General features: G+C 47.0%; 2 protein-coding genes and 3 non-coding genes across 5 annotated transcripts; 2 read left to right on the top strand and 3 right to left on the bottom strand.

Annotated features, from left to right (window-relative positions):
- The first annotated feature begins 13722 nt into the window (after positions 1-13722).
- On the top strand, positions 13723-15150 carry LOC120848541 (uncharacterized protein K02A2.6-like). The gene has a single exon (XM_040220535.2). The coding sequence runs from the start codon at positions 13723-13725 to the stop codon at positions 15148-15150; it is 1428 nt and encodes a 475-aa protein (XP_040076469.2).
- Positions 15151-26764: 11614 nt separating this feature from the next.
- Trnaa-agc lies at positions 26765-26837 on the bottom strand. Its single transcript has one exon. It is a non-coding gene; the product is annotated as a tRNA-Ala (tRNA).
- Positions 26838-30169: 3332 nt separating this feature from the next.
- LOC8034532 (mediator of RNA polymerase II transcription subunit 26) lies at positions 30170-83305 on the top strand. The gene is made up of 4 exons (XM_002409777.5): positions 30170-30324; positions 62877-62951; positions 64609-65155; positions 80121-83305. The coding sequence occupies exons 1-4, from the start codon at positions 30262-30264 to the stop codon at positions 80855-80857; spliced, it is 1422 nt and encodes a 473-aa protein (XP_002409821.2). The 5' UTR covers positions 30170-30261; the 3' UTR covers positions 80858-83305.
- Positions 83306-95621: 12316 nt separating this feature from the next.
- Positions 95622-95695, bottom strand: Trnai-aau. The gene has a single exon. It is a non-coding gene; the product is annotated as a tRNA-Ile (tRNA).
- A 2644-nt stretch (positions 95696-98339) lies between these two features.
- Trnar-acg lies at positions 98340-98412 on the bottom strand. The gene has a single exon. It is a non-coding gene; the product is annotated as a tRNA-Arg (tRNA).
- Positions 98413-128247: the final 29835 nt, after the last annotated feature.

The following is a 128247-nucleotide window of genomic DNA, read 5'->3' as shown; positions in this document are numbered from 1 at the left end:
TGAGCAGTGTCTGAGCATGCGCGCGGCATATTTGCTCTCCCGTCTGAAAGCTATTTTTGTCGTTTTTTATTTCTTTTTTGAGAAAGCAGGTTGTTTCCTGGAACGTCGGGTGCGTGGAAGATTGAAGAGTACGTCATGTTTGATTGAGGAGGCAAGCTATCAAGCAGATTGACGCTGAGGCCGTAACAATGCAGCGTGGGTGGTCTAAATAAGTCTGATTTGCCTGTTCGCTTCTGAGAATACCGGCGGTGATGGAAAACAAGCAGACTCAGTCGATCTGTGAAACTTAGAAGCCAGATTCTTCGTTGGTCCTCTAAAGCTTTTGACGCCGAAATTTAATGCCGGGCTCTCGTGTTCTGAACATTCGAATTTTGAAGAGTCGTGTGGCTTTAATGCTCGATTCGTCAGCTGATTTCTCAAATTTATAATCGAAGTATGGTTGTATGAGAGACGCGCAAGCAGATGTTCCATATTCGCTATTCAATGTAAGGTTTTATATCGCCCCGCGAATGCTAGTCGTCCGCATTTAACGAAACATTTTGGTGTTGAATATTCCTTCGTCGGTATAGTATAATTACATACTTTTCAACCAACATAAAAATAATCACATGAAGAATATACTATAGGTACAGAAAACTACTGTGACTGAGTCCATGGAAGTGATTGCAGATATATGAGGGAACAGACGAGTAGGGGACGCGAGCAGACCAAGTGCAGATTTACAACGGAAAGTTCGTAAGTCACGCTGAAAGTTGTGTGCTCGCGATACTGTGTTTTTTTTTTTTTTAACCTACAGCTGAAAGTCAGCGCTCTGTTGGCTCGTTCATTCCAAGTGTATATTCTTTTTTTTTTTTTTTTATTACGCCAGTGTGCATGCGGCTAAGATTAAGTGGAAATGAAGTCCCGTATGTTTCATTAAAAATGCCGGGAGAGAACTGCTGTACGGTCTCTAAATATTTTAGTTAGAGTACTGTACCAATTAAACCGGGTGAATGGCTACTATAGTATGTGGCATGTTAAGAATATTAGGACAAGCAGCTCCCACAAAGGCCTGCACCATTTCCACTTTAGCAAGGCGAACGCTAGTGAGGTGGTGAGTGGAGAGACCTCCTTATGGTCGCAACAGTCTGTAAGACCCGAATGAATATCCAGTGAACGCACCCGCTGTGTCACTACCAGTATTGTATACGTGACTCGAAAGCAGCAGTCCATTACAATTACAATGACTTTTGGTCAAAAAGCATTCCCTTAGGTTACTTGATTACTTGAGAAGAAATGTAATTGGCCCTTACTTGAAAAAGGAACTGTCACTTTTCCAAATATTTCCGATTTTAAAAACGACAAATCGTTTTGCCGGTTCGAAAACTGGTTTTTCGTAGTGTTCATTAGTGGAATAAAATCACCGAATTATAAGCTCTTTGTATCCTTAATGAACCGATTTCTTGATGGGAAACTTGTAGAAACAAAAGGCGTCATTAGAAAAAGGATGGAATATAGTAATAGTTACGAGTAATTTCAGTATTTCCAAAAGTACTCAATCAAATTACTCTCGCGATTACTTCCCGACAACTATATTCATATATAACTGCGAAATTACACGGAAAAGCAGTCAACTAAAAGTAATTTGATTATTCGTCATGAGTACCGTACACGCCTGGCTCATTAGGGAGTCTTAGGGAACCGTTTTTGCACATTTGACTGGGTACGATTGCCCTCCGGTACGAACCGCGCATATGCGAGACTTCTGGAACAGCGCATGCGCAGTGCCTACCGGAGGGTCCATCGTACCGTATCGGGCGTGCAAGAACGGTTCCCTTAAACTCCCTATTTCAGATACCGGTACAGCATAGACTCATGCCTCGCCTTTCGTCGCACGAGCGAGAAATCCGCGAAGGGATGTGCGTGACGTCATCAGGCAGCGCTTCACCCGCTTCAGCTTTGTTGTTCGATCGGACGAGGTGTTGGATGGGGAGATGCTTTCGTTCGAAGTTGAATTTAGGGATTTTCACCCACGGCACCGCAGCAGACAACACTCGTCTGCTGCGGGACACTAATCATTTAACGACTCGTGACACTAATCATTCAACGACAGGATATTGTTACGAGCAAAGCGACCCGCTGTCAAAGAGGGTTTGTTTATACCGCCTTTATACCGCCCCGCCTTTTCCCGACATGGAGATAGCGTCGCAGCACCGCATCACAAATAACCTTTATGTTTTTGTCAAGTAATAAGACTTCTGGGGAGAAGTATCCCGGGATATCTCCTGGGTGTGAATACCGCTTAAGCGTCAGACAGAAACTGGACATCACTGAATACAATTCAATGTAGCGTCAACTGGGTGCTCCGAATCTTACCGGTCAGAGTTCTCTCTTGTCCGATTTCGATGTCAGAGACACATTTGAACACATCGTGTGCCACCGTGCCTTTTACATCGTGCAAAGGAACAGAATGATGATCTGCCTTGCACACCAACATGGAGACAAGCTCATGCGTTCTTGTTTTCCAGGCAGTGGAGATCAACAGCACAACGGGTTCAGCTAATGAGCTAATTGATTCGCTTCCTGCATAAAACAAAGCTCCACGTATATGGTGCTAGTACGCGTCTTCAACTGGTGTGGTAAAGGGGTCATGAGATGATAACGAAACTGCCTGGTGATAGGGGGAGAAAATTGGCTCAGAAACGCGGGAGGAATATGTTTGCCTTTTTAGACTTAGGCTAGGTGGCGCAAGCTACCGCCCGTGACAAAGGGTAGAGCCATTAACATTTATCCAACATCTATCCATCCATCCTGGTTGGAATGTTCATGACTTTGCAGAGGCAAGAAATGGAGGAAAAAAGTAGCTCTAAGAAAAAATGGAGGAAAAAAGTGGCAACGGCGCGTCTTCCTCCCTTCTACTGACGCGCCCCCAAGCGGGCACGAGAAAAGGGGAGGAACGAAACGTTTTTCTCCTTCTCCAGGCAGACGGGAGAAAGCTTTCGCCCTCCCGACTCATCTTCTTTCGGTTTCGTTTTTCGAGCACATCGCGCACGTTGTTTAATAAATAGCTGTTGAGTTGATTGAGCTTCAGCGGCAGCGAAGGCCGCCTGTAATTCTGTCTTCTAGTCTAAACGTGCAGAACATTTCGGTTGCATTGACGTTTTTATCACTAATTTTATCAAACGAGCAACCGAAGCCGCTAAAAACAGCGAAGTTCCGGAGCAGTGCCAGCAGCGCCACATACACTGGGGGATGGCCGTCTCCGGATTGCGGCTGCATATATTCGGCACCGATTTGAAACACAGGGGGCGTGGCCACTGACGTCACGGACGTCAAAAGAATGTTATGTGGTGGATTCTTTTTTATTTTGACATCCCTGACGTCCCCGTAGCTTAAATTTGTTTTTGTTTTTTTTTTTTACAAAAAAAAAAAAATATCGTGTCTGTTGGTCGGGCGCTCGGCGACTCGGCCAACTCGGCGGTGTCTGCACTGGTGTGTGTTGTCGACGTGCAGCCTGTGCTTGTCGCGTTCTCAGGAATATCAGTGGGTAAGCGTCTTTAATTTTCGAATTTCGTCCGGTGCCGAGAAAAGAATTATGTAGCCCGGAGTTGGTTTGGAGGGGATCTGTGTCGTGTTGCCCTCCTTGTCCCTACTCTCCAGGGTTAAAATGTCTGTATTCAACCAGCTCGCCTGCACCCTTGCTTTAACTTCATTACTTCTACCTAACGGAGACATTGTCCCAATATCTACTTCTGTTCTTCCCCTAATGAATCCGAGAGACCTCGAGTTGCATGCGCTTTGTTTTACGTCAGCTTGGTCATCGTGCTGCGGACGGAGTGGGACGCAAGCTACTTCAGCCTTGCACTACGGAAACGATGTGGTGGAGGTTCTGACTTCAGATATCTGACTTCTGCAAACCTTCAGTGGCGTTTTAAGAGAAGAATCGTCAAGTGTGATCAACTTAAGTTCGTTCATGAAGTGTCAACTAAGCTGTGGGTTGCTGTCCACGGAGAGAACTTCACCTCCTCGCTGGACTTCAAAACTTGGTATAGAATGAAACAAGACTGCTATCATCGCCTTTGGTTGTCGAAAAGAACCGAACTGTTAAAAGTTTTGCGGAGCTAAAGTGCGCAACCTTCAGGCCTTCGTTCTACATCTTCAGCGAACAGCCTCATTGGAACCTTTCGTAGCGCACCGGATTTTGAAAGAAGTCAGATTTGTAATCCTTGTGATGTACCCTTGTCTGCCTCGGGTTCCCGTGTATTAGAAAAAATAACCAAGTTTTGTTTGAACGTAAAACCCTCAAGAATAGACATGGTAGCACACAAAATCTCCTCTGACGATGAAAGGTCAGCCTTTATGAACCAATTTGTGAAAAGGTTAAGTACCATTGTTGAAAGTTCGTTTAGGACTAATAGTCGTGATTTTAGAGCTGCGTGTGATGGGAAAAAGAATTATGTAGCTCGGAGTTAGTTTGGAGATTGTGTCGTGTTGTCCCCCTTGTCCCCACTCTCCAGGGTTAAAATGTCTATATTGAACCAGCTGGCCTGCACCCTTGCTCTAACGTCACTCCTGCTGTAAATGAAGACTACGTGTACCGGAAATGACAGAGCCCAGCCGCAGTAATTTTTTGTACACACTTTTCTGGAGCTGTGCCTGTGTGCAATACGACGGATTATCACCTTTGCATAGAATGGCTGCGAAGGTTGTGCAAGCGGTGAGCGAGTAGCCTTCATTACCATGTCTGGAGCGCCCGCTGCAGGAGCGCTCGTACCATGTGACCCTAAGCAGTTGCACTAGCTCGCACTTTTAGCACACGCGGTTCAGTGAATTCAGCTGCGGACTTCCCTTTCATTGCTCAAGTGTCGTGCGTTAGCTTGCGTCTTTGCGTCTCGTAGTGCTCTCGTCGACCTGATGGCTTCTTTGTTATCTGCACTCACTGCAGAGAGCAACTTCAGATGCGAGGCGGTCCAAAGGAAACCTTGGTACGGGAGAACCTAGGCAGGCACCTGTCGTGCTCGACGCCTGCGGCTCATTGGTTTTGCCTTTCCCGGTACCACGGCAGGAAGGAAGTGGACTCTCTCCCTTCCAAGCGGCTGCGATATACTACAAGCACGGGGTTACAGCTGCTGCTAGCCCAAGGGCACCGTTCTGCATCCTGCACTGCATGTAGTTCAAAAGGCCATGTGAAAGGCAGGTGTGACCTTTTTAGGCATTGTCACTTTGTTTTGTGCATTTTCTGCGGTTTTTTCGGGGCAGCTTCTTTTTAAGATTCAATAATTAGAATATGGACTCGAGTGAGAGAGGGAGTTTTCTGAGAAGACCGGCCTCTTCGCTAAACCATTAGAACTGGTATTATATCTATAGAGTTCATGTACGCCTTACGTTATGTACTTTTTTTATTTTACTTGTTACTTATACTGCGATATTACACGACAGCCACTTAAAATGGAAAAAAAAAGTTGACTTGTCGGATTTTTTTTTTTCTTTTTCAATGTGTTGAAAGACGGAAATAATCCCTGGGAAAGGGGAAAAAGAGGAACAAATGACAAACACAAATCTCCAAATACAGCTAGGTGACTGCTGCGTGACTGAAAAAATCCGCTTGGTCCGGATATCAAACCCGGGACCTCTCCATTACAGGTGGAGCGCTCTACCAACTGAGCTAACCAGAGGTTAGGTGTTAGACGTCAGTGGAGCAAACGGGTTTTATCAGCTGTCACCAGTCTAACACCAACAAGGGTGAAGCTTGCAATTTAAGGTTATGATTATGATGCAATTAAATGCAAAGATGCAAGCGAGCTGGACAAGAATGATGACAATAATCCCTGGAGAAGGGGAACAAGAGGGCCAAAGGACAAACACAAACACACGGTCGCGCACCTGTCACCTAGCTGTGTTGGGAGATTTGTGCTTGTCCTTTGTCCCTCTTGTTCCCCTTCTTCAGCGGTTATTTTCGTCATTCTTTTCCAGTTCGCTTGCACCTTTGCATTTAATTGTATTATAAAAATGTTGGAAAAGTCAATGATGTGGTCGGTCATTCATGTCATTTTTTCCTACACGCACGTCCAGCCTATGTTTACGTAGAGCCCCAATTGCCTTTTAGCAACGGAAATAATTTGTGCGACAGACTATAGCGGCAGCATTGTGGAAGGAAACTGGCCTGATTATATCTGCCATGTTTAGAGACTACATTTGATGACAGGTGGAAAATTCAGTGGAAAATTCCCCCCAAAAGAGTGTACATCGACTTTGCCAGCCAATCGCTGCCGTCAGTTGTCGTGACGTCCCACGTCCAGCAAAAAAACTACAAACTAAATTTTTTTTTTTTAATGGCAGGTTTCTGTTGTTGATGCCACAGAGCACATCGACACTCGAAGCAATTTTTCCGCTCTTGACCCCTCCGGTTTCACCTTGCGAAGTCGTGATGGTGTCTGCTTTTGTTTGCGGTATTTCTCATGTGTCGACGTGAGGAGGCAGCGGTTGAATTGCCAAGGAACTAGCAATGAATCTGTGCATTTGCTCCAGTGGCACAGTGTTACAAACCGGACTTTGCCCTTTGCCAAGGGCAAAGTCTAACAACTGGCCCTACAGTTGCCGGCATCGTGCAGCCGTGAATGCGTAACTTCTCCGAACGCTTTCATGCTTTCGTCTGTATGGAGTGACAAAATGCCTCGCTGAATGCGAAACGCCGTACAGCAAACTACAGTAGACTCTCATTAATTCAAACTACAGGGAGTCACAGGTTTTAGTTTGAATTATCAGAAGTTTGAATTATCAGAAATTCATATTAATTTGATACTAGACGACTTTATGATTTGTTACATGGATAGCAGATTTTTGCCAGTTTCCTCTACATAGGCCTAATTATAAGCAAGTACAGGCATAACACATTGGTGAAAGAGCTGTGACGTTAAGTTTATTCATCCGGCAAAAAGTTGTCAATTGCGGACTGTTTAGACAGCACATACAATCTCAAAACAAAATTTTCAATACCAGCCAACGCAACTAGCTCTTCACAGGACTCTTCCTTTGCAGAGAGAAATTTCTGGAGTTGAGCGATGTGCTCAAAGCTGTGGCTGTGACAGTTGGTAGCAAGTCATCCCTTTCTTCATCGTCATCCTCCCTCACTGCTGCACTGTGCTGGCATTGCTTCCTGTACTGTCCTCTAATGAGTCATCATGACAAACACACGCATCATCGTCAAGACTAGCATATTCCGCCAGCTCGGCGTTCAGATTATGTGCTTCAAGGCAAGAAAGCATGATGCCATTGAGCTGGTCCTTATCCACGATGTCGTCTTGGTCATCATTTCTAGTCTTGAAGCACATAATGTGAACGCTGTTTTCCGCTAATGTGTGCCCGCTTGAGCCCCATTGAGTGCGCTTCTTTCCAAGGACCAATGCACTGCAGAGAAGCAACACTCGCAAATGCAAGCTCCGCAGGTATTGCTTCTCTGCGGTGCACCGGTGCTCGGAAGAGGCGCACTCAACGGGGCCGCGAGAACAAAAAAAGTATGAATTAAGCAAAAACGCCGTTCGAATTGACCTGATGGACTCCTTTGTTCTTCTGCATTCATCATAGGTTTCAAACCGTCCTGAATCATGAACGAAGCCTTGCAAGACTGCACTCTTAGGCCTAGTCCTTTTTGGTGGATCGGGTCTTGCCATGTTCCCCTCTTGTGGGCTCCTGTCGTAATTAAATAAATTGTATTTTTTTCTGATGACAGTGCATACCTACTGGTACATGTCACAAAAAGAGTGTGGTAAGTTCATGCCGCAGATTACTGTGAAACATGCAAGAAGGTAATTATAAAAAAGATGAAGCTCCAAAAAGTTTGATGGAAAGACGATAGATATCCCCGTTTAATTTTTTTTTTTTTTTTGCCACCTTAACATGCTGTGTCCGAAGTATTTCAGCCTATCACGGCATTGGCTTTTGACCATTCACACTTTAAAGGAAAGGCTATCAGCAAGAAGGGTTCCCAAGTCTTTTCTGTTCGCAATAATTACTGAGAAAGGTTTATGCGGAGCGCAGGTTTGTCTGCATTTTTTGCAGGGGTTGTGGTGACGTCGAAATGCCAAGCTTTGATTGAAGGATGGTGGGTACACAATGCTAGCTGCCTTCAGGTCTATCCACTATCCTTCAATCAGAGCTCTGCATTCTGACATCACCACAACCCCTGCAAAAGAAACGGACCAACTTGCACTCCCCATAGACATTGCCAAGTGGATTTCAACACGTCTAGATGCTTAAACTTTAGACTATTTTGTCACCATGATATTTAATGAGGTTTTTCTAGGGGAAGTATGTTTTCCAGAGCGTTTGCAGCTGCCATACATAAATTTAAAGAAAAAACATTGACTACATTTCTCCTCCGAGTTTTTACAGAACACACATCGCTATCACCATCACTTTTTATTTGGGTGGATAGCACTTGTGTGCTATCCACCCAAATGTTTTACTTCCGCATGTCCGGAAAGCATCCTTGCCCGGCAGCTGTCAACAGTCTAGTGACGAGCGAAGCGGGACGGTAATGTTGGAGATATGAAACAGAATAGTACCCCGTGTTAAATATTTATTTGTTTGCTGGTCTGCTAGGGATCACTGAGGTGCTTTGTTTGGCTGTGTGCCTTTAGTTTATGCTAATAGAATGTGCTGCACCCACAACTATTGCTCAGTTGCACTCATGCAGAGGTCTACGACAGTTGACCGAACACCATTCCATAAAAGCATGTTTTCAAGTACGGGCACATTTTATCGAAGCTCAGTTTACAGCAACATCAATTATTGAAAAGGGATTGCCATTTAGTGAATTTATTCGATCGGCATAAGCAAATCTGGAAGCACCTAAATGCTAGTGCGATTTACTGAGGAATGTTTGCTTATGCTTTGAGCACTCGCTCTTCTCTCTTAGGTTGTAAACCAGGCAAAACGTAAAAGTATTCTTGCAAAAACAGCAGGGTTGTGACATGCACAAAAACATGTCTATCATACTCTGAATGTGCTGGCCGCCCAAGCGAGTGATTTGCTGACTGGCTCGGCTTCACCGTCGGCCAAGGCAGAGCAAGCAGTCGAGTTCGGTGAATTGTGTTTTTCCTGAAAACAAATTTGTTAAAAGGATTCAATAAAATGGGGGTTTCAAAACCGGTGCTTGAGAAAATAGGTGCCTCCGCTCAGGCCCCACACACCGTTGTTCTTAGATCTATCAGTTCACAAGCTCCACAGGAAAGCAGCGTTCAAAAACAGTTCTCTGTTGCTGGCACGCAAGCAGGTAAAGGTAGATAACGTTCCTAGCGCCATGGCGTCAATGCTTCCATGGTCAACAAAGAACATTTTTTGAATGACACATTTTTTTATTTAAGTTTTGTGAAGACCTCATGTTTACTGTAAAAACCACAATAAGATCACTATCCACCGCCGGTAATGTGCCTCCAACCTTTCACCGGATCTGTCCATAGGACGGGCCGATAGTGTAGCAGGTGCCATTGAGTGGATGCGACGCAAAAAGGCGTCGGGCGTTTTCCGAAGCTTGTCAACTGACCTAGATCAAAGAACATATGTACACATTGCTACCATTGCAAAGCGGGTCTAACATGTTGCCCGAATCGTGTTCGGGTGTTGGATAGACTATTGTATGTTTTTGTACCGACCTGGGGTGTGCCTGGAGGACTAAATGTAGGACAACAAGAATTGCGGGGAGGAGCCTCCTACATTCGGCAATGCTTTGGCATCTTGCGAACCTCCAGAATGCACGCGCAGACAGAGCATGAGAAAAGGCGACAAGTACTTGCTGGAGGCTGGGCGCTAAGAGATGCCTGGCCTTTCTCATCTTGTCGGCGACTATTAGCACCGAGATGTTCTGGTGACATCTTTTTTCGTTCACAACATCAGAGGCAGTTTGATACTTCAGCGCAGGCACGTAGCCAGGATTTTGTTTCGGGGGGGGGGGGGGGGGGGGGGGGGGGGGGGGGGGGCCGGCCCGGACACCATGGGCCTCACCCCCCCTGGCTACTTGCCTGCTTCAGCACCATGTTCCAGGTGAGGAAAAAAAACCACCTTTCATGCAAGGCTTGTCAAAATATAAGTGCTGGAAAATATTGGCCATCCACAATCAGTCCTTATTGAGAACTCTACTCTATGTTCATGTCCTGCGGCCGCATTGAAAAGCACTGCAAAAGAGCGCAAGCATGCGCCTGACCTCGCCACACGAGTCTCCTCCTGCACTATAAATTCTGCTTGCTATGGTCACCAAATGGCAATGGATGCACATGCCAATGCAGCGACTGAAGCCAGCTACCGCCACTCCATCTTCCCAAATGTAGTCTTCTACCAATTCAACAGTAGCTTGGGCTCCAAGCTAGGCAATCCCCCCTGCAAATGGTTTTGTGGTATCCCTTCAATTTATTTCTAAAATTCTATAGATTTTTGCACCCTCCGTCGCATGGGTGCTGCCATCTTGAAATCACGTGACATAGCCGCCATAAGGTGGCTTCAAATCGTCACTCCTCTCTCCCCTTCGCGAACGCGTATTCGTTTTTTCGGAGCGTTTTACCGCAATTTTACAGTGAGGCTGTATTTGACTCGTGGGTAAGTTTTCTTTTTTGTCTGTGAACAGAACAGTAGTGGACAGAAAAGCATTGTGCACTTCTTGTCTTCTATCGTGTAGTTTTGACACTTGTAGTTTTCAATAAGAAAACCACAAGTGTCGAAACCACATGATCGATAAGGCGTGCACAAACAATGCGAAACACATAGTGCTCCCTGCATGCGTCTCTCAGTAAAAATTGTGGTTTCATAAGCTGCCGTGGCAATGGCACCATACAGTCTTTCACATAGACCCTTTAGCTGCTTACAACATGAACTGCTGCTTGCGTCCCAAGCGACTTCCGATCGCTCAGTCTTTGCAAGTCTGTTGAGCTGGCTTATGTCACCTGTGCTAGAAAGGATAAATGCTACACGGACAACAAAGTTGGAGATTTAATGAGGGCATTCGGCTGTACAATTTATTGTCTTGGATGAAGCAAGTTGGCTTACAAAATATTCGAAACATATTAACATACTGTACAGGACTTAAAAAATTTCGCAAACCACCGACATTTCGTGAAAAATAGGTCACGCGAACGATTCTGGTAAAACGTAAACACATTGGGATCTATAATGAGATTCCACCGCATCGCGAAAATTAGAACCTGCGAATTATTCCAAAACTTCAGCTTTAACCTGAATTGCGAAATATTGAGCCCGTGAAAAATAAGTCATTTACAATATCCTCTCCAATTTCTTCGTTTTTTTGGCGTTCACCTAAAGAATTGCTGGTTACACATTTCATCGACATTCCAGGCAGGGCGTTCACCTGGAGAATTGGTGGTTAAACATTTCATCGACATTTCAGGCGGCTGTGTCAAGGTAGGTTTTGTTAATTTTTTCTGTGAATCGGAAGTTCGCTGGGACGTCAAACTGGAGCACCGCCTGGTGGCATTTGCAAAGAAAAGGGCCTTTACAAAAACCGTTCTGGTAGAGTGCATTTACTTTTGCTTTAATCATTTGGTATAGTGCAGTGGGCAATCGTTGCAGGTGATACCACACTTCGCTGGCCAACTATCTTTACAGCGTGAATAGTGTAGTAACTAGCGATAGATGGCGCCACGTCTCCCAGCGGGGCCGCGTTTTGAGCACGAGCGCGGAGCGCGCGCAATAAAAGATCATTCGTTCGAATCTCCATGCTGGCTGATGCGTAATGCTTGCTACATGGTGGCAGCGATTTAAGCCAAATTAGTTCGTAGCGGTTCAAAGAAACGAAACAACGCTGGACAGTAGGCCCGGAGAAGGTGGCGACCGCGAAGAACGCCAAAGTGAGCGATCGGCGACCACCATGACAAGCCTACTACCGCCGCCGAAACCGCTAGACATGGCAAGCGAACCCTGGAACGCATGGAAGACGTGGCTAATGGAATTCGAGCTGTTTGCGGTAGCAACGCACCTGATGGACCAACCTGACAAAGTGCAAGCAGCAACACTTCTCGTCTGCATCGGAGAAGAAGGTAGGCGAATTTACACCACCTTCACATTCGATAACGAGGAAGATAGAGAGAAACTCGAGGTCCTGAAGAATAAGCTCGCGGCGCACATGAAGCCAGCGATCAACCTCACGTACCACGAATTCATCTTTGGGAAAAGAGACCAAAAGGAAGGTGAGAAGTTTGATGAGTGGTTGACGGAACTGAGGGTGCTTGTACGCAACTGCGAGTACGGTGACGTCGAAGAACGTATGCTAAGAAGCCGAATAATACTCGGAACTAAAGACCGACAGTTGCAGCACAAACTGATTAACGACAATCCTACCTTTGACAAAGTCCTGGAGATATGCCGAACAAGGGAACGAACTGAAGAACAGTTCAACGAAATCCACGGAAAGGACGGAAAGGACGAGGAAAGGCTTCTGTGTCAAGAGAACACGAAGACACAAATGCAGCAGATACAAATCTTTGTGACCCTGCCGGACCATACGCAGACGTTTTCAGCGGACTGGGAAAGGTCAAGGGATTTGTGTACAACATGAAGGTGAAGCCAGGTTCACAAGGCGTCGTTCGCCCAGCCAGGAAGGTGCCTGTGGCACTGCAAGAAAAGGTCAAGTGCGAACTTCAAAGAATGGAGAACCAGGGACTTCTGACAAAAGTAAAAGAACCGACAGAATGGGCCAGTTTCATGGTAGTTGTCGCAAAGAAGGACAAAGTGCGCATCTGCATGGGCCCAGTTGACTCGAATCGAGCCCTGAGAAGAGAACACTACCCGATGACGACAATGGACGACATTGCCCTTCGAATCGCGGGAGCGAAAGTGTTCTCTGCGCTAGACGCATCCTCGGGATTCTGGCAGATCGAACTTGATGAAGAGAGTTCAAAGTTGTGCACCATGAGTACTCCGTATGGAAGGTACAGGTTTAAGAGAATGCCCTTCGGAATAAGCACAGCACCTGAAGTTTTTCAGCGTGTCATGAACGAAGTACTAGATGGACTCACCGGAACAGCAGTCGTGATGGACGACATATTGGTGTGGGGAAAGACTCGCCAGGAACATGACGAGAATCTGCGACACTTGCTCCAACGCTGCCGTGAAGTGAATCTGCGACTTAACCCAAAGAAGATCCAATTCGCGAAGACAGAAGTCCGCTACCTCGGACAAGTGCTGACTGGAGATGGAGTTGCTGTTGACCAAGAGAGAATCAAAGCCATACTGGAGGTCAATGAACCAAAAGATCGCAAGGAACTTCGAACATTTCTCGGAATGATCACCTACTTGTCGAGCTTCATACCACGACTTTCCGAGCGTGCGGCACCACTACGAGAACTGCTGAAAAAAGAGATTGCATGGGTATGGACGGTAGATCAACAAAGAAGTTTCGAAGACTTGCGAGACGCTTTGACGAAGGCACCAGTGCTGGCTTACTACACTGCAGAAAAGCCGATTACGCTGTCAGTCGACGCAAGCCAATACGGAGTAGGGGCCGTTATCACCCAAGACGGAAGACCAATAGCGTACTCATCGAGATCTTTGACAGCCGCACAAATGAAATATGCGCAGATCGAGAAAGAGATGCTGGCCATTGTTCATGGTTGCAGCAAGTTCCACCATTACATATTCGGCCAACCAAACGTAACAGTAGAATCCGACCACAGGCCGTTACAGGCTATTTTCATGAAACCGTTGCATCAGTGCCCGATGAGACTGCAGCGGATGAAGATGGCTCTCCAAAGATACTCATTGGAAGTAAAATTCATACCTGGAAAAGACTTGCAGTTAGCGGACGCACTGTCACGGTTTCCCACGAAGGAAACAATGCAAGAAGAAGAAGAGAAATTTCAAGTCAACTCACTGGATCACATATCTGTCACACAAGATCGGCTAAATGAAATAAGAGACGCAACTGCAGCCGATGTCCAGATGCGTCTACTGCGTGAGTATGCACAGACGTCATGGCCCGAGCAGAAAGAGCAAGTTCCTCAACTCGGAAGGCCATTCTGGTCCTACAGAGAGGAGATTCACGAGGAAGACGGCCTTGTGCTGCCGTCAAACAAGATAATAATTCCAACGGCCATCAGATCCAAGATTCTCAACTTGCTCCACACGGCACACGCGGGCAAAGACAAAATGAAGAGAAGAGCCCGAGAAATTTTGTTCTGGCCCGGAATCAACGCTGACATTGACCGCGAACATGACGAATGCAGCAAATGCGAGAAGTACAAATCAAGAAACGCCAAGATGCCACTCCTCAGCCACGCACTGCCAACGCTTCCTTGGCAGTTGGTCGGGACCGATTTCTTCACTCATGAAGGAAAAGACTACATAATCCTGGTGGATTTTTACTCATTTTATTTTGAGGTAGAAGAAATGAAAAGTACCACAGCTTCCAAAGTCAAAGAGTTCTGCCTTAAGGTATTCGCAACACATGGACTGCCGTTGAAACTTATAAGCGACAATGGCCCACCATTTGGCAGCCAGGAGTTCAAGCAGTTCTTGGAAAACCTGAAGATAAAACAAGTTACATCAAGCCCTTACCACGCTCGATCAAATGGCATGGCTGAACGAGCCGTGAGACAGGCCAAACAACTCTTGCGAAAGAGTGCCAACACTGAAGAGTTTTACCGCTCCCTCCTTGAGTGGCGCAACACTCCACGAGACGATGTCCTCCAATCGCCAGTACAGAGACTGATGAGCCGACACACAAGAACACTGTTACCTGCGCGATCGGAACATTACCTGCCGGCTGTTGTGCCACCCAAGGCTGTCACACGTCGTCTCACAGAAATAAGGCGGCAACAAAAGGCGAACTACGATAAAAGCTCAAGAACACTGCCAGACATTGACACGGGTTCTACAGTCACCGTCTACAACACCCTGCGGCGCACATGGTCACCTGCCATAGTCGTGGGACATCCAGTGCCGAGGTCCTACGACATTTTAACCCCAGGGGGTCGGGTCCACCGAAGAACCCGTGAACACTTACGAACGGCGACGGATTCTCGACGAGAGCTGACCTCCACGGGGAAAGACACAGCCTGCACGGAACAGAGTCCCAGTGACTTTAGCCAGGGTCAGCCTCACCCGGAAGCGCGGCCGCGAAGAGGAACAAGGAAAAGAAGGCCACCACAACGATACCAACCATGTTGATGGTGACGTTCTACGCTGACTTTTCCAGAGAAAAGAGATGTAGTAACTAGCGATAGCTGGCGCCACGTCTCCCAGCGGGGCCGCGTTTTGAGCACGAGCGCGGAGCGCGCGCAATAAAAGATCATTCGTTCGAATCTCCATGCTGGCTGATGCGTAATGCTTCCTACAAATAGGAGCCCCAATTTTAAACACCAAAATATACCCCCGACTCCTAGTAATAGTAGTATTGGGGTCAATGATGACCTCGGCGTAAATGCGGCTAGTTAGCTATAGCGAAATATAAGCGAACGTTGCTAGCTGGGAAGTCAAGCTATCTTTGCTTCGTTGCCCCTCCCCACCATAACAAGCTTGAAAGGAACATGACCTAAACATAGTAATGCTTTAAAATTTTCTTCATTGTACACCGAAAGTTAGGCCACTCCATATTTTCACCTGATTTGCTCTTGATGTTAGGTGGGTTATCTCTCGGGATTTTACGGTATACAGATAATTTATTTAGACACACAGGGTTGGCTCCCAGGGTGAAAAACGTGTCAAAGAAAACTTGAGTGCCTGACAAAAGTGCCCGAGGCACATAATACGTGACGCTGAAAAGAGACCGTCATCATGTGGTCAAGGCATTTAGTGATTCTTTAAACCATTCTGTTTTTCTTTTAAGTCTCTAACCTCCTGAAAAAGGTTAGTCTGGCCGGTACCCAATGCAAAACGATTTCAAAGGCTTTGTTAAGCAGGGCTTCTTGCAGTTTATTAATAGGGCAAATATTAGTTTCAATATCCCTGCCAAGAAGTAAAAACAACATGTATCTAACACTTTCGACATAGCCATTAACACACAAACTGTCACTGTCAAAATCTAGGGCTCATTGGCATCCAGGGCTCACCAGCACAGTTAGTTCCGGCTGCAGGCATGCAAGGCATCTGGCATCATGGCAAGCTCGGCTGGCGTGGGCGGGTTACAGCAGAGCCGTGTATACAGACAGTTTGGTCAATGGGAGGCGCGGGCAGAGCCAGGGCGTGCACCAGACGCAGAAAGTGGGCTAGACGTGCTCCCTTGGCCAACCAGAAGCCTAAAATCCTTTAGCTGTGGTAGCGAGAAACTGTTTTGGTCCAAGGTATATGTTGGTATAAGGTCTTAAAAGCGCGTAAGAGTGAAGTGTAGTAACCCTTTATGGTTCAAAATAGGGTGCACACGTGATATTTTGATCATGATCATGCAGAAAGATGTAAGTAACGAATGCGCCGCACAACTCTGTTTTGCTCGGACAGAGTGCGACTGCTCGGACGGCATATTCCTGGCCGTCGGCGCACGCATTATGCCGATTGTTTCGCTAGTCACACTCTTCCACCATGATTGAAACATCACGTGCACCATATTTTCAGTCACCGAGAGTTACTCAGACGCACTTGTAAGGTTTGTTTCTCGTGACCACCGACAGGGTATTATTTCCGGCTTCTGGTTGGCCACATTCGAATTTCTGAAGACGCCCTGGAACACGCCCAGCCCACTTTTGGCCAATGGCGCCTCCTCATTTGTCTCCTTTACTTCCCAACGAATGGCCAAACTCTCTACATATACGGCTCTGGAATACAGGTGCGGTCCTCTCGTCCAGTGAACAGGGTCAGCCCTGGTTGTTGCCCCAACCGGCAGCCACCGCTAGAAAAGTAAAGTGTCGTGCATTGGCCTGCAATCAAATCTCGACCCAAGATTACGGGCACCACAATTTCACAGTGCCGATTCTGTTCCTGTTAAGCTGCATTTGCGGCATCCGGGCTCCTCCAGGTGAGGATGCTGTGCCAGAAGGTAACTGCAAGCGTGTACAGATATAGAGGCTTACCTTTTTCACTTTCGGGAATTTAAAGCAAAGTGTCCTGTAAGAGAGATAATGGCCCCACCACCCAAAAACATGACGGCATACCGATGGGATCAGTGTCACTGCCTCACTGCTCCCAAGGAAGGACGGTAACGGCCATAGGTCACTGGCTGTTTGGCTTCAGCGTCTCTGCTGGCTTCTTTGGCCATTAGTCGTCACGGCTTTCCACCTTTGCTTGTTCTGCCAATCACCGCTTTTGAAGATGGTCAGGCTGCTCACACTCGTGGCAGTGGACCGGCGACAGGTGCCTGCCTTGGTTCTCCCGTACCAAGGAAATTTCTTTGGACCGCCTCGCATCTGAAGTTGCTCTCTGCAGTGAGTACAGGTAACAATGAAGCCACCACGTCAAAGAGAGCACTACGAGACGCAAAGACGCAAGGCAATGCACGACACTTGAGCAATGAAAGGGAAGTCGGCGGCTGAATTCACTGAACCGCGTGAGTGCATTTGCTTAGGATCACGTGGTACGAGCGCTCCTGCAGGGGGCGTTCCAGACATGGCAATGAAGGCTACTCGATCACCGCTTGCACGGCCTTCGCAGCTATTCTATGCAAGGGTGATAATCGGCCGTATTGTACACAGGTACAGCTCCAGAAAAGTGTGTACAAAAAATTACTGCGGCTGGGCTCTGTCGCCTCCGAAACACGTAAGCTTCATTTGCAGCAGGAGTGACGTTAAAGCAAGGGTGCAGGCGAGCTGGATGAACATAGACATTTTAACCCTGGAGAGTGGGGACAAGGAGGACAACACGACACAGATCTCCAAACCAACTCCGAGCTACATAATTCTTTTTTCACATCACGCACAGCTCTACAATCACGACTATTAGTCCTAAACGAACTGTCAACAATGGCACTTAACCTTTTCACAAATTGGTCTATAAGGGCTGACCTTTCATCGTCAGAGGAGATTTTGTTTGCTACCTCATGAATATTTCCTACCATGTCTATTCTTGAGGGTTTTACGTTCAAACAAAACTTGGGGCTTTTTTTTCTAATACACGGGAACCCGAGGCAGACAAGGGTACATCACAAGGATTACAAATCTGACTCCTTTCGAGATCCGGTGCGGTACGAAGGGTTCCATGAGGCTGTTCGCTGAAGATGTAGAACGAAGGCCTGAAGGTTGCGCACTTTAGCTCCGCGAAACTTTTAACGGTTCGGTTCTTTTCGACAACCAAAGGCGATGATAGGAGTCTTGTTTCAGTCTATACCAAGTTTTGAAGTCCAGCGAGGAGGTGAAGTTCTCTTCGTGGACAGCAACCCACAGCTTAGTTGACACTTCATGAACGAACTTAAGTTGATCACACTTGACGATTCTTCTCTTAAAACGCCACTGAAGGTGTGCAGAAGTCAGATATCTGAATTCAGAACCTCCACCACATCGTTTCCGTTGTGCAAGGCTGAAGTAGCTTGCGTCCCACTCCGTCCGCAGCACGATGACCAAGCTGACGTAGAACAAACAGCGCATGCAACTCGAGGTCTCTCGGATTCATTAGGGGAAGAACAGAAGTAGATATTGGGACAATGTCTGCGTTAGGTAGAAGTAATGAAGTTAAAGCAAGGGTGCAGGCGAGCTGGTTGAATACAGACATTTTAACCCTGGAGAGTAGGGACAAACAGGGCAACACCGACACAGATCCCCTCCAAACCAACTCCGAGCTACATAATTCTTTTTCTCGGCACCGGGCGCAATTCGAAAATTAAAGATGCTTACCCAGAGCACAGGCTGCACGTCCACAACACACACCAGTGCGGACACCGCCGAGTCGCCGAGCGCCCGACCGACACTGCACGCCACTTTTTTTTTTTTTGTCAAAAAAAAATATATAAATTACTATGACGTCACGGATGTCAAAATAACATTCTTTTGACGTCCGTGACGTCAGTGGCCACGCCCCTGTGCTTCAAATCGGTGCCGAAAATACGCAGCCCCGGATTGCGGGACTCGCGCGGCACGGAACTAGCCACTACAATAGCGAAACCACGCGGAACTGTGTCGACGTTTTCGATGTTATGGAAACCGCAGGAACTGCGTCCAAGACAGGCAGGTTTTGCTGCCGGCTGCCTGGGTGCCTTCCGTGCTGCGTTCGGTTCTGTTTTCCGATGCCAAGTGCAACCGGCGTTCAACGTGGTTCTGTATTTGTGCGTGTCAGCAACATAGCTGCAACATCGTGATGGCAGTGTTGTGTGTTGTGAACAGAAGACTGGAATTATCGCCGATGTGACCGTGTGTTCGCGTATCACTGGTGTAACAAGAAGATGAGATCGTAAACTATTGGGCATTGATGCCGCTGGTCGGGCCGTGATCGGAGGTTGCGGTGTAGCAGGTTGACATTCCGCTTTACATTAAAAAGTTTAATATCACTTGAGGGACTACGTGCAATCGATCAACGTGCGGATAGTCATGTTGGAACGCTGGTCTGAACACTAGAAGCTCCTATCGCAATTGTACAGTGGCCAATATGACTGTCGGAATTGTCTCGTCCCCGAGAGCGATTGCGCTCTGGGGCAAGGACTGAACAGTACGAAATCGTGACGGAAAGTACGTATATTTACAGTATGGAATTTCGGCATTAAAAAGCAATAGTACGTAAAATTGAAAAACAAAAAAGCTACCCTTTATTTTGCTGTTTAAATATACTACGGTTCCTGGAGAAACTGCCCTCCAAGTTGCGCGCTGGGATGAGCGCTAGAAGTTTTCGGGCTCGCCACGGCGTAGCTCCGTACACTTAACACCTGCCGCAAGTCGCGGCTTTGACTGCATTCAAGTTGATCAAAAAGCGATTTCTCAGCCCGTGAAGCATCACTTCCAGCTGAGTCCGCTCTACAGAGATTATTCAAGACGGCAATTGCAGCTTTGCGCGAACAGCACAACTAGAGAAAACAATAGAAATACAGGCTACGACGTGCCGTGTGGGGAAACAAACTCATGGCTTCAAACCGCATTGGAGCGGCTTGATTTATTGGCTTTCAAATAATTACGGCATGATCGAGCGTTTACTTTTTAATAAGAGATTCATGCCCCTGAGCCATTCAAAATACTCTCAGAGGTATGACATTGCTGGAAAAAAAATCAACATACGGGGAATATTTTTTTATTGCTTAGGGAGTCACCGAAAAGTTTCGTACGTTCAAAACAACCAGTATAAAAGACGGAAACGCATATTACGGGTGTAGTGTTCGGGTTAGTGTGGTGTTCCTTTGTATTGATATTTGTGTGTGCCGTGTTTGTGATCAATGTATGTCCAGCTGATGCTTGCAATGAGCGTAATTAGGGGTGTCGCGAACTTTTGTCGAACCGGATTTTTAGGTCGAACCGGGTCGAACCGGTTCGACTGGGTCGAACTGGTTCGACGAACCTTTGACCTTTTCACCAGATTCGACAGGTTCGACTTTGTGGGCAGTGTGGCCAGACCTTGATACAAGCATGCCAAGGTTTGAAGAATTTTTTTTATGCCAAGGGTTATTTTATTTTATGAACAGTTGCAATTAAAAGAAACTAATTCTAATCACTGAAGAAGTTAATAACTTAAGTTTTTGTAGTGTATTAACTGAAATAACCAATCAGCGCTGCCCTTAATTAGTCCCTTAGCTTTTACCATCCAATCCGAAGCAAACTGGCCAGCCTGTCGCGCATGCGCACACGAGTCGAACCTCAATACCAGGTTCGTCAAACATTCCACTAAAAGTTCGAAAAAGTGGAACCTGGTCGAACTCGAACCTCGGCCGGTTTGCGACACCCCTAAGCGTGATGTGTAGAGGATTAGAGGATCCCCAAGTGCAGTAGTGGCCTGAGAAAAGCATATTATTTTTTGTAGAACATGAATTGGGCGGTGCCTAGCGCCACCTAGCCTAGCTACTTGCAATTACTCTGCTTCACCCCGCCATCTGGTGGCTAGCGATTTAACCTTCTTTCACGCTACGCGATAAACAGCGGCTTCGAGTTTGTTCTTTCGAGAGCGGCTTTCGGTTTCGCGGATTGAGTTTGCCCTTCTCCGTAATGTGCGGTTGACGAAGGAATTGTGACTCGAGGAAAACCAAAGGTAAGACGCAAAGTGCGCGAAGTAACTGGGTGTCGGTTGTCTCCGTTTAACATCGCAGTGCTGTCGACGAGAAGACTGAGTAACTGCTTTCGAAACGCAAATTTCTGTACCTGTGGGGGGAATCTGGCTTCGAAAATAAACACAGTTCGCGGAAAGCTCGTGTTACGCTTTTATTCGCTGCTTCTCTCGTCCCGTTCAAGAGACGTAGCGTCCTCGTTAAGCCTTATTGAGCTCGATTTGCTTGATTCAGGGCCGCCATAATGAGATGCAGGCGACGGAGGAACTAGTTGCTTCCCTGCTTCAGGGACGAAAGTTCCTCCCTTTCTAAAGGAACTTAGGTTACAAGACTGTTCCTCCCCTAAGGGAGGACTATCCATACCCTTTTTTCTAAGAGTGTACTGGTCCTAATCTGACCCAAATATACATGCACAGACAGCCACTGATTCTTGAGCTTCTCTTTCGCGTTGAAATTGCGAGGATAAAAGGGCACTATTTTTTCAGTCCTTCCATCGCAAAGCTTGATTACTTAATTGTGTGGATCGCAACCATCGTAACCAACCGCCTGACGACAGTCGAGCGTGGCTTATGGATTTGACACGAGAACTGTGTGAGCAGTGGACTTCGGCTCGTAGCAATCAATGCCTCGGCGGACACTCGGGTAGTGGCTCGTGTCCAACCACTGCGGTGATGAAAATAGCCGAACTCTAACAATTCCTGGAGCTCAGCACCCGTTTTCTGCTTTGCCAACCACAGCGCATGGCTATATATAGTCACGCGCTGGACTGTCAAGCCAGAAAGCGACATGCAGCAGAACAGGCGTCTGACACATCCACCACCGCTGCTTGTGACACCACGGAGATCGCGGCTGGCGACCATGACACTTCTACACTCTAAAATATAGAAAAGGGGGAGGGGAAATGGAGGAAAAAAAGAGTTTCCTCCCTCTCGCCAACGGAAGGGAAGACTATTGCTTCCGTACCTCCATTTGACCGATTCACATGCAGCGCCGTCTGGTGGCGCTTGAAAGAGGGACGAAAACTTCCTCCTCCATGTTCGCGGGGGCAGCGGCAGTCGAGCCACCGCTGCCGTACGAACGTATTCAATGACGGTGACGGCAGTAGGGTGACCACCTTCCTCCTAGCGAAATGCGGGACACGCGGGGCCGGGGAAGGGGGGTTAGGGAATTTATTAACACGCACACCACAAACCGAGGCCCCGTTAACACATTTAATATACTGTACTTTTTATACACCTGCTAATTGTATTGCAGCAATTAAGCTCAAATACTTTTCACTCACAGTGATATATTTTTATGCCAAATATGTTATTACATGTTTCGAAGTTGAAAACTTGAAAATCGATTGTAGCAGAACTCAATGCAACAAATGGAAATTAAAAAAAAAAAAACAGTAAATTTTTTTCGGGTTATTGTTTCCTGTACACGCTTACATTTATCAATATGATTCTACACACATTTTAACATTGTTGTTGTTTTTTTGCCCGTTGTGAGTTGCAGGCTTGTTACGTTGTGTGGCTGTCTTCGCCAAAAAAAAAATCTACAGCAACCCTAGTTTTAACATTGACTCAGTGATTTGAATTTAATGACACAGTGATTCGAATAGAATTACAATATTTCATATTTAAACTTTTTGCGAGCAGTTTTTCTTACAATATTTTGCCACCAAGTGGAGAGGCACAACGGAGCACGCGCATCGGGTCTCCTGCAAGAACGACGGTCGCTTCCCGCAATGCTTGGATAGAAAATGGCGTACCACTGTTATTCACCCGACTACCAGCGACCTCCGCGCTTCCCCGCGTCCCGTTGTTCGACAGCACCATGAGTTGCAGAGTTAATTTTACGACAGTATGAAATGCGGGACATTTTGAAGATTTTGAAATTTGTTGCGGGACGCGGGACACGAGCCCTCAATGCGGGACAGTCCCGCGAGTCGCGGGACGGGTGGTCACCCTAGACGGCAGGGACGCCAACTTGAGTGCTTGGTTGCTATTTACATATTTAGATCTCTAAAGGCGCATTCCCACCGGCGATGTAAGCAGTCGCGCGATGCGACTAGATCGCATCGCAAAAAAAAATTAGATGGTCACACCGGCGTGCGCGATGAGCGAGTCCAACGCCTTCGTTGGCGAGTCGTTTCTCGAAAACTCTCGCTACGAACGCCGTTGATTGGCTCAGCCGCTCCGCGACTAGGTCACATCGCAAAAAAGTCGGGTCGAGTAGCGACTGCTCAAATCGCGTCGCTTTTTGCCCGCGATGGTCGCTTTTGCGATGAAAGTTATCGCGCGACTAGATCGCATCGCCGGTGGGAACGTGCCTTTAGAATGCACTCAAGAAAAAAGGGTGTAAAAAGGTGTATCATTATTTCAATTCGACGTACAGTGCCCTACAGTCGTACAGACGGCCCGAAATTTTACGAGGGGCTTGATAGCTGTGTGGTACAACCTATTAAAATAGCTAAAGTACTTATCAAAGACCATATAAAGAAAACAGAGTTTTTACAGTAGAGTAAAAAAAAACGATTATGTTTTTTTGTTTTTTTTGTGGTCAGTAAAACGTACATTAGCTATTTTAATAAGTTGTAGCACACGGCTATTTTATTTTTATTTATTTAGGAATACTGCAGGCCAATTGCGGCGCAAGCAGGATTGGGGGTTACAAAAGTGGAGTCAAAAAAGCGCAACACCAGGTAATCCGTAAAATGGGAGAGGGGAACAGGGAAAATTATGCTAAAATTGTAATAAAGCACAAAAACAAATGCGTAAAAAAATGTAATAGCTCACAACAAAGTTGGGAGGGGTGGCGGTAGTGGGGAACAGGAAGATAAAACACAATGCAAAGAGTTACACATCAAACAAACGCTCAGTCGACTCCAAAACATTGTCAGATATAAATATGTGATGAGGTAGGTTGTTCCATTCTGTTATGGTTCTGGCAAGGAGTATTTAAATGCATTTGTTCGAGCGAATACTGGAGTTATTTTGCGCGGATGATCATGCCTTGTGCGCCTAGTCGAGGATGGGTGAAGAAAGGACGACGATTCAAGCCGGAGTTTTTTAAACCAGAGTTGATAAAGAAATTTTAGTCTAACTAGCTTCCTTCGTGATTCAAGAGAGATGATGATGTTACTTTGAATTAAGGCAGCAGGTGAGTCATGCGGGTGGTAGCGATAAAATATAAAACGAGCTGCTTGCTTTTGAACATATTCCAGTATCTTGATATCTTTTTTTTTTTTGTGAATGGATCCCAGACTGTACAGGCGTATTCTAACTTCGTTCTTATCAATGTGTTATAGGCTAAAAGTTTCACATGAGAAGGCACGTGCTTAAGCTTGTGCCTTATCATACCTAGTTTTCGACGGGCAGCTGCACAAACGTGTTCAATGTGTGAGGACCAAGATAAGTTGCTAGAATTATTATACCAAGATATTTAAAGCTCATCGTCCGAGAGATGTAGTTATCACCAATAAAGTATTCATACTGATGAGAGGACTTTTTGTTAGTGATGCGCATCTCCCAACGATCGCACCAGCTAGAAACTGCATTAAGACTTTCGTTCAGAACAACTTGGTCCCTAGTAGAGTTAATATCCTTGAACAATAGACAGTCGACCGCAAATAAACGAATACTCACGCTTTTATCTATACAAAAAGTGAGGTCATTAATAAAAATTGAAAAAAGAAGAGGGCCAAGGACACTCCCTTGCCGAACACCCGAAATTACAGGAAGAGGATCAGAATGGTGACCGTCTACATCGACGAATTGTTTTCGCATTTGAAGATAAGCTGAAATCCATTGAACAACTGTGCTGGGAAAGCCAATCTCATTTAGTTTGTATATAAGACCGGAATGAGGAACTCTGTTGAAGGCTTTGCTAAAATCAAGGAAGATGACGTCGACTTGACCAGGCCTATCTACTATAGAAGCAAAATAATGAATAGTTGAAATGAGCTGAGTAGTAGTAAAAAGTCCCTTTCGGAACCCATGCTGAAAAGACGAGATTATTTCATTTCATCAAGCCCCTCGTAAAATTTCGGGCCGTCTGTTCGACTGTAGGACGCTGTACGTCGAATTGAAGTTTTGGGGTGTATTATATGGGACAAAGGGTGTAACGTTACACCCTTTGACACCCTTTTTTCTTGAGAGTGTGGTCCTTTGAATTTTGGTCACAGTAATAATAATTGTGTTCGTTGTTGTTCCACTATGCAGTCTGTCGTATGCGTTACAACAATAGAGAGTTTAAGTAGGTAGTTCTGGTTCTCCCGCTACGCTATGCGCTAAGGAGAGATCCCACTACTGCCCATCCGCGGTGAGAGCGGATAAATAGTGGAGCTGCGGAAGCTACCGGAGGCACGCTAGGCGTGTGTCTCGCCAGAGCTACGCCGTATGTGTCCGCTTCGAGGTCGCGATTGTCCACGGTGGATGAAACCTTGCTGCTGCGATAAGTACATGGGGCGATTTAACACTGGCATGCCAAGTACGGCCACTTTCGTCACGTTACTTGCGACATGACAAGTAGGGCTCACGGAAAATGAATCGTCGCCATCTTGGAACTTTTTAGCATGATCAGGATTTTTTCGGTCGCTCACCAGTCACCTAGCTGTGTTTGGAGATTTATGTTTGTCCTTTGTCCCTCTTGTTCCCCTTCTCCAGGGATTATTTCGGTCATTCTTGTCCAGCTCGCTTGCACCTTTGCATTTAATTGCATTATAATTATATCCAGTCGACAAGAATGAGCACTGCCTTGTGACGAGCCATTGCGTCCGACACACGTTGTAGTTCATCAACATCGAGACCACGCTTGGAAGAAAGGGTCGTAAAGACATTCCATTCAGTTTGCGTGGCGAAATGGGGAGGGAGGGCGGATCCGCGGTCTTGAAGAAGCGGGTGACTCACCACAGCCAACGGTTTACCGCTGTTTGTTTGTTTCTTTTTTTTTTCTTTTTTTTTTTTTTTAGTTGGCGTGCATACGGTACTTTTTTTCTGTTTTATTACCTGGCACCTTGGGTGCTTAAATTAGGAATTTTAATCATATTGAGGACAAAATACCGACAACAGGGCACATACGTAAAATTATGCTTAAACGACATAAAAACATAATATTAGATTTTCATTCATATATGCATGAAAAACGTTATAATACCTAGCCCAACATTAAAAGTGAAAAAGATTTAAAAAATAGTTCATGAGAAAATTAGTTGCGACCTTGCAAGATTTTGTTTCTCATGTTTTGAAACTTGCAAGGTTTTTTAATTTTTTTCTACATATAAAATAATAGTTCTAGAAGATAACAACAGCTCATTTTGAGATATTCAGAGGGATCAAGATTTAAGATATATTGTATAGGTAAAACAAAAAAAAGCTTGCGATACTTTGCCCATTTTCGTCAACATTTTCGTTTGTAACAATTTTGTAACAGATATTTTGAAATGTACTAGATAATAGGTTATGTAGGGACTAGGGGGGTTACTTTTATTTTGAAGCAACAAGTGGCGTATTTCTTTACTCTGTCTTCGGTGATGCCTTCCGTGTTATGACCCCAGTGGCGCTTCAAGCACAGGGTCATATAAATAAATATATAAAAATACTTCCCTAACTAAACGAAAGAAAAGAGAGGAATTAAAGAAATTATTGCAAATTACAAAAACCAAACAAACATTTTAAAAATATGCAAAAACGTCTTTGGAGGTGCGGGGTATCGATCCCCGTACCTCTCGCATGCTAAGCGAGCGCTCTACCATCTGAGCTACACCCCCAGACAGTTCTTATGGAATTAAAGAAATCTTATATAGTTGTAAAGTTATTTTAAAAGTATTTTTGTTGGTTCGTTGGTTTTTTTTTAAAGGGATATTGCTTAATGAAAGCGATGTCATTGAACTTGTCACTAGGTCCGCCCTATATACAAAGAAGCCACTGTGTTAGGTGAGATCAGTGCCTTGTGACACCACAAACCTCTTTACATGAATGTACGAAACCGCATATTTCGCTCAAATCGCTCCGATTGCCTCCTCTTGAACCCTGGTCAGTATGAAGGGAAGCAACCCATCTGTAAGATAACAGGGTAACACAAACTCCTTGGATAACAAGGGCATTTTGACTAAACTTTCCTAAGCGGTGTTTTCATGCGAGTTCACGCGAGCCGCCGCCCGCTTTAAATTGTTTATCATGCTCAAATTTCGACGGTGTGCGTGTCCGAAGCAAAATGCAAGAAATGAAGACCGGGATATTCTTATGCCCGGTAAAACGCAGAACACAGATATGAGATGTAAACAAACCAAACAAACTTAGTGGTTGATGCTGCTACTAACAGATGGCGCCACGCATTCGCAGATGTGGCTTTCTGCACTTTCTGGCTAAGTGGCGCGAACCGCCGCCCGGTTCAAATGGTTTTAACGACAACACTTCGATACACCATAGCAGCAGACATCTTGCTGGATTAAAGGCCGGGCGGTTACGAAGGAAAAATTGGGAAGATTGCGCCAATGTTTCACGCGTACCACAGCTCGGAGATTTCCTTAGGCTCCTATCGGAGCCGGCCGTCCTCGCGAGCCGCCGCTTAAAGCACGCACGGCGGGTGTTGCTTTTGCCACCAGACTCGCCGCCGTCCTGTGTGTGGCCGTCATGGTACGTCGCGTATACGCCACAATCAGGCATATCACTCAGGGTACGCTGATCGGATTACTGCCACGAGCCGTCCCATTATCAACAACGAGCGAGAAAGGCCATGATCGTCTACTGCTTCCAAAAGAGCGGGACCACAACATTATGAACATGACGTTCATATCGGCCAATATGCACCTTCTCGCTGTGCGTTCCTCCAATGGCCGAAGGGAGAGCGATGGACCCCGACCCCCGACCCCCGACCCCCCCCCCCCCCCCCCCTTCCCCAAATAGAATTCCGACCCGAGAATCACGTCTGCGGGACGTCTTCTAGGTCTGGATGAACAATGTGTGGTGGTGCGGCTGTAGGCCGCATCACCACGCACTGTTAAATTTGGGAGAAAAAAAAAGGAATTTAGGGTGTACTTGTCGAGAGCGGCACCTCCTCGTCGTCCTCCCTTTCTGAGATGTGATTGTCCGAAGGCACAGATGAAAAAAATGTTTAATGGGACGCTGCGGGCGCGAGCTGCATAATTCTCTCTTTATTTTTTATTTTTTTTTATTTTTTTAAAGGTTCTGTTATCGCGCATCTTCAGATGCTTGCATTCGAACGTGGCACGTGCAAAATCTAATGTTGCAGAGCCACCTGGATGGTTCAGCTATCATAACATGGTCGCGTCTTGCGGATGCGCTCGCGCCCCCTGCCCCAGAGCAACGGGGTGTCTTCAGACCCTTCAGACAGTTTGTACGGCAATGTGACAGGGCGGACAGGGCCCTGTCAGTCATACAAAGAAACGTTACTCACCAGAAACCTTAGCGTTCGCAGTAATGTGAACAGTAACTGGCGTAAAGACAAATAAACAATTTCTGGTACCAACTAGAGCACTATATAGCTCCTTCGGAGCAGAGTAGCGCAATCTAGAACGCCGCCTCTCGGCGACTAGCGGCGAACGCCCGGATGTTCCAACTGCGGTCAGAAATGCATGGAGAACGTGAGAAAATCGTTGTTTCTTCAGTGTTGTGGGAATGTACGGAATCCCAATGATTTTTGACATAATAATTGAACATTTTAGAATAATTTGCGCTAAGTTTTGTGCCCCGCAAGGACCTGACTTATTTTAAAAATTTGCCTGAGCGGCATCATGCCGCAGACGACACGGCGACGTCACATCATTCACGTGACCCGCTCCGGCCAACCCAAAAAGCCCATCTCCGCTGCGAGCAAAAATCGTCTGCTTCAAACGCCATTGCCTTGGAAATTGCCTTCTCAAAATTTGCACACGCATCCGATATTGTTAAAACTTTGATAAAGTGTTTAGTGCTTTACTAACTTCACGACAGACTAGTTTTGAAAAGTGTAAACTCGCCGTTCATTTTTTAATCAGCCGTGTTGTGTCCCTGCTGCTATAAGAGACTTTTTGAAACTTCCCCTTTGTGTGCGCAGCCCCCTGCCGTCAAACGGGGCAGAGTCGCGAGAGCTGGCCAGGATGTATGGGATGCAGCTGGCATCCTCGTCATAATGCCTTACTTGTTTCCCACCTTCTTTTCTTTCCTTTGCATGTACTTTCTGTATTGTGTATATTCTGTACATATATATGTCTGTTATGTTTTTTCACATGTGGTGGCGGGCTGGCAGGCGCTCTGCGTAAGGGTTTTTCACCTATCTGCCTAGCCCCGCACACCACCACATGTGCCCATTCTAGTATGTGCAAATAAAATTATTATTATTATTATTATCTCCATGTATTCTCCCATAGGGCGGGCCGCCTCCTGGAACCCTGAGTACCACGTGACTCGCGCCAAGCCGCTCTGTCAGCCATGTTGTCGGAAAAACACGGGGTTCAAAGGATTGCGTTACTCTGCTCCGTAGGAGCTATATAGTGCTCTAGTACCAACTACGATGGAATCTAGTGGCATGCTGATGTGCCGCAGTAAAATAAAATCATAGCTTCGACATTTTTTTGACACATTACAGTTGCTTCAGCATGCACCAGATGGCACTCATTTGTGGTTCGCAGAACATTCCCTAGGTGGCCATAGTATCTAACTCGCCAGGCAACGTTCTCTCGGTTTGTGTATTTATGTTCGCGGGTTGTCTCGGGTGATAAATTTGCTACTATCGTAGACAGCTGTGTGAAAGCTTTTGTTTTGGAGAACTTTAAAGCAGCGTACGTGTTGAACGTGTAGTTCATGAAACGTTCTTGAATGTACCTTGTTGTAAGTACGCTATCCGTCACTTCCCCCCCAATAAATATTTTTTGGGGGCTGTTTCCATTCTTTTTCTCCGCGCTTATTTTATTGCCAGGGTCACAGTGCCTCTTGTTTTCACAGGCACACGAGTCGGTTCTTCCTACGTTCCATTCTGAGGCGGTCTCGGTGCTTTGAAAGTGCGTCGATGTCGACTAGCTTGGTCGGCCGAACTCGGCAACGTCCGGAAGCCATGACGTCACGCCCGGCAAAGTTCCCGAGCGATCCCGTCGTGCCTCGCGCCCCGTATGTCCGCCATACTGTGTCAGTGGCTGTGTGACGGTCACGGAGTTGGCCTGCTGGGGTCGTGGCGGAGTTTTGTTTTACGGCCTGATGCAGTGCTCGCCCTACGAAATTAAGGATAAGTTATTGAAAGCATTAGACGAGGACAACAATGTAAGCCTCACACGTTTCATTGCCTCCCTTGAAAGCCGCAGTGTGTTCAGTGCCGCTGGCAGTCCGCGAAAAGTCGCTGGTGTCTGGGGCCGAAACGCAGACGTTCCTTGTAACCAGCGGCCGGGACAACACGGTAGTTGGGAACGAGCGTTAGGCCTAGCCCCGTTTCCACGCTGCGAGCGCACCGGCGGGGGCCTCTTCTCGAGTACGGGCGAGCGTGTCGTGCCGCGGGCCCGGCCTGGACGAGGCGGCGAATCGGTCGGCGACGGCCTCCGAGTGCACGCTCGCCGAGCCGCCGCCGCCGGGGCATCGGCTTGTGCCGTCCGTCTTCGCCGGAGCTCGCTGAGACGTCACGACCCATGCGCTCTCTCTACCGCGGTCGCCGGTGGCGGGTTTTACAACTAGCGCTCCTCCCCGGCAGCTCCGCACGGGAAGCTAAGCCTAACGCCGTTCAATGCGATTCCGGCCCGCCGACTGACGGGTCCCTACTCGCCGGCACGACGCGCTCGGCCCGCGCGCTCGATCTCGCCCTATTCGCGCCGCTGCCGTCGTCGGGTCCGGCGTGCGCTCGCTCGCGCGGGGCTCGGCGCCGTGGTGGACGACGTGTGACCTTGTTTTCTTCGTCGTCTCGATATGTGGCTAATAACGTCGTGCACGGTGTCTGGGACAGTCGCGTACGTCGGGCCGTTCGGGCCAGCGCCGCGCTGCCGACACGCGAACGGCTTTGCTGCTGGTCACACCGCCAGCACGCTGCCCTTTGCAATCTACGTCTCAGTTTCGGCCCTGCGTCGCGATGCAGTTCTGCCGACTGTGTGTTCGGACGCGCGGCGTTCTGGCCCACTACCTGCCGCCGCGACTGCGGTGACGGGAGTCCCCGTGTCGGGTGACCCTGACATACTTGTCGCCGACCCGACGGCAATTAATATTCCTCGTGGTCGAAACGATCGAACCGAAGTCTTCGTAAACATGTTGCCGTCTGCGACAGATGTCGGGTGCCTAGGGTACTGTCCGAGTTCGATGACGTGTTGTCGGTTCGCCGAGCTACCCGAATCCACTACGTGGTGGAATTTGCCGCAAACCTAGTCGTTTCCTACCCGTTATGCAGATCCCGTGCGGTTTTGTCGAAGGCGAACGGTAGCCCTTTCCGATGTCGCGACCGTGTGTGCGACTTGCTCCAACACTGTTTGTTTGTGGACGCGGCGAATACACGTTTGTTGGTTACTTTTCGTGCACCTAGTCGTCACAAACCGGCGACAAACGAACTTGTTTGTGATCGAGGGGTGCAGCTAAAGGTTGTTAAGCTTGCGACAACGCTGCGTATGTTGTGTGAACGAGCAGGGTCGATGTTTTGTTTGTCTATATGAGCTCGTCCATTACTGCACGATGGCTTTCGCTGAATAGCCATATTTGCAGGCGGTCGAATGCTTGCCTTTGACGTGCTGTTGCTTAATTAACCGCGACCGTTAAATTGACCTTTTCCTGAGCCATAAAAGTTTGGTGACGTGATTCAAGTGATAATCGATGCGTACTGTGTGTTCTCAGAATTTTTTTTTTTTTTTAACGCTATGTGCTACAGATATTCGTGCATTCAATGACCTGTCCATCATCTTTCGTTTCCTGACGGTTTCGTGCTTGTATTATATCTGTACTGGGCTCAGAATAGTCTTTACCCTGTAGAGACTAGACTCCACTTTGCATGTTGTGTCAGGAGTACGGAATTTTCAAACTGGTGGGCAGCTTCGATCTTGTGCCACGATGAGTTCATTGTGAGGTTGTGTGTGCAAAGCATTTTTCTTCTTTTTTTTTTTTTTTTTTGTGATGGCAGGACGAGATACTTTGATTCGTTTGATCCCAAGCAGCATCATGACCTCGTGAACGCAACCAATATTGATCGGACCCTATATTTTGTTTCATCGTAAGTGCAATTGAACAAGCTACAAAGGTGTGTACGAGACTTTAAAAGCGCCTGATATGTACATGGGCTCGTAAAGTTAAAGCATTGGTTGAGACAATTTTCATGTGGCAGCTTTGCTCCCTCTTATGGTAAAACAGTATCGACGAATAAGTTGCACCCTTCCGAGAGACTCCGACAGTGGATCTACACTTTGAAAATGTGAGAATTTTAAGTTGGCGAACTACGAGCGGAACCTATTCCAGTGTGCTGATCGCCATTTTTCAACAGCTTGCATTCTTCACAGATTGCCCTGTGAAGATGTAAGACATGTGAAGTTGCTTACGAAATACAAAACAATCTTCAGCCTTTCATTTGTCGAAATGAGACGCTCCTGCCAACGGGCGATGATCTTGGTGGATTATGACTCTCATAGACGTTGAGGCTCAATGGCTTGCAGTTTGCAGTTCTGTCTGTTGTCTTGCCTTCACCCTCTGGGGTAGCTCCAAGGCTGGCAGTGACTTAGCAATATTTGTCGGTTAGTTGCTTCCATCCTTCCAAAAGCCACAAGATAGCTGTGATGGAAAGAAGCTTCCTTTCCATGCAGAGTGACCAAACATATGAGGGTGAGTCAAATGACAACATAAAACGCTTTTCTGCTCTAAATTTATCAAACAAAAGCGGTACAGATGTGTATTATTTTTCAACGTAGTCCCTATTCTGCTCAATGTAGGTCTTCTAGCTCTTAGCAAATGCAAAAATTCTTGTACAAAAAGAAAAAAAAAATTTGTTGCATGCAAAGTTACTCATGCATCGCCTGTTGTACTTCTTCATCAAACTGCAAATAGTTTCCCATTTCTTTCTTGATTGCTCCAAAAATCTGTCAGTCGATTACGGTGGGACCCATGAGTGCACGACAATGCAGCCGTTTCGTCCATCATCATTCTACCATTTTTCATTATGATGTCTTCAACTGCTGCAATAGGCTCTGCTGTCACCACTTGATATGCCCGAACCAGTCGAGGAGAGTCTCTCGCAGACTTCTTGCCATTTTGAAACCTTCTAGTCCGCTCAAAAACACTTGTTGGAGTGACAGGCAGGCATCACCGTAGGGCAACTTCATTCAGTAATGAATATGAATAGTTTTCGCTACTTAAGAAACAGGTGACAAAGCGCTGGTCTTTGGTGCTGGACTCAAATGGGGTGGCCACTTTTTCACTGCGTCATGCTGGTTGTCTGTGCTATGCTACAACTTGTTGAACACTTTAAAGTATCGGTAAGAGGGCTGCCAACTTACAGGACATTGGCACCATATTTCGAGATGTTATTGCAATTTTTAAGGTCATCCAACTCGCCATCGTGCATATATTTCCGCCCCTTAATGTGCACTTCACTCTTGCCTTTATTTTGTTCAGAATGATTCGGTAACTGGCCGTAGACCTTGCATGGCATTTGAGTTTCTTTGGCCTCATGGACAGCTAAATGGTATGATCCTGTGATCACCTTCACACAAGTTGGAAACGAAGCGTCTCCTTGACTTTCGGGTGACAGACACAGATGCCGTGCCCAACAAAATCGTTTCTGGTTTGTTAACATCTGCTTACTACTCGTAGTAGAATGTGCATGGAAGCTACTTTTACCTTTATTGGAACTCAGCATGTTCCGAATATGGTGCGTGTTACGTTTACTGAGCGTGGAAAGAGAGGAAGGTACAGCGGCCAGTCTTTTAAAAGTATATACTCGTCTTCATACGCCGTAATATGCGCATCGAACAAACTTGGGATAGCGGAGGCACGGTTTTAGCATTTGAGAAGTGTGCTGACAAAATAGCAAGCTACAGTGACCAGTTTCAGTCAACACAAGAAGCTCGTAGTCTCATATTAGTAGTACCATTTTTAAACAAGTTCAGTCATTCAATGGAGTTTTCGAGGGAGTCCTAGAACAAGACAAAAAAAAGCTTACAAGAGTTCCTCTCTGTTCTTATCTTGTCATGTACTGTGACATTTGTCTGTACCTTGGAATGTCATGCACTGGCTACGAATGCATTTTTGGGAGCCATTTTCCACACTCATCGGGACACACCTTGCAGACGCTGAAGAAGCACATAACCCTTTCGATCCTCATGACCCAAAACGCCAGGCCCAAATGCAACTCAACATGCTTGATAGTGGTCTCAACTATAATGTTTTCCGTCTTAAGAGGGTCGATTGGACCAAGTTGTTGTAGTTCTACATCACTGTTTTTTTGCATTAAAAAAAGAAAGAAAAGGTACCAAAGGAATGGTTTATATCTGCCTCCCTCTTGTCCTTGCTTTTAGGTGTAGAACCGTAGCAGTCATTGCCTTTGACACAATCTCTCTTACAACAGAGGGTGACCAAAGTGTTGGCCGGCCCCATTAGTTTCTGGGCAAAGTTACGAAAGCAACGCTTTTTGCTCCTTCGTCGTTTCAGAGGTTCCTTGTGCCGGTTTAGTGGCATTCTTTAATTTTTGCAGGAATGCAGCTTCGATCGACTGGGGATCAAATTCACGTTGAATGCACGAAAAATCCACCTCCAGCATACTGAATGGGTAATATCGCCCCGGAGTTGCAGGAGGTAGTTGTCTATTGCAGAACACCTGTGGTCGATGGTCATGGATTGAACGAACAGAGGGGGAACTGTGGCAGCCGGTTGAATGCAGAAAGTTTTCGCGCGACGAGGCATTTTGTTCGGGTTACGCGAGGTTCTTACCTCCTTTGAGTCGCACCTGCAAACGTCGAATAACGTCTCCCATTGGAGTCTCGCCTCTTGCATTTGGAGGTGGTCGTAAAGGTTTTGATGAGCATCAATGCTTGGCTCTGGGAACGCTCCGGTGTGTGCTGCACCGCTTGAGTTTGTTTGCGGTCTCTATCGTCCTTCTCGAGTTTGAATGAATCCTTTTGAAAAGTTCATGGAGCAGCGTTGGTGGCCGCCATTGCCCTGGTGCGGAGCGTGCGATTAAATGCAAGTCCTAGTCGAACGCTGACTCAGCACTCATTCTCTGTACAAGCCGAACGCCAACACTGCCCTCGTGTCCAACACACAGGCTCGAAGTGTGTGTCCAACCAATTTCGTCTTCGGATAATGCACCTTTGAAAGGGTTTATTGTGGCGCACTTGCACCTTCGGCCTGTTATCAATCGCCGCGTTGTTCTCGTCACTTTGAATCGGGCCAGTTTATGTGGCTTGTTTCTGGTGGTTTGGACTCGGGTCTTTGATCTTTTTACGCCACGTTGACTTTCGAAGCTTAGTGTTGCGGTTGTAACGCAATCCAAGCGTTTAATTGGTTGCCCCTTCAGACTGTCTCAACGGGACGCAATCTTTAACGTACGGGTGCCAGGGAAAACACAAGTGTATGCAGGGTGTCCCGGTTCTCCGTGGTCGTCTGCAGGGAAGCGTCATTGAAGACGACTGTGTTGGAGCGTCGCAGCTACCTTTGTGTTTCGGAATTTCTTCGATTTTCAGCAGGGTGTCAAACCAATATGAAAAGCGAAAAAGCCTTATTTCTTTGCAAAGCAAAATCAAACCAATATATTTTTTTTTTTTTATTTAGTAAATTTAGTTAATGGTCTATGGGGTTTTCACTTCAGGGGAAAAAATGGGTCTTCTGGAGTGTATTCCAAGACAATTTGATCTAAAACGCCCAATTCTGCCTTTTTCTGTGTCTGCGGTTCCCGAAGGCATGATTACCTCTCAATTTGTTAAGTAGTATGAAGTATGGGACCTCAACCTAACATTTCATCCCTAGTTCGAACTACAACTCTCTCGAAAACTGGTAGATACGCCAGAAAAAGCATGAAGGACTGTTACAGCTCATATTGTCTGGAGAATACATTGCGAAAAACCGTGTAACAATATATATATATGTTTTAACAAGTTTTGTGTTTCTAGATACTGGTCTTGGCAACTTAGCTGAATGACAGAAAAGAGGTTTCAGTCTTTTGCATATGAGAACTGTCCCCTGTTTTTAACAGGAAAGACTTATGTACCCACTTTCATTTAGAGACATTGGAATGTTCATTGTCACCTGCCTTTAGAAAAAGGGTGCATGCTTCGTCCATAGGTAAAGGCGGACCTTGACCAATGAAGTCATGGTCAAAAGAGACACTTCCAGGACAAAAACAAATGTAATCCAGAACTCTCAACATCACCCCAGTACTATTGCGGGTACCTGTGACCATTGTCTGTGTGGGACAAGTGTTCCCTGCTCCAATTTTATTTGATGGTCTCGGAGATGTTGCCTTTCATCAGACATGCTCAATGATGCACTGCTCCTTGGACAGCTGTCACGCTAGGGATTCATATGTCCCAAAGTGTGTTATCCACATTACCCGCATAGCCCATAACAGGCTCATTGTTTTAGTTCCACACAATTTATGGACAGTTTTCAGCTTCATTCTTTGAATGTGTTACATTTTGATAAAATCTAGGGTTTATCTTTTACTTCTTGAGTTACTTCTAGGGCTGGGCGTCGATTGAAAATTTTTACCCGATTAATCGTTACCTTCAGTCGATTAATAAATTGGTTGCATTGGCCTTCAAAACAACACAATTTGCTTCTGGCTCTTTCTTGCGATGTCGTCAGTGACGGAATGTACAGCCTCGCTTGAAACGGCGCTGTGCCGGCAACACAAAAACAAATAATAAAAGAACTCCGTGTTTGCTTTATTTTTAATATTTCTCTACCTCCGAGTTGAGCTCTGAAAAACGAAAAAAAATGGGCATAAATCTTGTGAAATTATGCTCGTGTGCCCAATTTCAGGTATGCGAGTTTAGAACGCGAATTTCGCAGGGCGTGCTAAATGTGTTTGGTCCTTATGGCCGCACCCTGTACATTCTAGCGTTTTTTTGGTGCCTCGGTAATTTTGCAAAAGGTTGATTATTCTGAGTCCCTTCAGGATGCCCTTCATTAGTTGCCCGAGGCGTAAATTTCCAAATTTTGTTTATGTTTTTATTCATTCCCACTTTTTTTTTTTATTGGGTACTGTGGTTGATCAAATTGTGCTGCAATGTTTGGGCACATGTTACCACACAAAACCAACTAGCCCATTCTCAAGCCTTGTTGTGGCAACCACCTGTGGGTTTTGTGATGAAAATTGTTTATAAGCTTGCCAATGCACATACTTTTGTATTCTTTTACTGAGAACTCATTCCATGCAACCGATCATTGTGTCCTGAGGCTTTATCCATGCGGGTGCAGCTCCCCTTATTGAACAGATGCGAAAAAATATATATGTTTATACGGTAGCAACTGAATTTCTTTTGTTCTATCTTGAATAAATAACTTGCGCTTGTCAGCATGTGCAATACCCCCAGGTGGTCACCTGTAAAAGGTGCCCATAACCACCAGTGTTGTAAGCATCACAAAAAAAGTAATGAAATATGTTGCCTTACAAGAAACGTGATGCAGAACTTCGTCATTGCTTTTTTATTTGTGAAAAAATGCTATTACCAGCATATTTTCACATTGCATATATGCAAACGCGTCATAGTTCAATCAATAATATGCACACACAAAAATCTGTTTTTTTTTTCTTCTTTTTTCTTGTAATTCCATTTGAACACTTTTGTGCCAAAATTTTAACATACATAAGGTGGTACTTAACGGCATTTCTGCTCTGCCAGGAGTGGTGTAGTCGTCTTAGGAAAGAGTGTAGGGGTTTCAGAATTGACTTACTGAACGTCCCAGTTCCTAGCAGCATGGCCAAGAGTGTGCAATGCTTCCCTAAACTCGGCATAGTACTTCCTTTGTTAATGCCATATGCCAAGCAACTCTGTCATCCTTTGCGAGTTTCCAGGACTATTCTTTCGTTTGTTCATTTATTTTCTGTGCTCATTAACAGCTGGTGCCTTGGTAATGATGCACAAACAGTGAGGTTAGTGAGATTACAAATTAGTTGAAAACAATTTAATGCATTAGCATCCATTTAAGATATGTGGCAAGTAGCTTGATCTTGAACTTTGCTTAGAAATGGTAATGTAAGTATGTTACCAGTCGCCTTTTCGAAAATGTAACAATTCCTTGTAACACATTACTGCTAATGCTGGTTATCACATACAACACAAACCCTCATATCACAGCTAGGAGAGGCCCATTTATTTTGTGATTATGATGTGCATGACACTGTCGCCTCTTGGTGAGCCTTTAAAATAAATGTAGAAGCAATAATTTAAAGTTGTTTTCTTTATTAAAAGAAAATTAAATGTAGCTTGTATGTCGGAAGTGACCTCCAGACTTCTCTGCCACCTCAAGGGAGAGGCAACGGCACTTTCATTCACACCCATGTGCCACATTGTTTTTGTTTTTTTCAGACATGGGAGCATTATGCATTAGAACTTGTTAAAAGCATCCAAGACGAATGCTAAATGCACAATGCACACCTTCTAGCTCAGAATATTTTTATGGATGCCTGTATAAACCCTCATTGCCTGTATTGCACTCCTTCCTGGTCTGTGAACTGATCATGTTGTTGCTGCCAAGGCCATGCTTGAAACTATTTGCATTGCTGTGCTGAAAAACAGATCAACCTGGAGAAAATGTGTTTAGGAGTTTTGAAGTAGGATTCGAAGATTTTGATTCTGCATCCCAGAAAGAAGCCCCCCCCCCCCCCAAAGACATTTTATGGCTCCTGTCTGAAAATTACAATAAGCACCTACTATTAGGCAAACACACGATTGGTTAAAACAGGGCAAATACATTTCTTGAATTATCGCTCTTTAGCATGTTTTGGCCAATTCATCTTCCTTGCATACATTGATGGCTGCAATGCTTGTTGCTCTGGCATTCGGTGACATACTACGACCACTTCCAAGATATTGGGTTTTGGAAAATGCACCATATCGCAAGATGTTTGAAGTTAATCTGGGATTTTCGCAATCTGGATAACATTCTACTGCGAACTCCAAGTCCAATTTAACTGGTTAGATTCAATTTTTGTTCATAAATTTACTTTCTGACGTAGTTACGGTTGGCTATCAGGCTTTAGGATTTTACTTTCTTTGACCTCTTAGTCCTTTAAGCTTTCGGTAGATTTTAATATATATATATATATTTTTTTTACCAATTAGCTTTTTATTGTTGGAATCTTTTTACAGAGCATTTTGTCTGGAACAGAACCACTTTTACGTAGGAGTTTTGGTTGCCCGAGGCAATTTGTGTACATGCGATGAACCCACGTCTCACGCGCGAGTTTATTTATTTGTTATTTCACCTCTGGGGAATTGCTGAAAACTGAGAATTCGTCTGCAGTAGGCACCTGGCGACACGTGAGCTACCTCGTACGAGAAGTGTGAAGTGTACTTAATTGAATAATGCTCTAATGCGCTTGACCCCACCGCGCACGAGCAGGTGTGTGGTAACATCTGTCTAACATTCGTCCGAACATCATTTCAACGCTTCTGCTTCTGTCTGTCTGTCTGCGTGTTTGTGTGTGTGTGTGTGTGTTTCTCTCTTTACGTGATCAGGGTAATCAACTGTACACGTTTTCTCGAGATGGTTTCTCTACATTTATTGGCGAATTTCTCTCTTTACGTGATACAGGTTAATCAACTATACGCGTTTTCTCGAGATGGTCTCTCTACATTCATTGACGAACAACCGAAATGAAGCGAGAAATTTTGGGCTATTTTCGGCCATTAGCTTTGCGCGAGGCTATCGTTCGCAGCTTTTGTGACACAGTCCCCGGCGCGTGGCCTTGATATCGCAGCCTTATCAATAAGCCCATCGCACTACGGGCTCCGGTTATCAGCCTGATGTCCCTGCAATCAAGCTTCACCGCAGTCCGCTCCCCGCAAGTCAGGGTGAACGTACACAAAGCTTAGATTGCGTATGCTTTAGTCAGACGCTCTCCCCCAGGTTCTATTTCTCTATTGAAAACAGTAAAGAGAAGGATTACATGATTTGTCCAATGAATAGGGGATCCGTAATCTACAGCCTAGATAACAGAATAATCGGGAGGAAGGAGGAGGAGGAGAGGAGAGCGAAGTGCGAAAGATCAAGCAAGCTTTGCTACTATTTAGTTCACTGTTCTTATGCTCACTTTTCTGAGGTCTTTCGTTTAGCCCCTTTCCTCGTTTCTTGAACAAAACCGAAGCATGCCAAATATAGTAATATGGAAAAGTGCCCCAAACAAACGTCTGTGCCAAGAACGTATTTACAGATGGAACTACAGAAAGAGCTATAAATTTCCTCTAACGTTTGAATTCACAGTATGTTTATTTTTATAAAATGTATTACCTGTTTTTAGGTTTCTTCCACTCGCTTAGCACTCCTTTCGCAACTATGCACGCACGTTCCGACGAAAACGGGACGTGAGGCTTCATTGAGGAAAAAAAAAAGGATTGACGGGACGTCATAAATGCAGCTCTAAAACGGGACTGTAACCGGCCTAAACCTGGTCACCATACCAGTGGACATACTCGAAATGATAAAAATCATGATCATGTAATGCTATATGTATGTGGGTTTTTTATTGTACCGTGTTTTCCCGACTATAGGCCACACCCGGTGTAGACACGCCTTGGCAAGTGCCTGCTTTATTAGCACACAAAGCAGTTTGTGTCGTACATCAATCATCATTAACGTACGCTGTCATGCGCAAAATACGCCACTTCTCGTCACAATGAGCAATCTTGTAAAAAATGGAAGACGTTTACGATCCCCTGTAAGGCCGAATTAGAGCACAGCTCTTGAGGAGGAGGAGGAGGAAAAGGTACGGAGAGGAGAGTATGCCCCTCCTCCTCCTCCGTAACCTCCCCTCCTCCTCTCCTGCTCCCCTCCCATTTGGCGGAGAAATTTCCCGCTAAATTTAGCGGGGAAATTTGCCCATAATGCAACTCGCGGTGGCGTCATCTATGACGTCACTGGTGATTCTTGTGACGTCACACGTGACGTTATCTATGACGTCACTGGTGATCCTTGTGACGTCACGTGTGACGTCATCATGGGAAACGTCCTATAATGTACGTCGCTGTTACGGCGACGCCGCTCAAGCCGGAAACGGGCGCCTAAGAGCTGCGCTCTGTAAGAAACTGAGTAAAATTTCAGCCTTCACGCATGTATAGTCCGCGGGGAGGACTATACTCCAGAATGTACGGTAATAATAATTGTAATAATTATTTTAATAATATTTATTGGTTCAGGAGAGCCGCGGCACCGTAGAAAAGCAACAGCCGATACCGTAGAGGCCCGCGATGCCGCGTCTAGTGATCAAGAATCAATTTTAGTGGCTGCCCAGGAACAACCATACGGTCTTGGTGCTGGTGCACCGAAACTGGCAAGCACTAACTCAAAAACAGCAAAACAAAAGCATTGACAATATTGCACACCGAGTACAATGGAGTCCGATGTGCGCGCCGTGAATATAAGAGAAAGACTATGATAATAATAAGAGAATGTATTATAGGGATAACTGTAATAATAATAATTTCCCTTTTGCATTTCATACTCAACGCGGTAGTATTTTTTCATGTTTATTAGGCATTGTGATTTATTTAATGAGAGGCAGGCAGGAGGATAAAAAAAAATTGTACAGTACGCGTTGGAAAAAGAAACGAACAGACAACTTCTCTATCTCTGCCCTAGTCTCGGGTTAAATGCACCAAGTCAACTTCCACCAGCTAATCATGTCGTATTACACCTGAGACTGCGGTGGAAGAAATCGGAAGAACTTTCAGTAGAAGGAACAGACACAGAGAACGTCTCAAACTCAGCTCGTTTGAGTTTGAGACGTTCTCTGTGTCTGTTCCTTCTACTGAAAGTTCTTCCGATTTCTTCCACCGCAGTCTCAGGTGTAATACGACATGATTAGCTACCACCAGCTCGCCTGCACTCTCACCGTCGTTCCACCAGCTCGCCCGCGCACTCAGTAGGGAGGTTATATTGCCTGTCCCTGTTTCTTTTTCTACCCTGTCGAAATGTTTTCTTCCTCCTCCTGCCCCAGTCTCGGATTAAATGCACCATATTAATCTTCCACCAGCTCCCCTGCGTGCTGACTGTATATTTTCGTTATCGGGCGCCTTTTCTTTTTAAGACATTTTTATGCATGTTTGCGATATATTGCTAGTGATTCAGTATTACAGGTAGGTCCGGTTACTGACACCGCCAGCGAACAAGTCGCGACGATTGTTCCATGTGCGACGTGCGTACAAAACTAAACTGTTGCGTCTTTTTTTTTTTTTTTTTTTTTTTTTTTTTACGCGTAAAGAAACTGATTTTTCTTGTTCGGCCGTTGACAAACGAAGAGCCTTGACGAGGCATTTATGAACGCGTAGATTTTTGCGGAAACATGACCTATAAGTGCCCAGCAAAACCCAAAATTCTACTTTGTCTTTTTTTTTTTAGCATTAAATATGGCATTTTAATGCCTGCTGCTTACGGCTTCCCCTGCTCCTTTTTGAAAGACCAGTAAATTCTGAATATTTTAGAAGTACCATTATGACGTAATGCCGTTGCGGTGGCGCTGTTGTGGGCTTGGCGCATGCGCAAAAACTCTTGACACGACTCTGGTTTCCGCACGCTCGCAGAGCCCGCACCTGGTGTGGGCGTTTGTTTGTGAACAAGGCGTTGGTGTTACAATCCGCAAGAAAAACCTCATGCAAAAAAAAAAAAAAAGTAAAGAAGAAAAGAGCATCTCTGTAAAACACATTTGTCTCACGCACGGCACGCCTTTAAAAATAATGCCCGCTTTTTTTGCGCATAGAAAAGCTTGTGTCATTCAGGCATCATCCATAACATAATCTGTCATTCATAAAATCTGAAAAGTCCCGTCATAATAAACAATCTTGTAAAAAAAAAAATAATAAAAAAAAAAGATAATCCTCGAGTAAGTTGCACCTGTAGATAGTCAGCTCCGCGAAAAAAGAAAAAAAAATTTAAACATGTATATCAGTCCGGAAAATAGGTTAATATTTAAAAATAAAATTAATGTGATCCGTGAAGCAATATTTTATTGTTGCAAGGACCCGCGACGAACGTTTATCGCCGCACGATTGAAACGATTGTGGATAGATGCAGTCAATATAACTCAGCAGGCTTTGTGAAGACCCGTCCTGCTCTGAACACCATCCCAGACTACCATCCCTCGCACGCATGTGCCTAGTACGCAAACATAAGCAGCTCTTTTATTTATTTTTTTTTAATGAAAAAAAGTTTTATATCGAGTTTTTTTTTTAATTTTGCACTATAATTGTATGTTTGTTTTTTCGCTTTTCATTGTGCTTTATCGTTTTGTTTTTATCGTACATGTACCACAATGGCTCTCGTACTTTGTGTAACTTTGTTCTCGTTTATTTACGATGTTCCCTTTATTCATCTTAAATGCTGGGCTAACTTTTGATGGGTAACTAACCCTTATTACCAAGGAGTCTCTTCGAAAACTTCGTGACCCCTGCCTAAATAACTTTTTTTTTTTTTTTTTTTATGAACTAGCAACTTTCTCGAAAATGAAAACACATGTTTGTTTTATTTTTACTTGATTTCTGGGGTCCGATGTTGGTTGACGTGAGAGCGCGAGTTTTCTCGGCTGCTGATAGCACGTGACGTCACAGCTTTCTGACCAATGAGAAATATTCGATCCGCTCACGTGTTCAGGGTCGGGCAGTACTTTGGCGAGAACTTCTCGCCTAGGCGTGGATGGCGAGAGTGGTTTCTTGACATCTGATGTGCTTGTCCCGACTCCCGAGTACTCCTTTATCCACCATTTGACATCAGCTTGTGTACGGGAGGAAGACAACTTGAGATGGTGGAAAGGAAACGCGGTTGTCGTCGATCGCTTCGAAATAGCGGACGATCGTAATTTCAGCTTGCGTCCGATGTCACTTGGTCGGGGCACTCAATTCATAACAGACAATCCACTTCTTTTTTTTTCGGTTTGTTAGCAGACGACGTTCATTTTACGTTGCTTTCGGTTTATTTTCGTCGGAACTTCATAGCAAATGCTAGGCGCAGTAGTTCTTACAATATTCGGCTTCCAGAGAAGAAATTGACGCAGGTCGCTGCCTTCTTTTGGACACTCACAGGCCTGTGGGTATCAATTTGAGTGACATGATGATATACGAGCTTCTTGTTTCTCATTTGCGGTGTTCCGCGTCTCTTGTCAAAATGAAAACAAAACAAACAAAAAACATGATATGCCTTTTGACGCTTCCCCAATCCCACAATTTTGTCCGTCCGTGCATGTCCCGCTAAGTTTAGCGAGGAAATTGATATCACGCGTCCCTTACACGAATTCAGTTTCCCCGCAAAATTTTGCAGAAAAATTGATGTCACGTAACATGACGTAACGGGACCTAAAACACTATTCAGTTTCCCCGGTAAATTTAGCGTAAAAATTGAAGTCACGTTACCGGTTCAATTTCCCGCTAAATTTGGTGGGAAATTGGCGTCGCCTGACGTCACATGTTACCTTTAGGGAAATTGGCGGCGCGTGACCCTTACGTCCACTCAGTTTCCCCGCTAAATTATTTAGCGGGAGAATTCACGTCTTGTGGCCAAAGCATCAATTCAGTTACCCGCTAAATTTGGCGGGAACATTCACGCCTTGAGACCTAGACACCATTTCCCCGCTTAATTTAGTGGGGGTAATCGACGTCACGTGACCTATACAACTGTCCAGTTTCTCAGCTAAATTCAGCGGGAAAATATACGTCACGTGACAGAACAATAATGCATTTCACGCATTATAGAAGTTGCTGGCAATATTTTTCACGTGTGTATTAGTTGACAGTTTATACGCCATAAAGAAGAGAACGTTTCATGATTCTTTTTTAATATTTTTATTGTTATTGCCTTCTTGCGGCTGACCGTACTGTCAGTGTGGCGTCAAGGGTTCCGCTAATCTACTGAAGCAGTTTGTAGTCCGTGTCAGACCTGCTCCGGGAATGCATTACCTGTAGGAGGAATAGGAGAGTGAGGAGTATTAGTAATATTAGTAGGCATCCTTCTGGAAGGGGGGATGTAGTGTTGTTTGTTACCGTCAGGTGTCGCTCTTAACACGACTAACACTATTCTAACATACTATCATAGAGGGCGCCGCCTCACTGTTACGTTTGTATATATTCCGTGAATAAAGACTGCCGTGGGTCTTTGCCCATCCGGCCCAGCTGACCCTGTCTGGTCCCGGTCTCTACAGTCTTGAAACCAGTTTTGCAATTTAGGGTTTCGTTTTCACTATTTCATTAGAAGCATATCGATAACTGTGCGACGAATATGATTTTTTCCAAGTTGTTGTTGATTACGGGCTTTATGGTGGAAAGCTAATTTTTTCCAAGTAAGATAAATATACAGTAGTTACCAAATTTCGGTCCTTGAAACCGGGTAAATCTTTCCATAATTGTTGAATGTTTGTCTGCCGTTTGCCTGTTTGTCATTGATGAAATGTGCTGGAGAACTGGCGTATAAGTGCTTTTGAGCTCGTGCTCTTGTGTGCATCTGTACTAAAGCAATTTTTTTTTCTTATGTGTTATTAACTATTTACGTAAACGTCCTCCTGGCGCCAGGTAACACGAAAATTGGACGATCGTTTTCGTGTTTGTGGTGAGCAGAGGACGACGGCGACTGGGGCACGTGGTTGATGGACGCTCGTGCGAAAGCATGGTCGCCGTACGTTTCTGTTCGCGAGCGCATGAAGGCCTGTCCAAACGGGACACTTCAAATGGCGTGAAGCTACACCGGCATATGAAGTGTCCGGTCGGCCGTTTTAAGTTATCAACCACGCAAACAGCGCGGCTTTTCTCCTCTGCGTTTCTGCGACGTCGGTAAGACTAGTAAAATGTGCACTGACTGCTATCACTATAAAGGCCCTGTCACACCGGGGAAACAGTTGGACAACTCTATCCGGCAACGCGAGGAAATCGTGTTTTGGGCGACCCTGTCACATCGCGGTAGCAACAACAGTCGGGCAGCATGTTGCTGCCGCCCGGCAACCGTGTTGGCCGATTTGTTGTCCGATCACCGTGTCAAACAGCGCTGACGGCGGGTACAACACGGGGACGCTCCGCCATCTTGATTGTTTACCGTCGTTCGTGTGCGGCGTGGCTTCGCGGGAAATGTGATTTCACAAAGTGCTAGTGCATTCGAAGGGCCGGAAATTACCGCGGGACGACTTCAAGCAGTGACTGTGATTAGAAAATTTGACGTGGGGAGTATTTTCCACCCTTTATTTTGTCAAAATGTCCATTATTCGCTGACAAAGCAGGTAGCCCTGACAGAGGAAAGTGAGATCGCTGATATATGTTCGGGATTTACGCCATTGTATGAAGTGTGTCTGTCCAGGTTCTTTCTTTCATACAGTTCCTATTTCTACCGTAAAATTGAGTTAGCACTTCCATTACCCCAAAGCATTTTTTGTAGCTTGGTGTTGAGCTGAACTGACAGTGCTTAAAAACTGACACCGACACGATCGGCCTTCATAACAATTGGTAATATAAAAACTCAACGCTGTCTATTATCTACTGCCTGCTATGTGATCGCTTCGTTCCCCAATACGTTCTGGGAATTTTTTAAACGATTCAATTAGGTGTCTGGTAGCGGCTGTTTCCAAGTTCCAAGCATCAAAATCATTATCACAGCGGTCGTTTTAATGCTTCGATTTTTTAATCTTTGCTTTCCCGGATTATTTTAATTATATTTTATCAGCGGATGAGTAGGCATTTCAATAGCAGTAATGTGAGCTGGTCTCTCGGCAGTCCTAACTTCAACACCAGTCTGAACGTTCACGACCGTAGCTGTGATCATTTCGACGCTCGCTTTCCGTATTACGCAGTAAAAACATTCATCAAATTATTTTAGCTGCACACCAGCCTTAATTATTGCTAATTAACGTTTTCCAAATTTTATTTTCGTAAAACATTATTGGTAGGGAACTATAGCTCTGCCATCAAAGCGATCTGTGTTGTCGTATTGCCGGCCTGAAATTCGCTCAGCCAGCGATAAGGGCAACATACGTTGTCCAACACAAGTTGCTGCTGTTTTTGTTGCCGAAAGCTGTCATACCGAAGCAACATTTTCGTTGCCATCCATCTTGTGCTGCTGTTGCCGCGATGTGACAGGTTTGTCGGATAACGCGGGGAGCGAGGATCAACTGGCCCGACTGTTGAACAACGTGTTGTTGCTGTTGCCGTCCTGTTGCTTCAGTGTGACAGGCCCTTAAATGCGCACTGATTATCCCTCAGAACCGCTGCTAAGCGATTGTTTAGCTGTCACTGTGTCATGATCTCTTTAACCGTCACAGTTTCGTAGACTCCAAAGACGTCATTTGTCTTGGTCCCCTTAGTACACACAGTTTAGTGATTCAGCCGTCGCCGTTGCATGGTCCATTTCCCGGTCACCAGTCCATGGTCCCTTTTCAGGTCACTGGTTCATGGTTCCTTTAGCCGCTACCGTTGCATGGTCTCTTCTGGGTCGCTGGTTCATGGTCCTTTTAGCAATCACCTCTCATGGTCCCTTTTAGCCGTCACCGCTCCATGGCCCCTTTCTAGGTCACTGGTCCGTGGTATCTTTAGCCGCTACCGTTGCATGGTCCCTTATGGGTCGCTGGTTCATGGTCCCTTTAGCAGTCATCTCTCATAATCCCCTTCTAGGTCACTGGTTCGTGGTCCCTTTAGCCGTCAACTGTTTCGTGATCTGTGTAGCCGTCAGTTCCATAGGCCCATAAAGATGTCACCTCTCGCGGTGCGTTTGTCGGTCTCCGCTTCAGGGTCCCTTCGTCGGTCCCTGCTTCACGGTCCATTTAGCCGTCACCGTCGCGCGGTCCCTTCAGCCGTCCGGGTAAGGCACAGCACACGCCCGTGGTGGTTTTGACGCCTCCCCGGCTGTCTTCTTGCCTGGGCTCATTTTGCTCCTGTTTGTCGGCGTTCTTTCTCTTTGGGTCCGTCTTTTTTTAGTGATCGGCTGCGCCGGAGACGGAAATAACTGGGCCACCGCAGTGCTCTCTCTCTTCCTCCCTCTCCCTCGGGGAAGTTTTTCTTTCGTTTCTTTTTCTTTTTTCTTTGGTTTTATTGGGCGGCACGAATTGGTTTCCGCGGGGTCGGTTATCATCGGTAACCACAAGAGCCGACGACGGTGGCTTTGACTCGTTCGCAATGTGCGGATTGCGAACGCGGGTTGCGCGTGCTGCACCATCGAAGGTGCGTGAACGCGCCCACACTTAGGCGCGTGACTCGTTTGTACGTGCGACCATTCGCGACTCGTTTGCGCGAAGGAAAGAGCACTCTCGCAAGTAAAATGTTTTCCTAAGCGCCGTTTTTTTTTTTTTTTTTATTATTTTTTTTTTTTAGCGGTAACTTTTACGGGCGACATTTTGCACAGATTTCGACTTCGTCTCCCGTCGTCGCCGCGCGCCCGAAGAAGGGAAAATCCCTCTCGTTATGCGAAATCCCACTTTGACAGTATCCAGTTGCTACGCGTAATGTTGGATGGTTTTAGAGACTTCCGTCGTACTTAACCACTTCTCAGATCACTGGTGGCAGTCGTCGGCGGTATCCATGGCAACTATGAGAATTAAGCATGCCGCACCTCTGTCCTCAGGTATGTGACGTTACCATTCCGCCCGCATTGCACGACCGTTGGTACAGCTACCGCTTCCATTTCTTCGCACATTGTTTACTTTCTGTAATGGTGCGTCGAACACTTTTGATGACGAGATGTTGCGGTGGCGCCCTCTGACGGCTTCCGTCCGTGACGTTAAGGCCAGGAATCGCGTCGTCCTGAAGTCGCGACCTGTGATCCCGGTTACTGGCTACGACGACAAGTTGATGGGCGTTTAAGAAGCACTTTGGATCCTGTAGGAGCCATCGCTTTGTAGTACGTGCGGTTTGGCCGGTCATGGAGAGCCGACCAGAAGGACGCTTTTGGTTGCGCGCGCACGCCGCGGTAATCACGGACAAAGTAAGAACGGCGTGTCTTTGGAGCACCCGGCCTCCAGCACGTGCACGTTGCCCTTCGTCATGCTTTGGCTTCGCACGCGCGCTCGACGAGCGCAAGATAGCGAACCGTTGTCGGTGGTAGGAAGCTCCTCCTCGCCGTTATCAGCTTGTCAGTTCGTTACCTCTCGGGTAACTAGTAATAATAACATTTATTTTTCATCACATTCCCGGCGGTAACACGGACTACGGATGTAATTAAGAAGCTCGCCCATGTTTGTACGCATCTGTATGTGTGTGTGTGTTCAGCGGCGTTCCCACGCCCCGTTCGTTGCTCGCGTCTTGATAGAATCCCAGGGCAACGTTGGAAACCGTCGTATGTATGTACACATTGGGACACTGTTGGCGCGAATACGACATCGGCGCATTTTCGCATTTTGCTTCTAAATAGCATTAGCGGGCACGCAATGTTATCGCTTACATTACAGAACTAAATGAGCTCGTTCCGTAGCAACAATAACTTGGAGACATCCCTTGGTTTCAAAGAGAAAAACCGGCGATCGCTTGTTCGCGCTAACAGTACCGCGCTCTGTACATCACCTCGCAAACGCTCGTGGGAAGGGACTGGGCACAGTGGAGCGCTCGAGACTCGCGTAAGCGCCCCACCCCCTCCCCTCCTCTTTCCTTTTGGGAGGAGTGGGAGCAGCGGCCGCGACCTTGCGGGCCTCGCGGGCCCAAGGTTTTTGCGGCTGGAATATTTTGGGGGAGTCGACATGAACGGAGTCTTTGACACGCGCTAGACGGAGAGCGTCAGATTTTGCTCCAGTCGGAGTACGGCCAGTTTCTACGGGCGTCTTGGAGTGCCTAATTATGCGCCGGCTGACGTCGCCGGTCACCGTGGTTGTTCTGGGCGGTTTCGAGAGACACCTGTGGCCGAGTGTGGTAACGCGCTGCCAAACCCGGGGATCCTGGGTTCAATCCCTGCAAGCTTCGAGCTGGATGAGCATCGTACCGGCGCGCGGTCGTGTATCACCGCGTGATGCGTAGAAGCTCCGCCTTCTGCGCGAGCTTTCTGCCCTCTCTAACGCAAGTGTGTTCGCGCTGGCACGGGGAATCAAAGCACTGCGGAAGCCAGCGAGCTTTGCGCTGAAGGCGGAGCTCCTAGTCTCTACTGCACTGGACTAAATTTATCATCTACAGTGGGGAACAATGTCGCCGTGTTCTGGAGAGGACTATAAAACTTCCGCTGTCTAATTAATTCATTTGTTTTCGCGCATTCCCTCGTCCGGATTAGAGCCGCGAACTTGTGAACTGATTGGCTCTGGCGACGACTTCAAATGAGGAATGAGGACTTGGCGTGTGTCATGCTTTCTTCTCGTTTTAATCCGAACGTTTTGTGGCGCGCTGTACTCGAGAGAGTGTTTCGACGGAAAACCGACGGATTCTGAAAAACGCCGTGGACTACGCGTCTCCGGGACCTTTCGGTGATTGTTCGGGAACGTCACTTGATTGAGCCGGAGATCTGTACAGTGCTCGAGGGAACAAAATAGACCAGCGGAGAGCCGCCTGGCCTCGTGCGCATATAACGTACACTGCGCGAGACCGCTAGCGCGAGCACGAGTTCGGCGCACTTAGTACCGCACTAGCAGCCTTGATGACAATGCGTCAGTAGACCATTTGCTGTATTACCCAAGCATCAAGGAGAATGCAGGGATTGGTGTTCCACGCGCCACACGCGCACGGTTTCCCCCTATAAGACATTCGAAGTAAATAACCAAAATAAAGCGTTGACAAACGCGCGTGCAAGGTACAATTTTTAGGTTTTTGCTTTAGAGAATTTACTACTGCTGAGGCCAGCATGTGCGGCGCGTGGAACACCATTCCCTGCATTCTTCTTGATGCTTGGGTAATATAGCAATAGGGAGTATTCACTGGACGCCATATTTGTGGGTGCTGTTTAGAGCGCATACTCAGAACGAGCTCACATCAATAGGCTGCTAAGACTGGCACTCTTGATGGTGCGGAATGCACGTTGCAGAACTGCAAGGTCGCCATCAGCACGCGCTCAGCGTTCGCACACACAGCTATGGCCGCCAGTGAATACTCCCTATTAGCGCAGAGATGTTTCGGTGGCGCCCTCTTATGGTTTCCCTCCGTGACGTCACGACTGGGATTTGCCTCGCCGTGACGTCAGCAGTTGTTATTGGCTACTTACCATCAGGTGCGACGACGAGTTCGATGGTGTGTTTAAAAAGCACAGTAGAGGCCAGGAGCCATCGCAATCCGAAACTAACCCCGTCAAAGTTGACAATCTGACAGTGCTCATACACTCTTAGAAAAAAGGGTATGGATAGTCCTCCCTTAGGGGAGGAACGGTCTTGTAACCTATGTTCCTTTAGAAAGGGAGAAACGTTCGTCCCTGAAGCAGGGGAGCAACGTTCCTCTGTCGCTTGCATCTCAATATGGCGGCCCCGAATCGAGCAAATCGAGCCCAATAAGGCTTAACCAGGACGCTACGTCTCTTGTACGGGACGAGAGCAGCAGCAAATAAAAGCGTCACACGAGCTTTCCGCAAACTGTGTTTATTTCCGAAGCCAGATTCCCCCCACAGGTACAGAAACTTGCGTTTCGAAAGCAGTTACTCAGTCTTCTCGTCGACAGCACTGCGATGTTAAACGGAGACAACCGATACCCAGTTACTTCGCGCACTTTGAGTCTTACCTTTGGTGTTCCTCGAGTCACAATTCCTTCGTCAACCGCACATCACAGAGAAGGGCAAACTCAATCAGCGAAACCGAAAGCCGCTCTCGAAAGAACAAACTCGAAGCCGCTGTTTATCGCGTAGCGTGAAAGGTTAAATCGCTAGCCACCAGATGGCGGGGTCAAGCAGAGTAATTGCAAGCAGCTAGGCTAGGTGGCGCTTGGTACCGCCCAATTCATGTTCTACAAAAAATAATTTATTTTTTTCAGGCCAGTACCGCGCTTCAGAGCCGCTTCCCTGCGCTTGGGGATCCTCTACTATACACACACATTACACTTATTACAAGTATTAGGTGAACATACATTGAGGACATACACGGCACACACACAAACATTAATACAACAGAACACCACACTAAACCGAACACTACACTCGTGCTCTGCGTTTCCGTCTTTTATACTGGTCGTTTTGAACGTACGGAACTTTTCGGTGACCCCCTAAGCAATAAAAAATATTCCCAGCATGTTGATTTTTTCCCAGCAATGTCATACCTCTGAAAGTATTTTAAATGGCTCAAGGGATGAATCTCTTATTAAACGTAAACGCTCGATCAAGCCGTAATTATTTGAAAGCCTATAAATCGAGCCGCCCTAATGCGGTTCGAAGCCATGAGTTTGTTTCCCCACACGGCACGTCGTAGCCTGTATTTCTAGTGGTTTTTCTATTTGTGCTGTTCGCGCAAAGCTGCAATTGCCGTCTTGAATTAATCTCTGTAGAGCGGATATTCACTCAGCTGGAAGTAATGCTTCACATGCTGAGAAATCGCTTTTCGATCAACTTGAATGCAGTCAAAGCAGCGACTTGCGGCAGATGTTCAGTGTACGGAGCTACGCCGTGGCGAGCCCAAAAACGTCTAGCGCTCATCCCAGCGCGCCACTTGGAAGGCAGTTTCTCCAGGAACCGTAGTATATTTAAACAGCAAAATAAAGGGCAGCTTTTTTTTTCGATTTTACCTTCTATTGTTTTTTAATGCCGGAATTCCATACTGTAAATATACGTACTTTCCGTCACGATTTCGTACTGTTCAGTCCTTGCCCCAGAGCGCAATCGCTCTCGGGGACGACACAATTCCGACAGTCATATTGGCCATTGTACGATAGCGATAGGAGCTTCTACTGTTCAGACCAACGTTCCAACATGACTATCCGCACGTTGATCGATTGCACGTAATCCCTCAAGTGGTATTAAACTTTTTAATGTAAAGCGGAATGTCAACCTGCGACACCCCGCCCCCTCATCACGGCCCGCCCAATTGCATCAATGCCCGACAGTTTACGATCTCATATTGTTGTTACACCACTGATACGCGAACACACGGTCACATCGGCGATAATTCCAGTCTTCTGTTCACAACCCACAACACTGCCTTCACGATGTTGCAGCTATGTTGCTGACACGCACAAATACAGAACCACGTTGAACGCCGGTTGCACTCGGCATCGGAAAACAGAACCGAACTCAGCGCGGAAGGCACCCAGGCAGCCGGCAGCAAAACCTGCCTGTCTTGGACGGAGTTCTTGCGGTTTCCATAACGTCGAAAACGTCGACACAGTTCCGCGTGGATTCGCTACTGTAGCGACTGTAGTTCCATCGGTTCGCCGCGCGCGCGAGTCCCGCAATCCGGAGACGGCCATCCCCCAGTGTACGTGGCACTGCTGGCACTGCTCAGCAACTTCGCTGTTTCCAGCGGCTTCGTTTGCTCGTTTGATAAAATTAGTGATAAAAGCGTCAATGCAACCGAAATGTTCTGCACGTTTAGACTAGAAAACGGAATTACAGGTGGCCTTTACTGCCGCTGAAGCTCAATGAACTCAACAGCTATTTATTAAACAACGTGCGCGACCTGCTCGAAAAACGAAACCGAAAGAAGATGAGTCGGGAGGGCGAAAGCTTTCTCCCGTCTGCCTGGAGAAGGAGAAAAACGTTTCGTTCCTCCCCTTTTCTCGCGTCCGGTTGGGGGCGCGTCAGTAGAAGGGAGGAAGACGCGCCGTTGCTACTTTTTTCCTCCATTTTTTTCTTAGAGTGTATGCCCATGGTTTGGCCAATCGTGGAAAGCTGACCGCAGCGACGCTTTTGGCCGCGCACATCGCTAATAGGACTATTCTCGCTTTGTATGTTTAATCTAGCGGTGACGATCCTTCAAAGCTTCGCGGTTTGTATGGTTAATCTAGCGGTGCCTAAGTAAATGCTAGTCCAGATGCACTGTACTCGTATGTGCTAGCTGTGTGCGCTAGAGCAGGGGTGGCCAAGCGGACAGAAGAGGCCATGAAATATACGAGTGGAGAGCCGCATGCAGTATAAAAAAAAAATGGCATGACTGAGTTTTTTTTTTTTTTTTTTTTTTTCGGTGCTTTCGGAGAATTTTATATGGAGCGATACCAGTACCTCGTTAGTGCATGTATGGCTAAGTAGGTTTTTGGCCAAGTAGCTGGATTAGGAATCTTTCGTGGTTTCGAGGGCCTGATATAAGACGAGACAATTTTAAACGATAAAATATAGATGAACCTGTATGAGTTTTTAAATACAAAATTATAAACTAGAGCAAAAGTTTTAAAAAAAGAATGTAAGATGGACGAATGCATATGTTATATCATTTTTATGCAATGTGTTGCTAAGTATGACGTTAGGAAATGATGGTGGCGCTGCTCACCAGGCATAAATCAAAGTGTGTCGGGACTTCGGCATTTCCACATAAGGCAGAAGGCTTAGGATGATGGTCGATGGGACAATATGCAATAGTTATGGCACAAGTCACTAAGCACGGTACACGAGAACGCGAAGGAATTTAAAAATAGTTACACAGACACGAAACAGGGGGCTATAAATAGTAATGTTGATGATGGCAGTGTACAATAAATAATATTGCTGGAGCACCCGAGTTTTCGTGCAGTTTTCTCATTTCGATATCTTCGTCTACTAAGGTTTTGGTGCGCGTTACCGCGCCGGATGTTTTACGCGCGCTTACTTTATTTTTGGCGTTCGTAGCAGTGGGCCGGGCGTCACTGGAAAGACCGAGGGTCGGGGTTTGGAGGCCCCCGCTTTTACATTGTGGTGCCCGGGCTCCGACTGGTGTAATCACCAGGTTCCCGGAAGTGGTCCTTCGATTTGTGCCTGATGACGACATAGGAGCGTGATATTGCCGCAGCAGCGGCGGGGAATGTCGCGGACGCCCACTCTGGAGTCTGGTGCGGGTCGCTCTCTAGCTTTTACAATCCACGGAAGCTTTAGCAGCCAGGAGCTGGTACTAAGCGACACTCCAGTTCGCTCATACGCCTTGCCTCGGAAGTCTCGCACCAACGTCCAGGACCGCGACATGCGATAGCAAGTGACACTCCTTCTTTTATGACGTCATATGTCGCCACTCGGGGAGCACTTTTGATGTATGTGGTGGAGTGTGTTAGCTCACCACAGCTCGAGTGCGTGGAGCGAGAGCTCGCGCTGCAGAACCCAGGTAGCGTGGGTTCAATCTCCGCCCCTGCCCGTTTCGATCTGGATGAGCGTTGTACCGGCGTGCGGTCGACTACCACTACTGCTTGGTGCACGTTAAGACCCCAGGGCTAGCAATCAGTCATACTGCACTGGCTAAATCTGTCTACAATGTAAACCAGCGTCGCCGCACCTCAAAGGCAGGCCGACCTTACGCTGTCAAAACACTTTTTTTTTTCTTTTTGGCGGGGCTGGAAAGGCATAGGATGGTATGGGTCCATATCACATGAGCGAATGACATTTTAGCGAACGGCGACATTTGAGCGAATCGACGTTTTAGCGAATAACGGGGGCGCGCGTTAACCCATCCGTCGCGCTGCGCTTTACGCCGCTTCGCGGCGACAGTCTGCGGCAGCTCATTACAAAAATATGAACCCATTTGGCCCACCCGAAAACGCCGCTTCGCGGCGTCCGACTATTCGCTAAAGTGTCGTTCGATGAAACGTGGGCGTTCGCTAAAACGTCATTCGATCAAGTGAGTGCCTCCCGGATGGTATACACAACAGCCGAAGACGCGTTCCTTTTAAACGGAAGGAATATGAGCCGAGTGTTAAGGTATTCGCTGGTCGCGCATCTGCGAGCGGTTTGTTGTCCAGGGCAAAGAGCTCTCGCGGCGAGCCATCCTGGCAAAACGGGGCAGCGAGCGAAAGCGAAGCAGGGGTAGCGCCGCCGAGTCGAGGCAGTCGAGGGAGCGCGCCGGGGAGAGAAGCTGGAGAAGCGAGGGAGAGGCGAACAAACAGCCGTCGAGGAGCACGTGTTCCGGCCGAGAGAGCGGCGACGGCCGCAGAGCCAGGCTCCCGCAGTCGGCCGCTCTCGGCAAGCCTCTGAAATATCGGCCGTCGCCGAAGCGGCCTCGCGCGCTGCTCGGGGCTTCGCGGCTGCCTCCTCCTCTTCCCGTCGAGGGAGAGGAGGACACCGGGGGCAGCGCCTGCGCGCATGCGCGGGGCCCGCCGCCGCGCAGGCCGCGCACGTTGCCCGGGCTTTCCGGCCGGGAGCGGCGCGGGGACGACCGTACCGCATTCCCGGCTGTTCGCCGTCTAGGGGGGGGAGCGCGCGGGGCGCTCGCCGCGGTGCGGCGCCCCGCACGGCCGTGACGTCATGGAGCACGTGACCGCGCAGCGCGTTGGTTTATTGTGATGCGTACGGCTAACGGCGGGGAACTTGACGCGGCTCTGTGACGTCATCGCCGTTTGGTTCGCGTGCTGCGCGAGGTGGGACACTCGTGGGATTCGACGTCGTGCGTTTGAGAGGGCGGAGAAATCGAAGGCGCGCTCTTTTTTTGTTCGTGATTTGGTAGAACGGGGCAATGTAGGGGTGCGCGCGCATGCGCGTTGCGGAGTGGGGCGCCGCGCGCTCGGGAGCGTCCAGATAGGCGGCCGTCGCTGCGCGATGGAGGAGCGGGCGGCTAGGCCTAAAATAGGCTTAGCGCGGGCGATGTCGGGGAGGCCTTAGCGAAAATGCGTACTTCGGAATATCCGACGGGCCGCTGGCTCTGGGTGCGCTAAACTGGCACCGGGACGTTCGCTATCGGAGCGGGAAAGTCGATCACAGGCGATTTTATCGAAGAGCCGCTCTTTTCTCGTAATTTAATTTATGGGTCGACTCTGGCATTTCCTTTAAATGCCCTCGTGGGGTCGGGGCGTACGTGACCATTCGTGGGAGTGGCTGTGGGGTTGATTATGATACGGGTATACTTTACGAGGAGAATGCTGCCGAACGGACTCTGAGCTACGCTGTTTCCCACTATTTTGTTTTCTATAATGACCCATTATTTTTTATTATTATTTGAGACGACATTAGTCGAGTTGTTTATTATCGTCGGATTATGATACGCGCATTGTACGTCCACCCTCACCAACCCCATCCTGATCTGGCACATCAAAGTCGTACAATTCACTGACTTGGTGTGTTGACTGAGCCCGTTGGTGGCAGTGTTTCGACGCACGTTGTGCGGGGGTTGTCGCTACAACGCTGTCAACCCCGGATGCTTAGTTCACGCCTGCGGGGGCTTCCTCTTCAAAAACTCCCGACGTTGCGGTTTTTGTCGAGAGAAAGAAGGGAGAAGGGTGCGTTTGGCGTTGGTGAGCGGGAAACCACCGGTGCCGAATTTCCGATCGCCCCTCGTCTTCACCCATTGTCGCGGCCAGACTGCTAATACCTCATGCAAAAGACGGTCGACAAACAATGTCTGAGGCCTCCCTGTACGACGGTCACACCTGGAGGAGCCAATCGCGCCAGTTAGAAAGGGATTTGGGCAAATCAGTCCAAAAAAATGCTTTTAGACATTAAAAACAAAACAGTAAGCAGTGAGAGAGTGCAGGCGAGCTGGTAATTAATCGACATCTTGTAAACCCTGAGATGGGTTTACAAGATGTCAAAAAACAGTGCACTGTGGCACTGAGTAAGCATGTCAGACGCTCTAGATGGCTTAGGGCGCATCGTAGGAACGAGTAGTTATGTGTCAAGTGCTTGCAGCTAGCCGAGTCGGCGAGACCGAGGCCGCCGGTTCGTAGGAGCTGAGTCAGCTGTGCTCTGCGAGTTGCCAGAGCGCTCGCTTTTATTTGCGGTTAGTAGAACGACGTGCGCACGCTTTTGGTTTCTATCTTCTGTTTTCGGGAGAGAAAATTGTTACGTACAAACGATCCTTATGGGATAGTCGAGTGGATTTTGGGATCGTCTCTTATGATGATAGATAACTCAATCTACGGGCTCTAAACATCCTAGAAAAATCTCGAAATTACGCTAGTGAAGCTATTAAAAATGTAATAAACGATCGTGACGCGCCCCTCTTTTTGCGACTTAGAGCAGACACCGGGGGTCGCCGTCAGACGGCGTTGTCAAACAACAATAATTAGAGTGACCTTAAAAGTAATCGCTGTATTGCGTATGCACCCAGAGATTTGACGTGTTTTTTGTCAAAATATAATGCACAACCAGCCTAAAAGGAGCAATAATAGTAACGGTCCGAATTTGCACGCCAATTAACTATTTTCCTTTCTCAAATTTTAAGATAACCCCCCCCCCCCCCCCTCCTCTCAGGCATCTACCGGCGTTTACACTAACGCGTTGATCCCACTTTGGACGTTCCGCAAAAATCTTTTCTTTTTTTTTTTATTTTTTTTAACGCATTGCGCTTGGATTTGCTACAGAGGTGCCCGAAAGTGGTACATTCATTAATTGAGAGTATGAATACACGAACCCTCTGGAGTAAAAAAACAAATAAAAACTTCTTTTTTTTTTTTCTTCTCAAAATCATAAAGAAATTGTTTAGTGCTATTCTGGCATTTATTACGACTGAAGAATCGGTGAAATGGAGAGGAAATACAATTGGCTCACCCATTCTTCACTTCAGTTGGTTCAAAAAAGTGCCACAGTGACACAAAATATTATTTAGGTGTCATATGCGAGGTACGGGGAAACAGTTTTTTTTTATTTTTTCTTTTTTTTTTTTTTGTGATTTATTTGGTTGAGGCAATTTTTCCAGAATTTTAGTGAAAGCTTCCACCACCTTTGGGCACCTCCATAGTAAATCCTAGCGCGTTACGTTAAATAAGAACTCGAGTTATGCGTACCGTTCAAAGTGGGATCGGCGCGTTAGTGTATACGCTGTAGAACTGGTCATTTTTATTGACTGAAGCCCAAGAGCAACTATATTCCGTCGAAAATGAGCTTCTGAAAAGAAAAGCACTTGACTGCCCCTTTAAAAGTGATCTGGAGCTTGTTACGTTGCTTCTGTGCGCGTACAAGAATTAATTTTTCAATATCGAGCATCGTGTAATCACACTCCCGCACGGTACAGATTCAAGATTCCAGGTTAGCCGTCGAATACCAGATTGGCTGAATTTCCCAGCTGCAGTAAAGATTTGATTCGAAGGCAAAGTTCCAGCTGTCTTAAATTTCCACCCACACGTTTGGTTGATTTTAGGCGAAAACTTTCCGTCGACTGTCGTGTGTGTCGGCCTGACGTTTGTCACTTCGTTCGCGCGACGTCACTCTTCGGCGTCTTTTGGGATTCGATGTTGCACGGACGCAACTGTCGAATCGTGTACATAGAGCACTATATAGCTCCTACGGAGCAGAGTAACGCAATCCTTTGAACCCCGTGTTTTGCCGACAACATGGCCGACAGAGCGGCTCGGCGCGAGTCACGTGGTACTCAGGGTTCCAGGAGGCGGCCCGCCCTATGGGAGAATACATGGAGATCGACACAACACGGCTGATTAAAAAATGAACGGCGAGTTCACACTTTTCAAAACTAATCTGTCGTGAAGTTAGTAAAGCACTAAACACTTTATCAAAGTTTTAACAATATCGGATGCGTGTGCAAATTTTGAGAAGGCAATTTCCAAGGCAATGGCGTTTGAAGCAGACGATTTTTGCTCGCAGCGGAGATGGGCTTTTCGGGTTGGCCGGAGCGGGTCACGTGAATGGTGTGACGTCGCCGTGTCGTCTGCTGCATGATGCCGCTCAGGCAATTTTTAAAAAAAAGTCAGGTCCTTGCGGGGCACAAAACTTAGCGCAAATTATTCTAAAATGTTCCATTATTATGTAAAAAATGATTGCGATTCCGTACATTCCCACAATACTGGAGAAACAACGATTTTCTCACGTTCTCCATGCATTTCTGACCGCAGTTGGAACCTCCGGGTGTTCGCCGCTAGTCGCCGAGAGGCGGCGTTCTAGATTGCGCTACTCTGCTCCGAAGGAGCTATATAGTGCTCTACGTGTACACATCGGCGGGGGTGGACGTCTCTATCAACATTCGAAATTTCCGGCGATCGTCCTGCAACGAACAAACTGTAATACATCTGCAAACACCAGTTAATGATACAAAATTATTTTAACGATATTGAAAGTAAAATTCGCGTGACTAACTTTTTTAATTGACGACTACGAAACTTTAACTTCCCTGTTGCAGTGCTCCTCAAAATCGTCTAATCAAAACAAACAAAAAAAGAAAAGTTTTGCGCATTATTTAAGCGTTGCTCGTTCTTACAACATTTGGTTGTTAAAGGAAGAAACGATACCTTCGGATTTTGAAATGTTTACGGCTTGAGAAAATAACATAAAGCTAACCCAAAATGCATACAACTTAATTCTACACTAAGTTCGTCTAAACAAAAACAAACAAAAAAAATTGAAGAGGAAATTGGTAACGTTTAGCGTGGAGCCGTACTTTTGTTTTTACTACGGTGCTAGAGGTAAATACGAATAAAACGCGGCATTTTTTTCTTAGCCTTTACAGTTTCGCAAATGTGGGAATCGTTATTCTTATCGCCTGGGCGAAGTGTAGATCTTTTGACCAGTGTCCGAAGGAACCTCCGCCCACGCCCTCTCGTTTGCGTTTCCACCCGCCGTCTGTTCTGACGTGCGATTGTGTCATCTGGTTTCCACTGCCTTACGAACGCATGTGCGAGCGCGCTGCTTTGTTCTCTGCTCTTCCTTTACGTAAGATGACTCCGCGTTCTCCGATCCGTGGCCGGCGGCGCGCTCTCGTGTCCGTTAGACTGAGGGGGGTCTCGGGGGGTGGGTGCCGACCGGACGTGGCGGCATTTCCGGAAGGTGTGACGTCGGACGGCTTTTCGAGAGGGGGTTAGCCCCGCGCGCATGCCGTCCCGGTGCCGATGACCCCGGCCGCCACCGCCTGATCAAAAAAGCGGACTGGGCCAAGCGTCGCCGACGACGGCGCGGCCAGCGCGGCAGAAGGAAGCCGACTGGGGCGATCGCGGCGGCAGCGGCGTGAACTATACGCGTGGCGCTGCGGTCGCAAACCGCGGGGACGTCGCTTTGTGGGACCGGCCGTTGTGGCTGGTCGAGACGGGGTTGAGACTAGGTTATCGATCAAAAAGCAAAAACAAAAAGCGAAAATTAAAAAAAAAAATAGGCCAACAACGCTGTTTACAAACAACTCACTGCACATGCGCCTTGCAACTCACAGCACCACTGCAGCGGCCGGACACATGGTGTTGGTGTAGGTTTTTCTCTAAACCAGACTTGAACCGTGTGTTAAAAATTTTTTTGTTCCAGAACTTAAGCAGAAAACGAGATTTTCGGTTTAAGAGCAACGTTCATAGCTTACGAGACACATGTTAGTTTTTCTGTTCACACAATGTTGGACGAAGTAAAAAAAAATTTAGAAAAAACTAGCAGCATTCAGCCCTTTAAACCGTAGCCAGAACAATTAGCTGCGGGATCTGATGCCAACCATGCGCAGCCAATGTTCGTCGTGGCCACCTGCTGTGGTAGTAAAACAGGGGGCACGTGCTGAGTTGCAGTCATGGTTAGAGTTTGGCTATTCCTGTCAACGCACTGACTGTATGCGGGGCACTGCCTGGAATGTTTGCCGAGGTACTGATTGTCACAAGATGAAATCTAGTGCTCACAAGGTGCTGGTGTGCGCTGCGCGAGCCGCGTTCGACTATTGTCACTGAGGGGTAATTCCCGTGACTATGTCAACATAGTGATCTCAGTGACTATGTCGCCAAGTTCTGGAGAAAGTGAGGTCCCATTTTGTCCTTGAAATTACGCCGCAACAAAGAGGCTTCTGGGTCAGTTGCATTACCTGCAACGACACTGGGTTCATACTAAAGCCCCTGTATGTATTTGTGTTCGTCTTACAAGGAGTGTCAAATGCGCAGATGCATCAAATTTTGCTCGCGGCACGTGTCTCGCGCGTTCTCGCAACGCTGCTTGTCGCCACTTGTAAACAACACGAAGTGTGGATTTTATCGGGGCTTTAGATCACACTAGTGCCAATAAGCTTGCATAAAGGAAAACACATCCAAAGCAGTATTGCCACCCAGCGCCAACGCATCTAAGACAAAATCTTTATTACGGCAAAATCACATTCTTTTATGTTTATGAAACATTATTATTAAACAAAAAGTAGGTAGCTGCTTCAGGCCTGCAGTGAGACCTTGATCACAGTTATCTAACACTGACACGTGTGAATGTAGACTGTGAACGCAAGAACTTGTTCTTGAATTTGGTTTATAATCTTCCAACACACGCAGCTTGCATTGGATTAGTTACATTCCTCGGTTGTCGTGTGGGCGATTCAGACGACCGTCCAAACTTTGTTCATGTGCGGCTTTATAATTGGATCTCCGTAGTCGGACGGTGAGGGCTCGTTGGCGCAGCACCCTCAATTCGCATATGTTTACACGGCTGCCCATTTTTATCAGGAAGTCGCAGGATTCAAAACGTGCGACCCTGGTATTGTCGAGTGTTCTGGCGTACGAAGAAGATGCTCTTGCTGTGCTGTGCGACATCTGTAGCCTGTACCGCTAAGTGGGGGCTGGAATGCCCGGGAAAGGGCCAAGAAGGACACATATGTCACAAACTAAACTTTCCCTCCATAAAAATAAATACTTTTAGCATAACTTTTACATCATGAGACTAGTTTTCACTGATAGTCACTGTTAAAAAAACCCTAAAAAGAAACAATGTTTTTTTTTTTTTTTTAAACAGTCTGGTTGACACGCGTGTGTTTTTTGCTGGCACGGTCATTTACACATGTGGTTGTCTCTTCCTCGCAGGTGGTCGACATGGCTGCCGTCATTGAGGTTATCGGCATGCTGGAAAGAACTCCCATCACAAAGGACGCCCTGGAGGTGAGTGCTTGTGCGAATAGCAACGGGCCTCGGGAAGGGGAAAGGAATCGAGGAAACCTGAGGCACTTGTGTACAACAAAACTAAATGGCCATAACATTATTTTTTTTTTTTCAATAATATTAGTGCTTGGAATAAACTCTCCACATTCATCCAGCGTGGAACAGGTACTATATTTTGAGGACTACAGTCAGTGGCCCATGCATAGTCTGTAGGAGCAAGTTGCGGCGGAAAGAAAAGTTTTTTCCTTGGTTTGCACTCTACATAGTTTGTACCTGATGCATGGTCTGCAATTAAAAAACTCCTTTTTTTTTTTTTTTTACGCAGCACATCTTAAAAAATGCTTACTTTATTAATGCACAAAGAGGCTTTTATCATCCAGAAATAATGATGAACATATTCTGCCATTTATGAAATTTGTCGCATCTCATCATAATGAACAAACAACTTATAGGGAAAAAAAAAAACACCTTGCAACTTTTAACCACGTATACTCTGGAAATATGGTATTTGGATTTATTGATACATGCTTTGTGTATAGATATACATATACAGTAAGGAGGCTGTAGAACAGCACACATGTGGGCATGAATGGCACAAAGGGAAAGGATAATGGCACCAAGAGATAACATGCAGGGACCAGAAAGGGACAGATTAAGTGCTCCTCTGTCTCTAGGCACCGCTAACCTTTCCATTATTAGGGATAATTTTCTGCTCCTTCGTCCACACGCTGAGCCTCCATTATCGGAAAGGAGGAAGGAAATCTTTGTTTTCGAAAGTAAAAGATGCATGGCTCTTGTTATTTGGCGATGGATAATTGTTTTGTCAGGCTAGGAAAGACTGGTTGTGACGGAATTCACGAGGGAGGGGAGGGTGATCTGACTGCACTGTCGGCTTCCTTCGGCTTTTTCCAGAAGGAAAAGGATCCTAGCGGTGAGATGCCACGCGATGAATTTTGGATACCATTTGGCCATTAAGTTTTGGTTTCCATTGTCCACTTTTACTTTACATTACGTCACCACTAAATACGCTGCTTCCGTTTTCAAGCGTGTGACTTCCCATATATTTGTGACGTTGCAGACGTTGTTTGTCCATACGGAATTGCTGGGGCGAGTTCTCGGCATGTCGAAGTTCGTTCATAGGCAGACGTAGGCGGACAATAGTTCACTTGCCCCACCTCATGGATTTACCTTGGAGCTCAAAGATTAGCAGTCTTGTCCAGTGCTAATGTACCACATTTCAAATTAGGCCACTTGCTAAACTGCAGAGTTTTTATTCTGCCAAGAGGCTGCTTCTTGTTACCTCATGTCGAGCAAAAAACAAGCTTCACGGTTTCACCGAGAAGCTCCGGCATGGTCTCTGTTGCAGCCAATGTCAGAGTCTGCAAAAGCTTCATTTTTAATCAAAATTTGAAAAGGCAATGTTTTTCTTTACATGGGCGTGCAGGTGGTATAGGACTCTAAACACGCCAGTGGGAAATGCATTCCAGCTACTGCACCCTAAACGACAACCACTAGCTAAGCCTCTTACACCCTTCTGTTGCTGCTTTAGGCAAACAACCGCCGGCTAAGTTTGCTAGGCCCTGCCCATAACTCGCTTCTTTGGGTGACAACCGGCGGCTAGGATTCCCCCGTCCTAAGTGCGGGCTGCCGGTTTCAGCGCACACGGCTGGGTCGCTACATCAACGAGCTGCGCAAAAAGACGAGCAACGAGCAGCTGGCCCGACGGGCCAAGGACCTGGTGAAGAGCTGGCGCCGCCTGCTCCCCTGCGGCGCGCCGGCAGAGCGCACCGGCACCCCCAACGGCGCCCCGACGCCCCCGGTCACACTGGGGCCTGGCCCCGGCCCCGGCGTCGGGCCAGGCCCCGGACCCGGCCTGGGACCCGTCGTGGCGTCCAAGCTGCTCAGTCCGGCGCTGCGGCCGGCACGACTCGCCGGCGTCGTGGCGCCACGCAGCATCAGCCCGAGCTGCTCTAGCGTGTCCAACAGCCCGGTGCCCCCTGCGGCGCTGGCGGCGGCTACAGCAGCAGCACCGCCCAGGACGCGCAATGGCGGGTTCAAGCCCGTGAGTCCGGCGTGCCGGTCCGCACCCACGTCGCCAGGCTCGCCTCTGGCGCACCCGTACCCCCGGAGCCCCACCACCGGTCTGGAGCCTGTGGCGAAGAACAACGTGGCCAACAAGAGGCTCAGGAAATCGGCGGATCGAGGTGACTCGTCATGTTTTCCCCTATTCGAATCCCAGTGATGTGATTGTTGCGCCAAGCTGCGCCAAGAGGCGAACCCTGCTACATCCTGCTACATTTTGCCAAAATATGGGTAATCTGCACCAGAGGAGCAATTTCGGTCGTCTTTCAAAACCTAAACTAAACTGAGTACCGTAATTGAGCATGCGTGAGCTAGGCGGCGCAAGCGGCCGCCCGACACAAAGTACCCTGCATCAATGGTTCATCCGGTCTTGCATGGTTTTTCCTGCCATCTCTCGTTTCGCGCTCTCATCGCGCGTCTTTTAAAACTTTTTCAACAATAGACGTGGGCATGTGTGGACGCTCCGACGGTACATAGCGTGCCAGCTACCAGGCCAGCCATGCCACCATGCTGTTAAACGAAACCACGGTTTTTGTGCGGCGGGAGTTACTTTGTGAGCTGAAGCACTCGCTCCTTAAAGCAACGGCCGTGGGAAAATTATATTTGGTCTCTGCCTGCCAGTCACCGTGGTTGTGGGACGTCGAGTGTTGCCGTCTCCACGTCGCTGCAGATATGGCGCTTTCAGAACTGAAATCTAAGGACTGCCGCCTGTTCATCAACATTCCTGTACTTGTTTAAATCATACACTACGGCGAGAATCCCTTTTTAACTCAAAGACTGCTGTGTTGAAATATTGATTACCTAGGTTTCTCTCGGTAGGCTTTTTTTTTCGAGAGGGAGCCCAGTTTGCGAGAAATATTCCGCGAAAGAAAATTGGTGAAGAGTAATGAGCTAAAGCAAAGAAGGCAATGTCTGCACGCGGAATCTGCACACCGCGCTTGCTTGTCTGAAGTTCAGTCGTTGCGCAAAGTGCTCCAAGAACTTTTTGACCCTAGCTTGCGATTTCTTGCATTGATGCGCTCACGTTCCTCTTTTCCGTGTTTAGCCTGTACCTTGCCCTGTCGGCCTTGCAAGCACGTGCCGCTGGACTGTTTTTTTTCCGTATGCTGGACAGTTACATTGTTACATTTCGCATACAATTTTGGGAACCAGTTGGCAACGGAGCGAAGTGGCATGGTTTCAGTTTCGATCAAACACTCATCTCCACTTGCGTGACGAAGCACGAGCAACTGCAAGCCTGCCGAAGTTGCTGTCATGTGCATGCGAACATGATCGCGCGACAGAGGCACCAGCCGGGACGCTTGCAATCTATTGTTTCCTGTTTGCTTACTTTTGACAAAAATCTGGCACCTCGGAAAACAGTAAAACGGTAGAGAGCGGTTTTTCGGAATAGCTCGGCAATGCCTACAGCAGTGCACACTTCTGGGATGTCTCGATGTCTTTTTGGAGACATTGAAAGTAGACATTCATTACTTGTCGAAGGCAAAGTGAGGCTTGCAGCAGCCTTGCAGAAAGTTTCGAAAAGCAAAAAGAAAAGCACCCGCTAGTCTTAATACACCTTTGTCTTGTGTTCGATTTCGCACTGCACTGCAGAAGTTACGTGTTTTGTCAGGCAGAGACTGCTTCCATTTATTATATAACTAGTCAATCTAATGCTGTGATATTCACTACTGAGGTGGTCATTGTGAAATAAATTTTAATATGTGCAGTTTGGTTCTTAATTATCTCTAGCGGGTACAATTTAACTGAATCATTGCAAAATGTGTCATATCATTGGCATTTCAGTTACATGTTGGAAACTCCCAGGTGGTCTAGCTTGACCATAACTTGTTTATTGCGGCGTGCGAAGTGCACTTCGTTTGTCCAGCGCTTGAAACAAGTATTTTTGTTTTTCTAGGAATGTCTGCTCCTAAAGCCACTTTTGTGGCTCCAAGACTTTGGTTGGCTGCTCCAAAGGCCACTTTTGCTGCTCCAAAACACTGTTTTGACTGCTCGAAAAGGTGCTTCAAAACGGCTTAGGCCAATCAGGTCACTAGAATCCCCAGTTCGGTTAGACCAGTGGTCTCAAACCCATTTGAGTGTGGGGGCCAGATTGCCCAAACCAAAAAGGTCAAGGGCCAATGTTAGACGAGGGTGGGGGGGAAACGGGGTTTAAAATATATCAAGGAGGGAAGACCTCATGCTCTATGCTGTTTGATAAACTCACAGATTTTTCGAGTGACATTATTAGGTTTGATTTGTTAATATGACTACTGTGGGTCCTGATCCGATGTGATACCAAGAATTAAAATAACACCGTCCCTCCAACGTGCTGGCACTTTAATACAACAAGAGAGCAAGTGCACTGCCGTTCCTGCTGCTCAATTCACCCAGGAATTAACCGAGTTCAACATCTCTCTAAAAGACAATCAGTTAATTGTATACAGCTCTTACTTTGCTGACGATTTTTATTACAACACTCTGAACAAATACTTGTTTTTTAAACGTGTTTCTTCTTTTTTTTTTTTTTTATGGCAAGAATTTTTATGTTGTAGCTTTATCTTTGGCAGTTTCTCTTGCTGAACGAGAGTTCGCGGAGCCGAGGTGCATCCATAGAGATCAGAGGATGCATAATTCAAAGAAGTGCTCGCGCTTGCAGTCCAGTAGCGGAATTGTACATTACAAGAAGTTTGGAAGCAAAAAATAAATCGAAACAAGTGGAAATTGAACAAAGATAAATATAAACTATCTGATATGTTAAAAGAGCAGAGCTACTTTTCGAGCGAAACCGAACTGGCGAGATGAGCTTCCTATGGCGGATATTATTTCTAGCGCTCGACACATTGGAACCGGGACTCATAGCCGGTTGCCTGAGAGCCGCGTCCCAGCGAGTCGCAGGCCGAATGCGGCCTGCGGGCCGCGTGTTTGAGACCCCTGGGTTAGACACTATGGAACATAATACTCCGGGTGCATCCCCACTAATCTGTTCTAAGCAATCCGATTGAAGCCGTCCAAAATTGCGCGGCTCGCTTCTATCTTTCCATTTCTTCCTGTTTCTCTATTGGCACCACAATGAAGCCTCAATTACCTCGTCTGGCATATCTCTGCGTCTGGTATTTTGTGCTACGTTGCCCGGGGTGGCATAGCTTCCTTAGCACGCGAGCGTCGTCGGAGATATGTGCACGAGCACATTGCTTTCCTTGGCGCGTAGCTCGCACTAAGACATGTGTAAGTGGAACTCGAGAGGAAGCCACGTGCTCTCGCAGCAGTGCTGTGCCGTGGCAACAAGGAAGCTGGCCATGACGACTTAATACAGAATTTCTGATGCCGAGTAAAAGGTGCCGAATCAATACCAACCGGAAGACGAGGCCTGCGTCATCCTTCCTCATACATCCCTGCTGTGGAGCCACAACGTTAGCCAGCCTAGCTCACGTTGCCGCGAGCACATCTTGTGGCGTCCCACAACGAGCACGATGCTAGCAGACGACGTCACAAAGACGAGTTGCGTGACCCCTCAGGGGTCGCACAACTCGTCTCTGGAGGCTGGTCGCCACCGGAGCTGCGGAAGGTGGGTTATTACAAAGTGCCATTATGGCAGTGCCGGCCGTGTACCCACTTTTGATTTTGCTTTCCCATTTCGTGATCGTTGCACGTTCCCTCTGCGCTTGTAGCGACTTGTTACAGGATCGTCTGCACCGTCGACAGACGCACCTTCGAGAGGTCGGGGCACATCTTTTTTGTCGGCAAACAGAGATTTTGCGTCTGCCTCCCCATTGGGTGGAGGCAGTCATGTGGAACGGATGCTGAGGCCACCTCCTTATTCAAATGGACTTTGTAGGAAAGGAAGAGTGTAATATTTAAGCTACCTTTAAATTTTTTCTTTCTTTGGACTCTCGCGAGTTTTGGAAGGTTTTGAGGGAGGGGGGATGAGTAGAACGACAGAAAAATGCCTCCAGTCTTTTTTTTTTTCTTTGCTGCAGCACCATTTTCAGTGTTTGTTTTTTTCTTTTCCCCTCCCGGGATCTCTAACAGGGCAAACTCCCGCAAGACGCGGGGTCGCGGCGTTCTGTTCTATGCGCATCATACACGCTGCAAATATCAATTGTGTTTAGACATTATCTACGCAGGACGAAGCTTGTCAAAGGAGGAAAAAGTCCTGGACTGACCACTTTGTTGTTTGTGGTAGAGCAATACTTTTTCTTTCCTCATTCTTTTAGTTGCCATTATGTTTGGTGTACGTTCCCGGAATCTGTGACGACGCGGCGCGTGAGGTAGTCTCGGAAGGCAGTCCAAAGTTTTCATAGGGAAATTAGTGTGTGCACGTGTCATGTTAGTGTTTGCTTTTAAGAGCTTGGTAACAGTGGCAAGATGCAAGGTCTTAATACAAAAGGACAAACCGAAAACGGGGTCTCGAGTGAATCCACGGTGTAAGACACCGATTGATTTGGTGGCTACGTCTGGGGAAAACTTTTAGAGGCGATGAAGCAAACTTTTCAGGTGTAATACTCTAGGGTGCTATATGCGGGGCCGGATACGTTGTGGATAGGCCATAGACTTTCTGGTTTTATCCGAGAAGTGCCAATATACACCAATAAACGTCCCTTGTCGTCAAAACTATGGAATCCGATAAAATTTAAAAGCACCGATATCTCGAAATTGTTGCACTAGCTAGGACCTTTTTTTTTTTGTCAAAAGTGCCCCTTTTGGACTAGAATTCCTAATTTTTTTTAGACATGAGATTTTTTTTCCTTTCTGTAACTTGTTTTTTGTGTACAGTAAAACCTTGTTATAACAAAGTTGAAGGAGCGGTCGTAATTATTTCGTTATAACCATTAGTTTGTTATAGCCAATGTCCATTTCTTCCCACTATTAGCAAGCAAGGGGAATTATGATTGCTTTGTTATATCCATTAGTTTGTTATACCCCGTTTTGTTATAACGAGGTTTTACTGTATATCTGAAGCAGATCACTGAAATGCACCAATATTTAAAAAATAAACTGAAAATATTCGTAAATTTTTCTTGTAAATATACACCAGAAACAATGGCCTAGTTATGAATGAATGGTTACTGGTTTGCTGAGTTTTTACTTCACAGCCGGGCAGCTTATAGTCTTTTGCATGTTAAGAATAGCAGGACCCACAAAGCGCAGCACTCTTTCCACTTTATTTATGTGAATACGGGAGGAGAAACCACCAGTCATAGAGAGTAGCAAGCTCAGAGAAACAAAAACAGCACAAAGATAAACACTAGGACAAGTGGAAGACACAAACAAACACAGCGCTGGCTAGCGGCTATCGTTTTCTTTCGGAACAAAGAAGTTTCACGCAAAAGAAGAAAACTATACAGGGCATTTTTCCATCTTAGTCACAAAATTTACACAATTTTGTGTCACATTATTTCAAGTGACACAATTCATTTTTTCATTAGTCACAAGATCACGAAATTGGCACAGAAGAGTAGGGTGACCACCCGTCCCACGACTCGCGGGACTGTCCCAGATTGAGGGCTCGTGTCCCACGTCCCGGAAGAAATTCCAAAATCTTCAAAAAGTCTCGCATTTCACATTGTCGTAACATTCACTGCGCAAATTATGGCGCTTCCGAACAACGGGGAACTGCGGAGGTCGCTGATAAATGTGTGAATCTCTATGGTATGTCATTTTCTTGCCAAGCACTGAGGGAAGCAATCGTTGTTCTTGCAGGAGATCTGCCTCTCCCCTTGATGGCAAAATATTGCAAGCGAAAATTGCTCGCCAAAAGCTGAAAAATGAACTATTGTAATTAGTTGCAAATCATACTGTATCATGTGAAAGGGTTGTTGTGGAAAGCATTTTTTTTTTTTTAGTGAAGACGGCCACAGAAGGCAAAAAAACCTGTAACTCACAACGGTCAAAAAAGCAATAACATAAGGTTTTATTTTTGTGTAGGAGCATGTTAATATAACAGTAAATATCAACAGGAAACAATAAGCCGAAAAATATTTACTGTTTTTTTTATTTCCTTTTGATGCATTGGGGTCTGGTGCAGTCGATCTTTATGTTTTCAACTTAGATACTTTTAAAAAAAATATTTACCATGACAAATAAACAAAAGTATATCACTGTGAGTGAAACTTAGTTTAATTGCCGCATACAATTTTCAGGTGTATAATACGCTTTCGGACAGCACAGGACTTCGGGGTGTGCGCATTGGTGAATTTCCCTGCATACTTATCTCCCGAGTCGTGAAAATACCGTCCTCCTCTTACACTCCTCCCCGCCCGGTCAGGGTGTCCCGCATTCCACCGGCAGGAAGGTAATCACCCCACAGAAGAGGGAGAACTATATAGGATATTTTTCCATCGCAGTCGTAGTCACGGTCACACAGTTGTGTCAATCTCATGGTCAAAAACAGCCCGCACTGTTTTTGTCCGTGTCTTCTACTTGTCCTTGTGGTCAGTTTTGCACAGTTTTTATTTTGTTTGATCGCGCACCTACTTGCCCATCGTTGCACCTCACGAGTAAGCTCTCCCTCAATTCGTCGAAAGGTCCGAAGTATGGGACCTCAACTTTGCATTCACTTCCTAGATTGGACCACAGCCCCCCTCAAAAACTGGCCTACACACCAATGAAGCAGAAAGGACCGTTTCAGCTTATAATATCCGCAATATTACGCACATCTGCATACTGCCATCCACCTGTGCATACGCAAGCGTCGAAGTGCAACAATGCGATCGCCACAACGGCGATAATTTCGAATCGGATGGCCACAGCAGCAACTGGCAGATAGTGGCAGTGCTATCTGATAAGAGATGGGAATGACTTTTGGAGCCCGGGGTACATGCGTAAACTGTTTTGGCGACGTCTAATAACCAGATCAAAACGTTGCGAAAGCAGTTCTTGCACACGCCACAGTCTCCGTCAGTTTCTCCGTCGTTCGTTAAACGGCACTGCCGGTGTTTTCAAGTTGCCACCGTGGTCATGGAGCTTGTATTGCTGGTATTAGTACCGGCAGTGCCTCCTCTATAGTTCTTTTTATCTCTGTAGTCACCTGATCGGTGGACAGGGGGCGCTGACCAGGGTATCGGAACAAAACGAAAATCAAAAACGAAAAACGAAAAAAACGATATTTTTTGGCGGAACGGAAACGTAATCGAAACGTTATTTATTATTTTGTTCCGGAGTGAAACCGAAAAAATTTCTTATCGGTTTTCGGTTCAAGGGAAAATATCAGGTATTTCAGTAATTCGTTTCACGCAGCGAAGAGACAGCCGTTGGTTTGTACCATAATTAAAGGGAAGACAAGCAAGCCATCGCCCCCGCGTCTAAACTCCGGGCGAACAAGCATAGCAAAAACAAAGACAAAAATACAACGAGAAACAAAAAACATGACGCAAGGCGCCATTGCTTCCCACCAATGAGAGCGCGGTGGCGCGACGCCTCCACACGCTCGCAATGCTCTCCTTGGCTCTTGCGCCCTCTCCCTCCATGCTTTCTTCGGACGACACAGGCAGACAACAGATCACGGCAAGCGCGGGAAGTTTGTGACCCGGCGTTGTAGAAGTCCATCTTTTGTTTTTCTACGGATACGGCAGTCTGAGACTCTGTTGCAAAAGTGTACTTCTTCATCCCTATGGGCCTTCAGGGCCTTCTCGGCGCTGAAATTTATTTTATCGGACCAGAGGTCTTGCCTTTCACCGAGCACACTTGATGACGTGCTGCTTCTGAGATCATGCTCGGTGCCTTATTGATCATGATCTCATTCTCAAGGAAATGAACATGATCTCAGAAGCAATGTCGTTTCCGCGGATTCCTCTAGAGCGCCTGAATTATCTATTTTTGTGTAAAAATAAACGTTACGTTCCTCTTAATTTTTGCTGAGATTTTTTTTTTTTTTTTTTCATAGAAAGAAACCGTTACGAACCGTTACGGAGCATTATTTTTTCGTTCCGGAGCGAAAACGGAACGGAACTTTTTTGTAAGGAACGAAAATGAAAACGGAACGAAAAACATTTCGTTCCAACACCCTGGCGCTGACACACGCAACGCCATAGGGTTGCGTGTGTCACACGGCGCTGTTGGTGTGTGATGCCGTTTTTGCTTAGTTTTGTGATATAAATGTATCCCTTGTGGTACAGAACCAATGATACAGTGGTAATGGGCTACCTTGGGAACTACGATATAGTTGCGAGCCTAAATTGTGGACGTTTTAACGAGCATCTTCATCTGATCATGTTGCTCATGTGTCCAGGTTCGGCAACGAAACGACTAAAATGATGTTGGGGTAAGGTTAGCTATGTCTACGGCCATAATGGGACACACCCGCTGTTAGTATTTTATAAAAATAAACGAATGAAGAAACTAATGCATGGAGGCAGTGCTCACTGTTCGGTTCTCGAGGACACCATTTGTGGAAATTGCTGACCGGGAAACTCCCCTGTAATGACGCATGGAATGCAAAAGAGAAGCGGTATTGTCTCGATCGGTTTCTTTAAAGAAATTAAGTACACGAGAGATGTTTCGATGGTGCCTCCTAGGCCAAGTAGTGCATTTCTTCAACTATCAGCTGTGCTAAAGTATTAATTAGCAGCATTTCACAATGTTGACCTTAGGAAACTATATTTGTTATACTGACATTTTCTCTTAACATACTTAGAGTATGACTGAAGGGACAAACCCGTTAATTGAAGTCTGACGTCTGTCTTCCGTATAAATTTCGGAATAAAATTAAATGGCGCAAGGGAATCGACTTCCAGCAAGCTTGGCTCAAGTCAAATGCCAAGCACCACTTCATGTATTTGTGTAGACGTATCTTTATTTGTTTCAACAGATATGCTTTTCACTTTCAGTGGCGTCGAGAGTAAATTCGGCTTCGGCAACGCTGCACTCGAGTGATTTCCATGCAGAAGTGTTTTTTTTTTGGCATCATATATTACGTACCTTGGGCACTTTCGTCAGACACTCACAAGCTGTCTTTTACATTTTTCACCCGATCCCCAACTCTTTGTGTCTAAATAAATTAATTAAATTGGATATCTTAAAGGGGCCCTGCAAGGACTTTTTTACTGGTTTTTAATTTGCACCGAACCTGAGCTCACTGAACGTAGTAACTTAGTGAAACTTTTCTTTTCGCGAAATTCGCTTTATTTTAAAAATTATAGGCAATTTAGAATTGCAAAAACAAGCAAAAAATAACCTCCTTCATGACGTCGTAGGTCCTGGCTTGAGTGGCCGTGAACTAGAGGAGGAATAGTAAGCTCATCGAGCGCTCACGGCCGCCGCACTCCGTGTCGACGGCGCGAGAGGGCGCCACTAAAGCATGTTCTGGATAGGCTGTATGCAGCGGGCAGCCAAAGCGGCTTTCATTGCATTTGCTGCGCGATTAAACACTAATTCGGCATGACACTTCATTGCCCACAAACGACAGCAAACACGGGGTAAAGATCAGTTCAGAATGGGAGCCACTTCGCACTGCCATACCGCGAAACGGCCAAACCGCAAGACAAAGCCTCTCGCCGAAGGCCTTCGTAACGCTCGGAGCCGGTCAGATCCTTCTGTCCATACGACTGCGGCGCCACCTCGTACATCCGGGATTTTTCCGTGTTGGCGCCTTATCCCACTACTCCTTTCTAGTATGCGCCGCCTTTTCCACCGCTTGGCGGCGGGTATGTCGACGGGTAATTTCTTGTTTCTGTATTTTATAAACTGCATTTATTTCTTTTTTTCATCTATAATAGTGAACAAAAACTACTTTTATAAACAATTGAAACGGTTCGTGCCACTTATATTTTGTATTTCGACCAAAAGGAAGTTTTTACCGGCTCTGACCAGTAAGCCCAGGACCAAATACGTCACATTTTGCGCGCTTTCGGTACCGCGGGTCGCCCTCGTCGGTGGAGGAGGTTTCCATGTCATCCGGTTAAAATATGGCGCACTGATATTTAGTTACTCTCTCCGTGCCTGCTGGCTTGCCCGGACCCCAAGAGACGTGGAAATTGCATAAAAGATAGACGCTTAAATATGATTGCAGGGCCCCTTTAAGGGGGACACTATCCAGAAAAGTCAACTTCTGTACTGCTTTCTTGATTTCAGTCAAATTCGCGGTGGAAGTTTATATGAGTGGGAAGACCATCCCTGCCAAATTTCATTGTCCTATGTCATTTCTGAAACTAGTTGTAAATGTTGCAATATGGAAGTCAGTGTGTTCGCTTAGAAAAACTATTGTTTTAAAATAAAATAAAAATTTGTGATTTTTTATGTGTAATATAGTCGTAGGAATACCCATAGCACATACCCAGCTAGTTATCTTGCTATATTGGATTGTTCTTCATAAATAACCCTACATAAGATTTCTAAAAAAAATTCACATGTGTTTTTTTTTAGAAATATATCTTTTTAGCATAAAAAAAATGTTAAACTAAGAAAACTACCCAGCCAGGCATGTTCCACACCGAGTTCTATCCAAGAAAACCACCCAAGGGTAATTCTGTAATGTGTAATAGGAAAACAATAGTTTTTCTTAAGTGAAATTTATGCTGAAAAGTGGAACGGAGAAAAATGCATTCATGGTGCTCCAACCCCTACTTTTTCTTTAGCAGCAATGGACCGAAGTTAATTTATAAAAAAATTAACTATGTAGTGGAAGCTAATGAAACTTTCCGGGATTACTCTCTAGATGTTGGTGGATCTAAATATGGCAATTTTTCTGAATGAACTTTTTTTGCAGAATTTCTTTTTCTGGGTTGTGTCCCCCCTTAGATAATTGAATGACTGCAGACATGAGACTGAGCACAGTGTATAGTTCCTTTAAATTTCCAAATAAACAGATCAAGCGAATGTTTATACCGCAAAATGATCCCCCCATATTATCAAAAGCCAATGTTTTGGATTTGTTACGAAAGCAGATCACGATGCTTTCAAGAAACGCACAGCGACTCCTTCCCTTGACCATATTTGCCTTCTTTAAGGTCATTAATGTGTGATCATAAACATACCTCTCTCTTCTTACTGTGCCACTATCATTTAAGCAAATCTGCTCTGTCATAAATAATTGACCTCTCAACCCTTGCGAGCCTTAGGGTCACCTACGTACTCAATGTGACCCAGTAGCAACGCTGAGTCCTTTCCTCGCACGTCTCCGGGACACCGATGGTGCAAATAGTCAAAACATGCTCTAAAATCAAGTGCAGAAGTTGTGCACATAACGATGGCATGCAGTTATGTAGTGAGAACAAGTGTCAGACGGCGCTTCACAAAGCAAGGAAAAAAAGCGTGGTAAAACGCGACAAAAAACAGGAATACTACGCCTCTGACAGGGCGAGGAGGGGAGAGAGGAGCGACGATTTGAAGCCACCTCATGGCGGTCGCATCACGTGATTCCAAGATGGCAGCAGCCATGCGACGGAGGGTGAAAAGGTCTATACTTTCAGTGCCTGTCAAAAAAAGGGAAATTAATGGGCTGCCGCCGTCGTCACAAGTGCAACGTTTTGGCGCTAGGTGCGCCACTGAAATGGGGTCGTTTTGATAGATGGATAGATGCCACGCATCCATCCATCCGTTCTGGCTGTTCCGCTGACGTTCTTAATATGCGGGCAGTACGCCAGCACCTTACTACCCGTGCATTCAGAAAAGCAGGTGGTCCTGAGGAAATGCTGGTACTCTGATTGTCCTATTTGATACAGTCGGAACCTCGTTGTAACAAACTAGCATCGGGAGCAGAAAATTGTTCGCTATATGCGTTATTCGTTATAACAGTACACACAAAAATTGACGCAAGCCTTCTTGCAATCGAGCCCGTGCAAAACCGTGCACAGAACTAAGATATAAAATACGCTATCGCAGACCGTGAGATCCTTACGTGTCACAAAGCAGCATTAAGAAAATAGATCGGAGCTTGAGGATATCAATTTGCAACACAAGGAACGACGCTAGCTGGATCTATTATTCCATTTATTTGAAGACGTGATTTTGGGCTGGTGCCTCTTCACCTGGAGCCATTGCACTGGAGCCAACCGCTACTCGCGATGAAATCATCATACCCTGACAGACAGGCCAGGCTGGTTGCTTTCATTTGAAGAAGCTGACCAGACACCGGCAAATTTCACACCGTTACGTCCTTAAACCATGAGAACAGTCTCTCTTTCACGTCCGGGTCGAGGCAAGGGCTAAGACTCTTTCGATCAGTCTTGCTGGTGTTGTTTGCATAGCAGTCTTCTATCTTCTTCCTTGCTTTCAGGATGGTAGACATCAGGGTTGGGCAGTATCGCGATACAAATGTATCGCGATAGTATTTCAGAAATACATTTTGTATCTGTATTTCTGTATCGCGATACATTTTCTCCGCCAGTATCTGTATTCCTGTATCGAAATACGTTTTGAATGTTCCTTTGTATTGCGATACAATCAGGGTGAAATGTATTTCGTTACATTTCTTGAGAAATACACCCCCCCCCCCCCCCCCCCCCCCCCCCCGGAAAAAAACAAAACAAATCAGAACGCTTTTTTTTTTTTTTTTTTTACTTCTGAGGGCACCAGGGTCAGGGAGATGCTTGGACATTGTTACCATGCTGACCAAGGTTCCTTCGGTTCTCCAAACTATTTTTCTATGCGTCCTCTTCTCTCTTCTGAGAAGTGTTGCGTAGTACGGCGACTCGAACCAGGTGGCGTGCCAGGAGTGGAGTCAGAGCATCTTGTGCCGCAGGTTTTTAGGTAGGGGTTTCTTGAGTCATTGTTTGCTGGCATCCAAAGCTCGCTGCTAACCGCCTCTCTTGCCTTAGCGTACACAGTACACCCAGCCGGAAAAGCTGAGTCACAGTCCGTTGCAGCACGAGCCTGGCGGTGGTTGGCTTGAAATAGTAGGATGACTTACCCAGTGAAGTTCAACACATATTCGAATGCGTCTGCGGCTGCGCCCGTAATATTGCACGGCTCAAGGGTACGTCATCAGCCGGCGTGAACGTGACCCGCTGCTCTGGTGATCCGAAACCCAGAAGGAGGCCGGAACTGGGCTCGCTGTACCATCTTAGACTATGTACTCCCGCGACTCGTCTCGAGACCGCTGTTTCTCGGACAGCTCGCCCCTGTGCCGGCAATATCAGCTCGCAATCCACGAGGTCTCTGTTTGGATAATGCTAGGCAAAGCTTGAGGACTGCAATCCGTGCGTCGGTGGCGGAGGGTCGGCAGTAAGGACCTTCAGAACAGAGAAGCTACCGTATAGTCTTTTCAACCGTAACAGAAGATAAGACATGTGTTTCAGAATGCTTCAGGTGGTCTACTATTCTCAAAAATTCCAAATGACATTGCCTGCACGATCTTCAACCAGTTAACTTACAACGAAAGTACGTATTGTCCTTTCATACAGCAGCGTGGTAAAGTTTCATGTTCAAGGCCACACGTGCAGATAAAAAAGACCAGTTCATCCCACCGTGACGTCATGTGATAAATGTTGACAGTTCACAATTGGTGACGCTTTGATGTGATTTAGAATGACATAAAATTTATTTAGAGGTCAAAGTCTTTTCGCATCCCTCGTCAGACAGACAGGATGTCAGCTAAGGGACCGCGGTCAGTCCTTGACGGACGTTTTTTCGAGCCCTTTGAAGACTCCTCGTCGTCTGAATTCACTACCTTCAAGGCAAGGTGCCAAGCCTACGGGAAAGTAATTTGGGGATCAAAAACTTGCTTTTCAAGCATCATCTCAGTTGGCGTCTCAAACAAATGTGAAAAATGTATTGCAGTATCAGTATTTCTGTATTTGTATTTCCGCCCTCCCTAAAATGTATCCCTGTATTTGTATTTCCAAATACTTTTTGACTGTTTTTAAAATGTATTTCCGATACGTATCGGGATACACTTTTTCAGATATATTGCAGTATCAGTATTTTAGCTACTATTTTAATGTATCCCAGTATTTGTATTTCCAAATACATTTTTGAGTATTTCTGCCCAACCCTGGTAGACATCGTGCTTGGTGCAAACTTTATGTCTGCACTGACGTCTTTTTTCTTCCGACCGCATTCCACCACCCTCGAAACCTTCACTTTTGTCTCCAGAGAAACAGCTTTTCACTTTGTCGCCATTTGCAGCTCCACTACAAGTGGCGTAGTTGGCAGTTGGCTTTAGTCTGCGCTGGTTCTTGATGCCTCGCATAGAAACTAGCAGCGGCGCACCCGCCGATATTCGCTCGGTTCCTAGGTGGCGCTACCTCCCGAAACTCACATTTTTGCACATTGGGCAATCTAAACTTCCCGAATTTTTCGTTTAGAAATTCCTTTTTGTATTTTTTCTACTTTTTAATAACCTTCGAAGTATTTTATGATGCAAGAAAAGCAGGAATTGCTTTGCTATAACTGATAGCACGTCAGATTTCATGGTTTCGGTTTCGTTATATAACTAGAACTCCCATCCAAATAAAGCATGACCAACCAAACTTTGCGATTAGTTTGCTATATCCGATAAATCACTATATCAGTGTTCGTTATAAAGAGGTTCAACTGTAGTTAAATGTTCCGCTATTTCGGAAGAAGCAGACAGCGTGCGTTTTGGTGCTCGCTGCATATTCTGGTGTAGCACGACGCGTCATTCGGTGTCCAGTTTTTTCATTGGATTCCAGCGAGCCACTCTTTTTTCGAATTAATGTCAGCGGGGGACAGTATGAAAAGAAAGCCCGACAGGCTTCTTTTTTTTCTTGGCCACTTTAACTAATTTTTGCGGCGAAGCCCAGGCAGACGACTTCTACCGCCGAGTGCCAAACGCAAAACGGACCGAGGCAGCCGAAGCAGACGGGCTGCGGGGGAGGCAACTGGCTGGATCCAGTATCTACCATTGATACCTGATACAAAGGGGAAGCCGCAGAATTAAAATCCGAATCCAGAATCCTACACATGATGATGACATACCCTGCTAACCTGGTGCCCTCATGTGGTCACCACGAGCGTAGGAGGTAACGGCGTCGAGCGAACCTTTTGATAGGCACGGAAAGTATATAAAAGGCACTGGTACGAGTGAAATATTTCATGTTTTTAAATTTTATGAGTGAAGTCGTTGTATTCTGAACAGGAGTTTGGGTTTGGGTTCATGTTAGGAAGTCCGGGAAGTGCGCTAATGGTGTCTTACCCCGTTTCCCGCAGATGGCCTCAAGAAGGCAGCTACCACCGCAACGGCGTCGGGGGCCTCCTCCGGCGTCCCGTGGACACCCCCCAACGGGGTCCACGCCACGGCCGCCGCCACCGCAGCCGCCGTCTGGGACGCCTCCATCCCCAGCGGCAACTCCGCGTTCGAGAGCGTGCGCCGCAGCCAGTGCACGACCAGCGTCACGTCCCCCCGCGTCATGCCCAAGGTGAAGACGACGCAGCAGCTGATCGCCGACCTCCGCGCCAAGAGCGGCGCCAACGTGTCCCTTGACGGAGTGGTAGTGCCTCCAACGTTGTCTCCGCCAACGCCGGCGGCGACACGCCACGCGGCGTCGCGTCGCCCGTTGAAGCGCGCGGGCAACTACAGCCTCCTTGGAACGGACGACGAAACGAGCCGGACTAAGTCGGAGTTAATGGACCGCTTTCTCCAGTCGTCCGCGCGAGAGCCGCCCAACGGTCCGGTGTCGCGCGAGATCGCCAGCATCCTGAGCGCTCTCCCGGACTTGAGCTCCTTCGGGAACCTGGAGGAGGAAGAGGAGGAAGAGGACGCGCCGCGGCCGCCGATGGAAGTGACCCCCGCGGTGGAGGAACGCTTTGCCACGGAGCGGTGGGAGTTTGTTAACGGGGTGTACGACCACGGGGGCGCCTGGCGCGGCTGGGAGGAGGTGACCACGGCGGAGTCGCTGGGGGGTGACGTGCTTCACATATTGCCTTATGTAAATACAGACTGGTAAGGGGGGGGGGGGGTGGGGGGGACGCTTCCGCCCCCTCCGCCGCCGGGGAGTGTGCGGCGAGGGGTGGAGAGTGGGCAATGGCCGTTGGCGCCTCGACTTTAGGAATACTCAGGTCTTTCCGAGCACTGGTGAGGAACCATTTGAGCGCGGATGCTCGATTTATCGACCGCTACGAGCCGTCGAACGGACTGCTAGGTTTCGGAAAAGTGGTGCTTTTTCCGTTTGTGTCTGGACAGCATTTTCAAGTTTTTTGGGACGTTTTATTGTTCTAGGAATTGGATAAAGTTTTCCTAGGCTAGTTTACCGTGCACTATGACAAAAGGATGGGTGGAGCCCCTTTCTGGAGGCTGCATCTCCGATCTAGCACGGTCAACTGTACAGTTCGCACGCGGTGCGAGAATGAAGCCAAATTGTTTTGCTAATGTGAACCTCGGTGTGAACGGTCTGTTCTTTCTGATTCTGTTCGACTCGGTCTGGCAACTTCAGCTGTATCGAGCAGTCATGGACGGAAGAGCAGCGTTAGCTTGCTTCTTGCCAGCATACTGTCAAATAACGCTTGTGGAAGTCGCGTCGGCAGCTTTGCGATGTTTAGCACTTCTGGTGGTTTTTGTTTTGCGTTAATTTATCTTCCATACTTTTCAGGGTTTTTATGGGTAAGTGCGACGCCTTTCATCTAGCACCTTTGAGCTCAAAGGCCCCGATGAACGCATCAACCTAGGGCTTTCTCATTATTGTCACATTTTGGGCATTAGTCTCAGTCTCGAGGAAAGAAAAAAACGTTAAAGCATGATTAGTGAATTGTGTCTTCTAGACAAATATCAAAGGCATTCTGTTCTCATAGCCATATAGTCGCTGGCCGCCGAAGTCTGTCTTAAGATTGATACGAGGGACATCAGTTTAGGAACGACATTTGAGTCATGAAAGTGAGAGACTGAAAGCAGACGTGCGGACCTGTTCTTGTACTCGTGGGCGCTTAGACAAGCTTGCTTGATTACAAATGCGTGAAATTTTTTATTACAAAATTTCTATGTGGCGCAATTAGCTCGCTTTTAGTAACCGAGCTTGAAGCAGCAGTTTGTTTTTTCTACCTAGGCAGGCACAGTATGCAGTACACTGTCACAAAAACATGCACTTTCTAATGCCCATCTAAAATTTTGAAAAATTTCTTAACAATAAAAAATGTCATAGCATACATTTTCCAATTGCATGGCGGGACTAGACATTTGTTTTGTATTTGTGCTCTAAAAGGGTAACTACCTATCTTTAGAGAAATGAGCATGCCTAAGCTTTCAGAAATTTTCTGACCTCAAACTCCGTTGATTACGTCCCAAAAAACGTTGGCTCGTCACCTCGCATACCCACGACTACGAGCAACGCGTTCGCGGAGTTTTCGTCCGGTGCTCGAAATTCGGTCTCGAATCTGAACAAACGGTGTTTGCGCCCGCCCGACCATGCTTCCAACGGTGCCGCAAGCGAGACGCGAGCGGTGCGGCTGCCCGCACGCGATTGCCCATTCTACGCTCTTCTCCCATTGGCCGGTGGCGACGGAGGGGTGGAACTCGGAGGGTCACGCAATCAGGCGTGGCCTCCTTTTGCCTGTGATCACGTGGTGCGCGTCTGGGGGTCGGACAAGGTCGACGCCGAGGGTTGCGCGACTTTTCCCGCCGTGGCTGCCCCCATGCTGCCCCAGCACAACGTCCTGCGACGTTGCCCGCCACATTTTTTAGTCATTCACGCGAAGAGGAGTGAACTTATCTCGACGGTTTTGACGCACTATGCTGCAACCGGCCCCTTGCTGTCTCTTGCCCTGCCTTTTGGAGCCCCGCCTTTGTTTCAAACGTCGTGTGCCGCAAGTCTCTTTTGACACGTGCGGGAGCGAGCCCCGCGAATGTTCGACGCACTCTAGTTGCAGACACGACAAGAAAAGCCCCTTGTTGAGAGGGTGGCCGGCTTCGTCCGGCGTACGTTTGACCGACCGCCGACGAAGAGGAGGAAAAAGCTCATTTGAGCGGGAGCATTTGCTTGCATTGTATTACGTTGCATTGTGACCGCGAGTGGCCGGGACGTTTGTGCTTCATCTGTTGTATGCAAAGTTACTCGTCGGATGCGCCGAAAAACTGACGGAGAGGAGAACGTCGGAACGTCAAGCTTTGGTTGGACTGATTAGTGGGTAGGCCTAAAGCCAGCTGCTTTCGTCTCCGCCGCACTCATTGAACGGATTAAAACGTGGAACACCGGAATCCCCCATTGGCTTTCACTTTCGAACTCGTCCGACGAGTGCAGTGCAGATGCAGGCTCTCGTCTCCTCCTCTCCCTCAGTTTCTCGGCGCATTAGTTGGCATGCTTCAATCGCAACACGAATGTCCCGGGGACTTGCAGTCCGAACTCGACGTAATAAAGACGTAAGCTCCTGTAATGTAACGCAAAGTAAACTAATGGTGCTATGTGAACGGCTTTAAGAACTCTTTGAAAGATAAGTGATTTGTTGGCGTTGGCAATTTGTGGCGGGCGCACTGGTCATTGAGGCACGGTTGGATTGCCAACATTTTGTTGTCGTGTCTGCGAGTAGAATTTCTCGAACGTTTGCGAAGTGCAACCCTGCCCCCGTGTCGCCAACAAAACAACAAACAAATGTGTTTGTCGGCAGTCACTGCTGCTGAAATGTGACCAGGTAGTTGATGGCTTGTTTTTGTCGAGTCTGTGAACGGGGGTTGTTAAATGTTTGCCAGCGGGCCTTTGACTCAAAATCTATACCTCATTCACGATTCTCTGACTGAAGCGAAAGCTTTTCAGTGCAAGCTCGTCTATTTTGTCTCTTGCACCTTCGAGGTCACATCACGGAAGACGTGGAATGGCTCGTGAAATTGGAATTGATGAGTAAAACTTGCGTCATTGCAGCAACAGTGGGAAAGATGAGTTGCGAGCCTGAACACACTAGCTACAAAGGTGACTAGATTAAGCGCTACAAAATTGGTCAGTGTCTGTTATTTTGACGTTTTTAGCTTTTGGGTGTGCACTGTTGATGGGAAGCGAAACCATCTTTCAGGGTTACGAGCTTGGACTCTTGGCTTCCGGTTGGGGAAAAAGGTTGACGGTATATTAATGTGGAGCTCAAGTTCGTCTGCTTCTTGCACAGGGGTTGCGATGAGGTCAGAACACCGTGCTCTTTTTGGCTGATTAAAATAAAATACTGGGTAGACCTCAAGGCATCTAGCATTGAGCTCCACCCACTATCCTTTCAATCGGAGCTCAGCGTCGTTCTGACATCACCGCAATCCCTGCGCAAAAAGCAGGCGACTTGCTTTCTGCATAGGCAAGCGTGGATCTGTTTTCCAGACCATGCAGGGCACAGTCTAATCGGAGCGCTGTTTTTGCTTGAGACATTGGGCGAAAAAGACGAGGGGTGGTGATCAGATATTTTCGCGCTTCCTGTTTCTGTGGGATGCACAATCATCTAGGGAAAACCATTCAAATGTGTCTCTGACAGGCTGGATTTTATATCTTTTTTTTTTTCACATGCACATTTGCAACTGCACTCCTTGTAACTGTGGATGGCCATCAGTTAGTGTCACATCCCAAAATAGAAGCATTGCATCGGTGGAATAACAGGCCGGCTCTCGTGAACCATCGGTTTTTTTGACTCCCTTCTTTTATTGCACCGGACGTTGCTCTTTTTTTCTCCATGTGGTTCTTTCTATCCAGACCAACTTGTCAGTGCAATCAAATTGAAGCTTCAGTCACCCACCTAATCTTTGCCGTCACTCGATTGTGACTACATTCCCCTGATGTCAAAGGGCGGGGCTTCCTTTCTTTTTTCTGCTTTTCCATGGTATCCACCATGAGCATTTCCAGAACGCCGCAAAACTATGCGTCTTTGCACTTTGCGGAGTCGCGTGGTTGCACGTCTTGGGAGGATGGGGCCCGATTTTAGTGCACCTGCCTTCATCGAGCTCTGCTGAAATCCAAGGGCCGGTCTTGCCGGGCAAGCGCTCGGCACTCTTCGCTAACAGACGCAACAAGAGCACATTGTTGGCCGGCTCCACGACTCTCCAACGTCGTCTGGCGACGTGCGAACGCATGTCTTCCGCCGAAACACGAACGGGGTTGCCAACGAGGTGCTTCGTCACATGTGCGAGTCTGGTGGATTGATTGTTTGGTTATGTGTGCGAATCTTGTCGGTTGCCCGGCAACGGTCCGCTACGAGCCGAGGGCGAGTGGGTGCTACGTGCTTCGTGGACCGATCGGCCGTAGGCATTGCGTTGGGAGGCCGAATCGATCGGTCCAACCTGCACACGGCTCCCACTGCGCCGTCTGCCAAGGAGTTGACAGATTGTGCCGCCACGTGCAAGTTTGGAAGGTTGCGCTGCCTCGGAACTGCGCAGCTTTCATGGGCCGAAGGTCAAGTCTGGTTCATACGCTTGCGACTGCTTACAACCAGAGGCAAAATGCCAGTCGTTAAGCCCCTTACGACTGTTTACGCTGTGCAGACGGTTGTAAGCAGTCGTGAGAGGATTAATAACCGATTTTTAGCCTTTCTGTGTGTGAGCGGCTGCAAGTGTGTGAACCAGACTCGTAGCCCTCCGAGTTCCGCAATCTCCAGGGTCACGCAACTCGTCTCATGAGGCTGTTCACCACCGGAGCTGCGGAAGGTGGGTTATTACAAAGTGCCATTACGGCAATGCCGGCCAGTTGTTTTTCATCTTTCCCGCCTTGTCGGCCGTCCCCCCACTCTTGATTTCGACTTCCCATTTTGTGATTGTTCCGCCTTCCCTCTGCGCTTGTAGCGACTTGTTACGGAATCGTCTGCACCATCGACGGACGCAGCTTCGGGGGGCGGGGGCCGTGTCTTTTTTGTCAGCAAGGAGAGATTTTGCGTCGCCTCCCTTCGAGAGGGTGGGGTCGTCGTGCGGACTGGACGCTGAGGCCACCCCTTTATTCCAACGGACTTTGTAGTAAAAGAAGAATGTATTATTTAAGCGGCCTTTCTTTTTTTTTTTCTCTTTGGACTCTCGCGAGTTTTGGAAGGTTTTGAGGGAGGGGGGAAGAGAAGAACGACAGAAAAGTGCCTCCAGTCTTGTTTTTCTTCGCTGCACCATTTTCTTTGTTTGTTTTTTCTTTTCCCCTCCCGGGATCTCGAAGAGGGCAAACTCCCGCAAGACGCGGGGCCGCAGATGTCCTGTTTTTTGTGCATCGTACACGCTGCAATATTAATTGTGTTCAGACATTATGTATGCAGGACGAAGCTTGTCAAAGGAAGAAAAAGTGCTGGACTGACCACTTTGTTGTTTGTGGTAGAGTAATATTATTTTTCTTTCCTTGTTTTTTTAGTTGCCATTATGTTTGGTGTACGTTCCCGGAATCTGTGACGATGCGGCGCGTGAGGTAGTCTCGGAAGGCGTTAGAGTCCACCCAGCAGTCCAAAGTTTTCATAGGGAAATTATTATGTGCACGTGTCATGTTAGTGTTTGCTTTTAAGAGCTTGGTAACAGCGGCAAGATGCAAGGTCTTAATAAAAAAGAAGAAACCCAAAACGGGGTCTCGAGTGAATCAACGATGTAAGACACTGACTTCCTTGATGGCTACGTCTGAGGGAAACTTTTAGAGGTGGTGAAGCAAACTAGCCAGATGTGATACTCTAGGGTGCTTTGTGGTGCACGGTACGTTGTGGATAGGCCGTAGATTTTCCAGTTTTATCCGAGAAATGCCAGTAAGCATCGATAAACATCCGTTGTCAAAACTACGGAATCCCTAAAAACGCAGATTTCTAGAAATTGTTGCTCCAGCTGGGACCATTTTTCTCCAAGCTTCCCTTCTGGACAAATTAATTTTTTAATCCGATTTTTTTTTTATGATTACGTTTTTGGTGTATTTTCGAGCAGATCACCGAAATTTAAAAAATAAAAAAAGTTAGCAGATTTTTTTTATAAATAAAAAACGATGGCCTATACTCCGTTTCACCTTCCGTCCGAGCACAGCGGACGCTAGGAGCCATCCCAGCCAATGCGGCGTTGAGGGAGTGTCATGCGACCTTGAGCACCCTGTGTCGCCCCGCCCCACCGGCAGGTCACGCGACTTTCTCCCGGCGCTGGATCGGCTGGGGTGGCTCGTGGCGTCCACTGCGCTCGGACTGAAGGTGAAACGGAGTATAGTTACGAACAAATGTTCACTGCTTTGTTCAGTTCTTGCTTCACAGCCGGGCAGCTGCGGTGAAAATTACTACTGCGGTTAAGAGTGCTGCCATAGTAGACCAAGCTATAGTACCTTACATGTTAATAATAACAGGACCCACAAAGTGTTGCACTCTCTTCACTTTACTGGGGTGGATGCTGGAGAGGAGAAACCACCAGTTATGGAGAGTAGCAAGCTCTGTGTGTGTGTGGGGGTTGGGGGGGGGGGGGGGGGGGGAACGCTTTTTAGGGGCGAAGCTCCTTAGGGTCTAGCCTTGTCCATCCGTCCGGCGTCCATGCTTACGTCGATTGCACTGCCTCCGGAATCAGCCCACTTTTTGAGAAAAAAAACAACGTACGCCCGGGGTTTGATCTCTGAACCGCTTGCTTACAAGGCAGATGTCTTAACCACTACGCTACACTCCGTTGCATGTAGCCGCTCAATGTCTATACAGGAGAGGGCGCTGCGGTCAAATGCGTATATAATCGCGTTAAACTTTGCATGCATTGGCTCAGCGTTTATAGACAAGATGGAAGTCGAAACGCAACCCGGAGCTCAGCACTACCTATGAGCAATAAAAAAAAAATCGACACTACCTATGAACAATAAAATCAGTATCATAAGCACCACCAAAGCTTCGCCCCAATCAACATCATTCACCACGTGGAGATGCGGCCTCTTTTTCGCTATTCTTGACCTGCAAGAATGTGATATTGAGCACTGACTGTTTGTAATATGTGAAAAAGCACTGATGCCGAGATTACGGTAACAGCATTGCACATGAGAAAGCCTGTCGACCTCTGCAACTGATTGCTGAGAAACTGCTTACTCAAATGTGTTGTACAACTCTTCAATTTATAATTTTGTTGTTTGAAATTAAGTTAACAACAACCACTGCCAGTTTTTATCAACTTTACAAAGCGTGAAATGCAAGTCTGGCACGTAGACACAGGCAAGTTGCTGGTTTGCCTATTGGCTGTCAGTTCTGGAATGTTTGTCCATTGCACAGTGGATATTGCACAGCCGAAGCTGCAATTGACCATTGCACAATGGTCAGTTGCAGCTGTTGCGGAAATGATGCTGCAGTTCTGCCACATATTTTCACACTTGCTCGTGACGATTGTACTGCAGGTGTGAGCCATTGCGAAGCCCTCGCTTGGAAAAAACAAACCTTCCAGCATGTTTATTGCATATTGCTTAACTCGTGTTAAGACTATATTCCATTTGAGCATAACCTGAGAAAGGGCAGAAGCTACTACCACCTTGAGGCAATTAAATCGGCGAAGCAAACCCCACGACAGCACTCCACGAAAAGAGTGCACAACAGCGGTGCATCATCACGTTACTTGGTAACTCGCTCCAATCGGCTTGCCGTGGTCGCGGCTTTCGTCTTTCGCCAAGGTAGGGTGAAACGGAGTATTGGATCGAGGGTCAACAGCTGAGCGTATGGTTTCCAACATCTCCTGTCTGCCATTTTGTGGTTAAATGTCAATTTACCGGGACTTTAAGCATCAAGTACTCGAAGGTAGATGGTGTTGAAGGAAGTAAAGGAACAGTGACATTGCACAGGTAAAAACGTCCTAAATGAGACTCGTTCTGCCACTACGCTTTGTCCGCCACTTGACTGGCTGTGGAATGGCAGCTAGGTGTTAGCTTGGCCGATCGTTGTTCGCTCGTGCTTCGAGAACTATCGCTTGACTTTGGGGCCAATGTTTGACTGGTACTGCCCAGACAGCGGCGAAGACCGTGAGCTGCATAGACAAATTGGGTGTAATGTTGAGATGAGAGCCACAGTACGAAGAGGGCACCACAAGCCAGACGACAAAGAAGCCAGCGAGAGTCTTTACCGAGAATGCCGATACGACGGACGCACGCAGACTGAAGTGCCGGCTCACTGCTGATGTAACCATGTAATGTACTGTTAACCCGAATTAAACGCCTCATTTACGCCAACCTCGTCCCGACATGGTGGCAGCCGTGGGATGCTGTGGAAGACAAGTCAACTAGCTACAACAGCAACCGCTCCGGGGAAGCAAGGCACGGGAACGCTTGGAATCCGAAACTTTGCGTCGCCACGGCAAGGTACGTCGGCGGAATGCTCGGAATCCGAAACTTAGCATCGCCACGTCAAGGTACGTCTGCAACGACCATGCCAACGGGTAAGCGATGGCCACTGGGCAACAAGCTGTGCAGCCACCAACGTCGCTAAATCCTTTCGTCGTTGAGTTGCCAGAAAAGTTGGATTTTTGACGTCCCAAAGATTGGAAGCGTTGGTTCACCCGATGGGAGAAGCACCGGGTCATTTCTGGGTTGAAAAAACAAGACGGGGAAACCCTAGTGAACACATTACGATATGGGCCGCGAAGCAGAAGATGTCCTGGCGTCGCTGAAACTGACTGATGCCCAGAAACACGACTATGATGCAGTGATAATTGCCTTCGGCAGACACTTTGTCCCTCGGACGAACGTTATCTGCAAATGTTCAAAGTTCAACAGGCGTGTGCAGGAAGCGCACAAAATGGTCGACGCCTTTGTTACAGATCTCCACAAGCTGGCAGAGGTATGTGCATACGGCGACCTAAAAGAAGAGCTAATTAGAGACTGACTCATCGTGAGACTTGTCGACGTCAAGCTGAGTGAGCAGCTTCAGCTCAACCCTGAACTAACGGAGACGGCGATCTCCAAGGCTCAAAATTCGGAAACTGTGAAACAGCAACTCAAGGAACTGCGACCACAGGCACAGCCGAACGCGATCGTAGACGAGCTTCACTCCTCCGCGCAGCGGGCCAAAAACAAGAAGCAGCTACCAGTCCGCAACAAACAACAGAATCAAGCTTGCAGATGGTGTGGTTCCACGTGCCCACACTTGCATGCAAAGTGTCCTGCTGCCGACAAGACATGCAATGGGTGTGGAAAAAAAGGACACTTTGTGTTGTTGTGCCTGTCCACAAAGAAGAAAACCCAAGACAGCCAGAGTCAGTGCCACGCCACAGTCTAAGGGGTTTACCTGGGTAAAGTAACAAATCAACTCGGATCAGAACCATGGAGGATCACAGCTTGTGTCTACGGCTCGCCCGTAGAGTTCAAGGTGGACACAGCAACTAACGTCATGGCCATCCCGTCCAGGGTCTACAACAAGTCAGTCATGGGATCACTCAGCAGACCTACGAAGGCACTCCTGGGGTCCGGCCAAGCCAAGATTCCTACCGTGGGACAGTTCAAGGTGACCCTCAAATGGAATGGACGATCGTGCCAGGAGCAGGTGTTCATAGTGGACAACCTTCATGACGCACTTCTGGGTCGTCCAGCAATCAAGTCTCTACAAGTCCTGTGCAGCCGTCGGTCGTCGAGAGATCTGAGGTAGACGACGACGACACAGCAGACATCTTCAGTGACTACCCCAAGGTGACTGCGGGTCTCGGACTACTAAACACCAAGTACAAGGTAGTTCTGCTGCCCAACGCCAAACCGTGTGCGGTAACGTACCCGTGGCGCGTCCCTCTTTTAATGCTTCCAAGTGTCAAGCAGGAGCTGGAGCGGATGGTGAGCCTCGGAGTCATCGCAAAGATCGACCACGCAACTGAGTGGTGTGCACCGATGGTTGTGGCCAGAAAGAAAAACGGAGAACTACGCATCTGTGTCGATTACAGTGGCCTGAACAGCTGCATCCTGAGGGAACGAGTATTAAGGCCAACTGCTTGACGAATGCCTCGGAAAACTGGCTGGAGCAGCCTGGTTCAGCAAACTCGGCGCCAGAGCAGGCTACTGGCAAGCCCCACTGGCAGCAGAATCACGAGAATACACAACCTTCTTGACGCCATGTGGTAGATTTCAGTTCCTCTGACTACCATCCGGTATCTCCACCGCACCCGAGTTCTTCCAGCGTGAGATGCTAAGAGTACTCGAAGGTCAAGCTTGCCTTCAAGACGACATCATTGTGTTCGGAAGAACGAGAGAAGAACATGACTCACACTTGCATCGGGTACTCAAGCGCCTGCACGGTGCGGGCATAACTCTCAACAAGGACAAATGCGTTCTTGGCAAACAGTCTGTAGAATTCCTCGGACATGTCGTCTCGGCCAACAGGGTCAGTGCGTATCCAGTAAAGATCAAGGCTCTCACTGAACTGACGCCACCAGGAGATGTATCGGAGGTCAGGTCGTTCCTGGGTATGGCAAACCACCTGGGAAAATTTCTCCCTAGACTCTCTCAACTCACGAAACCGCTTTGCGATTTGCTTTACCATGATGCTGATTGGTGCTGGGGAGAGCCGCAACAAAAAAGTTTCGACTCCGTCAAAGAAGCACTGACGACTACACCGGTACTGGTGCACTACGATCCTCGAAGTCATCTCACAATCTCAGCAGATGCATCCTCGTGCGGCCCTGGGGCTGTCCTCCTTCAGGAGACGTCCGGAAAACGACTCCCTGTTGCCTACGCATCACGGTCACTCACAGAAACCGAACAACGCTACGCCCAGATAGAAAAGGAGGCGCTGGGAATCGTATGGGCATGCGAGCATTTCCGCCAGTACTTACTCGGTGTGCAATTCCACATAGAGACCGACCACAAGCCGCTTGGGCCTCTGTTGTCATCAAAGCGCATAGACGAGCTGAGTCCACGATTGCAGCGTCTGTGAATGAGACTGCTGGAATTTGACTACACAATCTCCCACATCCCCGGAAAAAAGATCCACACAGCTGGCATACTCTCAAGGAAGCCGCAAGCAATAATGGACAGCAGCAGTCCAAGAAGTCTCGAAGTAGCTTTGACAGAATACGAGCTACTCAGCATAGAACTCCTACCAGCCTCCACCAACATGCTGGAGAGGATCAAAGAAGAACAAAAGCGAGATCCAACTATCGTGACTGTCAGGAACTATTGTTCTACGACGTGGCCCAAGGGCATGTCACTGCCACTTGCAGTACAGAGATATGCCAATCCGTCCCAAGAGATCACGGTTGTTGAAGAACTTCTCCTCAAGGGAAGTTGCATCGTCATCCCGCCAAGCATGCAGGGTGAGGTTCTGGAAAGCCTGCACACGGGTCATCAGGGCATAGGTTGTTGCAGAGCTCGGGCCAGTCAATCAGTTTGGTGGCCTGGCATCAGCAGGAGTGTTGAAGACTACGTCTCAAGATGTCCAGTGTGTCAGACACACCGAAAGCCTGGCACAGAGCCCCTGCTACACACTCCACTCCCAAATCACCCATGGGAAGTGGTAGGCGCGGACCTCTTTTACGAAAATGGCGAGAACTACCTTGTGGTGGTAGACTATTTCTCTAGGTTCTTTGAACTTGAGAAATTAAGAAAGACAACAACCCAAGACATCACAAGTAAACTCAACGAGATGTTTGCCCGTTTCGGAGCACCCGCCATCATTCGGTCAGACAATGGGCCCCAATTCGCTTCCACCGAATTCAAAAGGTTTGCGAAGGAATGGGGATCACGCCATGTAACAAGTAGCCCATATTATCCTCAGAGCAATGGGGCAGTGGAAAGGACCGGACAGACGGTGAAGCAGCTGCTTAAGAAGTCGCCGAACATCCAGAAGGCGCTGCTTGCTCATTGGGATACCCCTGCAACTGAAGGGTACTCCCCTGTGGAACTCATAATGGGAACAAGGATACGGAGAAATGTACCAGCTGTGTCCAAAGCATTCCAGCCTCGGTGGAACAGCGAGCCCTTTCGGAAAAAGAATCGTGCATACGTAAAGCAAGTTGGGTGCACATTACGATGCCCGTCATACGGTCAAAGAATGAGACCCTGTACCTCCACATACAGCTGTGCGAATTCTGTCAGGAGCAGCCACGAGTGGGACAGTGCTGCAACCAACGAAGTCTCCTAGGTCATATGCGGTGAACACAGCCACTGGCATCACTCATCGCACTAGCAGACATCTGCAACCTTGGCAGCCTGGAATAACCGTCACAAGAGGTGGACGAAAATCAAGACCTCCAAGCCGCCTCAACCTGTAGGTGCTGGGAGTCTTCAAAGAAAGGGGGTGTCGTGAGAGCCACAGTATGAAGAGGGCGCCACAAGCCAGACGACAAAGAAGCCAGCGAGAGGACTGAATGCGAGAGTCTGGGACCGAGAACGCCGACACGACGGACGGACGCAGACTGACGTGCAGGCTCACTGCTCATGTAACCATGTAACGTACAGTTAACCCGAATTAAACGCCTCGTTTACACCAACCTTGTCCTGAGAGAGAGAAACTGCTACAATGGCACCCTCAGTCATGTAGTACTCTGGAGGCTAGGTGGTTCACTTTTGGGCCTAAGGGAAGAAAGCAAATGAAACGAGCATCCTTGTATCAAAGCTGGATTCACCATGCACGAACGATGAAAAAATGTGGGTGCCAGCAGATGAGTATTCGTAAGATACCATGTCATGCCCTGGCACGCTGCGAACCGCCTAAAGTGTCTACACCTTCCAACAACATTTCAACCGTAGGGTTATCCTCTAAGGATGAGGGTTGAGATGACCTGATTAACCTGAAACAATATATAAAGGTAGGCACAGAACTGTATGTAGAATTTTTCCCAGCTGTTTAATGGTGTCTGAAGGACTTGAGGGTTTTGTCAATTGAGTTTCTATGCTATGGTCAACTATAAGAGATTAAACACACCATATCTTTGAACCATTTTATTGAATCAGTAAAGCGAAGAAAACCTTTTGCCTCGTGTGAACAAGATGTCTGCTATAAGTGTCTCCTGTGCCTTGTGGCATTGTTCATCCGAGAGACTTGTTCATATTGCTCAATGGTGTCACACACCAGTGATAGTAGCAACCCTTTTTATGCCTCCTCAAAAGTCCTATGCACATTTTACTTGCTGGCATTTAGTTGTGCTAATACGAGCAACATTCTATGCACATGTTTCTTGTTGCTCTTGTGTATGATTCCATTTGTATTGCATCATAAAAACAAATCTGCACTAATATATAATATGTATTTTTCTAGAGCACAAAACAGTCAAAAATAATCTTGAGGAATACATAAAACATTTCAAATACTATTTCATACTCAAAAAACGCGCCTTTTAAAGAGAAACCCAGATAAATTCCATTGTAAACAAACAACCGTCGATCTGTCAATCATGTTACTTTGTCTCAATCAAAAAAGGCATTTTCAAAACAAAAACTGAACACGAAAAACAAAATGGCATTTAAAATGTGTGATTGTCCAGAGCTCTATTAATACAATTGGGGAGAAAAATATTGCAAGGAAGAGCATTTCAATCAAATTTATATGGGAAGAGGGAATATTTGAAAAATCGGCACTACGGAATACTTACTGATGGTGATGTATGTTTCTCTAAAATATAATAATGCCATACTTTTTTTTTTAATACTGCAGATTTTGCGGTTTTCCCAGGAGGGAAAAAACGGACTATAATCACAAATATACATCATGCACTCCAAACTTACCTGAACAATAACGTTATGCATCCGAATTATTCAGATATGCACTCAAACAGTTTAACGGAGCTATTGATTTAGCTGGATAATAAAATATTGATGACTAGAACAATTGATAACTTACGCGGGAGGAGCAGCTAGAACAAAGAACAATATCAGGATTGCGCGAATATTCGCGTTTTCAAATAGTTGTTTCAAATAGTGCGCTATTCGATATTAGCTTCGAGATGAACCTCGCGGTATCCGATCTGAATGCGGCGGATTCGCCCCGTTGGGCATGCTTCTTGCCGAGCACTAGCGTACTGTGGAGAAGCAACATGCGCAAAAGCGGGCTTCTCTGGTGCCGCTTTTCCGCAGCGCACCGGTGCACGGTTAAAAGCGCGCTCGACGGGGCTAACCTGATGTATTTAAATAACACTTCCAACAGTATGAATATCGCAAAACAAAAACAAATTTTTTTTTTTTTTTTTTTTTTTTTTTCTGCGAAGGGCATTTGGCACGCCTTAGTGGAGGATTGGGGATTAATTTGTACCACCGTTAAAATATATGTCCTGGAAAAAAAGAAGAAAAAAAAGTTATTATATATACGCAGCTCGTTACGGTGAAGTAGATTAGCAATCTTTTTCCTGTGCTCGAGTGATTTTACGTTGTTTCTGTCGTCAATGTCATCTGTATACCATATCCCAAACATAATTAAATCAATCTTTTTTTTTCTCTCTTTTTTTTTTTAGTTTTGTTTTAAGTTATGTTAGCGCATTCTAACTTCCATCGAACCAAGAAGTTGTATGCTTGAAGTTTATTGAGAAGGAGATGTGAGTGTATTAAAAGTTCGCAGCTCTGCGAGTTTTACTCCAGGTTTTAAATATTTTTGTTTGGCTTCTGGCCCAGAAGGATTTTTCCTTACAAAGATACTTCGAGGTCATACGATTTGTAAAAAGGCACTAGTGCCATTTTCTCTGTAAATAACGCACCTAGTCTTTGTTCCGATTACTAAGAACAAATTAAATATAACGTTTTATACTTGTGCACAGGAAGACCCAAGATGAAAAATACAACCGAAACCGATGAAACAAGAAATGGTTTAAAAATATATACATGTATATAGTTTCAGGTAGAAACTGATTTCACCAGTGAAATCAAATTAACAATCACATAGCAAGAAAAAGAAAAAAAAACCTGGCCTGCACAGGGATCGAACCTGTGACCTTCGCGTTATTAGCACGACGCTCTAACCGACTGAGCTAGCAGGCCGGAGTGGAATGGGAGTTATTAGAGGCTGCTTTTAAAAGAATTATCAAATATCAAATAGCATGTTCCAAATCTTACCCGAGTAACCTGTCTCCTACGTCAGCGGGTAATACCGCGTGACATCGCGAGTAAACGATCCGCGACTCGATTCTGGAACGACCGGGATAATCACCTGGATACTACGCGGATTGGCTTCGTCTTGGGCTACGGCAAAAAGAAAACGCAGCAGCGATGGCAGAATATAGCAGACGATCCTTTTGATCATAGAGAAAGCACTCGAAGAACGATAATATTAATGACGACGCGGTGTTTTTTTAGGTGGATCCACCAGCTCCTTTTACTCACCTTCCTTTTGAGCTGTATATTGAGATCAAAATTACTTACTCCTTACAGTTAGACATAAAAAAAAAAATTGTTTTATTAATTAGCGCGATTGCTGCAATTTTAGTCACGGTGCCCGAAACGCATATATTCCACGCATTGTAATTTTCACCGATTATGTTTTGCAGAAATTTCTTCCACACGATGTAGCGGCACAGCGCGAGGGTGCTTTCTCTAGAATGATATGAAACACACGTTCGCTTTGACGCGAATGTGATTACAGTGAAATTTTTGAAGCTTTACAAGCGTTATCCTCTCATTACACATACACACTCTGGAGAAAACAAAAATACTACATTATCATATACTGCGCTCAAACATGTTCGGCCTTGAACGTGAGAATACGGCATTTCCCCCAACGCCGAGGACGAGGATACGGAGAAGCTCCTGTTTACGGCTCGCATTCGGATAATAACAAGTATACCTTCCCGGGGAAGGTGGACGGTCTGGATGTAATGCAGTCAATTCCTGCGTTGAAAATAGCAAATCGCAATTACCACGCATGCTGCACCTAATTCTTTGTCCTTTCGGACGTCCGCCACCAAAACCAACGGAGCAAGCGAGCTTTGACGGATGTCGGCGCAGAAAGCAGACGACGAACAGACGACGAACGAGGAGGGTAGCGTGAGTAATTACTCCGGAGTAAACAACCCGCTTCTGGAACGGGAGTTCTGAGGTCATCGAGTAAGCTCGAGTAAGTTTGGAAACGCCACGATACGAAACTTTTACTCCAGAGTCGGATCGAGTAAATTTTGGAACACAGCCATAGTTTCGTTGCTTCAATGAAAGTTTCCAGCATTCAAACCATAGTGTTATTACAATAAACGCTAGTTGCTCGGCTGGCGCTAGTGTCTATGGGACTTCCGGTTGCAAATTGAAGCAGACAGCATGCAGTCTACTTTTCCAGCCTTCCTGTGTATTCCTATAGCCACCATAGTATTCCTATGGGAAAACGCGCGTGAATTTTGTCTCGTCGCCGGAAAATAACTTGAATAACTTTTGTTATTTCGGTTGTACCGGGTAGTATGTACCTTTATTAATATTTTGAAAGTGTAATTGCTTTAGTTACATCATTTTTCCTTTACCACTGAACGATGCTAAACTTCGCTATATCCCAGGCCCAAACCTCTGTTCTATGGCAGGTATGTAGAAACGAGCGACGATTCTAAGCAAAATAACGATCGAAAGGAATGTAGAGTGTGTTCAAAGTTCGCCAGCATTGCGTTGGTGCATATATATGGCTAATATGCCTGTCTTCTCACTATATGAAAATGACCCCGTCGTGCATCTTTACCAGTGGTTAAAAAAAAACGTTCGAAACTTAAAGAATAAAGTACGTGGGCTACGAAAGGTGTGTTTTCTTATTATTTCTTATGTTAAGCAGTTTTTATCGCGCACCTGACCTCTGGCTTCCCCCGACTTGCAAAGATTTGGAGCGTGCGGGTGATGATTTGAACACAGAACAAGCATCTTCGCACATATTCATGAGCAGAAAGAATAAAGCAGTATGTATTGCAAATCGGACTATATTACGTGACTTTCAACTTATTTTGATCGTCTGCAAGCACAAGGAGTTACTTACCCAGTGTTACTGCGTAGTTCTTGTCGTCTCTCTTGGTTTTCCACATGTCGTTCGTTCATTTGGCACGTACATTCCCCATGCTGGAAAGCGTCGACGCCGTGTTCCCGCTAACAGTGTCCGACAGTGCACATAAATACACGTACGAAGCGGTTTTAAGACCGTTTTTATTGCCGCGAATTTCAAATACAAATGCCGTAACTGACCAATATATTTCGTCTGCGTGACTGAGAAATGTTCCAATGTGCCTAGTAAGTACAAATTATTCGTGATATTTGCTATTATAATCGAGCGCAGAGAGAAAATGCACTCGCTTTTTCCCATAGAAATGCATTACCGGAAATCAATTTCTGACTGCTTGCTGTCTGCTTCAAAATGCAACAGCACACTAGCGCCAGCTGAGCCTCTAGCGTTTATTGTAACAACTCTATGATTCAAACACACCGCTAAATTGAGCAAAACGTATCCGCTCAGGCTAGCTCAAGTTGTGGTGATGGGCGAACGCTGATTAACTTTTCCAAGATTGGATTCGGTTTCTGTTTTCCTTCCAGTGGATACGCTGTGGGCAAACACATGACAAACGGTGATCGCGAAACTACAAAAAATATTGAATTCACTGCAAATAAAAAAAATATAATAACGCGAGTGTGTCGCTACGTAGAAAAGGTCAGAGAAAAATAAATATCTCGAGCCTGCCAGGATTCGAACCTGGAATCTTCTGATCCGTAGTCAGACGCGTTATCCGTTGCGCCACAGGCCCGTCTCGAAAACTTCGGATTTCGTAGCCTTTTACAAGGGTAAAATATCTTATAGACCCTTTTACGTTTTTTATTTTTATTTTTTTGGAGTAGTCATATCACCTTCCCTTCCAATCTATTCTACAGCGAAGGCGAACGGATGTTCCAGGGATCCTCAACCTGAGCTTGAATCAACTTCCCTCGAAGCGAAAGTCATTCACCGAATTCGCAACTTCGTCGGCCTTTGCATCACGGATCAACGCATCGCTTTCCAACTGTTCGGCACAAAAGCACATGCTAGGGACCAATGAAGCTGCTGATTTCTTGCTTTCGTCTTTGCTGGAATGGGAGGGCACTTTTTACCTCAGCGTACGCCAATACCGTACGCACATGAACAAGATGACTCTGCCCAAGAGCCAAGAAAAGTTTCCACTTCAAGGCACACCAGCGCTCCAGCGCCACGAATCACTGCGACCCATATGCAACACAGCTGGCGAGCTAGCACACGTAAACTCATCCGCCCCGAAACACTAAACACAGCTGTTTTGCCTCCCTTCTTTCCTCTGGTTGAATCGTTTAATTTTATTATTATTATTATTTTTTTTTTTTTTATGTCAGAGCGCTGAGTGCGTTTTCTGACCGTTCTCTGAGGGCGCCTGTTGTGTGCCGTCATCTCACGGCATCTCTGCGCACTCATCCCTCTTTTGGTTTTGCGTGCTTTCAGCATTACACACGGGATGGCGCCAGTGAAGTTCCATTCATTTTAATGTATCTTAATTTCCCTCGGTTTCTTTCTGCACTCTCTCCTCTCGTTTCTGTCCCTCTTTCTTTCTTTCTCCTCCTCGTCACCCAATGTTGCCTTCTTGCGCGTGTCGCTGTCTCTCCGGTGCCTCGGGGTAAAAAGGAATCCGCTTCTCAGCTGCTCCCACGACGGCGTGCGAGCAACAGTGTTTGTGTTGGCGTGCCGCGCGGCGCCGCCGGTTTTTGTTTGACGACACGAGCGCGTCTGTTTGGATCGTCGTCGTCGGTGTTGTGGTGCTGGTGGTTGTGTTGTGCCGGTGACGTGCTACTGCCCCCGAACGGATAGCGAGCGTCCCGCCCGCGATGCGTGCGTGCCGACAGCGTCGCGCCTAGAGAATCCGTCTCGTCCGTTCCGACTGACCACAACAGAGCAGCGTGGTGCCATGAGCGTGCTCGTCGAGCTCGCGACGAGCCCGAGCAGGCTTCGTCGCCGGACCACGGACTTGTCCGAGCTTGCACGAGGAGACCGCAAGGCGACGTCCGCTGGCCACAACAACAACAACATCGAGGTGCCGGAGTACATTGTAGATCCCGAGACCAAGATCACATACCTCAAGGGCAAGTTTCTCGGCAAGGTAGGATGTCAGCGTTGTTTTGTTCGCCCGTTTTGGTCAGGGTGTACGCAAAGCTTCCTCCGGCGGTCAACGACGCGCGCACGGCGTGGCCCCCGAGGCGTCGGCGCCGACGGAGCAACGTCGTCGCAGGAACACGCCTATTAAAAGGCGTCGTTGCACGGTTGGCAGCGCGACGGATGGAACAAAGATCGCCGTCTTTCGGAAAGCAGTGTCGTGTTACGGTTTCCCACGGGGGCTCTTGATCGCGCACTGGTTGACACGAGTCGGCGTCGATGGTGGCTTCGTGTTTGTTCCTTTCCTGTCTCGTCAGTTGTACGTGTCCGCGGATTTTCGTGGTTGACTTTCTCTTGTTCAGGGCGAAGCGCTGACATTCTTTGTGAGTGTGATTGTGTTCCACTGTTGGAATATTCCGTCAATGAACTGTTCACTGTGGGTGTGGTGGTGTTCCGACGACTCGCGGCTGTTGGGTTCGAGGCGCAACTCGAAAACCTCTTTCATTCAATCCGTTCTGTTCTTACCTTTTGTTCTCGATTCGTTCCTTGTTGAGCATCCCCTTCCCAATAACGTAATTATCTCGGTTACACTTACACATTTTAAGCATAGGAGTCGTAGCTGTACAGCAGTGCTTCCCAAACTCTGTTACCCCCTCTGTGACCCATAAAAATAAAAATAAGTCTCGCCGCGACCCCCCCCCCCCCCCCCCCCCTCCCCCCTTTTCAGCCCTCCCTCCCTTTCCCGCGGCTTTTCGCGATGCCGGAAGCTTTCTGATATCAGTGTACGACCAGCAATACACAACATTTACACTGAGATTATATCTCCCACTAAATAATTAAAGTGAATAAAAAAAAAATGCAGCGCAATAGAGAATAAAGAGAAATCATGTTAACAGGGATTACTGTTCTTAACGGCTGAAGTGAACTTGTTCGTTAAGCACTGTTTCTCAAGACGAGGGCGGAGCTTGTACACCGCAACTATTATTTCTGGTACTTTATTTGAATCGACGCCGCCTTGTTTGTTTTCATCAACGACACTGCAAAAAAAAAAAAAAAAAAAAAAGCCAAGTTTGCGTTTTTTTTAAGTTTTTGAAGTTGTTTTGTGGGGTGTATGGTTTGGGAAACACTGCTGTGCAGGCCCAGAGAGGGCTCTAAATGGTACAACCATACAAGTGAAATAAACACACTCCTTTTTTACATCAACGTTTCATTCCAGGGAAGGTCAGGATTGTAACGACATGTCCGATCCGCATACAATGTATGGGGCGGAGCGTTTTCGTATGGGGGCACATATTGGTACGAACGTTTGAGGCTTTCGTCCCACTTAAACTATCTCCAGAAAGGCGGTGGGTGTTCTAGCTTTATCTCTTATATTTCCTCTATTATTTATTACGCTTGAAAAATACGAAAAGCATTTTTTTTTTTGTTGGCTCAAGAAAGAGTATATTCTGCGCCGTGTTCGCAATCGTCTTCCGTTTCTGTAACTCTACCGTCATCGTACAACCTTCCGGGACGTCCCACGTAACAAGCCAAGATTTCGAGCCCGCTTTTTAGCGAGCCGCCTTGGCGCGCGCTTTCTCCTCCAATTTGGCCGCTCGTTGGCATTGTGTACCGGCAACGAGCGTGTGTGTGGTGTGCGTGTCGGCGCTTGGCCAGCAGCTGTTGCTGGCGCGTGCCAGCACCCCCTATACTCTGTTTTCCCTTAGGATGGACCGTGGCGGATTCTACGAGCCTCAAAGCCAATAGAGTCGCTAGATCCCGGGAAACTAACGCCATTGTCATCCCTGCCTGCTAGCAGGGCAGGAACAGATGCTAACTTACATACGACTCGAAACCTCGCTCGCCGATAGGCTGAACGGTGTCTGCTGCTATGGCAATCGCGATATCGGCCCTTCCAAATCCTTCAAGTTTGGAAAGAATCGTTCCCCCTAAAAAGCTGAGACTCGGTTACCCGTGACCTTTCAAAGGCGTGCAGGGCGCGTAGTCACGTGACAAAAGTTCACAACGCTAGACTGGTGTCCTGATAACATCCTAGACGTGTCACGTGAAGTGTCACGTGATAGCATCCTGGCGGTGTCCCAGCAGCGGTGGTGGAAGTGCCAGACGCCCGTTCTGTTGCAGGTCACTTTCCAGCTTGTCCACGAACCTCAGCTTCGATAGCCAAAAGTTTGTTTGCTTATCGTTTCGCTTACCCTGTACATAAACAGTTCTCGGCCTTATACAAAACTAAAAAGAAAAGGAAGGCTGTTTGTGCATGTGGTGTTTGCCGTAGACTACATACAAGTTCCTTCCATGAAGGCCATAAATTCCGCTGATCAAATTAATAGCCGTGCCACACGGGCAACTTTCAACGAATGACATTTGTGTGATCGGCGAATCAGCTCGCTATCTTTCGCGCGTGGAATGCGCCGTGCTATTCAATGGGCTATGCAGCCCGGAGTGTCGCGCGTTGATTGGCCGTCCGCTCAAATGTCATTCGTTTTAAATGGCATTCGAGTTGCCCATGTGGCACGGGCATTAGACGAGCCTCGTTCCCTTGGTCGTAGCAGAACGAGCCCAGCTTGCTTCTCTGTCCCAACCGCTTTTCTTTTTTTCTCATCGGCACTACGCACTATTTGCGGGGCCTCTGCGGGCAGCTGCTTTTGTACAGTGATGTCCTATCCAGTTCTCTCCATTTTCTCGCGAGACGTTGCGAAGACGACTAGAGCACTTCCAGCACGCATAGCTTTTTTATTACACGATAAATTAATGGGCTATGTAGCCCATCCATTCATCGCACTGATACAAAGGGTATCGGACGGTAGCTTGATATCCTTTGTATCGGTAACCGGACAAAAGCTCACCGGACAGAAGCTCACCGGACAAAAGCTCACCCGTTTTTGCACAGACCCGGACAAAAGCTCACCTAATTATTATTTTTTTGGCTACCTGGAGCGAATCACGGGCTGGGATAAAGTGCGGACGCGATGAACATTGCACCATTTTCAAGAAAACTGCTAACCCCCATCCCATGCAAAGGTGTCGACAGATAAGCCATAACAGGCGGAGAAGCAACGATTTTAGAAAGAAATAATAGGTCACCGAAATGGAGTGGAGCTGAGAAGTCTCTTCATAACTAATGAATGGGTTTGTTGGGGTTTCAGGTTAATATTTGAAGTGGGTGAATGGCTAAGAAAATTATATTGTTTTCTTCATTCTGCGTTGTAAATGTATTTGAAATTAAGCATTATCTGAGGGTGATGTGGAAGGGAAACTGAAGCAAAACTGTGATATACAAATCATTGAGTTGCAAATTTTTTAAAAAAATATTTTGAAGAAACGGGAGGTGGGCGTTTAGGACAGGTACAAGACAATTGACCACTTTGGGAAGCTGTGCGGAATTTTGGGATAGGATGGGATTTTCTCCTGGTGAGCTTTTGTCCGGGTCTGTGAAAAAATGGGTGAGCTTTTGTCCGGTGAGCTTTTGTCCGGGATTCCTTTGTATCAAGGGTATATTCAAAAGGGTATCAAGCTGCCGCCTGACACCCTTTGTATCAGGCCGTAGCTTGTATCACTTAGTCTAAAACAATATACGCCCCCTCCGTTTTTAATTTTGCTGGGAGTTTTGCTGATGTAATTTTCATGATATAATTTTGCTGATACTGAGTTATCTCGCTTCTCTAGAGCTTCTCCGCCCATCTTCGTACCTCGTTTTAGTGATTCTAGTCCTTTGCTCTTCTGTTCTTCCATCCTCGCCAGCAAAACGCCCCCCCCCCCCCCCCCCCCCCACAAAAAAAAAAAAAAAAAAAAAAAAGGAGATCCGATATCTTTTTGTGGAACACAGAATGTATTGTGACGAAATTGTGGTACCCCCGCGACGACAAGCGACCATCGCGTTCACTCTTACGTTTGGTCGGTACTTATAGACCAACACGGTGCTCCTGACGCCACGCCGCTGCCGTGTCTCTGCTATTGACAGGGAGCGTGCGCGGACGCTCGTGTTGGAACTGAGTGTTTGCCCACGCCTCGTGGGTCGGCAAGATGGCGACAGCAGACACGCTTGTCCCGCGTTGTTGGCGCTCTGGACGTAGGAGCGGGAAGGACGGGCAGAACGCGGCAGTCGAAGACACGTTCCAGGCAGCATAGCTTGACCGGGCTGGCTCGTGGTGTTCGCGGCGGTCCACCGTAAGAAGCCATCGGTCTCCGATTAGCGAGTGGCGCTGACGGCGTTTTCTCTCTTCTCGCCACGGCGACCTTTCTCGGCCGTGATCGCGCTGTCCGATAGGCGCGTCATTAGGGGCCCGTCGCATCTTCCTGCCGCCTTTCCGGGCCTTTGTTCCCTTCTCGGACGCCATTCAAGGCCGTTCGCGTTTGTGGAAGAGAGCCCCCGTGCTGGGACGGCTTCGAAATGAATCCAGCCGCGCCTTCGAGGATCGTCGATGCCAGAAGGGTACCAGAGCATTGTCAAACTGTCAACTTCGACGACGTTCGTTTTCAAGGCCTCTAAACTCGTCAAACACAAAGTTGGGGCCCAAGTTGACGGAGCGCACCGATTGTCTTATCACGACGATGACTTCGCGCTTTTTTTTCGCCGACGTCCGATCGGCGTTCTGCGAACTTCCGACTCCAGCTTTCTTTAAGGCCCCAAATGTGATTGCTCCTAGCTTCCGCTGTACCTTTTGGACACATCATCTAACTTATCGTCGGAACTGACGATAAGTTTTTAGGGTGATAACTCGTGGCGTCACGGCGAGGCAAATCCTGGTCGTGACGGCACGGCTGGAACGCGTTTATCCAGATAATACCCACCTGGTTCATGGTCCACGCAGATACCCGCTTTATTATCTCACAAAAGAAGCTCGTGTCGTACTGAAATCATCATTAAAGGGACACTGACAGGGTATTTATGCTCGCTGAAGTTTTTAGTTGTACGTGACATGTCAGAGCTCAACTACCCAGAATAGAATTTGCGGCTCGAAATTCGGTTTCTTTCCGCCCGAAAACCGCCGATCAAGAACTGGCCGGTTCGAGTCTCGCTCACTCTCTTTTCCGCGGTCACGGGCCGTTTTCCAAGGTATCGATGCGTCCACCAAATTTAATCAAAGTCGTTGGTCACTGAAGGCACACACTCAGTGTTAAAAATAGACAAAAATATGAAACCCATTTTTTGTGGCTTCTAAAAAGCTGCAAATACGTTGATTGAAAAAAAAAGTTCCACAGAGAACCGGAAGCATTCTGTGCGTGCGTCGCTTCGCGTATCGTGGGACTCGCGGGGACGGCTATGGCAGCGGACGACGGGCGTAGGATTTTTAGTTCAGAACTGTCGTTCGCGGTACCGGCGAATTCTGTCTGCCTTTAAAAGAGAAATCTGGGACTGATCAAAAGAATTGGTATCCATCCCGTACGACACGCCCGACCACCAAGCCGATTTGCACGAAGACGTCGCCGAGCCGTCGCTCCCTTCTCGTGACTGAAGACATCGCTCGCGCAAACGTCAAGCACGACGTGTCTACTTCGAGTTGAATATGCACGCGTACGATTTCTTTACTAGGTGCGAATGTCGCCAATGCGTGGTGCTTCCCGACTTCGACCCGGGAGTGCTTTTGCTAAAGGAAAATCGGCAGCAAACTTTCCAACTTACAGTTTATCGGCTGAATTATTACTAAGGAAAGAGATCCCCCAAGAAAGCGATGCCCCAGTAGCTCAGTGGGAAAGACGTCCGTTGCACACGCGGTAGGACCGGGTTCGATCCCCCGTGAAACATTTTTTTTTTTTTTCAAACATTTTCCGATGTTCACATTTCTTTTTCTTTACAATTATCACTGAAGAAACAAAAAAAGAAAAAAGAAACCAATGTTGTGGACGACACGTCGCTGAATTAAATGGTATGGGATTTCCTTTTTGACACCTGCGAACTCAATGTAGTCACTTTCCACATAATGCAAGGAGCATATAAATCAGGTAGCGTCCGCTTTCCGAGGTGCCCGTAAATGGTCTACAGGAATTGCAGCCAGCCATTGGTCCCGATCCCGTTGATCTTTCGGAAACTTTTTTGCACAATGCCACATTTTTTCGGACGCAGGACATGTGAGCCAGCTCTTCACGCAACATCTTCGGTGTATTCTTTTCGGAGCCGATCATGGAAATTCACCACGGGCACTCACTACTCATCTCCAACTCCTCAATGTACAAAACAACTTATCTTGGAGTACAGAACAACGAGCGGAACATACATAACTGCAAAAGAATCTCACGGCGAACAGTTCCCGTACGCCGCATGTCGTCTGCTACGGAAAGGAGAAAAAAAAAAAAAAATACGGTTGGGTGTAGACACGTGACTTCCGCATCTCACTCTCTTCTCTCCACTTCTCCGACCTCCGTCGGGTTTCGGTTTCGGTTTCGAGCAGTTGCGTCTTTTGGCTTTATTTAAGAAATACGCTATTTTGTTGCAAAATATTAATTGAATAGTCCTCCGACACCATAATAAAGAACCTGGCAAAAAATTAAAAAAAAAAAAAAGATTTGGGGGTGTTAGTGTCCCTTTAACATAATCTGTCATGCGCAAAATCCGTCTCGTGTCGTCATAACCATTGTCTTCCTCGAGATCTTCGAGAAATAAATACTCGTAGTATAATCTGCACCAATCGATGTTCCACACCGTATAAAAATTGGGACTTTTAAGCATCTATATTGTCCGGACAGTGCCATGCGCTTGCGAGATTCTGTTTTGAGCAAGCCGATTTTGGTCACCGATGAGGAGATACCGTCCGCTGACGGGTTGTCGGTTTGCTACGGGGTGTCATTCGCGGATGAAACTAAAACAATACCTTCAGCTCATCTCGTAATGGGTCCGAAAGCAAAGTCTGTTTCGAAGCGATTGCCGCGGCATAGTGACGTCGGACACAAGCTGTAATTATGATTTTTTTTTATGGCAATTACGTTAAATAAAATAAACACGAGCATCTAAAAAGAAAATTGCCGTGAAGTGCAGCGGTGAAATCTTCGATAGAAGAAAGCGTTACATCATTTTCGAACGAATCCCAGTCTAACATTGTTTTTAAATTTGTGTTGCTTTATAGTTGGGGTGTGATTGATCCTGGCCGATCCTGTGGATGAAAAGGGCATATAATTTTCAACGTTAATATTAATATTGCCATGAAGGAATAAATGCAAATATTTTAATTCATGTATTGTTGCCCTAGTTTCTAACGGTTGAATGTTGGCTCGTTTAATGAAATGCTATACATATATGCGGTTATTAAATGCTTTGAGAATGAATCTAAGAGACTTTTTTTTTAATGCCTTTTAGTTGCTTTTTATCTTTCCGCCGTTCGGCGAAACGAAATGGTGTTAGCGTATTCCAGCACAGGTCTGATTAGAGTCTTTTGTGCCACACTTTTTTTGTCAGTGTCTGCAAATTTAAAGGTTCGTCTGAGAGTAAAAAACGCATTTCTAGCCTTGCATACAACGTTATCAGTATGTTGGTTCCGAGTTAGTTTTTCATTAAGAACGCCAAGATACTTGTAATGGTCTACATTTTGTATTTTTCTTCCGTCCACTGCCTGCTATTTCTTTCTGCTATTTCATCTGCTGTTTCATCGTCTGCTATTTCACAAAAGCAGCAATCAACAACCCCTGATTGAACTTTCTTCGCAAATATCAAGCTCTACTGCTGTCGTATGCACTAGCTTACACCCACCGGTGGATAAAGGAGCACTCGTCACAAACAAATAATAATAATATTATCCTTTATTGTCCGTCGGAAATAGAGTGTGGGGAAAAAAAGCATCTGTTAAGTCGGGTTGATTAAGCCCCCAAAATACAACAGGGAAGTATCATACATAAAACTTAGATATCAGCAAGTTACCAAATCGTGAATGAATCGTAGTAGAGAAACATGCTCCATACAAAAATCATGAGATATTCCACTCTCTGAACTTGGATGACCAGCGAAGCTGTTTAGCAGACGACACAGACCCGCCCCGAGGAGCCGGAGAAATCTAGACACGCGCGACGGGACTGCTGAAATTGCATATCCAAGAGCATAAGCTTTTGCATAGAATGAAGCAATTTTGTATCCAATTCGGGACCGGATTTTTTTGTTGACGCACACGAAAAACCCACAGAACCCTAGCCATAAACAGCTTCGCTGTAAGAAGCACACACAGAACACTCGTTAAACGGTCATGAGATGCCGCGGGACCTTCCTGGACATTCATGTGTGGCTGCCCGATCGTGAACTTGCGAGCGGGTCAAAGATTGCTCATTGGTCGTCCATCAATGCGCAGAGAAACTGAGGAAGAGGAGGTGACGAGAGCGCGCTAGGATGTCAGAACGCCGAGCTCTGGAGAGAGGGGAAGCAATAGCGCGTCTCGCCACGAAGGGCAACCCGCGATCACGTGGGTTTTTGCGTATACGGACGCCGTAAAGTAACGCGAGCAGCTGCCGCTGTGAAAGTTTACAAGGATCTCCGGCTGCAAAAGCCGAACCCGGTTCCACGCAGCCCTTTTCTTGGGTGTAGGCGTCTAACTGCTGCCACTCAAACTCTCAGCCTGAAACGAGTTTTCCCCTGACGTCTGCTTCTTGAACGCATTCCCCACCTTCTTCGAGCAACGCGGCTTCTCCACGCGAAGGGGGTTTAGGCGGTCCAAGTCGCAACATGTTATTACAACAATGCTCGTTTGCTCTCGCTGCTTGCGAGAAAACAATGACCGGAAAAGAAAAGAAACTGAGCCAACCTTCGGCCCGTCTCGGCCATATCAGCCACGTGCCACCCGCCGAATGCGGTTCTTCTTAATTAAATTTATGTACTTGTTTTCGTTTTTCCCCGTTGTGGCTTTCGAAGGCGTTGCGTCAACGGCGTGGGATGTTTATCTCGGTTTTCTCTTTATCGCTAAACAGTTTAGGGACGAACGTTTCGTTCCGTCACCTGTCAGACGGAAGCGGAGATTTTGTTATTCGACCCTTTCGAAAGAGACGTCGCTCGCTTGGCTCGAGGCCAACGCATCCGGCTCCAGTTACGCCACCGGCAACCTCAATCGTCTTCTGTTCAAGATCTATAGACATTTCTGGCACGTCAGCTTAGGCAAATTTCGACGTGAATGTGCGGGAATACGACTCCGGGCGCGATAAGACTGCTTCTCAGCCTGTCATCTTGTTTTTCCTTAAACCATCTTCGTATGCTAATGTCTTACGTGAATGCTCAGCTCACTGTTCGTACTATTTTTTTTTTTTTGCGTAACAACTTAGTTGACGCTTTTCGTGTGGGAAGGATGTAAAGTGGTTCCGACAAGCTCTAGACGCCCTTTTTCCTGCAACGCCTCAAGAACCGCACTAGAAAAAGTCCGGCTGCTCGCGGAGCATTACTAATTTCGCCCTTTATGCAGAAAATTGGGGTATATGTAAGTGCACTTTAGATTACGCATACGTCGTCTTACCAAGGCGTATAGACGTTTCCCCCGCCAAAAGCATTGCTTCTTCCTCCGACAACGAAATCTTGTAAGAACTACTTTGCGTGGCGGATGAACAGTGCGCAAAACTTCATTTTTCCTCGAGGAGAAAACGAGTAGATATACTGAGTAAGTAACCATTCCAGACCCTGATTTTCTCCCTGGCGCCACCATTTTGGTGCGAGTCCGGCCTCGATCAGGGCATGTGGCCGGACTTAGTGTGAAAGCTATACTCGTTACAATTTGGAAATGCTCTGTCGCGGACTTGTTTGCCGAAGGACGGGAAAGCGTTTCGTCCGATTTTGGTTAGGGCTTCAGATGAATTGGCGACAGTGATCTTGAGCACCAAGGTGGCTGAAGTGCCGTTATACATTGAAGCGTATAGCTCATTTATCGGCTCTATACTTCGTTTCGGCTCAAAGCCCACGCTATCTGCTACTGGGACCGATCAAGCGAGTTCAAAAGCGGTGTTTATGATTGACTGAGCGATGACAGAAAACGTATTCAGACATAACGAACGCCATGATGGTGCCCTTTTGACGCCATCTGGTTGGCCCCATCACCTCGTACACTCTCAACAAAAGGGTTGTCCTAGGGTACTACACTTGGGGTAGTCAGAAGCCGTCACAGATATCGCTACCCCCCCCCCTTCGTTATACTAACAACCCCATGGGCAGTCACACGGCACGCAATCAGCAGGTGCTCACAGTGAGCACCCCCAAAAGCAACATGGCGGCTGGCAAGCGACAGTGGAGCAATACGAGTAAGGCCTAGCGAGCTGGACTGCTTTTTGCTAAAATACGATTCTCAAGTGCGTACGCCCGTTCGCTGCCTTCCGTGCGCACAAAGCACTCCGAAACGCGCCTCGAAGCACCGGCACCGCACCTAGTATGAGTATGGGCGACGATGTGAGGGAAGGGGGGAGGGGGGGGGGGGGGGCGCATTCCAGGAGGTTTGTCCGCGATTGCTTTCGCGAGGCCGGCTGCATTTACTTCGCGGCCAGAAAACATTCAAAGAAGGAAACAAAATAGCGACAAATGGAATGATGTCTTTATTGAACAGAGCATCTGCTTGCTGTGCTCGCCGCAAGTGATCCGGCATTTTCGGTTGACAGCGGCGAGGCGAAGCATCACCGATTTGAGCGGCGTCGGTTCCGATCGTTCAACGCTCCTGCTCACCTGTTAGCATTCGTTATCCACTTTCAAGTCCCTGGTAATCCTCACCGCGTCTGTGCACGCACTTGGCGCTATTCACCGCACGGAACACCCATTCAACTGGCTATGGGACTGATCCCATTTGGACGGGAGGCCGAGAACCGAACCAGACCGAACCCTTTGTGGCTGCTACGGCTGCGACGTGGAGCCATGGAACGCCTCCATGTTTTTCACTCAAATAAGTAGACACATAAACGCGCGACTCCTTGAATTGGGCGGTGACACGCGCCACCTAACGGACAGCGCTCAAACTAAAGAAAAAAAGAAACCAGCAGTTCTTGCTTTCAGCGCCTCGCCAGACAATGCCGTATGTACATATCCCACGCCAGACTTCACTCATACGCGACATACAGACATCACAGCATTTTATACACTAACGCGTTCAGAAACATCACAAGATACAACATCACATATTGACACTCTACGTTCCTATACACACGTGTAGTCGACACCACCAGCTTATATACTGCTGTATTTTATGTGACCGATTAGGATGGTGACCACTGTCATATTTTGCATAAATACGAAAAGACTGTGCAAGATTTAGCCGTATATATTATTTTCCTCTACTGCCCTTAGGAAAGCGCTCGTATCTCTAATGTAGGGCCATTGCAAAAGTGAACTGCAGGTTATAAATAAATTTGAATAGTTGCTACACGTCACATTTTGAACAGTTTCGTTTTCTCGTTTGCCTACACTTCAAGTATACTGAAGCCTGTTTAATTAATTGTATTAATTATCGAAACCAATTTCTGCAATCACAACTTTCTTAACACACTGATGCATTTTCTTTTCTCTTTTTAGATATCTAGACTGACTTTAGCGGCGGTTGGGTACACGTTGAGTACACTGAGCACGCGCAGGTGATTTTAGCGAAGCCCGTCCGCCGGTCCTCCCCGAAGCGTTATTTCAGTTTTCTTCTTTTCGCTAAATATCCGTTCTATGCGCTCGCGCTCGCGCCAAGAGGACAGAGCAGAATTGCTGCTTTCGGGCCCGTGCCTTCACCTGCAACGAACGCGAAATACGTATGCTAAATTATCTAAATCCTGGTTGAGACAGTAGAGTTTGACTGCGTGCGACTGACTGCGTTGCGGCAGCAAGAAATCAGGACATCCCTGCTGCTTATATCGCGTGCCAAGATGATTCCTTGAATTGGATTCCACGCTTGATACGAAGCACAGCAGACGTGCCGGTGAGTGGCTTTCGGTTCTCGACGCAACGCTGTCAAACGCTAGTGTCTGAACCGGCCTTGTTTGAAGCATTTTTTTTTATCGAGTATGCTCGATGAAATGTGCCAAATGAACCAGAGAAGGCGAATCCTGTACCTCGAGACAGAGAAATAGTGAAATACACGGACATGATCCCAGATATCTCTGTACGTTCGTCCTGTCCGGCCTCAGTCGTGGTGTTCAATGCTTTATACTTCACTGCACTTGAAAGCAAAAAAATTGGGTACGACAGGCGCGCAAGTTCGGCGGAACCAAGGAGGCCAGTTGCAACTGATCTGCACGCAGAACTGACCGATCACACCTTTATTGAGAGCACGCTCTTTACTGAACCGCACAATTAAAGGAGCGATGCAACAATTTTGGTACTTTGCGCAAATACCGCTTAAAACGGATTCCTAACGTTAATAATCTATGAAACACGCGTTCGTTTTTCACCCCACGCAATAGAAGTCCCAGAAAAAAAATTAAAGAAAAACGAGCAGCATTCACTCCCTCAACTCGCAGCCAGAACAAGCGGCCACGTGATCTGGAGCCGATTATATGCCGCCAGTGTTGATCATAGCCACGCGCTGGAGTTGGCAAGGCACAGGACACGCGCTGAGTTCCAGACACTGTTATGGCTCGGCTGTTGTCGTCGTTGCAGCGATTGGACACGGCTCACTACCCGAATGCTTCTCGAGCTAGCAATTATCACGAGCCCAAGTCGAGTGCCCACGCAATGCTCGGGTCCAATCTATGAACCGCATTCAAATATCGTCACTTGGGTGTACTGGGATCCCCACGTTACGTCATAAAATTTTGCAAAGGAGAGATTGAATGAAAATGATCGCTTTTGTCCTTGAAATTACACCGCAACAAAGGAGTTTCTTGGCCAGTGGCGTTGCGTGTGAGTATCCTTGAGTCCCACTAGTGCCAGTAAGCTCGTGTCAAGTGAGAAACATTCGAATTGAATATCGTTGCACCGCTCCTTTAAAGGCGACGAGAGTGTCTCGTCCGGCGAACATTCAAGTCAACTCACGCCTGTGCGTAGCTTCCTGTGCTTTTCTAGAGATTTGGTTAAATTCCTCGAGCACGACGCCAGCTGCCAGCTGTTTACTACTGTACATGGTAAAACCCGCGACAGAACCAAAAAGGACAACCGCGATACTTTTTATCTGCCTCGGGTTTTAGCAGGTGCCTACCAAGGTTGCCTGTACTTGTCTGTTTTCTGCCAGTTTAGGCGAACTGAGCCACACGCTTGTTTCGACCGGTTTAAATTTCAATAAATGATAACCAACGCACAAAGAAAACAAGTTTCAAGTACTTTTTGAGATTTTTGAAGTGATTTTTACTATTGAACGACTGCATGCACTTGAATGTTCAATTCAAGAGTTTATAAAACGTGACTACCCCATGCTTGTCACCTGCCAACAGGGTGCTAACTCTCAATGGCTCGAGCCCAGTGGGTAGTTAAGTAAGCCTGTGGGGTAGTTACAGCCGTCAAAACGCACGATGACGAGGGGGGGTGCTCACTTTTTCTTAGAGTGTAGTGTTGTCGCCTCTGGACTTCAGGTGGAACGAAAGTGTATAGTTCGAGCCTTTTTTCGCAGCTTCTTCACCATGTAGATCGTGAACTTCGAACAGCTCACAAAGGAATCTTGAATAAGGTTACGAAGCTGTCGCTCGCAAAATAAATAAATAAACAAATATTTTCGCGGTTCGTCTTTGGAGAAACGTTGCGGCGTTTATCGGATATGCATCCAGAATCTGCACCCATCCCGATGGTTTCTGAGGTATACGGCTCGCTCCCTGACCCCTCTACTTGTTTTGTAAACACTCAATAAGATAAGGGATGAGCGCTCCTTCCTGGAATTACCGATACCGTTTACCCATTATATACACTTCGTGATTGTCTAGTTCGAGAACCATATCGGGAGTTTTGCCCTATTGTTATCTCTGTATCGCTGACTGGAATTCGAACTGTGCCGTTTTGTAGTCTTTGATACGAGTTTTGGGCGTTTGATAGGATATATCGCAATGTTATCAAGCATCTCGTAAAGGCTGGGGCCGTCAGTTTGACTGCAGTGCGCTGTACGTCGAACTTAAGTTTTGGGGTGCATTACATATGGAACAAATAGGTGTAAAACTACTCCTTTTTTTTTCTTTTTTAAAAGTGCAGCTCTTATTTGCGGAATATCGGACGACACGCATGGGCGTTCACATGCCCAGTGCCTCGGCATTTTTCCACGGAAAAGTTTATATATGTTTAGTATTTGTTGACCAGTGTGTTCGTTGCCGGTTGGCGATATACACTGAGGCTTACCCGAGTCCGCCGACACTTGACAGGGCCTGAGACGCGTCAGCGGCGACGCTGACGCACGCTAGGCGGCGCTGCGTGCGTCAGCGATCTTCTAGCGATTACGTTTGGGGAAGGGAGCGGTATTGCCCGCAGCCAGGTTTCTTCGATTGGGCAAAAGGCTGCCCGCTTTGACGCGCCAAGTACAGCAGCCCGCACCAGGGTCAGTGGGTCGAGGACTCTAAGCCCGTCCGCGGATCGAGGTTAGGCGGCGGCGGCCCGTGCCGTGACCGGGCCCCGAGCGAGACGCGCAAAAGTTTCCGAGAAGGCATCGTTAGGATTACGCGACCATCATGGACATCGGGGTCGGCCGCCACTTTGGACTTTCCTGCCGACTGACGGCCCGAGAGCGCCTCCTCATACGACGGACCGCGGAGGACGAGGTGAACTACGCTTGCGGTCACACAACAAATACATGGCACAAAAGGGCAGTGCACCGTCTGAGGCGTGTAGGACATTGGTCGTACAAACACTGTCTGTGGGACATGTATGAAGCTCCTGGAACATGCTCGTGGCGTGTCCTCCGAGGACTCTGTCATGGAATGTGCAGCCGTGTCCCTTCTATTTTTGCACTTCCGGAGCACGGAAAACATTTCCTGAACATTTCCTGCTACGTCAGATTAGACTTCCGATAACTGCAAACCTGATTTGAAGCATCAAGGTGGCAGAAGTGTTGTTACTCCGTAGATATCAGGGACGTTTAGTAGATCGTTCCAATACCTCCGATAACGATACCCGATGACGAAATGATGAATGCGCAATGGCGTCGGCAGAGTATCGAGTTACGTTATCGGAGTTACCGGAACGATATGCTGAAGCTCCCTATTAGAGGGAGTGGTTGCCGAGTGTGTTAGTGCAGCGTATAGAGCGAGAGTTAGGTTGGCTGCAGAACCCAGGGATCCTGGGCTCAGTCCCTAACCCTGCCCGTTTCGATCTGGATTGCCGTAGGCCAAGAGGCTCCGTGGCAAATATGAAGACGTGACGTGGCTGCCCGATCCCCATACGTCATCCTGCTATATTCCACACTACTTGATAATAGCTAGAATAATGCAGAGGGGGAACAAATTGGTTTGGAAGGGCGAGGGGATGAATCACACTTTTGGTTTCTAGGCTAGGTGGCGCAAGCTACCGCCCGCTCTGGAGGGTACAGCCATTAGCATCCATCCATCCATGTTGTATGATAGGGCAACGTGGAGGTGGTGCGTTTGTGTTTGTCTTTTGTCCCCATGCTCCCCATCTCCATGGATTCTTGTCCAACTCGCTCGCACATTTGCATTAATTGCATTATCGTCAATGCAGCTTGTTCCCGACGAGTCACAGGAAGTTTGATGGTGCGAAATGAATGCTGATTAGACTCACGCCAGCAAAACAAAACAAGAAAACAGAAACGCGCAAAAGGCTGTTTTTTTTTTCTTTGTTTTTTTTTGTTTACTGCCCTGCATGATTTTAGGTCATGCAGGCACTTGACATGTGACGTCACCTCAATGGAGAGCGCGGGAATATTTGAATGATGTTTCTGGCATCACTTTCATTTGCCATTTCGTCAATAGCTATGTGAACTATAGAGATAATAAATAGCTTGCCGGAAGGGGGTAAGGCTCGGGTATTCCGAAATTGCGTTTAGTTTGAAAATACAAAGGTAAAGAGATGGTCATAGCTTAAGTTTCTGTTTTCTTTCTGTTCCCACTCAGAACGGACATTTTTTTGACTCAGTTGTATGGCGTTCATATTATGTCTTTCATTTTATTTTATATATTTATTTGTTTTCACGCTCGTTAAGTAACGATTTTTTTAAAATTCGTCTTTATACTTTTTTTTTTATTATTATTTCTGCATCCTTCCTACCCCTTCTCCAGCACGAGGTAACAAGCCAGCACCGTTCCGCTTGGTTAACCTCGTCGTGGATCTAATAAAACAATTTGTTTCTCTCTGTTTACAGTTTGTGTAGCTCGAAGAAACCGACGGATCTCCGCCTTCATAATGCGAAGAAGCGGACGGCAGTTAGGCGGTGTCATCCCGTGCAATTCGGACGCAATCCGGCGGAAAGACATTCGGCGTGTCTCGGCGGCGGGGGCGTCCGGGCTGCGGCCCCTCGCTGTCACGCTCCGGCCTCGGGAGGTTTCTCTTTTGAGGGAGTCCCTGTCGCCACGAAGCTCCGGCGGCTTCTTGGAGCGCGCAAATTGACCTCCGTCGAGTGACACCAGACGACGAGGCACCCCCTTCCCCCGGCCTTCTCTTAAAGAAAAGCAAAAAACAAGCATATATATATATATTTTTTTTTTTTATTTTAGGGTTTTTTAAGGGCGATTCACACACTTGCGTTGAATCCGACCGAGTGCGGGGGTTGCATGGCAACAGCAGCGGCGACCCAAAAAAACAAAACAAAACAAAAAAACGTTTTTTTTTTTTTCTGGGGGAAAGGGGGGGGGGGGAGGGGGAAGGGGGCGACGGAGCTGTTGCCATAGCAACCCTCGCACTCGGTCGGATTCAACGCAAGTGTGTGAATCGCCCTTTACAATCTACAAATGTTTTTTTTTTTTTTTTTGAAAGCTTGGGTTTTAAATAATTCTGACAGTTGGTATAAACGACCGTTTCTCGTAGCGACTGTGCACACTTTGGGCTCGAAATTACGGTGAAGAACCTACAATCTGGTTAAACGCAGATCCGAAGCGTTCCTTGGCTAACTCATAGATTGCGCCGCGTGCTAGTGTGGAACGTAGCAGAAGTTATGCGTGCTCCTTCGTGTTGAAGAATGGTGTTCCGGGTTTGGCCCGGAATAGATTTATGATACCTCTGACTTGGTCACATGTTGGCAGTATCTCGTTACGCTATTAGGGCTACTTCTCGATGGCCAGACGGACTAGTGTTTTGAGAACGCACCTCTCTCGCAGCCAATTCACGCAGTTGATGGGAGAACGTAAACGGACTGACAGGTGTGATTGTCCCTGTGTTTATGTTCTCTTCTGAATGAGCCGTGAATCGTGCACCCCGTTCATCCGGACTTTGACTCGAATCCAAATGAACGGGGCACATTCTAATGGTTCCCTTATTTCCGATCTACTTTAGAAGAGACTGGGTTATGTCTTTGAGTAACTTTTTTAGCTTCTCTAGAGACGCGATGTTCGTGCCTTGCATGATGACCGAAGCATGTGCGGACAGCCTTCGTGCATGTTGGAAACAGGTTTGCTTCGTACATGTGTAAACCTCGAACGTTCCTGCAGACAGTTCATGCGTGACCGACATGCGGGGAGGGAACACGCTTCGGACAGTGTCTGTTGGCTGTATTTTGTGGGAGATGTATTGGCAGTGTGGCCTAGGTTTAGATTGGATTTCCGGTACAGTCCCTCTCTGTAAAACTGACGCAACACAGGCGGAAGTTGACAGTGTTGTTCGTCAACGGGGATTTCTTTCACGTTCAATTTTATGTCTTGTTCTACGAAGGGTGCGTTGCTCACCCTTCTAGAAAATTCAAACGCATCTTACCTCGTGAAAAAAAAGAAAAAAGCAGGGTGGTATTGGTTAACGTGTAGGTACGAATGCAAGGAGGCGACAGACCATTTGGACAGAAGTCCATTTCGTCCAGCCCGCTCCCGGACCTAACAAAGAAGGCGCTCCTTTATTTTTATGCGCACCGTCGTTTATTACCTTCCTTCGCCTCTGTTTGTGTTCGCGTTTGCAGTGGAACTTTATAGTCTCTCAAACTGAGCTCAAAATGGGTAGCCGAGAAGCTTCTAAAAAGAACCTGCAAAGGAACTTCCTTACGAGCGTCGAAGACTAGTGGCTTCCACCCTGGGGTATTCGTGAGCTTCCTTTCAACCGTGGTGCCGAGTGGGCCTTTGAGGCATGCGGAATAAATATATAATATAAACCCACTTTCGCCAGCTTGCCTGCATATTACGTTATGTGCCCTGTCTTTTGGAAGGGAAGAAAGAAATAACCGAAGAAAGATATAGAGGAAAGAATACAGGGAGTGGGGGCGGTCCAGATTTCTGGCAGAGCGCCGGTTCATCACGCTTCGATGGACAGCGATTGTGTCGAACCCCGCTGGATGGGGGTCCGTCTTTTCAAAGCAGTTGGAGGCCGCAGGTGGTCAGAGTCGAAGCTCGTGTGGCGTCCCCGTCTGCTTCTACTGGCTTTTTGTCGTCGTACCGCTTTTGCCTGGAGCACCGTGTCGCCACGCTTCAAAGGCTAGTCTGGCCACCGTGGCTGGAAAACGCTTTGTTGGGGCACGCCAGTCCGGCAAACGTGAGCAGGCTTTAGCGAGTCTCGATTATCAGACGGTTCTACGCACACCAGAAACAAGATGGTGGCGCCCAGGGGACGCGTACTTGCGAGCGTGTTTATGTACGAGCCGCACGCACCGGATCAAATATATTTGAGTGTATTTGTGATGAGAAATTGTAATCCTAATTTTGTCAATCGTGCGCGGTAAATGGAAGTAACATCGCGAAAACGTGATCATGCTGATAAGGACCGGAGAGCGCAGAATTCTTTAGGCGCAAACTACCACCTCGCAGAATCAGATCACCGAAATTGACGTCACGTGACTTGGTCACATAACGTCATGTCACGTCGATCTCCGGTAAATATAGTGGGGAACATCACGTGACTTGGTTCTATGCTTGGTTGCGTGACGTCAATTTCCCCTCTAAATTTATCGTCAAAATTGACGACACGGGACAATAATTTGCTCCCTAAATATAGCGTTGAAATTGACGCGACTTTCTTCGTGAAAGTTTTCTCTTGGAATTCACCTGATGAAACACATTCTGCGTTATGAATGATTAGGCAGTCGTCATACCGTATTCACCGGAAGTAGCGAATATATATCCTCTCGTAAAGCTAGCGTCATGAACGATGCGTCTGAAGATTCACCGCGGACTACCGTCGCCGAATCCGCCGCATTTATGGGTGTTTCACTTGTAAATAGAGAGTTTTAGTATAGATCGTTCTAATACTTCCGATAAATATACTGTTCCTGCGCGAAGGCATCAGCGGAGTATCGGGTACCGTTATCGGAGATATCTGGAGGATCTGCTAGGGGAACTTCACCGAAATATCGAAAAGTATCGTAAAGCCCTCGGCGTTGCGAGGCTTTGTGCCGAGGGGGTGGCGAGGTCTTCGGTGACTCGTCGGAGCGTGTTTGGCGCGTTTCACGGTGGGGCTCCGTCCGCATCTCGCTCCGGCGTCGAGGGCGTGCTCCCTGCTCGGAGGGGCGTTTCGGGAACCGAGCTCGGGAGAACGGACGCCTCGGTTGTCTTCCGCTCACCCCGAAGGGTCATCCGGAACGAACCCTGACCCCCGCCTGCGCAAACAGTGTACACTCTACACGCACGCCTGCAGAGGGAGAACTGAGGGCCCTTTCGGACAGCGTCTTCTCTTCCAACAAGGTTGCATCTTGGACGCCGGGGCCTATGTATTCTTCACGCAGCTGCGTTTGACTTACCTTGTTACGAGGCCCATTCACAGAACGGCGTTTGACTATGCGTTACGTCGTGGTATACGACCGCGAGTCACCGGCGGCACATTTGTGTTTCTGCTGCGTGCCCGGATATTAGACCTCTTCCGAAAATCCCGGCACGCAACACTGCGCGCGGTGCATTAGGGGAACTCTTTGGTCATGCAGAGGAGTGGCTTGGTTTTGGTTTCGGTTGCCCCGTTGACGAAGCTGTGAATCTCAGCACTGGTAAAAATTAGGTCAGCGCTCGCTCGCATGACCCCTATTGATCTTCGTGAGAGCCCCAGTCGAAGCATGCACACCCGGCGGCCGTAAGGACCTCTCTAGACTGAGCGAAGAGTAGGAGTATACTCCCGGCCGAGTCCCATGCCTTTCTGGTGGCCTGGTTACCACTCCAGAGTGCAACATGGCCTTCCCGGCGTGCGGATCATTAAAGAAGCTTAGGACGTTGAGTGATCAGAATCAGATCAGATCATCAGAATGATCGATCTAGTATACCTCTTCTTCCATCTGCTATCGTCTGTTTACCTGTGAACAAACTCAGGTACGTCGGGAGAGAAAAGAAAAACGAAACAAAAAAACCTGCCCTAGCGTTTTATTCATATTGGTAGGCAACACCAACATCATTATAAATTCGAAGCAAGTCACATATTCGAAAATGCAAGCACTGTATTTGACCGTGACGGGAGTTCGTGAAGTGAGATTGGAAAATCCAAGCCGAAAGTGGTGCCATTGGCATCCCTAGGTGCTTTGTGCGGCACTATACGTTGCTAGGATCGCTTCGATTTTCAAAGAGGCCTATTGGTTGCACGCTGCGTACAAAGCGTCACGCGCTACTCGCGGTCGGTGGTGGTGGGGCTGTCCGCGCTCGTCGTAAAGGATGGTTCATAGTCACACCTAGTTCAGACGGCATTGTTTTCTTACGTACGAAGCTTACGTAATACGCTTACCTCGAGATGCGGCCGCACGCCACCGGCACATACGTGCTGTGTACACGAGGCGTTGCAGTCAGAGGAGTAGCATGACACCCGGAATACGAAACATGGGTGAGCCGGTGCTCACGTTTTCTTACGAATCACCAAGACATCCCTGTTTGTATGTCACGTGCAAAGCTACTTCTTCAATTGGTTGCCACTCTTCGTGTGAAGTACAGATGTTCCGGTGACGTAAGCAGACGTAAGCTCTCTAACGGAACGGAACGTAAGCAAACGGGGCTGTGTAAACTGGCCTTACCTCGACGTAGGCGTACGTAAGCTTCGTAACGTAAAGGCCCGTTCACACTCTTGCAACCGAGTACGACCGAGAGGGACCAGACCGGTTTTTAAGCCTTTTGCGACTCCTTAAACCCGGATGCGATGCAGCGGAGGTGGTCCTAAGAAATCGCAAGAGGCCTAAAAACCGGTCTGGTCTCTCTCGGTCGTACTCGGTTGCAATAAAGCCCCTTGATAAAGGCGTTTTTTACAAGTACCGCCAACCATTGTTGTGGAAATGTGCGAGACACGTGCCACGAGCGGATGCTCCGCCGCCATTCGCTTCCTAGGGCCGCTCATTTCAGTGCTGCGCCGCCATTTGCTTCCAAAGGCCGCTCGAGACACGGGCCACGTGCCCTCGCGCGTTTGACGGTACTTGCAAGACAAACAGAAACATATCGAGGGGCTTTAGGTTGCAAGAGTGTGAACGGGCCTTAAGAAAGCGGTGCGGTCTGAAACAGCCGCAAAGGGGCACTCAAGTGTTCTGTTTCTGTTGATGACTCAATCTACAGAATCTGAGTACCCTAAAAACCTGAAATTACACTCATGGCCTGCCGATTTCCCTATTGAAAAACGTATCAAAGGTCGTGACACGCCCCTTTTTCTGCGCCTTGGAGCAGACACCAGGGCGCGCTATCGGACGATGTTTTCAAAAAATAATTTATCTATTATATCTCCTACACCCAAAGATTGGACGTTTTTGTCAAAATATAATGCTCAACGTTTTTCATTGGTCAAATTTCATGGAGGTAATGGGAACCCGATGATGCCACGCCCCCCTTTGAAGAGAAAATAGTACCCGCATATTTGTACGTGCTGGGTGGACCAGTCATACGTATTTCTTTCCCCACGTGATCACAATTTCCACCGATACCCCAGGCGCAGAGAGCGGGGACGGAGGAGGTTGGTTGATTTGTCTCGAGGTTGCGTCGCGATTCCCCTGCTGGGGAAGGCGCTGAAAAGTACTATGGCAGCGTCGCCAGGATGAGCATGCTTGGTTTCCACACTGTGATCCCTGTGCGCCGACTATGTCCTTTAGTTCCTCCCTGTTTAAGTGGGCACGAGCAATGCGATCTGTGCATGCCTGCCCGTTCGAGGTTCGTGAAGAAACAACACACGCCGAGGCTCACACGCCGAGGCTGATATATGTATATATAATATCAGCCTCGGCGTGTGTTGTTTCTTCACGAACCTCGAACGGGCAGGCATGCACAGATCGCATTGCTCTGCTATTACTCTGTTAAACAATCGATCGTGCATATATATATATATATATGCACGATCGATTGTTTAACAGAGTAATAGAATATTCTATCCTATGTGGGAATCAATTTTAAGGGATTAGGAATAGATTTAGCTTTAGGTTGGAATAGCCGACTGGGTAAAAATACATTTAAATGAGATTGGAAACAGATTGTGGAACTCGGTTTCAATGAGATTAGAAACAGATTATGGAAATTGAGTTTAATTGGATTGTATCAGATTGCGGTAATATATTTTAATTGGATTAGTAACAGATTGTGGGAGTAGGTTTTAACGAGAGTAGGAACAGATTCTGGCACTATGCTTATATGACATTAGGAAAAGATTGTGAGAATATATATTAACGAGATCAGGAACAGAATGTGAGAATAGGTAATAAAAATGTTATTAACAGATAGTGGGAACAGGTTTAAATTATATCACGAACAGACTGTGGGAACAGGTCTTAATGAGATTAGTAAGATATTGTGGGTATGGATTTTATTGAGATCAGGAACAGTTTGTGGGAATAGGTTTTATTGAGATTAGGAGCAGATTGTGGGAATAGGTTTTATGAAATTAAGAACATACTGCAGGTATATGTTTTAATGATATTAGGAACATATGATCGGGATATATTTTAATGAGATTAGGAGTAAGCGTAGCTGGGGGAATAGATTTTAACGACACAGGCACCCTTGCGTGGATTTGACCGAAGTGCATCGAATTTGGAGCGAACCAATCACACGGACCAAATCCGCCTTCCTGTCTGTTGCTTTTTTACCCAATCAGAGTCGTCGAATCTCGATTCGACGTGCTCCATGTAAACTCAGCCAGATCGACGATCCTTTCCAGTTTACGAGATAAAGCACGGCCGTGCTCGTCGGCTTATCTTAGTATATGCCCGCTCCAAAAGCGAATGTTTACCGTTTCCGCTCGTTTGTGTAGATTAGAACGATCGCTCGATATCGACAAAAAAGAAAATGAAAGCAGCTTGCGACAAAGGCCGAATGATAGCCACGAATGTCGAACAGAGGCATAAAGCGAGCGAGACATCTTGATTGAGTCCGGGGGGGGGGGGGGGGGGGGGGGGGCAGGGGCAGGGGCAGGGGGAGGGGGAGGGGGGGGGGGGCCCCCTCTGAGTCTGATCCCGCGGGCTGTTTGCACAAGGAAGAAGCTCTCGAAGGAGGCACTTGCGCCCACGTGCCCGGAGAAGCAAGCAAAAGCGCAATTTCTTCCTTTTTTTTTTTGTTTCTTTTTTTCTTTTCCTTAATTCGTTTTTTTTCTTTTATTCTGAAATCTTAAATGAGTTCTCGTTCGCAACGTTTACTGATCAGAATCTACTTGATTGGATTAAAAGATTACTCGACTTGAGAATAATTTAGCAAATACTTAAATTGTAAAACAGTTGGAAAGATGTCTCGCTTTGTCTTAAAGAGATACTACAACGAAATTTTGGGGCTTATTTCTTGGTCTGTTCGTGTTCAGTGGAGCAGTATCACATCCGGCACGCCAATCTCTTGGTAAAAAAAAAAAAAAAAAAAAAAAAAAAAAGACGAAAAGGAATTTTACAACGAATTAAACGATTAGCTAAGAACACCTGGTGGATATCGCTAACGCCTTGTTTGTAATGCCCGTCTAGGAACCTTGAGAGGTAGTGACGATGCTTCTCTCGCCTCCGGCCGCCTCGAAGGAAGAGGGGCAGGAGGAACTCCCCTCTAACCGGGACTCTCTTTTGTGTGCCCAGACGTCGCTATTGTCTGTCTACAAGATTATAGAGGATTAACGCGTCGCTCAAAATTCGTACGAAAGCAGCCTTGGGGTTACTTGCGGTGGCCCGATCGCTGGCGTGCTTCGGTCGCTGGAAAGGCTAGGCCATCCTCTCGACGTCAGCCTCGCCGCAGCTTTGCTCGTCCCGAGACAATCTACGTCACGATTGCGGCGAATGTCATGTGCTCTACGCTGGTTGTTGTCCGGGCGCTCGCCAGAATGGGCCGTTTATAGCAAAAAAATACAGCCACCAGGCTCAAAATACAAAAACGTGTGATTGTCATTTACGGATATTGTGGATTCTGTTCAGCCTATTTCTAAACACGACGGGTATATTTCATATTTCGTTTATGTGCCCCGAGGTAGGGGCAAAAGAAAGAGAGCACAGACACCAAGTTTCATTGTACTGTCCAGTGTTCAATTTATACCAGCTCGTTAGCGCTCTTACTTTGTGTTCAAATATAGTTCTGGCTTCGTCCTTTTGATTACCTTCCGTTGATTATTGTAAACTATTTCACTATTACCTTGCTAGGTAAGGGGTGAGCATCGTACCAGCGTGCGGTCATGTATCACTACAGCGTGGTGCACGTAAAGACCCCGGGCTAACAATTCTACTGCACTGGCTGAATTCCTAATCTACAGCTGGAACACCAGACGCTTATTAGGGTTGACTAACTTCTGGCTGTATAAAGCCAAAGTTTGAAGCCAAAGTTTTCAGTGGGCGTTGACCAGATACCGAGCTTTATCGTTAAGGGCTGCGGACAGTTATTTGCGCCTGTTTTGGAGCACATCTTTAACCTTTCTTTGCGCCTGTTTATATTCCCGTCCTTGTGGAAAAGTTCGATTGTCGTACCAGTCCACAAAAGCGGTGACGCTTCTGAGGTAAACAACTACAGACCGGTTTCTTTACTATGTGCCTTTTCTAAGGTTTTTGAGATAGTTATCCATGCCCGACTGTCTTACTACTTTCGGCATAAGCTAAGTGCTCTGCAGCATGGTTTCTCGAAGGGTCGTTCGGTGGAAACGAACCTTTGTTCGTTCCTTCCATATTCTGTTCCTTTTGTTCTCACTCGCAGTCAAGTTGATACCGTCTACTTCGACATGTCCAAAGCTTTTGACAGAGTAAATCATCTCTCTGTATGGTGTTCGTACTGATCGTAAAAGCAGTGTGCGAATTGGTGAAAGTTTTTCTGACTCGTTTGTTCCTTCGTCCGGTGTCCCACATGGGGACACCGGACGAAGGAACCTGGGGCTAACCTGGGACCAATTTTGTTTTTTATATTCATTAATGATGTATTGTGCGTAAAGAACTCACAGTTGTTTGTATTTGCAAATGATCTGAAGTTATCTTTGAATGTCCGATCAGTCGCTGACTGTGAACTTCTCCAAGAGGATGTGTCACGAGTGCAGGAATGGCGTTCGTCAAACTTTTTGTTGATTAATCCCGATAAAACGAAAGTGCTATCAATGTGTAGAAGACGGGAGGCGATTTCTAACGACTACTTTATTGATTCCATTGTTATATTACGTGTGTCAGTGGTTCGTGACCTCGGTGATTATTTCGACAATCATCTCTCTTTTTCTCATCATGTCTCTCAGATTTTGGGTTCAACTATAAGGTTACTGGGCATGATCTCGCGACTAACCCGAGAGTTTTCAAACCCAATATGTATTATTCGATTATTTTCTAGCCTTATTCGTTCGCGGCTTGACTTTGCAAGCGTTGTGTGGAATTCTATTACAATGACGGGTGCTTTACAGATTGAAAATGTTCAGAAGAGGTTTATTAGAATTGTTTTCGACCGATACTTTCAACGTAGGTGCTACTACGACTATGCCCAGATACTCGGGAATCTCGGCTTACAAAAGTTATCAAGTCGAAGAAATGCGAGAGATTTACTACTGATGCACAAGATAATTCATGGCCAGATAGATAGCAGCTTGGTATGTTCTTTTAATTTTCGTGTTCCGGTACGTTTCAGCCGACACGCATGCTTGTTTTATCCTGATTCACAGGAGAAGCTCTGTCCGACCACCCGTATGCAGCTCTGTTTTAATGACATTTCATCGAAATCTTCTTTAGACGCTTTTACAGATTACATCTCTTTTAAACGTGAACTTGAAATTTCACTCTACGATTCATAGTCATGTAGCATTCCCGCATGTGTTTTGTTCACTGTACGCATGTGCCTCATACCAAGACTGACTTCAGTCGTTCTGAGGCACGGAATAATAATAAGTAAATAAATAAATAAACATACACTCGACGAAATTATTATTATTTACTTTGTTAGGTCGCGTGACTAACCAAACTCAAACCTTTTTTTTTTCTCCTTTTTTTAAGTGTGTTTATACAAACGCAACGGGTTCCTCGCAGCTTTTTCTTTAAAAATTTTTCCCCCGCTTATTAAAAAAAAAACACTTTTTTTTTGTTTTTTTGTGTACGATTGAATATAAATGAATGGTTCCAGCCTGCGCGTTCATCCGTCTCCACAAGTGGCCCCAAAATGTCGGAAGCGGAAAAGGGACGAGAAGGGGGGGGGGGGGGGGGGGGTCAACATACCCTAGGTGCCAAAGGCCGGGGTGCAGGAATTTCTACGTCATCACCCGGAGGCAAACACGGTGCTCATAGTGTACACTCCGTCAGAATTCTGCTGGGGCTCGTGTTCGTGTTTAGATAACGAGATTAGATAACACTCTGCAGAAACCGAGTAACGGAGTGTTATCTAGCCTTGTTATCTACATTCTCTTTCAGCTTACAATGGACCGCAGCGGGCCAATCCAATAAGTGTCACGGCCACTAGCAAAAGGCAGTGGCGCGCGGAGCTCGTAGTGACGTAATGACAGGGAAAAAAAAAAAAAACACAGTCACAGAAAACACGAATCTTTTGAAAAAAAGTTATTCGGATTTATTTGATTTAAATAAGATTTATTTAATTTAGGTCAGATATATTTTATTTAAATTATTATAGCTCGAAAATGAGGTTCTTTATCAGTAGATGTACCCGTCCGATCAGTGAAAAGGACGCGGACTAAAGTACGATTTAATTAACAAAATGCCTTGATCCAAAGCATACGATACTAGAACGAAAACCGTATTGTTCTGTTTAATAAAAAATCGTTCAGCTTTTCCATTCTCGTGAAGAAGGAAGACCAGCGGAGCTGTACTCGATACACTGTGTGCTTCTTTGTCGTCGTCTGTTTTTCGCGCTGTTTCCTACGGTGAATTCCCACCAACGTGCCCAACTATCCATTCTATTATAGCTGGAGAGGTTGCCGATATCTACGAGCGACGGCGGAAACCATACTGGTTGTGTGCTTGCCGCCGTTGCTTATAGATGGCGGTAGCTGTCCAGGTAGGTTTGTGTAGTTTGTGTTCACATACACGGACACGATCTTGGGGAACCTGTCCCTTACAGGGATACTAAACCAGGGAATTTGGTGTCCATAATAAGTGGCGCACATTCTTTCCACGAGCCAGCAGCTGCCGATGTGCGCGAGCACACGCAACAAAAATGACGTCAAAGACCCCCCTTCGCGGGTAAGATGACAGTGGCTACGTTTACATGGATGCGACTGCAGCGCATCGGATCCAGTTAACGAATCGAATCGGTCCATATAAAACAACTCGGATCGGATCGGATCCAATCCGATCCGCTGGGACGGGGTGGTTTGAGATGGTCAATCCGAATCGAGACTCTCCATGTATGCGCTAGCGGATCGAATCGAGTGCTCGAGCGAGGGATTACGGGAGCTTTGCTTCGCCTGCCGCTAGGCAAACCGGACACCTCGAAAACAATCTGAAGGTCACGAGATTTGCGTTGTGATCCTTCGACACGAGGTGCCGCTGCTGGTCGATCCGAATCCATGTAAACTTAGTGGTTGAAGTGGATCCGATTCGCTAACTGGATCCGATGCGCTGCTGTCGTATCCATGTAAACGTAGCCAATGAAATGTATGGGTTTCAGGCCAAGGGGAAATAAGGACAAGTTTTTCATCTACGCCGTGGTGTCTGGTGTAAAAGGTAAGCGATTATTTGGTCTAACAAGCACGTAGCTTTCACTTGTAGAGATGAAAAGCCTGTCTTTATTCTCCTTTGGCCCGAAGCCCATGCATTTCTATGTTCTCTTAAAAAAAAGCAAAGAATTTTTTTTAACAGCCTAATTGGGACAAGCATGTTACAAAACAAATCTTCCACGAAAAAACAAATGGGCTTGGCAATATTTACGCCACAGGACGTAATTTAGTCGAAGTCACAACTTCTCCACATTTGAAACTCCCGCTCTTTCGACGCGCGCGGAGTGGCTGTTATACGTGACGTATAATACCAACTTTGTGGCGCGCGATTTAAAGCGGACGAAATAGCCGCAAACTAAAATCAGTCTCGCGCAATAAATATTGCTGTAAAAAATTTTGTTTTTGGCGGCAAAATTTTTTTGTGGCATGCTTGTCCCAATTAGGCTGTTTAAAAATACACTTTTTTTTTTTTCTTTGCAGTTACCCTTTGAGCGCGAATGGAAATCTTTGACGTCATTTTTGTTGCGTGTGCTCGCTCACACCGGC

This window comes from Ixodes scapularis, unplaced genomic scaffold (genome assembly GCF_016920785.2).
Source record: "Ixodes scapularis isolate PalLabHiFi unplaced genomic scaffold, ASM1692078v2 ptg001518l_1__unscaffolded, whole genome shotgun sequence".
Lineage (NCBI taxonomy): Eukaryota > Metazoa > Arthropoda > Arachnida > Ixodida > Ixodidae > Ixodes > Ixodes scapularis.
This window is presented reverse-complemented; position numbering and strand designations above follow the sequence as displayed.

Excerpts from the sequence above, each read along its gene's own strand:
- LOC120848541 (XM_040220535.2), top strand. The coding sequence starts at position 13,723 with ATGGCTCTCCAAAGATACTCATTGGAAGTAAAATTCATACCTGGAAAA.
- LOC8034532 (XM_002409777.5), top strand. The coding sequence starts at position 30,262 with ATGCAGTGCTCGCCCTACGAAATTAAGGATAAGTTATTGAAAGCATTA. Across the intron at positions 62,952-64,608 it reads TCACAAAGGACGCCCTGGAG|CGCACACGGCTGGGTCGCTA; the intron begins GTGAGTGCTTGT and ends TGCCGGTTTCAG. Across the intron at positions 65,156-80,120 it reads CAGGAAATCGGCGGATCGAG|ATGGCCTCAAGAAGGCAGCT; the intron begins GTGACTCGTCAT and ends CGTTTCCCGCAG.